The 144,179-nt window shown below is 33.1% G+C and overlaps 10 protein-coding genes, 1 long non-coding RNA gene and 1 other non-coding gene across 16 annotated transcripts; 7 read left to right on the top strand and 5 right to left on the bottom strand.

Moving 5' to 3' along the window:
* Positions 1 to 26,661: 26,661 nt before the first annotated feature.
* Positions 26,662 to 28,962, bottom strand: LOC134278379 (uncharacterized). Its single transcript, XM_062760701.1, has 3 exons — positions 28,447 to 28,962; positions 27,958 to 28,065; positions 26,662 to 27,589 (listed from the first exon to the last, which is right to left on the bottom strand). Exons 1-3 carry the CDS (start codon positions 28,645 to 28,647, stop codon positions 26,903 to 26,905), a joined length of 996 nt encoding a protein of 331 aa, XP_062616685.1. The 5' UTR covers positions 28,648 to 28,962; the 3' UTR covers positions 26,662 to 26,902.
* A 4,208-nt stretch (positions 28,963 to 33,170) lies between these two features.
* On the top strand, positions 33,171 to 50,499 carry LOC134278378 (uncharacterized). Of its 2 annotated transcripts, none has more exons than XR_009994426.1 (5): positions 33,171 to 33,379; positions 34,524 to 34,652; positions 35,132 to 35,186; positions 37,874 to 38,066; positions 47,651 to 50,499. It is a non-coding gene; the product is annotated as an uncharacterized LOC134278378 (long non-coding RNA). The 2 variants fall into 2 exon arrangements; XR_009994425.1 differs by lacking the exon at positions 33,171 to 33,379 and adding an exon at positions 34,091 to 34,244.
* On the top strand, positions 33,192 to 33,266 carry LOC134278382 (small nucleolar RNA snoR122). Its single transcript, XR_009994428.1, has one exon. It is a non-coding gene; the product is annotated as a small nucleolar RNA snoR122 (small nucleolar RNA).
* On the bottom strand, positions 35,252 to 42,172 carry LOC134278377 (uncharacterized). 3 transcript variants are annotated; one of them, XM_062760698.1, is made up of 4 exons: positions 40,154 to 40,329; positions 36,928 to 37,205; positions 36,703 to 36,813; positions 35,252 to 36,592 (listed from the first exon to the last, which is right to left on the bottom strand). In XM_062760698.1, exons 1-4 carry the CDS (start codon positions 40,251 to 40,253, stop codon positions 35,816 to 35,818), a joined length of 1,266 nt encoding a protein of 421 aa, XP_062616682.1. In that variant the 5' UTR covers positions 40,254 to 40,329; the 3' UTR covers positions 35,252 to 35,815. The 3 variants fall into 3 exon arrangements, with proteins under 3 accessions (XP_062616682.1, XP_062616684.1, XP_062616683.1); XM_062760700.1 differs by lacking the exon at positions 40,154 to 40,329 and adding an exon at positions 40,394 to 40,737 and having other exon boundaries at positions 35,254 to 36,592; XM_062760699.1 differs by lacking the exon at positions 40,154 to 40,329 and adding an exon at positions 40,761 to 42,172 and having other exon boundaries at positions 35,255 to 36,592.
* A 16,975-nt stretch (positions 50,500 to 67,474) lies between the features above and the next one.
* LOC134278376 (leucine-rich repeat-containing protein 74B-like) lies at positions 67,475 to 75,534 on the top strand. The gene is made up of 13 exons (XM_062760697.1): positions 67,475 to 67,840; positions 71,502 to 71,883; positions 72,048 to 72,220; positions 72,360 to 72,467; positions 72,561 to 72,654; positions 72,898 to 72,947; positions 73,297 to 73,378; positions 73,584 to 73,669; positions 73,774 to 73,968; positions 74,061 to 74,156; positions 74,301 to 74,582; positions 74,889 to 74,986; positions 75,079 to 75,534. The coding sequence occupies exons 1-13, from the start codon at positions 67,784 to 67,786 to the stop codon at positions 75,149 to 75,151; spliced, it is 1,776 nt and encodes a 591-aa protein (XP_062616681.1). The 5' UTR covers positions 67,475 to 67,783; the 3' UTR covers positions 75,152 to 75,534.
* A 45-nt stretch (positions 75,535 to 75,579) lies between these two features.
* LOC134278375 (copper chaperone for superoxide dismutase-like) lies at positions 75,580 to 80,178 on the bottom strand. The gene is made up of 7 exons (XM_062760696.1): positions 80,043 to 80,178; positions 78,476 to 78,548; positions 78,087 to 78,221; positions 77,768 to 77,951; positions 77,380 to 77,422; positions 76,616 to 76,770; positions 75,580 to 76,235 (listed from the first exon to the last, which is right to left on the bottom strand). The coding sequence occupies exons 1-7, from the start codon at positions 80,070 to 80,072 to the stop codon at positions 76,097 to 76,099; spliced, it is 759 nt and encodes a 252-aa protein (XP_062616680.1). The 5' UTR covers positions 80,073 to 80,178; the 3' UTR covers positions 75,580 to 76,096.
* Positions 80,179 to 80,279: 101 nt separating this feature from the next.
* On the top strand, positions 80,280 to 87,178 carry LOC134278374 (uncharacterized). The gene is made up of 10 exons (XM_062760695.1): positions 80,280 to 80,367; positions 81,517 to 81,601; positions 81,841 to 81,947; positions 82,145 to 82,249; positions 82,644 to 82,768; positions 82,882 to 83,047; positions 83,350 to 83,456; positions 83,642 to 83,758; positions 84,115 to 84,239; positions 84,619 to 87,178. Exons 2-10 carry the CDS (start codon positions 81,550 to 81,552, stop codon positions 86,811 to 86,813), a joined length of 3,099 nt encoding a protein of 1,032 aa, XP_062616679.1. The 5' UTR covers positions 80,280 to 80,367; positions 81,517 to 81,549; the 3' UTR covers positions 86,814 to 87,178.
* Positions 87,179 to 90,488: 3,310 nt separating this feature from the next.
* LOC134278362 (uncharacterized) lies at positions 90,489 to 94,674 on the top strand. The gene is made up of 3 exons (XM_062760684.1): positions 90,489 to 91,054; positions 93,788 to 93,937; positions 94,307 to 94,674. The coding sequence occupies exons 1-3, from the start codon at positions 90,847 to 90,849 to the stop codon at positions 94,561 to 94,563; spliced, it is 615 nt and encodes a 204-aa protein (XP_062616668.1). The 5' UTR covers positions 90,489 to 90,846; the 3' UTR covers positions 94,564 to 94,674.
* Positions 94,675 to 95,115: 441 nt separating this feature from the next.
* On the bottom strand, positions 95,116 to 110,754 carry LOC134278373 (AP-5 complex subunit mu-1-like). Its single transcript, XM_062760694.1, has 14 exons — positions 110,620 to 110,754; positions 108,802 to 108,925; positions 108,428 to 108,529; positions 108,040 to 108,110; positions 106,614 to 106,686; positions 99,598 to 99,732; positions 99,075 to 99,155; positions 98,616 to 98,805; positions 98,328 to 98,449; positions 98,020 to 98,120; positions 97,500 to 97,585; positions 96,406 to 96,524; positions 96,034 to 96,130; positions 95,116 to 95,392 (listed from the first exon to the last, which is right to left on the bottom strand). Exons 1-14 carry the CDS (start codon positions 110,697 to 110,699, stop codon positions 95,289 to 95,291), a joined length of 1,485 nt encoding a protein of 494 aa, XP_062616678.1. The 5' UTR covers positions 110,700 to 110,754; the 3' UTR covers positions 95,116 to 95,288.
* A 180-nt stretch (positions 110,755 to 110,934) lies between these two features.
* On the top strand, positions 110,935 to 119,195 carry LOC134278372 (selenoprotein N-like). 2 transcript variants are annotated; one of them, XM_062760692.1, is made up of 9 exons: positions 110,936 to 111,585; positions 111,782 to 111,898; positions 112,363 to 112,730; positions 113,080 to 113,231; positions 113,553 to 113,794; positions 113,940 to 114,149; positions 114,611 to 114,813; positions 116,850 to 116,975; positions 117,940 to 119,195. In XM_062760692.1, the coding sequence occupies exons 1-9, from the start codon at positions 111,076 to 111,078 to the stop codon at positions 118,037 to 118,039; spliced, it is 2,028 nt and encodes a 675-aa protein (XP_062616676.1). In that variant the 5' UTR covers positions 110,936 to 111,075; the 3' UTR covers positions 118,040 to 119,195. The 2 variants fall into 2 exon arrangements, with proteins under 2 accessions (XP_062616677.1, XP_062616676.1); XM_062760693.1 differs by lacking the exon at positions 116,850 to 116,975 and having other exon boundaries at positions 110,935 to 111,585; positions 118,087 to 119,195.
* An 871-nt stretch (positions 119,196 to 120,066) lies between these two features.
* Positions 120,067 to 127,396, top strand: LOC134278370 (GTP-binding protein 2-like). Its single transcript, XM_062760690.1, has 11 exons — positions 120,067 to 120,303; positions 122,186 to 122,212; positions 122,492 to 122,676; positions 123,240 to 123,351; positions 123,682 to 123,879; positions 124,069 to 124,243; positions 124,507 to 124,723; positions 124,893 to 125,028; positions 125,141 to 125,371; positions 125,607 to 125,777; positions 126,239 to 127,396. Exons 1-11 carry the CDS (start codon positions 120,235 to 120,237, stop codon positions 126,521 to 126,523), a joined length of 1,806 nt encoding a protein of 601 aa, XP_062616674.1. The 5' UTR covers positions 120,067 to 120,234; the 3' UTR covers positions 126,524 to 127,396.
* A 977-nt stretch (positions 127,397 to 128,373) lies between these two features.
* LOC134278371 (kinesin-like protein KIF6) lies at positions 128,374 to 143,651 on the bottom strand. The gene is made up of 21 exons (XM_062760691.1): positions 143,476 to 143,651; positions 142,639 to 142,748; positions 142,196 to 142,270; positions 142,036 to 142,078; positions 141,719 to 141,823; positions 141,493 to 141,602; positions 141,135 to 141,264; positions 140,924 to 141,042; positions 140,740 to 140,827; positions 140,341 to 140,484; positions 140,023 to 140,213; positions 139,198 to 139,303; positions 138,886 to 139,051; positions 138,420 to 138,626; positions 137,963 to 138,121; positions 135,431 to 135,481; positions 135,265 to 135,343; positions 134,891 to 135,026; positions 134,438 to 134,748; positions 134,153 to 134,241; positions 128,374 to 128,767 (listed from the first exon to the last, which is right to left on the bottom strand). Exons 1-21 carry the CDS (start codon positions 143,533 to 143,535, stop codon positions 128,748 to 128,750), a joined length of 2,499 nt encoding a protein of 832 aa, XP_062616675.1. The 5' UTR covers positions 143,536 to 143,651; the 3' UTR covers positions 128,374 to 128,747.
* Between the last annotated feature and the right edge of the window lie 528 nt (positions 143,652 to 144,179).

The raw sequence follows: 144,179 nt of genomic DNA, 5'->3' as shown, positions 1-144,179 counted from the left end.
ATGTGCCCAGCCTCCTCCAAGTCCTTATTCCACCATCTGCAACGATGAAGTGCCAGCCGTCTCAAAGTCCTCATTCCACCATCTCCAACAATGAAGTCCCGGAAACGAGAGAACAGAGAAGATTAGACAAAGAAGAAAAACAACAGAACTAAAAACAAACAAACGAAAAGTAACTATTACAAAAGATGTGCTGAGAGAAGGGGAGGGGAGGGAAATGTTAGTACTTAGTACGAGTGCAAAAATAATCATGAAACGATCTTACCTCTGTTACTCCTAAATGAGTACTAAGAAATACCTCCATTCCAGCGTTGTTGGCATGCTTTTCCAATCCAATGTGCCCAGCCTCCTCCAAGTCCTTATTCCACCATCTGCAACGATGAAGTGCCAGCCGCCTTCAAGTCCTCATTCCACCATCTCCAATGATGGAGTCCCGGCAAAGGGAGAACAGAGAAGATTAGACAAAGAAGAAAAACAACAGAACAAAAAACAAACAAACGAAAAGTAACTATTACAAAAGATGTGCTGAGAGAAGGGGAGGGGAGGGAAATGTTATTACTTAGTACGAGTGCAAAAATAATCATGAAACGATCTTACCTCTGTTACTCCTCAATGAGTACTAAGAAATACCTCCATTCCAGCGTTGTTGGCATGCTGTTCCAATCCAATGTGCCCAGCCTCCTCCAAGTCCTTATTCCACCATCTCCAACGATGAAGTGCCAGCCGCCTTCAAGTCCTAATTCCACCATCTCCAATGATGGAGTCCTGGCAAAGGGAGAACAGAGAAGATTAGACAAAGAAAAAATCAACAGAACAAAAAACAAACAAACGAAAAAAAACTATTACAAAAGATGTGCTGAGAGAAGGGGAGGGGAGGGAGATGTTAGTACTTAGTACAAGTGCAAAAATAATCATGAAACGTTCTTACCTCTGTTACTCCTCAATGACTAAGAAATACCTCCATTCCAGCGTTGTTGGCATGCTTTTCCAATCCAATGTGCCCAGCCTCCTCCATGTCCTTATTCCACCATCTCCAACGATGAAGTCCCGGCAAAGAGAGAACAGAGAAGATTAGACAAAGAAAAAAACAACAGAACAAAAAACAAACAAACGAAAAACAACTCTATTACAAAAGATGTGCTGAGAAAAGGGGAGGGGATGGAGATGTTAGTACTTAGTATGAGTGCAAAAGTAATCATGAAACGATCCTACCTTTGTTACTCCTCAATGACTAAGAAATACCTCCATTCCAGCGTTTTTGGCATGTTGTTCCAATCCAATGTGCCCAGCCTCCTCCAAGTCCTTATTCCACCATCTCCAACGATGAAGTCCTGGCAAAGAGAGAACAGACAAGATTAGACAAAGAAAAATCAACAGAACAAAAAACAAACAAACGAAAAGTAATTATTACAGGGAGGGGAGGGAAATGTTAGTACTTAGTACGAGTGCAAAAATAATCATGAAACTATCTTACCTCTGTTACTCCTCAATGAGTAAGAAATACCTCCATTCCAGCGTTGTTGGCATGCTGTTCCAATCCAATGTGCCCAGCCTCCTCCAAGTCCTTATTCCACCATCTGCAACGATGAAGTGCCAGCCGCCTTCAAGTCCTCATTCCACCATCTCCAATGATGGAGTCCCGGCAAAGGGAGAACAGAGAAGATTAGACAAAGAAGAAAAACAACAGAACTAAAAACAAACAAACGAAAAGTAACTATTACAAAAGATGTGCTGAGAGAAGGGGAGGGGAGGGAAATGTTAGTACTTAGTACGAGTGCAAAAATAATCATGAAACGATCTTACCTCTGTTACTCCTAAATGAGTACTAAGAAATACCTCCATTCCAGCGTTGTTGGCATGCTGTTCCAATCCAATGTGCCCAGCCTCCTCCAAGTCCTTATTCCACCATCTCCAACGATGAAGTGCCAGCCGCCTTCAAGTCCTAATTCCAACATCTCCAATGATGGAGTCCTGGCAAAGGGAGAACAGAGAAGATTAGACAAAGAAAAAATCAACAGAACAAAAAACAAACAAACGAAAAACAACTATTACAAAAGATGTGCTGAGAGAAGGGGAGGGGAGGGAGATGTTAGTACTTAGTACAAGTGCAAAAATAATCATGAAACGATCTTACCTCTGTTACTCCTCATTGACTTAGAAATACCTCCATTCCAGCGTTGTTGGCATGCTGTTCCAATCCAATGTGCCCAGCCTCCTCCAAGTCCTTATTCCACCATCTCCAACGATGAATGGAGTCCCGGTAACGAGAGAACAGAGAAGATTAGACAAAGAAAAAACAACAGAACAAAAAACAAACAAACGAAAAAATAATTATTACAAAATTTGTGCTGAGGGGAGGGGAGGGAGATGTTAGTACTTAGTGCGAGTGCAAAAATAGTCATAAAACGTTCTTACCTCTGTTACTCCTCAATGACTAAGAAATACCTCCATTCCAGAGTTGTTGGCATGCTGTTCCAATCCAATGTGCCCAGCCTCCTCCAAGTCCTTATTCTATCATCTTCTACGATGAAGTGCCAGCAAAGAGAGAACAGAGAAGATTAGACAAAGAAAAAACAACAGAAAAACAAACAAACGAAAAATAACTTTCAAAAAATGTGCTGAGAGTAGGGGAGGGGAGGGAGATGTTAGTACTTAGTACGAGTGCAAAAATAATCATGAAACGATCTTACCTCTGTTACTCCTCAATGATTAAGAAATACCTCCATTCCAGCGTTGTTGGCATGCTGTTCCAATCCAATGTGTCCAGCCTCCTCCAAGTAGTTATTCCACCATCTCCAACGATGAAGTCCCGGCAAAGAGCGAACAGACAAGATTAGACAAAGAAAAAATCAACAGAACAAAAAACAAACAAACGAAAAATAATTATTACAAAACATGTGCTGAGAGTAGGAGAGGGGAGGGAAATGTTAGTACTTAAAAGGAGTGCAAAAATAATCATGAAACGATCTTTCCTCTGTTACTCCTCAATGACTAAGAAATACCTCCATTCCAGCGTTGTTAGCATGCTGTTCCTATCCAATGTGCCCAGCCTCCATCAAGTTCTTATTCCACCATCTCCAATGATGAAGTGCCAGCTGCCTCCAAGTTCTCATTCCACCATCTCCAAGTCTTGGGAAAGAGAGAAATGAAGTCAGGAAGGAATCTTGCAAATGGACTTTTACGAGAAGCGCTGACTTTTACAGTTGATGCTTACTTTTACACTAGGGCTATGTACGGTAGCTCTTTTATGATATAAATATATAGCTCAACATTTAATTGAACGAAAATAGCGGGTTATTTCAATACACATATAGGTTGTCCTTGAAGAAAACGAGAACCACCCTAGCCCCAACTCCCGGTCTTCACATATTAGTGCCCCTAACACCATACCTATGACACCTAGAAAGGTTTTCTTATGCATTATCAATTCTGTACTTCCGTACATGATACAAGTTTAAATGTCCATGTAAACCGTCAACTGTTGAAGTCAGTGCTTCTCGTAAAAGTCCACTAAGCAGTACTTTATAACAGACCTGCTATTTTTGACTATTTGTTGTAGATGATCTACTTCATTTACTCATGGATATTTAAGAGAATACACTAAATTTATGTATGAATGTGGGTAACTGGATGATCTAGCATATCTCATCATCACTATGAACCCCCCCCCCCCTAAAAAAAAATCCAATCCAACTTCTGCCAAGGATTGATTAAAAAATTTAAAACCATGTTTGCAATTATTATTTTATTTTCAACTCCATAAACATCTTCTAAAACTAAACATAGTCATCTTGATTAAAGTTTTTATTGAACTTCAGGCATTGGTTATTCCATAGATACAAAGCCATGCATATTTTGTATTTGTATAGTTAAGTTGCAAAGGACATACTTAAAGAACCTTTAATTTTGCCACTTCTAGAAATGTAGGTCAGGTCTATAGCCTGTATTGTGTATCCTATGGTGCATCAACTATACAAGTTTTTAAACTTGCAAGTTCAGGTACAAAGTCTCTTTAGTTCAGGTACAAAATCTCTTTAGTTACTAAAGAAAAAGTTTAATAATCTTAATATTGATCAATCATTTTTGTACTATAAGGTAGACTCAGTATCTGAAGCAAATCTTGTAAGGTGTTTCCAAATTGCAAGTTCAGACACCATAGCTATTGTAACAAGAGATGTTTGTTAGACACTTATGCCCCCCCCCCCAAATTGGAATTTTTCTAAGACCAAGGGACATAACTCTGTCAAAAATGGCGCGATCATACCCAAAACAAAACTTGACCCAGATAGTGATCTGATAAATCTGTTTACTAAATTTCATTTCAGTATGTGCAACCTCTGCGAAGAAAATGAACGGAAACTGGAAATAATTGGAATTTTTCTAAGTCCAAGGGACATAACTTGTCAAAAATGGAGCGATCGTACCCAAAACAGAACTTGACCTAGATATTCATCTGATATATCTGACACCAAATTTCATTTTAGTATGTGCAACGGTTATGAAGAAAATGAATGGAAACTAAGTTGACCGACAGACCGACCGACAGACAGCAGCAAAGCAATATGCCCTCCCTTCTTCGAAAGGGGGGGGGGGCATACTCTATATAGTAATTACAATCTACTTGGAAATAGATATATGCTCAAAAACAATTTTCATCTGGTTGCTCATCCAAAAAAATAGTTCAGTTTGGGCATCCCAAGCATATCTGATGGTATGAACTCCTACATACTGACCGTTGCAGGACTGGTCATCACCTGAGGACAGATAGTTTGATACAGGTGGGGCTTATAGCTGCTATATCTTTAACCAGAATATCAGTTTCAATGCTAGGGTAAAGCATATGCTCTTCTCGGCTTTGCTGTGGTAATAAATTTACGCTTTTTTTTTTTTTTTTTTTTTTTTTTTATAGATTTTATTGGACTAAAAATAAGAGATTTGTCTGGTACTTTAGACAATAAATATGTTATGCTTAAAGACATTCAGTAAATATACAATATAATACTCTCGATGTGAGAATTTATAATACTATATAAATGTTCTGTTGCAAGATTTGGTCAAGATTTAATCTATTGAAAGTCAAACTGTGTTTGTGAAACACTGATGCCCCCGTTTGGCAACATAGCAAAAGTTAAACTTTTCTTAAATGCAAATTTAATATATTGCAATTTGTACCCAAAGTAGGGTCTTCTCACTGGAAATACAATTGAGAAATATGAAAGCCCTATAGCATCGCCTGTTCAAAAGTTATGGCAATGGTTAAGATTTTGAAAGGTAGGTCAAAATCTAAGGTCCATGGGTCAAAGTTGTTGATTTCATAAGAAGTTCTACTGTCACAAGGATTACATGTGTGAAGTATGGAAGCCCTAGCCCTAGCCGTTCAAAAGTTATGGCAATGGTTAAGATTTTGAAAGGTAGGTCAAAATCTAAGGTCCATGGGTCAAAGTTGTTGATTTCATAAGAAGTTCTACTGTCACAAGGATTACATGTGTGAAGTATGGAAGCCCTAGCCCTAGCCGTTCAAAAGTTGTAGCCAAGGTTAAAAATGTTAAAAAGTGAGTTAAACACAAAATCAAGGGCAAAGTTCTTGATATCAAATGAAAGGTCTTGTCAAAAGGATTAAATATGTAAAGTATGAAAGCACAAGCCCTATCCCTTCAAAAGTTATGGTCAAGGTTTTCTTACAAGGATTACATATGTAAAGTATGAAAGTCCTAGCCCTTACCATTCAAAAGTTATGGCCAAGGTTTAAGTTTTTTCATAAGTACGGAAATCTCCAATGTCAAGGTAAAAAGGTCAAGATTATTGGTATCCAGTGAAAGGCCTTGCCACAAAGAATGTATATGTGAAGTATGGAAGCACTAGCTCTAACTGTTCAAAAGTTATGGCCAAGGTTAAAAAATTTTAAAAGTGAGTTAAACGCCAGGATCAAAGACAAAGGGTCAAAGTTCTTGATATCAAACGAAGGGTTTTGTCACCAGAATTAAATATGTAAAGTATGAAGGCACTAGCCCTTACCCTTTAAAAGTTATGGTCAAGGTTTCTTTTTTAAAAGTAGGTCAAATTCCAAGGTCAAAGGGTGAAAGTTCTTGGTATCCAATGAAGGGTCTTCTCACAAGGATAACAAATGTGAAATATGAACGCCCTAGCCCTTACCATTCAAAAGTTTTGGCCAAGGTTAAAGTGTTGCAAAGATATGAGAGCAAAGCCTCTTCACGTGCAACCATGGCCAAAGTGAAAAAAAATAAAAGTATTTCAAACTTCAGGGTCAAAATGGCAAAATGGTTGCACTTCTTGAATGTGAGGTCAGAGGTAATGTACAATCAAAACTGACTTAGGAGCCACCTGAAATCAAAAGCCACCATTTTTTAAAGTATATATATATATATTAGCCTGCTTTAAACTTGCATCATATTTTGTCTGTTGAAATGAAATATAAAAGTATAATAGTATTCCCATCAAGAATTAACAAAATAATACACTGGCGGATTAAGATGGGCCCCAGTCCCCTCCCTTTTTGTGTCCAAAATATACATAAGATTTAATAAATCATTTGTGTGTGTGGTTGTCGACCACAAACTGCCCCCCCCCCACCCCCTTTTTCAAAATTCTTGAAAACGCCACTATAATGTTAACGTCTTTTTTCAGTGACACCTTGTAAGCAACCAGTTCTGTATTCCATTGCCATCTCGTCATAACTATAGATATAATTTTTGAAAAATAAGTAAAATGGTCATTGACTCCCAAAAAAATTAATTAATTTTGAACGACCTTGGTAAATGTTATGACCAATAGCAAGTTTAAATTGTTTATAACAGATGGATAGAGAGATAGAAAGACTATACATATGGGATAATTTTTGAATCCAAATACTGTATAGGAGCCTTAAATACTGGAATAAAGGTGAAAACACGGGCACTGGCTATACATTTCTTTTCAAAAACTTTGCAAAAATTAGCTGTATAAAATATTACCCTAACAGAAATTGTTTTCTATATGTAAGGCATACTAGTATCTCACTTAAGTTTTACCTAGTTGGTGTTAATTGTAAGCCTCCCATACTTCCATGCAAGTATGATTAAAGAAGGACTTTTTTTAGCTATTTGGAAATTGACCTGCTCCAAAAACTTTAACCTGTTCATCCAGGAAATGAAGGTCAGTTCCATCATCCAAAGTAAGTCTGGTAAAGTGTTCATCCTTAGTTGCATTGCCATGCAAGTTTAATCATATCATACAATATAGTTATAGAGCTACTCTAAAAAAAAACCATTGTTACTCATTTGAAAAATAAAGGCTTCATTTTGAGATTTTTAATCAAATAATAGATTTAAGAGTTATCCTTTCTAGATAAAAGCTCTTGTTTAACATGGACACCGTCACTAACATTGTCAACAGTTCCAATGATGGGTATATCATACGCTCATCTCGACTTCCTCAATATAGAGATAATAAAGGGACATTTTTAATTTTAACTTTATTTCAAATCAAGAAATGTTTTTGCAGACAAAGCATGTAGTATTATATACTTATTTTAACTTTTGAAGCATAAGAATTTCACATCAATCTTTGTGCTCAGTATTTTTATGTTATTTTTTTTTAATTTGGAAAAAAGACTGTCCATAGTTTCATTTTTTCGAGAACACAAAAAAGTCATGCACACAGGGTGAACAGTTACTCATATTAAGATTTTAAAGTGAACCTACAATATTAGAGGACGATTCTATATTAATTAACAAGATGTGTTTGTGAAACACTATGCGCCCGGCGGCAACAAAGTTACAAAAAACTATTTTTAGCATATAGGTCACAGTCAAGGTCACAAGGTCATTAATATTAATGTTGTTTGAAAGAACTTTAGTAGAGGGGTATGCATACCAAATATGAAGTCTATATCTCCTATGGTTCAAAATTTATGGCAAAAGTTCGAAAATAACTATTTTTAGCATTAAGGTCACAGTCAAGGTCACAAGGTCAATGACTTTGGTGTCATTTGTATGAGCTTTATTAGTGAAGTATGTATACCAAATATGAAGTCTCTATCTCCTATGCTTCGAAAGTTATGGCAAAAGTTTGAAAAAGCTATTTTAGCATGTAGGTCACAGTCAAGGTCACAAGGTCCTTGACCTTGGTGTCTTTTGAAAGAACTTTATTAGTGGAATATGCATGCCAAATATGAAGTCTCTATATCTCAAGGTTCAAAAGTTATGGCGAATGTTAAAGTTTTCAGCAGACAGACAGACAAACAGACAGGACAAAAGCAATATACACCTCGGATCTATCGATTCGGGCGCATAATAAGACTATGGATTAATTCCTTGTTCTTGGCCTGGGGAGATTCTTCCCCACATTAAATCAAATAATAAACCTCTATAGTTAGGTTTGGCTGTTCGCTAAATGTTACCGTTGAGCCCATGTCAACGTTTTAACTTTAACAGTTTCAGCTTTATAATTTATTTATAAATATTCCAAAAGAATCACTACCTTTCATGAACAGCTCGCTTTTTCTAGAATCAATGAAATGGCAGGAAGAGGAATGCATCCGACCATGGTATCAAAGGTGTGTTTGAGAACATTATTCACGAAACCGGAAGTTGAAACTTTCACGCATGGGCCATAGTCAAAAGATGAAATCAAGCATGAAATTAAATGTATCTTGATCAGCCAATACTCAGTGGCGGATCTATATTTTATAATTGTGAAATTCGTCACGCTCCTATAATCAGCAGATAGTTCAAATCAATTTTTAGCTTGAACAGTATATGTGTAAGGTTTACAAATGCAGACCTTGGATCCCTTAGAAAATGCGGACACCTGTTTAATTGGTAGGGAAAGTAATATATTTACCGGTATTAGGTTAAGCCACCCCCTCTCCCCTAGAATAAAATTTTTAAAAGTTTTTTTTCCGATTTAAAAAAAAAAGAGATTTAATTTCTTTCTGTCAAGAAATTTCTTGGGTTGCATCAATGTAGCATTTCAATTGATCAAAAAAAAAAAAAAAGAAAGAAAGAAAGAAAGAAAGAAAGAAAGAAAGAAAAAGAAATAAAATATTTTTCGAAATTTGATGGTATGAAAATTCGATTTTTAAGATTCTTTGAACCATTTTTGAACGATCTTGAATAGAAGAAATTTTAAGACAAGTCTTGGGAGAAAATTCATACTTTTACGATACAGTGAATTTCAATATCCATGTAAACCTCCTACATGTATGATAGTTAAAGTTTATCTATCTCGTCCTATTTACATTTGCTCAACTTTTCCTTCAAAGAGTACTTACATACGTATGTACTATATAGCTATAGAGGAAGATTTAAAATTCAGAATTATTGGACAATTCATGCTTGAACTTTACATTCCATAAACATGTATAGCACTTTCCCGTAGCGGTTGCCCTTTTGTCTGACCTACTGTATGGCACGCCAAATTCACAAAAATGAGAAAAACATAGTTTCACAGTCGATAAACTAGGTTTATCGGTTGTAAACTATAGTTTACGGACTGTAAACTATAGTTAACGACCTTAATCTATATTTTACATCTGTAAATCATAGTTAACGCGATAATCTATGTTTCACAACCGTAAACTATAATTAACACCAAAAACAATGATTTGTATGGCACGCCAAATTCACAAAAATGAGATAAACCTAGTTTTACATTTGATAAACTAGGTTTATCGACTGTAAACTATAGTTTACAAACCGTAAACTATAGTTAACGATTCGTTAAGTATAGTTTTCATCTGTAAAACTATATTTAACGGTTGTTAACTATAGTTTACGAATGATAATCTAAGTTTATGTGTCTGTAATAAGCGTTAACAATAGATTTTGTTGATAAACATAGATTCACGTTTGTAAACTATAGTTTACAATCGTAAACTATAGTTAAGAGTTGTTAATCATAGTTTCACAAATCGTGAAACTATATCTATCAGATCGTTAACTATAGTTAACGGTTTGTAAACTATAGTTTACAAATCGTGAAACTGTATTTATCAGATAATCTATGTTTTGCAATCGCAAATGATTGTTTTCAGTGTTAAGTATAGTTTACGGTTGTGAAACAGATTATCGCGTTAACTATGGTTTACAGATGTAAAATATAGATTAACGTTGTTAACTATAGTTTACAGTCCGTAAACTATAGTTTACAACCGATAAACCTAGTTTATCGACTGTGAAACTATGTTTAGCTCATTTTTGTGAATTTGGCGTGCCATATATAGTTTACAGTCGATAAACCTAGTTTATCAATTGTGAAACTAGGTTTAGCTAATTTTTGTGAATTTGGCGTGCCATACTACTGTTTCTGTGCTTCGCTCCTAATTTACAATCTTAATTTTTTTGTCTTGTGGATTTTTAGTGTACCATGATTCTTGCAGACAGTTCTATATTTGCAAAATATGAAGTGTTACTAATGTATATGTATATTGCTGTCATTGCTGAAAACTGAATACATTCAAAAGTTATTAAAACAAGAGGCTCCTGGACCTTGACAGTCACCTGAGTCATAGGTGTCGGAAGCGAATTGAAAGGGGGCTGATTGAAAGGGGAGCTAAACCAACAAATAAAGAAGGTGTTTGGAGACAAAGCACCAATTTTCAATTCCTATATTATATGTCTATCTTGCAAAAGAGTGGGGGTGGGGGGCTTGGAGGTGGGTGGGTAAGCCTCCTCTATATCGGTTCCAATGCCCATGTGAGTATCACAATTCATTAAGCTAAAACACTTTGGTCCCATCTGGTCTTCATTACACCAATATTTGCCATTTCCAATGTAACTGGGAATAAAACTGATCTGTAATTATGTTCCCCAAACGAAGTTGGGGAACATATTGTTTTTACTCTGTTTCTTATTATGTTCCCCAAACGAAGTTGGGGAACATATTGTTTTTACTCTGTTTCTTATTATGTTCCCCAAACGAAGTTGGGGAACATATTGTTTTTACTCTGTTTCTTATTATTATTATTATTATTTTTCTTCTTCCTGGGAAAATCTTTTCCGCGAATGATCTTGTAAACTACACGTCCGACTTAGGTGAAACCTTTTTAGGGTCAGTAGGCATGTTATGTAGATTTGCGGAACGAAGGTCATTTTGCGCGCACGTGCTTGCAAGAGCGCGCACGTGCAACGCGTGAAATGAACAAAATAATAGATACAGCCGTAACTTTTCTATTTTTTGATAATATGCTTTGATACTCATAATATAAGTATATATTAGTTGTATAGACGTGTTGACATGGTCAAAATAGCAAGATCTCACGCGCATGCACGTGCGTTTCGCTCTGATTGGCTAAAACTAAAGTCTCAATATCTTTCTTGTTTTTCGTCATAATCCTTTGAAATTTTGAACTTAGTCACACAATATGAAGATCTACAGTATGATATATAATAATTTTCATGAAAGCACGTATATGCGCATGTGCTGGCAAGAGCGCGCACGTGCAACATGTGAAATTACCAAGATAATGGATGAAGCCGTAACTTTTCTATTTCTTGATGGAATTTTTTGAAACTCACAATGCATGAATATAGTAGTAGTATGGACAAGATGACATGGTCAAAATTGCAAGATCTTACGCGCATGCACGTGCGCTTTGCTCTGATTGGCTGAAACTAAAGTCTCAATATCTTTCTTGTTTTATGTCATAATCCTTCGAAATTTTGCACTTAGTTACATATTATGAAGATCTACCGCATGATATATAAGAATTATCATGAAAGCACATAAATCCATGTGTGCTGCAATCTGATTGGCTGAAACTTTACATGCCTATATCATTCTTGTTTCTTAACAAAACAGGATAAAGTTTAGAATATGAATAGGTATTATGGATTCCTACATGATATTGCTATCAAAATTGAATGTAAGGACGTGCTTGCATGCACATGCGCACACGCAATGCGTAAAATGAACAATATGTTTGAAAAACGATAAACTTTATATTTTTATGACTTTTTATTGATTTCTGGAATATGAAGATATGTTAATGGTTTAGACAACATGTCATGATCACCTTGCATGTGTATGCACGTGCGTTTGCGAACAATGCGTTTAATGACAAAAAAGTGATATCATTGTAACTTTTAAAATTCTTTTATGAAATCCTGCGATACTAAGCATATTGAAAAAAAGTTTTAAAGGAAATTTGCACAAAAAGGGACATGGGGAGCGTTTGGGGAACATCTGTAACGGTCCCCGTTACAATTAGAACTAGTTATTATTATTCTTCTTCTTCTTCCTGGGTACTTTTTTGTCCGGGAGTGATCTTGTAAACTGTTCATCCGATGTAGGTAAAACCTTTTTAGGGTCAGTAGACATGTTATGTAGATTTGTGGAATCAAGGTCATTTTGCGCGCACGTGCTTGCAAGAGCGTGCGCGTGCACGTGAAATGACCAATATAATAGATATAGCCGTATCTTTTTTATTTTTTGATGAAATGCTTTGAAACTCATAATTTGATTATTTATTAGTAGTATAGACATGATGACATGGTCAAAATAGCAAGATCTCACGCGCATGCACGTGCGCTTTGCTCTGATTGGCTGAAACTAAAGTCTCTATATCTTTCTTGTTTTTCGACGAAATCCTATGAAATTTTGAACATAGCCATGCATTAATATATCCTAAAAGGTGATATATAGCATTTGTCATAAAATCACGTGCATGCACGTGCGCTGCAATCTGATTGGCTGAAACTTTAAATAGCTATAACTCCCTTGGTTTTCAACCAAACAGGATGGGATTTGGAACATAGATAGATATAATGAACTTCTACAACATGATATGGTCGCCATGCACATGCATACACGTGCATGTACTTGCGCCGTAATCTGATTGGCTGAAAGTTTAAACAGCTATAACTGCTTTGGTTTTCAACCAAACGGAGTGGGATTTAGAACATAGATAGATGTTATGGACTTCTACAAGAAGATATGGACACCATGCTCATGTATGCACGTGCCTGCACGTGAAATGAGTTAAATCAAAAATAAATTTGAATTAGGGTATTTTTAAATGCTTTTGGATTAAATACTTTAATATAGAGTATATTAAAAATGTATAGATTATGTAGACAAGATGATATGGTCATAACGCACATGCATTCATATGCGCACGCATGCAATGCATAAATTTGAATGAACTTGGCATTGTTAAAGTCTCAAATGCATAGATTTTGTCCTATTTAATGAAGCTTACAGGGAATATGGCACCAAAAGGGAGTTGGGGAGCGTTTGGGGAACTATAGTCCCCGTTACAATTAGCACTAGTTATTATTAGGGTCTTCCGTCTTCAGCGGAAGACCCTTCTATTATTCTTATGTTTCTTTTTCACTTTTCTTATTATTATTATTATTATTATTTTTATTCTTTTTTTCTGCACAAATTTTGTGCAGAAGATTTCTCAGAGATGGTTTGATGGATTTGCTTCAAATTTTCAGGGATGTTGCAGGATAATCTGAAGTTTATACCGGCTGAAGGATTTTGTGAAAATCACTTCCGGTCTAGAGTTATCGCCCTTTTATCAAAATTCAGAGGACCTCCTTGTCCGTTCATTTTCTCGAAAACGGCTTGAGCTAGAGCGCTGAAATTTTCAGTGATGATAGAGGACAGGTCCCCATGTTACTGGGAGTTTGGATAGTTTCCGGAAGTACCTAGTATGGAAGCTCGGTAGGGGTCAAAATTTAGGACACGAATCACGAGTGATTTTTGGAGACATTTTGCATCATATCTTTTAAAGTATAAATATTTTGTAAGAACATACTGAACATCATTTGTGCAGAACAACGAGATCTTTCAAATGATATCAAGAAAAAGACGCTGACTCATCACATTAGGGGCAGAAAGGGGCCAAAAGTCTTTAATCGATAACTCTTTATCAGTTAATATTTTGTAATATAATACTGAAGCAAAAATGTTTATCTCAACAATCTACAGCTATATATTATAATTTTTATGACGTATGGTACATAATTAGGGGCCACAAGGGGCCAGAATGCCAAATCTTTGACGCTTTATATCTCGAGAGTGAGAAATATTTTGATAAGTAATATTGAGCAAAAGATGTTCAAAATCATGTTCTGGACAATATGCAACCTTTCATTTTTCGCTAAACGTCCCCATTAGGGAGTTGAAGGGTTGGCCCCTAAATATTTCTTTTGCGAATAACTCGAAAACAAAAAAGAACTTCTGAATAGTTGTTGAACAAAAAGTGCTCAAAATCCTAAGAGCTTTAAGATGAAATCCAGAAAAAGGGGCTGGACACTCAAATTAGGGGCCAAGAGGGGCTAAAAGTCTTTTTTCGATAACTCTTTAACAGTCAATATTTTGTAATACATTACTGAAGCAAAAATGTTTATCTCAACAATCTACAACTGTATATTATGATTTTTATGTCGTATATTACATAATTAGGGGCCACAAGGGGCCAGAATGCCAAATCTTTGACGCTTTATATCTCGAGAGTGAGAAATATTTTGATAAGTAATATTGAACAAAAGATGTTCAAAATAATGTTCTGAACAATATGCAACCTTTCATTTTTCGCTAAACGTCCCCATTAGGGAGTTGAAGGGTTGGCCCCTAAATATTTCTTTTGCGAATAACTCGAAAACGAAAAAGAATCTCTGAATAGTTATTGAACAAAAAGTGCTCAAAATCCTAAGAGCTTTAAGATGAAATCCAGAAAAAGGGGCTGGACACTCAAATTAGGGGCCAAGAGGGGTTAAAAGTCTTTTTTCGATAACTCTTTAACAGTCAATATTTTGCTATACATTACTGAAGCAAAAATGTTTATCTCAACAATCTACAACTGTATATTATGATTTTTATGTCGTATATTACATAATTAGGGGCTACAAGGGGCCAGAATGCTAAATCGTTGATGCTTTAGATCTCGAAAGTGAGAAATATTTTAACAAGTAATATTGAACAAAAGATGTTCAAAATCATGTTCTGAACAATATGCAACCTTTCATTTTTCGCTAAACGTCCCCATTAGGGAGTTGAAGGGTTGGCCCCTAAATATTTCTTTTGCAAATAACTCCAAAACGAAAAAGAATCTCTCAATAGTTATTGAACAAAAAGTGTTCAAAATCCTAAGAGCTTTAAGATGAAATCAAGAGAAAGGGGCTGGGCACTCAAATTAGGGGCCAAGAGGGGCCAAAATTCTTCAATCGATAACTCTTCGGCACTTAATATTCTGTAATACATTACTGAAGCAAAGATGTTTATCTCAACCATCTACAGCTATATATTATGATTTTCATGTCGTATGGTACATAATTAGGGGCCACAAGGGGCCAGAATGCTAAATCTTTGACGCTTTATATCTCGAAAGTGAGAAATATTTTGAGAAGCAACATTGATCAAAACATGTTCAAAATCATGTTTTGAACAATATCCAACCTTTCATTTTTCGCTAAACGTCCCCATTAGGGAGTTGAAGGGTTGGCCCCTAAATATTTCTTTTGCAAATAACTCGAAAACAAAAGAGAATCTCTGAATAGTTGTTGAACAAAAATAGTTCAAAATCTTATAACCTTTCAAATAACATAAAAAAGGGGCTGGGCACTCAAATTAGGGGCCAAGAGGGGCCAAGAGTCTTCAACAGATAACTCTTTCTCTTTAAATATTTTGTAATACATTACTGAAGCAAATATGTTGATCTCAGCCATCTACAACTATATATTATGATTTTCATGTCGTATGGTACATGATTAGGGGCCAAAAGGGGCCAGAATGCTAAATCTTTGACGCTTTATATCTCTAAAGTGAGAAATATTTTGAGAAGCGATATTGAACAAAAGATGTTTAAAATCATGTTTTAAACATTATGCAACCTTTCATGTTTTGCAAAACGTCCCCATTAGGGAGTTGAAGGGTTGGCCCCTAAATATTTCTTTTGCGAATAACTCGAAAACGAATAAGAATCTCTGAATAGTTGTTGAAAAAAAGTGTTTAAAACTCTAAGAGCTTTAAGTTGAAATCAAGAAAAAAGGGGCTGGGCAGTCAAATGAAGGGTCAAGAGGGGCCAAATGTCTTCAATTGATAACTCTTTAGCACTTAATATTTTGTAATACATTACTGAAGCAAAGATGTTTATCTCAACCATTTACAACTATATATTATGATTTTTATGTCGTATGGTACATAATTAGGGGCCACAAGGGGCCAGAATGCTAAATCTTTGACACTTCAAATCTCGAAAGTGAGAAATATTTTGAGAAGTAATATTGAACAAAAGATGTTCAAAATCATTTTCTGAACAATATGAAACCTTTCTTTTTCGCTAAACGTCCCCATTAGGGAGTTGAAGGGTTGGCCCCTAAATATTTCTTTTGCTAATAACTCGAAAATGAAAAACAATCTCTGAACACTTGTTGAACAAAAAGTGTTAAAAAGCACGAGATCTTTCAGATGATTTGAAGAAAAAAAGGGCTGGTCCCTTACATAAAGGGCCAAGAGGGGCCAGAATTTGAATTTATGACAGTTTAACGTTCAACATTTAAAAAATACCATCAGGGCAGCACAATCGTTTTTCTTAAGAAAATTATCATTGTAAAAAAATCTCAATCAAAATCTTTTCTCATCTCATCAAGAATCGAACGGAAGACCCACTCGTTGTTCACAACGAGATCTCATCTAGTTATGTTCCCCAAACGAAGTTGGGGAACATATTGTTTTTACTCTGTTTCTTATTATTATTATTATTATTTTTCTTCTTCCTGGGAAAATTTTGTCCACGAGTGATCTTGTAAACTGTACATCCGACTTAGGTGAAACCTTTTTAGGGTTAGTAGGCATGTTGTGTAGAGTTGCCGAATGAAGGTCATTTTGCGCGCTCGTGCTGGCAAGAGCGCGCACGTGCAGCACGTGAAATGACCAATATAATGGATATTGCCGTAATTTTTCTATTTTTTGATAAAATATTTTGAAACTCATACTGTAAGGATATATTAGAAGTATAAACAAGATGACATGGTAAATATAGCAAGATCTCACGCGCATGCACGTGCGCTTCGCTCTGATTGGCTGAAACTAATGTCTCAATATCTTTCTTGTTGTACGTAGTAATCATTTGAAATTTTGAACTTAGTCCTACATTTTGAAGATCTACAGCATGATATATAAGGATTTTCATGAAAGCATGTACATACACGTGTGCTGGCAAGAGCGCGCACGTGCAACACGTGAAATGACCAATATTATGGATATTGCCGTAACTTTTCTATTTTTTGATGAAATATTTTGAAACTCATAATGAAAGGATGCATTAGTGGTATCAACAAGATGACATGCTCAAAATAGCAAGATCTTACGCGCATGCACGTGAGCTTTGCTCTGATTGGCTGAAATTTAAGTCTCAATATCTTTCTTGTTCCTTGTCATAATCTGTTGAAATTTTGAACATAGTCCTATATTATGAAGGTCTACAGCATGATATATAAACAAATTCAGGAAAGCATGCGCATGCGCGCGTGCTGCAATCTGATTGGCTGAAACTTTAAATGGCTATATCTCCTTTGTTTTTTGACTAAATGCTTTGAAATTTAAAACAATGTCATGCATTAGGATATCCTAAAATATGATGTAGATAAATATTAATGAAATCACGTGCATGCACGTGTGCTGCAATCTGATTGGATGAAACTTTATATGGCTATATCTCCTTTGTTTTTTTGACGAAATGTTTGGAATTTTAAAATATAGTCATTCATTTAGATATCCTTCAATATGATAGAGATAAAAATTTATGAAATCACGCACATGCATGTGTGCTGCAATCTGAGTGGCTGAAACTTCAAATGGCCATAACTCCCTTGTTTTTCAACCAAACAGGATGGGATTTAGAACATAGATAAATATAAGGGACTCCTACAAGAAGGTTTAGTCATTATGCATGTGCTTGCACGTGCATGCATGTAAAATTAAAAATACACTCGAATGAGTGTATTTTTTAATACTTTTAAATTAAATGCTTTGATATTAAGCATATTAAAATTTTAGATAGGGTATACAAGATAATATGGTCTTTATGCACATGAACACGCGTGCAATGCCTATTTTAAAATATATTTTGTATTTTTCTGGGAAGAACTTGATTAAGTCTAAATTCCATAAAGTATTTCTTATTTGATAGAGATTACAGGGAATATGGCACCAAAAGGGAGTTGGGGAGCGTTTGGGGAACATCTGTAACGGTCCCCGTTACAATTAGCACTAGTTATGTTCCCCAAACGAAGTTGGGGAACATATTGTTTTTACTCTGTTTCTTATTATTATTATTCTTTTTTCTTCTTTGTTCTCCGGTACTTTTTTGTCCGCGAGTGTTCTCAGAAACTGTTCACCCAACTGAGCTAAAACCTTTTTAGGGTTAATAGGTGTGCAGTGTAGGTGTGCAACACGAAGGTTATTTTGCGCGCATGCGCATGCACGTGCGGGCGCGTGAAATGAGTGAAATGACGGATATACTTTATATAGCCATAACTTTTACATTTTTTGATGAAATATTTTAAAACTCATTTAATAAGGATATATTAATAGTGTAGATAATGTGACACTGTCAAATTAGCATGAACTCACGCGCATGCACGTGCGCTTCGCTTTGATTGGCTGCAACAAAAATCTCAATATCTTTTCTGTTTTTTGACGAAATGCTATGAAATTTAAAATATAGGCATACTTTAGGATGTACTACAATATGATATATAACAATTGTCATGTAAACACGCGCATGCACGTGCGCTGCAATCTGATTGGCTTAAACTTTAAATGGCTATAACTCCCTTGTTTTTCAACGAAACAGTATGGGATTTAGAACATAGACAAACATAATGGACTCCCACAAGGAGGTATGATCGTCATGCACATGCATGCACGTGCATGCACGTGTGCTTTGCTCTGATTCGCTGAAACAAAAATCGCAATATCTTTTTTTAATTTTTGACGAAATGCTTTAAAATTTTAAACATAATCATGCATTAGGATGTCCTACAATATGATATATATCAGTTGTCGTGAAAACATGCGCATACACGTGCGCTGCAATCTGATTGGCTTAAACTTAAAATGGCTCGTTTTTCAACCAAACAGGATGGGATTTAGAACATAGACAAACATAACAGACTCCTACAAGAAGATACAGTCGACATGCACATGCATGCACGTGCGTGCACGTGAAATGAGTAAAATTACAAATACACTAGATTAAAACGTATTTTTTAATACTTTTGGATAAAACGCTGTAATTTCTAGTATATAAATAGTGTAGACAAGATGATATGGTCATTAAGCACATGCATTCAAATGCGCATGCGTGCAATGCATAAATTTGAATGTACTGAATATACTTCTGGGAAAACATTGTTATAGTCTAAAAGGCATAGAGTTCGTCTTATTTAATGAAGCTTACAGGGAATAAGGCACCAAAAGGGAGTTGGGGAGCGTTTGGGGAACATCTGTAACGGTTCCCGTTACAATTAGCCCTAGTTATGTTCCCCAAACGAAGTTGGGGAACATATTGTTTTTACTCTGTTTCTTATTATTATTATTCTTATTATTTTTCTTCCTGGGAAAATTTTGTCCGCGAGTGATCTTGTAAACTACACATCAGACTAAGGTGAAATGTTTTTAGGGTCAGTAGACATGTAATGTAGATTTGCGGAACGAAGGTCATTTTGTGCGCACGTGCTTGCAAGAGCGCGCACGTGCAACATGATAAATGACCGATTTAATTGATATAGATGTAACTTTTTAAATTTTTGATGAAATGCTTTAGAACTCATAATATAAGGATACATTAGTAGCATAGACAATATGACATGGTCAAAATAGCAAGATCTCACGCGCATGCACGTGCGCTTCGTTCTGATTGGCTGAAACAAAAATCTCAATATCTTTTTTGTTTTTTGACGAAATGCTTTGAAATCTTGAACATAGCCATGCATTAGGATGTCCTACAATATGATATATAGCAATTATCATGAAAACACGTGCATGCACGTGCGCTGCAATCTGATTGGCTTAAACTTTAAATAGCTATAACTCATTTGGTTTTCAACCAAAGAGGATGGGATTTGAAACATAGATATATAAAATGGACTTCTACAAGAAAGTATGGTCGCCATGCACATGCATACACGTGCATGTACGTGCGCTGCAATCTGATTGGCTGAAACTTTAAACAGCTATAACTCCCTTGGTTTCAAACCAAACAGGATGGGATTTGGAACATAGATAGATATAATGGATTACTAAAAGAAAGGTATGGTCATCATGCACATGCATACACGTGCGTGTACGTGCGCTGCAATCTGATTGGCTGTAACTTTTAACAGGTATAACGCCCTTGGTTTTCAACCATATGGGGTGGGATTTAGAACAAAGATAGATGTAATGGACTTCTACAAGAAGGTATGGTCACCGTGCTCATGTATGCACGTGCGTGCACGTGAAATGAACAAAATCAAAAATACACTTGAATGAGCGTATTTTTTATTACTTTTGGATTAAATACTTTAATTTTTAGTATATTAAAATATATGGATTGTGTAGACAAAATGATATGATCATCACGCACAGGCATTCGCATGTGCAAGCATGCAATGATAAAACTTGAATAAACTTCCGGGTAAATGTTGTTAAAGTCTCAAATACATAGAGTTTGTCTTATTTAATGAAGCTTACAGGTAATATGGCACAAAAAGAGAGTTGGGGAGCGTTTGGGGAACATCTGTAACGGTCCCCGTTACAATTAGCACTAGTTATTATTATTTTTCTTCTTCCTGGGAAAATTTTGTCCACGAGTGATCTTGTAAACAACACATCCGACTAAGGTAAAATGTTTTTAGGGTCAGTAGACATGTTTTGTAGATTTGCCGAACGAAGGTCATTTCGCGCGCACGTGCTTGCAAGAGCGCGCACGTGCAACACGTGAAATGACCAATATAATGGATATTGCTGTAACTTTTCTTTTTTTGATGAAATTTTTTGAAACTCATAATGTAAGGATACATTAGTAGTATAGACAATATGGCATGGTCAAAATAGCAAGATCTCACGCGCATGCACGTGCGCTTCGCTCTGATTGGCTGAAATTAAAGTCTCAATATCTTTCTTGTTTCTTGTCATAATATTTTGAAATTTTGAACATAGTCCTACATTATGAAGATCTACAGCATGATATATAAAAATTTTCATGAAAGCATGCGCACGCGCGCGTGCTGCAATCTGATTGGCTGAAACTTTAAATGGCTATATCTCCTTTGTTTTTTGACGAAATGCTTTGAAATTTAAATTATCGTCATGCATTAGGATATCCTAAAATATGATATAGAAAAAAATCATGAAATCACGCGCATGCACGTGTGCTGCAATCTGATTGGCTGAAACTTTATATGGCTATATCTCCTTTGTTTTTTGACGAAATGTTTGGAATTTTAAAACATAGTCATTCATTTAGATATCCTTCAATACGATAAAGATAAAAATTTATGAAATCACGCGCATGCATGTGTGCTGCAATCTGATTGGCTGAAACTTCAAATGGCTATAACTCCCTTGTTTTTCAACCAAACAGGATGGGATTTAGAACATAGATAAATATAAGGGACTCCTACTAGAAGGTGTAGTCATTATGCACGAGCTTGCACGTGCGTGCAAGTGAAATGAGTAAAATTAAAAATACACTCGAATGAGTGTTTTTTTTTAAATACTTTTAGATTAAATGCTTTGATATTAAGTATATTAAAATTTTAGATAGTGTAGACAAGATAATATGGTCGTTACGGACATGAACACGCGTGTAATGCCTATTTTTAAATATATTTTGTATTTTTCTGGGAAGACCTTGATTAAGTATAAATTCCATAAAGTATTTCTTATTTAATAGAGATTACAGGGAATATGGCACCGAAAGGGAGTTGGGGAGCGTTTGGGGAACATCTGTAACGGTCCCCGTTACAATTAGCACTAGTTTTTAAAGATACTAATAAAGTTATCAGGACTACAAATATACTAGCCCCCCTTTTTATGTCTATATAAATGAAAACGAACTTGAATTTAAAATTTTCAATATTTTGAACAGTGAACACTGTAGGTTTTTAATTATAATTGAAACCAGAAGTCTCTGTCGAGACTGTAGCTCTACTGGTTTGTACTTATAACAAAGGATAAGAAAAGAAGCCATTGCAATCAGACCAAAACTGTAGAAGGAGTGATGTTTTAAAGGAATTTCACGGACATTTCTATTTTTAGTACTAATGGCAACATCATTCATCAAAATCAAAAACCGATGCACTATTTAATGTATCGTAGTGTAGTCTACTTGTGTGCCAAGTTAAATTGAAATCAGACCAAAACTGAAGAAGGAGTAGTGTTTAAAGGAATTTCACAGAAAATTCTATTTTTAGTAACCACGGCAACACCATTCATCGAAATCAAAAAACCGATGCACAGAATTATGTGTCTTAGTGTAGTCTACTTGTGTGCCAAGTTACATTGAAATCGGACCAAAACTGTAGGAGGAGTAGCATTTTGAAAAATTGTTTACAGACAGACAGACAGACAGACGGACGGACGACAGACACCTTACTATTGCATAAGCTCTTCTGGTCTCTGACCAGTAGAGCTAAAAACCGATGCACAGAATTATGTATCTTAGTATAGTCTACTTGTGTGCCAAATTATATTGTAATCGGACCAAAACTGTAGGAGGAGTAGCATTTTAAAAGAATTTCTCAGAAATTTCTATTTTTAGTAACCATGGCAACACCGTTCATCGAAAGCGAAAACCAATACACAGAATTTTGTATCTTAGTGTAGTCTACTTGTGTGCCAAGTTATATTGAAATTAGACCAAAACTGTAGGAGGAGTAGCATTTAGAAAGAATTTAACAGAAATTTCTATTTTTAGTAACCACGGCAACACCGTTAATCGAAATCAAAAACCCATGCACAGAATTGTATATCCTAGTGTAGTCTACTTGTGTGCCAAGTAATATTGAAATTGGACCAAAACTGTGGAGTAGCATTTCGAAAGAATTTCACAGAAATTTCTATTTTTAGTAACCACGGCAACACCATTCATCGAAATCAAAAACCCATGCACAGAATTATGTATCTTAGTGTAGTCTACTTGTGTCCCAAGTAATATTGAAATTGGACCAAAACTGTAGGAGGAGTAGCATTTCGAAAGAATTTCACAGAAATTTCTATTTTTAGTAACCACGGCAACACCATTCTTCGAAATCATAAACCGATGCATAAAATTACGTATCTTGGTGTAGTCTACTTGTGTGCCAGGTTATATTGAAATCGGACCAAAACTGTAGGAGGAGTAGCATTTTGAAAAATTGTTTACAGACAGACAGGCAGACAGGCAGACAGACAGACAGACGGAAGGACGACGGACGCATTACTATCGCATAAGCTCTTCTGGTCTCTGACCAGTAGAGCTAAAAATGTAAGTTTTCTTCCTTACTTGTGCAGCAATGTACCTTCATCGCCTGCATACACAGTTTACATATCTCAGTTGATTAGATACGCAAGAGCATAATCTATGTTTGAACAATTTCTACAAGGAGGTAAATTATTGACAAACAAGTTGATCAAACAAGAATTTCAGCAGGCTCTTTTTAAAGTCATTATTTCGTAAGTTCTATGGCCAATACAATGACCTTGTCAGCATATACAATTTATCATCGAGTCAAATGCTGAGTGAAGTCTTTCATACTAATTGTTAGTCCATTATTTATACAATGAAATGACGACGGATTTTCAGTTATTTCCCGATCATGACAAGGAGCACACGGAGGGTGTGATCGGTCGGCAGGGGATGCTCACTCCTTCATGGCACCTGATACCACCTCTGATGTTTTGGATGTCCATGTTTGCTCTGCTCCTATTTTGTATTGTTTAATGGACTTTTGATATGGAATACTGTTCGTTATCTCCACGTTTCATTCAATGTTGAAAATTTTGTTTCCTTTTCGAATTTATTTCAAAAGCTAAACTTATTAGCACTTTGACTGGGAGTCTATTCTCTGTTTTCACAGACACCTTTATTATATAGTCTTTCATCAAAATAAACATACAGTTATTGAACTAAGCATTGTGTTTTCATTAAAATCAGACTAAAACTGTATTTCAATAATTTTAGCATTTTGAAAAAATTGTTTACAGACAGATGATTGATGCCTTAATGATGCACAAACTATTCTGGTTTCTGACCAGAAAAGCTTTAATTTGTAAATTAACATTCCATTAGGCAATAGAATTACAGAATTAATATGACACCAAAAAAATAAGGTTCATGTTATTGCTTTTAAAGCATGCTTAAGGCTGCAGTAGTTCCACCAACACTTCTAGCTTTCTCTACTCTGCTACAAAGAACTTGTTTCACATCAACCAAAAATACAAGAAATACCTGTACATTTATATATAAATTTTAATTATGCAAATCAAATTAGTTTTAATTACTTTTCATCAATTTCATTTTAAAAACTTAAGAGAACAAGAGCTATTTTTAATCACACAGGAGATATAGATAACATACTCCTCGCACTCAAAACCCATTATATTTGTGCAATATCAAAATTCTTCTTGACCAGTTGATAATTACTGGGAGAGGCAGGATTTCTCTGACATACATTATATTTGTATAGATTGCTGTCAAGTATATGCTTAAAAAAATAAGTATTTTCTTTAAATGAAGATTTGAAAATCTACAAAACAAAAGAGGCCCATATAAGCCTTGGCTGCCATCTGAGTATCATGTCTTTCTCTGGCTATTACCACTTGGAGTTCCTAAACTCAATTTTAAAAACAATCAAAGTATACTTTTAATACACTGTAATATATAAATAAACCCAAACCCAACCCCGAGGCCTGAATACTTGGCCAAGGGAACACAATTCTTGTTGTTCTCAATGAAATCATACATTACCCGTACATGTAATCAGTTTTCAACTAGATGTCCTTTAGGGTAGATTTTAAAAGATGTGATAACTTTAGGACAAACTTAACTCCACACTGGAAAATCTGAAGCCATAACTTAAATTTTGGTTGTGGGTAAAGCATTTATTACAAGTAATCATAAAAATGACTTGCCTTCTAAATGTTCATAACTAAGATTTTCAAAATGCTGTTGATTTTCTTTTTGAATTTATGTAACTAAGCCCCACCCTGTACCAGGGCCTGCAACATGAGTCCAGGCCTGGCAATAAAACTTAGACGAGCTCACTCTTGATCTCAGTCTCACTTCTCCACTTCCTTTGGAAAAAGTGAGACTGAGCTCAAAAGTGAGCTCGTCTAAGTTTTATGGCCCCCAGCCTTGACATTCACAATTTTGGTAAATTGTTGATAACTAATTTTACAATACAGTGCACTAACACTTTGACAATGAATTTAGAAGCATAAATTTCACCATTCTTGATCAAGAGTTCATTCTCCTTATTCCCGGACATAAGACCAACTGCTGTCATAATAATACTCAGAAGGTTGGGAAGTTGTGGTCATTTTTAGAGAACTTACATATTCAACAGTTTACAACCAAAACACATAATGACTAAAAACAGATAGCAAAAGGTCACAATGTCAAAAAACAACAAACAGTTGACCTAAATAGTGCTTACCTTTCAAAAAAAAGTAACAAAATGCAAAGCCAGAGGCCCAGAGGCCACAATACTCACCCTCTTGATCAACATTTTGACTCATGTTACACACAGAGTAATTGTACTTACACCATGTACAGTGAAACTCAGTTAAAGCGAAGTTCAGGGAACCTGCGAATTCACCTAGCTATTTCCATAATTCGTTATATTCATATAAAGAATTTCTCAAACCATGCATAGAAAATGCGCAATGTGGATTTTTTTTCATTCAAAAATGAGTACCAAATAAATTTTGGGAGTCTTGAAATGCAAAATTTACCTTGGAGTTCAAAAGTTTTCAATTCAATTGAATTTCAAATACAAAAGCTCCTTAAAAAATTAATTTCAGATCTATATTCAAAAGAAATATATCTTTAAAAATTCATTATAAGAGAATTAAATTTTGTTATTTTCATCTTCTGTAGGACACAAAATCAGTTCAATACAACTGTTAATATCACTATATCCGAGTTCATTGTATAGGGTGGTCCATAAGACCCAGGGGTCGGAAAACTTCCTTCCCTATAAATGATGTAATCCCCTGGTTATTTTTGTATTCCTACTAAACTTCCAATTAGGAAACAAATCCCAGATTCTCTTCCAATTTCCAAATGTCCCCTTCTATTTCATTCTTAGGGACAACTCTGGTTATATCCGAAAGCTTTTAAAAGGATTTGTTAACATTTTTTGCTTTCAATTCTTAAATTTGTTGTATCTGTGTTCATACTTAAGGAATTTACTGTATACCATCCAGAATTCTTCATACTTAACTGGGTATTAATTATTTGTTCCCACTAACTACTTCAAAGGACTGCAATGCATGGGTATTTACACCTACATGTACCTACACAGTGGTAAATTTTAAAAGCACGGAATTCAGTGTTCAATTACTGCTTCTTGCTTAAGATTCTGTGTACACCAATTATGCCTAACATTTTTTTCCATTTCATACAGAAACTTGCAATTTTTTAAAAATTTAATATGTATATGAATCAATAAATCATTTTCTACTGTATCAGTTTGGAAAATGTTTATTGTTTTTACAATATATATAATAAGGTGACTGTGTCAAGGATTTTTTTTTAAAATTGTTATTATCTTCTGATTTTAAAAATTGAGAAAAATTGGACCATTTCCCAGAGACGAACACAAGCTTTGATTAGAAATAGTTTAGCATCATTCTGCGGGCCTAAATGTACAAAATTCATACATCTGAATGCAAAAAAAGCCCTCATTATTTACATTTTATCTGAATGTCAGTCGCAAGAAACATCACAAGTTCGACCCCCGTGCTTCAAAAAGCTTCCATCAATGCTGTCTTGGGAGCTGTAAAGTGAATGGGTACTCTCCTGCGAACTCATAATATAGTCTGAATCTTCCATGTCTGTTGGCTCCTCTTTCACTTCAAAGACGTTAGATACCGAAAATTTATTCAATGCTTCACTATGTTTATTGGAATATATCGCTACTGGCTTGACCACTTCGTACAGGCTAAATTTCTGACTGGAAACGCTTTCCTGTGAACTGCAGGGCTGGCTGTCAGAGTCGGTGAATTCCATGTGGACATATTTCTCCTTTGAAAAACTCAAATCAAGAACCTCCGAATCGTCATTCCTTGCACTAGTATCAATATAAAGACGACCAGCTTCATCATCGTCGTCATCATCATCGTCTTCATTTCCACTGTCTGTGTCACTGTCACAGCTGTCTGGAGATATTATCATTGCTTCAGGGCCATCTTTTGAACTGCTGGAGGATTCAGAATGCACACTTGTGTTACTGATAGACAAGCAGTTAATGCAGCTCCCCTCTGAATTTGCACAAGAACAAGATGAGACATGCCCCGTTGAACGAATAGTCTGCAAAAGTTTCTCCTTTTCAATAAGCAAGTTTTCAACTCTAGCCATTAAAATCTGACGACGCTGCCTCAATGAATTTTCTTCCTGAAAATGTAAAAAAAAAAATATATATATATATAATATATTATATATTATTAAATGCATATGATAAAATGAATTAATTTAAGGAAAGGAAAATACAATAAAATGATGGTTTCTATACAGATTCCAAAAAAATCTCAAATCTCCAAAATATATCATCAATTTTCTTTTTCAAATGATATCATCCTGTAATATGATTGGTAAGTATACCTATGTGATATACATTTTTAAGAAAGTTTGCATTGTCTCTACTTTTCAACTTTAACATATGTTGTGTAGAAGTTAGAACTTAGGATGCACACAGCACTATATCTGAAAATAGCTTTTATAAAATGTTATATTGATTGTACTTTTTAAAAAAATGTGCATACTTTTTGCAAACATTTTAGTTCTTCTTTTTTACGTTCCCTGCACCTCATAGCTGCTCGTCTATTTTGTTCTTTCCTTTCCCTCTGCTTTGTTTTCTCCTCTGGGGTTAGCTTTATTAAAAATAAATCAGTAACATTACAACATATTCTGATTATAGAAACAGATATACATGTATATACAAAAACTCTAACGTGGCATAAGATTTATAAATAGATTTTGTCCTGTATTGAATATGCACCACCCCCACATCAAAATGGATGCTCGATTTATTCATGTGATTATTAAGGTAATAAATTCTTCAAAAATGTCATTTCATACAAATAAGAACAAAGATATCAAAACTGATATATATTTTATGAAATGGTCTCGATATCTACTCAAGTATGCACGAGTTATTTGCGACGTCCTTTCCTTGGCGCAGTGCCAATTTTTTGAATGCATCAAATGCATACATAATTTGCAGAATTGCAACTTTGCACGTTCTGTCTTACCTCGCATCTTGACTTTTCCACGGTAAAATCAACATGCAAATCGCCCTTTCCTTCTGCAATTCTCCGTGACTTGATCAGTGATTTCAATGTTTGCTTTACCGTGTCGGTCGGCTGGTCGGACTTGGGTTTCGATAGGTTCAGTGGTTCCGTCACTGAGGAAGCCTGTGTCCATTCATTTCCACCCTGGATGGTTTTCGCCATCTTATATTCCTTTTCCCGAATTCTCTACAATGCTAGAAATGCAAAAACGCAGGTATAATGCATTTTTTGTTACAAAAGGGTACGCGATGAGGTACTTCCTGTCCAATTTTCAAAATAAAATTCGAATCAACTCGGCGAAATTTCCGTGATATAGACGAACGTTTCTGTTGAAAAAAAGACGTTATATGGCCTTGATTTCCAAGTGGTACACTTTACATCCGAATCAAGGCAGTATGAGCAACAAACTAGATCTACTGTCCTTTATCAAGCTGCATAAATACAACTGAAAGATGCCTATCCTAATGTTTATGTCGTTGAGTAAGTCCTAAAAATAGATTTGCACTGAAAAATCATATGACTGATAGGAACAAAGAAATTGAAAAGAAAAATATTAATAGGTAAGAAACAAAATAATGCTTATTAGAATCCGTGGAGAGAAAATAAAATCTGTAAAGTAGGGAAAATCGGGGTCACAATGTCGAAAAGAACCTATCCACATGTGAAGGACCATACAGATCTATAGGAACCAAAAGGGTGGGAATATTTATTAAAAATGTTCTAAATTTTGTTCACATTATAGTCCATCCAATTCCCAAGAGAAGGATTCTTGTTTAAAAAAGACTTTCAAAATAACATCCCCTCTAGAAATGTTTTACGAAATTAGATCCATGAGACCCCCCCCCCCCCTACACACACACACACACACACAGACATATACAACCTCTCTTTCCAAATGTCCACTTCACTTTAAAAAATATTCAATATTTATTTAATATTGTTGAAAATTAGACTCCTTCACACAGAGAGTGTCCCTAAGCTGTAAGCATAGTCTGGACAAAGAGAGGAAGTTGCATATCTGAGAATAATATAATGTATATCATTTTGCCTCTCTCTATCTCATTCTGTCCAAGAAATGCAGTATGTACATGTATGTTTGCTATTTCTTTCTCTCTCTACAAAAATAATAACCTCTGCACAAAAAACAGAATTCTTGTCCATCGTAAGGATCGAGGAGCGCGCAAAATTGAAACATTTTATATTTGATATCATTTTGTGCTCGTAACGTGGTGACATTTCAAAATATTGTTACCACTATATAAACTGATGTGAAATAATTCAAACAAGATGTCTGTGAAACACTGATGCCCCTGTATGGCAACAGAGTGAAGATTAAACTTTTCTGAAATGCAAATTTTATATATTGGTACCCAAAGTAGGGTCTCCTAACTGGAAATACAATTGTGAAATATGAAAGCCCTATCACCATCTGTTCCCAAATTATGGCCAAGTTAGAGTTTTTTCATAAGTACAGAATTCTTCAAGATGAGGGTCAGAAGGTCAGGGTTATTGGTATCAATTAAAAGATCTTGCCGCAAAGAATACATGATGTGAAGTATGGAAGCCCTTGTCCTAACCGTTCAAAAGTTATGGCCAAGGTTAAAAGATTTTAAAAGTAGGTCAAACTCCAAAATCAAGGTCAGAAGGTCAAGGTTATTGGTATTCAATGAAAGGTGTTGTCACAAGATATGCATATGTGAAGTATGAAAGCCCTAGCCCTTACCGTTAAAAAGTTATTGCCCAGGTTAATGTTTTTTCATAAGTTTGGAAATCTCTAAGTTCAAGGTCAAAAGACCAAGTTTATTGGTATTCAATGAAAGGTCTTGCCATAAAGAATAAATATGCATAGTATGGAAGCCCTAGCTCTAACCGTTCAAAAGTTATTGCCAAGGTTAATGTTTTTTTCATAAGTCCGGAAACCTCCAAGGTCAAGGTCAAAAGGTCAAGGTTATTTGTATCTTATAAACGGTCTTGCTACAAAGAATAAATATGTGTAGTATGAAAGCCCTAGATCTAACCGTTCAAAAGTTATGGCCAAGGTTAAAAATTTTAAAAGTAGGTCAAACTCAAAGGTCAAGGTCTAAGGGTCAAAGGTCTTGATATAAAATGAAAGATATTGTCACAAGGATTAAATAAATAAAGTATGAAAGCACTAGCTCCTTCCCTTTTAAAGATATGATCAAGGTTTGTTTTTTAAAAGTAGGTCAAACACCAAGGTCAAGGTCAAAGGGTCAGAGTTCTATGTATCCAATGAAGGGTCTTCTCACAAGGATTACATATATGAAGTATGAAAGTCCTAGCCATTACCGTTGAAAAGTTATAGTCAAGATTAAATTTTTTTCGTAAGTACAGAAATTTTCAAGGTCAGGTCACAAGGTCAAGGTTGTTGGTATACAATGAAAGGTCTTGCCACAAAAAAAAAAATATGTGAAGTATAAATGTACTGTTCAAAAGATATGGCCAAAGTAAAAGTTGGGAATTTTTATGTAAAAGTGGGTCAAACTCCAAGGTCAAGGTCAAAAGGTCAAATTTTGTGGTATCCAAAGAAAAGTCTTGTCACAAGGAATACACATATTAAATATGAAAATCATAGCTCCACTAAATCAAAAGTTATGGGCAAGGTTAAAGTTTTTGCAGACAAACAGACAGAGAGACAGAGAGACAGACAGACAGCTCATTGGTGACCTCGACAATTCAATTGCCATCTTCAATGTACATAATTTTACACATGTACATTTTAATTTTAAATCGTAAGAGTAACTCAAGGAAGAGAGAAGTTTTCAACAATATACGCAAAACCTTTGTAACTAAATCAATAAATCTCATTGGTGACCTCGACAATACAATTGTCATCTTCAATATACATCTACATTTTAATTTACGATCTCAGGAAGTTTTCCGCAAAACAACCTTTGACCCCGTCCGCAAAATCATAACATTGCCCATAACTTTTGATTGGTGGGCCAAAGTTTTCACATTTCACATGTGTATTCCTTGTGACAAGACTTCTCTTTGGGTTCCAACATATTTGACCTCATGACCTTGAACTTGGAGTTGGCCCACGTTTGCGAAATTTCATCAAATTTTAATCTTGGCCATAACCTTTGAAAAGTTGGTGCTAGGGCTTTCTAACTTGATATATATACTTCTTGAACAGTCGGTGATTAGACATTATATCAAAAGTGTAAACCTTTTACAAGATCTTCCCTTGGGTCTAATTTTGACCTAGGATTTTTACCTACTTTTGAAAAAAAATATATTGCTTTAAACTTAGTTTTCTTAGTTACATGACCCTTCCTTTTGGCACCATTAATTTTTATCTTTTGACCTTAGGGTCCTTCTTATTTAAACATTGGCCAGTTTTCTGCTAGTTACATGACCCTTCTGTTTTCTGTTTGTCACTGTCTGTTGAAAACTTTAACCTTCGCCATAACTTTTGACCTTACTCTAACTCTTAAAGTTCTTTCAAAAGACACCAAGGTCAATGACCTTCTTTTGGACAAAATTAAACTTTGCCATGACTATTGAACGGTTGGTGCTAGTTTTGTTTTTTTTTTATTTCATAAGTGTTTCCTTATAACAATACTTTTTGAGTACCCAAAATTTTGATCTTTTGACATTGCAGATTGACTTGCATTTGAGAATCTCAAAATGCTGAATTGACCTGCCATTCGGGGACATGTGTTTCATAGACACAATCTTGTTTTGTTTGTTACAGTGTGTAAACTTTCATTAATAACGTATATATGTACACAGTTTTTACTGAATGTATGATATTAATATTAAACATAGCCGAATATATGTGCATCTTTAGGTAAAAACTAAAGATGGTTTTTTTTATATTTAAGAAAAAAAAAATTAATATTTTCACTAAACTTTATAATATTTACATTTAAACCACTGTTACAGCATACAATTATCATGACATACCTTTGTACTTGTGGCTGTGATTAAAGGAAATCAGTTTGGATAGAACTCTGCAGAGTTGCACAATAGGTAATCCAGTGTTCATTCTAATTCTAGGAGGGAGTTATGTCTTCTTTATGCATATATATGTACAAAAATCTTGAAATAGAAAAAAAGAGAAATAAAAGATGGAAATGGTTATATGCAGTTAGTTTTATTTATTTTGACAAAATATCTCCAAATGTTTTCTGATCATTTGACTACATGTATATTGGTTTTTTCTAATTTGAATTCCACAATGCTATAATACAAACATATGAGATGAACACAATATGTCATTGCAGCATTCATTTTTTTTTGAGAGAGAGACTATATTAAATTTGGTTTTACCCTTGCAGGAGAAAAGTAAATAGGAAGGCGAGGCTGGATACTATAGTATTTAACATCGTAATTTTACGTATATATATCAAAACTTGTGTCCACCTTTTCTCTTCATATATTACTTTAAAATGTATATAGAAATGAAGTATTATTACAAATACAAATAACTTTTAACAAATATAGATAAATAAACCATAATTATAAAATATTTAAGCTAAACCGTGCTTCTTTTTATTGACGTTACCATGTTATTGTTAATGTTCTTATTTTTAAAAAGTAAGAATTAAAATGTTCTCAATTTTTTTTTCTATGAAGCTGAGTAAAATTCTTTATCCCCCCTCAAGAAACATTTCGTTTGAAAAGCTTATAATTCAATTTGTACATGTCTGTTAAAAAATTTAGGAGGTTCAGCAAAGAGATGCAATGATTTTTATTTACAAGTACATGTATTTTCACATTTTTTAGTGTTTACTCAGTTCCACTTATGTCAGGTAGAAGTGAGCGACAGATGGCTTACGAAGATCGAGCAACGTATTGAGGACAGACAAACTAGTTATACAGACAAAGTTGAAGCCTCCGCGTATCCATATGAAACAAAGAAATAAAGGTACATGTATGTATTTTATAACTGCAAGAAATAAGTTTAAGAATTTTGTTGAAATGCTAGAATGAAAAATAATACAAAATTTCACATTGTGAATTTTGTAGTTCTCATTCAAAAAAGTAAAAAAAAAAAAAAGTAATCTTGAGTAAAATTCTGCAAAGCCTTTTATTTTTGCATTCCTTTTTTAAGTCATTTTGCATCTGTTCCAAACGTTCAGTTTTCTTTTGCGGAACAATCGTATAATAGAGATTTAGAGAGAAAAAAACATCTTGGACATATATATACTTCGCCACATGATTATAAAACTTACGATTGCAAAAAGTGTAAGCTTCGGTCAACAAATGACCTATTTTTGATGTTTTTTAATCCTCAGAATGACATAAGCTGCAAATTAAAATGCACATAATTAATATCTTATTTTTCTTTACCTATATACATGTACACTGAAAGTATCAGGAAATCATTATTATATTTCGAAATTTAATATTAAGTAAGATAAACCGTAAATTTATCATCTACATTTATACACTATATCATTAATCACCAATCATATATATATTATATAATAAATACAAGTTTCTGGTTAGTTATTTCGTTTTATAACACTTTCAAAAATAGATATAAGTTGAAACTTCAACATAAATATAAAACGATAAAACTTCCCTTTAGATATAGGAGATGAAATCAGACTTTTTTATTGGCCAGGCACACGCTTATTTTACTACCTGTATCCAAGGAAACTGGAAGAAAAAATACCCGTTTCTAAGGAACAAACCTTTTCTTGGTAACATATCAAACTATTAGAAAAACTCAAGATTTGACAAACAGTCAAATATAATAATTGAAAGTGGATAAGGCAGTTTCGGAGGTAGGTATTTTGATATTAAATATCTATAGTTATCTCAGTTTTAACATACATATATAGTAAATGAAAAAACAACAATGTATATATTCAAAAACTTTTTAAATTTCAAAATTTGCGTATACATGTAAGTACCAGCTTATCGTAAATCATCTGCAACACCATACGGTATTGTTTTCAGAAGTCCTGCTTGCAGCCTTCAACCATTTTTTCACAGTATGTTGATTTGTGTTGCTCCCTGTAATATTCAATATGAAAACCATTACTTTCATCTGGTATTTCAAGATATCAAATGAGATCGAGGAAGACACAGAAATTTATTTACCATATTGGATGAGTGACGATGCTTCTACATGTAAATATTGATGTACCTCCAAATGGCGGTTTGGGGCATTCCAGTGACATTGGGCGAAGGTAGCACGGTCTTTTAGGCCTAAAACATATGGCTATCCACACAAATGCCCACAAGAACGTTTATTATTACTTTATAAACTGGATTTCTAATGATCAACTCTTTGTTGCCTAAGTCTGGACTCTGTTTTTTGTCTGTATAGAAGTACCAAGATTTTGCTACCGTAGTAATGCAATATTTTGAAATAGGAAATTTATCAGAGAACAAGTGTTCGTAAGCAACTTATTTGCAGCAAGAATACCTCTGTAGTCTACACGGATTAATTCTTGGTCTGTGCTGTTGGAATTTGATCATTTATTCACACACAATGAGAAATCGTTGCTTTCAGCACTCGGGAGAAGAGAAGGTAAATTATCAAAACTCGTGGCCTATCCATTATACATATTTATTACTAATTATATTTGTGATTTTCATAGACTTGTATTTTTCATCCTTTATTTTTTATTTCAGATTTCGATAACTAATTTATTTTCCTTGGAAGTTTGTGGACAAACTCAAGTTATTGCCCTTCAAGTATACAACAACATTTCTCGAAGGTAATGTCTTTTTTTCTCCTCGATAACTTTGCTCATCATAAAAACAAAACAAAAATTTAATTTTAGTTTTATATTTATTGATAATATACGAGATTTATGAATAATATGAAATTTCATTTCACACTTGAACATATATTATGATATCTTGCACCAATATTTACCCGTTCATTGGCACATAGAAAAATCAAGAAAATATATACATGTATATTACAGTGTCATGTATAATAAAATTTAAAAAATCAAAAAAGGAAAAAAAAAACTATTTACAAACATTCGAGATCTTCTGTGAAAACTTCTGACCAGAGAATATGTCATGTCTGTAATACAAACCTTTTTCATGAATTACACAACTGTTAGTATATACTATTCTAGCACTATGTTAGCGCCACGAAAGGCCAATATGTAAAAAGTATACTTCGACAGAAATAAAGGGGGGAATTGTCTTTTATTAGTCCCCCAAAATAAAACATGTAATGAATATTGTGCATACGATAAAGTTTCCTGACTTGAGACAACATACTGGCGCAAAAAAAAATATCCACTCGTTCTTTGAACACATCTTTCTATGAATTATGGGAAATCAACCTTCTCAAGTATTTTGTGCGTGAGATGCATACTAACATTGTTTTTCATATATCATGCAAATTTGGGCAGGAAATGTTTTCACCATGCTGGGAAAACTCTCCGACAGTTTCATTTGTATTTCCTTGAATGTTGTACTGGTTATCACTGGTAATCAGGTCCAAAACAAACTCTAGTCCACTGAATGTTGGTATATTGTCACCGGAAGGGATGCCAGTGTTGTCCGGAGTACTCACCGGAAGTGATATCCCGGTTTGTTGTTGGCTTTGAGTGAACTCCGATTGAGAGATGAATTGCTCATTCAGCGGCGTTTGATGATACTGAGAGAAGTCGATAGAATTTTCGATGCTGGTAAAAGGTGTAATATCAATGTTTTCAAATTCACTCCCAAAGCAGCCATCGAGATTCGTGTCGTAATTGGTGCCGGGATATTCAGACATTTCACTGGTTTTCCATGTCGTTTCAGAGTGTGCACAGCACACTTCTTCGTCGGCGGTTGTGTATATATTTTCTTCTTGTTGCATAGTGGTACAAAATGGAACGGGAGAGAAAGTGAAAACTTGACCACCGGGCGTGTGTGGAGTCGTTGGGTTTGGGGTATCAGGTTCAGGAGTAGATGACATACCGGTATCGAAAGGCGGTGAGAGACATGCGCCAAATGGGAGCAAACGTGTGTTTTCCGGAATGGGTACAAAAGTACTCTGATGTCTGGTGCAGTGTGGGAGATGACTCTGCAGAGCTTCTTCCAATTTTTGTTTTTCTTTTTTTAATTCTTCCACCACCTCGGTGAGACTATCATGTCTTTCTTTTTCGGAATGATAGGCCTAGGGAAATAAATTTTAATTCAGTCAATATATATTTTTTATTTTTTGAATTGTTTAATTTGACAAAATAATTTCCTTAGTTTAAAACAAAAATTTAATCACAAAAATACCTGCATAACATTGACTTCGCTGTCTTTCTTCTTCTTTCTGCATTTTCTTGCAGCTCGTCGGTTTTGCTCTTGGCGTCGGAGCTTTCTTTCTTTTTCAGGTTCTGTTAGAGGCTACAAGAAATGAACCAAAATTAGAATAAATTTTGGCATTTGTAACTCTTGTTTTATACCAATATTTTGGAAATCTTATTAACTCTAAAAATAAAAAAAAAAAACTTCACTTGCCCTCTTTATTTGAGGTTTCTTTTCTTCGATTATAACATCCCCTTTCCCTTCTTTGTTTCGTCGGGAGAGGATTGAAAGTCGAAGCTCTTCTTTAATAAGCGGCATTATATTTCTCTCTCTTCCAGCTTGGGATGCAGCTTTTCGCAAACGTGGATCGCTAACTTCCTCGAAGGCATCATCCATCCCGTCCAAAATTTCGCTGTCATCGCTGAGGACGCTTCCAGAAGACGCCAGTCTTTCGCGATGCGAGGATCTGGGGTCCATCATCGGTAAATTTCCTGAAAATGCATGAAAATGATTGAAGTTTTCTCCGAGGAATCCATTTCTACTAATGTCTACTGGGTAATAATTTGCAGGGGTATAAAAATTGTGTGGGTAGAAACCCCACATCGGCGTGGGCTGTTCATGAAACATAGTGCGCAGGCGGCTGCTCTAGGGTAGACTGCAAAAGCCAGGCGAATCGCCTTAAACTTTATGCGGACTAGTCGCAGTTAACACCGAGATCAGTAAACAGTGCAGGCCAAGATTATGACATTAGCACGATCTTTTAATCAGATTTGTTTCAAAAGAAAACGATTGACCATGGAGATGACCATTAATTACCCTTGGGTTTTTGGCCACCCAAGAGGTACTTGTTGATCTGGCGTGGTGTTGTAAGATCGCTTTCGGATTTTGCTGATTGATCAATTTAAAACCATCCCTAGCTCTAACATAAACCGCAATTTTGTAAGTCTTCTTTAAGGTGCAATAATGACATATATTTTAATTTTCTCCTTTAAGTCCAAGTTGTCTCAATTTTCAGTGAACATCTGCATAATAACACACATTAAAAGCAAATAATAAATTGACATTTCCCTCCCATATTGCAAAACTTTAGAAAAAATAATTATATCTTTTGCACGTGTTGAAATCCTTTGATGATCATCTCTTTTCTATTTTCTTGTAGTACTTTACAGCATTCTAGAGCCACCTTGGTACACTGGACCAATGGATGACTCATACTACTGTAGGATCTGGACGTCGACCAACTTACAAAGAGAAAAAAAAAACAACTCCAAAGTTGACGTTTAGAACATCTTCCAAAAACTAGGATCAGGATAAAAAGGACTTTTGTTATAATGTGATTTTATTCTTCTTTGGTAAGTTTATTTTATTCCTGTTTTAAGTTGTAAATTAGACAAAGTCTACTAATTGTAATCCAATCATAATACGCTCTAAGCCTTTTCATAAACTTTCAAAAGGTTTGATTGTAAGCCGCACAATGAATGAAAACCCATTTAGACTTTATTATTGTTAATTTGTTCAAAGATCTCCTGCTTGTTTAGTCCATTGATCTAGAAGCATTATCTTATTACCATATTTAATAAGCAATCTCTCTTGACCGCAAATGAGTCAGCTGGTGTATTGGGTGATACATAAGTCTCGCCAACAAAACCAAGTTGAGGCTTTTACAAAAGCCTTTGCGACCCATATCACTAAGTTGTATCTATGTAGTAAGAATAAAGTCACGCACCTTACAAAGCAAAGTGCAGCCAACAAAAAACTGGGCCGTGTCTTCCTACAGTGTAAAACTTATCGTAATAGATTTAAAGAGACAAAATAATAATTTGCACTATTGATAGGCAGACGAGCGAATCCAGAAATTGACATGTTGTCTGATGGTCATGATAAGGCGAAACACGGAAGGCGACACGGCAGCGCGCGTGGGGACAAATGACAAAGTAAAAATTAATCTATCCACATCTCTCTCCCTAAACTCGATCAGTCGTGTCTAAGACTTAACAAAATGTCTATTTTTCGCTCACAAAAAATAGAAACAGCTTCAGGTAATGATTTTACCTGTAACACCGCAACCGTTCGAAACAGAAACATGGGTGATATTGAAGTGAAGTTTTGGCGGGCTAAAACTATATAAATTCAAGGATAACCTTGACGTAAGAACCATATAAAGCTGTCAAAATTCACACGGGCACACAGCGCGGCGATGCCATCCTTCTTCCATGTTAATGACAGATACAGGTATTGCACAAGTTCGTGGATGAACCCCAACAATATCTGCCCTTTAGGTCAGCGCCAATCAACGGCTCTGCGTAACATTGTAAGGTGCCTGTCAAATGTGCTAATAGACATCATGTGTATTTGTCATCTCTTAATTTAGCGCACCTTTTTGTCACTTTTTCTTTATTTTTTCCAACTTTTAAAAATCCTTTTTAATAACACGAGTCAGTGATGCTCAAAGTATACGACTAATGTTCCGCAAAGTTAAATGACCAAGTAATCCTGCACTTTTAATGCAAGGAGATTTAATAGAAAGGGACTGCGGGCGAGAAATTAGATTTAAAGAGGTCATTGCACTACGGTGCACTCGTTATTTTTCTACTCTTGTTTTTACTATTACTACAATTATACGCTACAACTCCGAAACAGAAACCATTATTTGTAAAGATAAGATAGATAAGTAAACCGTGGTTTTACAGGTAAAAATTTTCAACAGCTATTTTTTTTTATTTGTGGTTTTCTTTTATTTTACTATAGAATTAGAGTAATTATATGCATAAATTATTCAAAACAAGATCGTTTCTCAGACATAACACTATAGTTACATCATATGTACACCTTCTCCAGCTAAATAATATATTAAGAGAACTTCAGAATTCTCAAAGTCAATTTTTTAAGGCAAACCTACAATTTTTTTTTAAAGAGATTAGTTTCTGGGATATCGAAGTTTAAAAATTCCCTTCTTTTCCTTTTCATATAAATAATATTTTTAAATTAAATTTTATTTTTTTTTCATGTCGCAGTATATAATTTATATATAATTTTTCTAAAATAAATGATTTATTAAAATGTTATGAATCTTCAAATATAAATTTCCATATTGAGATATAATTGTTTTAGGCTTTCTTATTAACGAATTATTTATCACCCAACTGTTATTTAAATGTTAAAGAAATTTTTTCCTGATGAAAATTTCTAGATTGTCTAGTGCTTTCTAATACATCGATAGTTTATACTTTTATGTCTTCCACACAGTTATTAAATTTTTTTTTTAAAAATTCAACAATTTTAATTTTCAAATTTTGCACAATGGTTCGTACTTTTGATATCGTAATAATAAAAATATTTGTTCGGACACTGATTCCTAAACGTTGCATGATTGTTAAAAAAAGAAGCCCGAGTAATGGGAACATTTGAAGCCACATAAATTTGGTGCACAGCTTAATACCTTTTTGTTGTGTAAAATTCTGCTCTTCTTGTAAATGAACTTCATCTAAAAACAACAAGTATCTTGCAGGCATCTGATAAATTCTAGCAGCTCTCCGCATCACAAAAACATTATCATCATGCAAACGCACTTCAATTGAACACGTGTTCAAAATAAACACAAGAAAAAAAAATTATATATAGGTAATAGTATATAAAGTTTGAGAACAAAGATAATTTATATAGGAATACAGATACATACCATCAAAGTTAGGAAATAATTAAAGATCCGACATTCAAATTAATTTTTATTTTGTCCCATTTAGATGGGTTAGTGTGTCAGTCAACTCATAACTTCCGAATGACACAAAAAAGACAATACCTGCATCATATTAGAAGAGGAACACGTGACAATGTTTTGGGAAGTACCTGCTCTAATATTTAATTTTATCGCCACTTTCTGATTTGCATTACGCGCCATGTAATAAATTGCGCAGTTTTTTATTTCGTGCAGATAAGCCTTTGACACTCGACACAGATACAGACCACGTGCATATATATATTTAATATACACAAGAGAGGATCTTTTGAAAGAGGTCTTTAAACGAAGTGGGATAATTAAACTTTACCTTGTCATGGAAGTACTTTTTGGGCGCTTCGGTAGTCTTTTGGCCTCGCCCCACTGGCTCGTGCACTCTGATGTAAACAATGATTTGAGTGCGCAACTACTCGCGACTTTTACTACACATCAGCTGTGTAACGTATTTTTTCAAGTACTGGCTTGCGAACGATCTGATGACACGATAGAGGGGCGGGATTAACTTCCTCGCGATTGGATGATTAAGTTGCGAAAATAAACCCCTCTTTTAAAAATATCCTACAACCTTTCAAAAAAAAAAGTTCATGAAATACGATCACATTTCAATTGCTATCATTTAAGATATGGAACCTTGGAGACAATATACACTCTAATATTCAAGGCCAAAACATTGCACCAGCAACAAAAATAGATCAACCTTATGGGGATTTCCAGGTCTTTCATAATATATAAACATCGTTATATTTAGGCCAGGTTCTCTTGATTTAGGACACTCTCTTATGGTCCACTAACACGAAAGGTGTTACTGTCTTATATTAGACCAGGTAGAGCTCGCGACGACTATAGGGGACGACTCTCCGGGGGGCATTTTACATCTTCGTCAAGTCTGTCTACTCTCGATTGAAATCAAGCGTGAAGAACAAAACAGTCTGACGTTTATCAAACTTTGGTTTATTAGCATATTCATTTGCATGCGCATTAAACGTGTAAACTTATTTCTCTTTCCACGTTGGGGTCAATTATCTATAAATAAAGCTGCTTCTCTCTTGTTGCTTGGTCGGTTTTACCAGAAAGATACGAGCGTATACACAGATAAATACTTTGTTTGTATATCTTTCAATTTCTACTCAGACACCTGTAAAGTCCTCGTTTATTTTCATGATAATGGTATTATAGTGATGTCTGACATCCAGGGGTATTATTATTATTAATTCGCCATGGATACAGACGGAAGTAAATGCATGAATCATTGTGTATATTTCAATTGACGGCCGAGCTCAGTCTCTTTGTGCGGTTTCTATTCTTATCCTGCCACGCACCTGCAGTTTAGATGTTGCTAGTTTGTAATGACATATATTTACAACTCATCAACAATTGTTTACTCAAGCATGAAGTTCAGGGAGTTTGTTGGTCTCGATTACTAACCTAGTGAAGAATATTGAACGTGTACACATAATCTCATGACTCAGAGCTCTCGGCGAATTAATACGGGAAAGTGTCTTTGGAAAACAATAAAAATATAAAATGATCACGTCGTTCTGATTTAAAAACAAAATAAGGAAGTTGCATAATTGTTTGCAATTGTATTACAGCACTTGGGGGAATATAAAATGCATTGAAATGATAAATATTACATCAACCAAAATAGAATTGTTACAAAAGTTAATGCATTATTTTTTATGCATTCGAGAAAGAAATACAACTTTGAACGCAAGGAAGATTTCTTATTCTAAAAGACATGAAACATTGCCGTAGTAATGGGTTATTTATTATGTAACAAATCGTTTATTTTTTTTTTTTTAAACGTGATTTAATTATTTCTTAGTTGTTTTTGTTCGATTAGATTTTCATATATCATTGACATAAAAATATATTTCAATGTTTACAAACAAAATAATTCACACGTACTGAAAAAAAGGACACAAATGACACAGGATTTAAAAGGAGCCAGATAATTAAAAATAGCAGATTTATCAGTCCTCGCAAGATTTATATCCGTTTTGGGTTTTCCTCTCTTAAATAAAGATCAGTCGATGTACATCTATCATATGCACCAATTAGAATAATGAATTGTTAATTGAATCACCCGTTTTTTTAGGCAGTGCTTTGTGGCATGAACTTGAACTTTTTCATTTTCAATGTTTATTTCATTAATTGTTCAAAACGTTATCGTTTTATCTGTTAAATTTTATAAAATATGATAGCAAACATATGAAGCTTGAAATATTTTTGTGAGAATCTTTTTTCTCTCCGTCTAATGAGCTGTAAATACATTTACTTCTGCTTTTTAGATTGTTACACAAGACAATTTTTTTTTTTTTTTTTTTTTTGCAAATCAATTAAAGCATGCAAATATATGTATTATTGCTTTTAATCATTATACTCTTGCACAAGTTTAATCATTATTTAAGAGTGCTTAAATATCTGAAGATAGAATAAAGGTGTTACCTTATTTTCTGTGGTAAAACTTGTCTTATCCCGCAAAGGCAACTATTCGAGAAAATTGTCCCGCCAAAGCCGTTGACCTTGCTAAGATACAAATGACGCAATAGAAAATTTCCCGCCTTTTGATCGCATGACATGTGCGTTTATTCTCCTATGCATATTAAAATGATCTTTATGGTGATTTTCAAGCTTTAAATGATGGACAATAGATTTTAGGACAAGTTTCTGTATGCGAAGATTTGTATCATTTAAGTGTGTTTCATCACAGCCACAATTTTCATGTAACACTATCACACACATAGATGATGTGTGTGTGACACAGTGGGTTTGATTATATGCACGCGTCTTTGCTTTCAAACTGATAAAAAAATAACAAAACTAACTTTAAACCAAAATTTCTTTTCATCCAAAAAGGAACCGTGGTTTAATGTTTGTTTAACAAAATACTTTATAAATTTTTTGCACACTAATTAAAGATACGTAATATTATGTTTGTTAATTAATAAATAAGAAATTACCAAGTATCATTTTAAAAAAAATTGAATTTACTAGTACGATGTGTGTGCAAAATTTACAACATGATATTATATTGTTAATTTTTTGATTTGATTTGAACATATTTATTGTAATTTAATTACAAAGGGATTGGGCACAAGTTCTGAAAACTTATAACGCCCTCTCCCTACATGTAAATTACACATTTATATTGTCACAGTTAAACATGTTATCAGATATATAAAGTATTCAATATTTGCAAATGTAGATTTGAAACGTAAATGGAAATTTTTTATTTAATGGGAGGAGTTAAGTTCGAAATTTACAATATGACATATTGTCGTTAACTGATTATTAAATTAGAAATTCATATAATGATAAAAGCCGTGTAGTCATTTTTTGAATTTCGATAATTCAATAATTAGTAAACGAAAATATTGTCACTCGGACTAAGCCAATACCTACTTTTTCTCCTAGTAATGAAGTTAAATAGTCGGAACTAGCTTTAGTCCGACCGTCATATTGTAAATTTTGTATTCCTTACCTTTATATTCAAAATTTACAACATGATATAAGTACCAACAAGCATTGGAAAAAATTATTAAACCATACAGTTGCATATATAGCATAAAAATTTGTTCAATAGTTGTTTTGCTAAGATGATTTTTTTTAGTTGATTAGGAAATTGTATGTACATATTTTAGTTTCTTACAAACTATTTGAGGCTGAAAGCCAATGTTACGATATTTTCTTTTATATCATCTAACTGAAAAAAAAAACTTCAAAATTGATTTAAAACATCAATATTTTAAATTGTTTTTACTTTTTATATATGTATTTTTTAAAAGTTCTTGTTTAGTATCTCTTTGGTATTTGTTTAGTTTGTAAATTTTATGTTTTATTTTGTCAGCGTTTATATTTCGTTATTTACAATTCTTAATCTACGACTTAACGTTTAAATCAAAATTATAATATATAAATATTATTGGTAATTGGATAAAAATCAATTGAGCCAGAAAAAACACACTTTTACATGATTTAGAGAGTTCAATACCCCCGTTCTCCACAGTTCTTTGTCATTTACTTAATTGAATCTCAGCTTGTATCTCTTAATCAAATTCTTTAAAAACCTAATTTTAACTAGACTGATGTATCTTCTTCAATAGAAACACATTATTTATATCACCATTATGTATTGTTGTCTTATTTAAATCAGTTTTTCTTGTTCCTATCCTGAATCAAAAAGAAAACAAAACACCTTTAATATATTTATTAATTTTTTCCATTAAGAATGCTTTTGATACCTAATCGAACAGGTCATTCTATTGTATACGCTTTAATTATGTTTTAGTTTGTAGGCACATAGAGAGAATTTCTATAGAAACAATTAGAAATTTTCTGGCAAAAAGAATTAATTTTGCTCTATTAATCAGACATTGACATTTTGTTATCTTCTCGGGACAAAAAAGGTCATTTAAGGGCATGTTTATTATGACCATATATATATGCCAACTCCAAATCTTTAAAAAAAATTATTTTACATGTATAGAGCATAGTAAAAAATCAATTTAAGTTAAAGAAAATTTTATACAAATATTGGTTAAATAAAAGTAGTTTTATCTAGAAAGTTAAATGCACTTACTAGTATTCTGTAAATCAAAAATAAGATTGGTTAATAAAAACTTTCCATTTCAATTTTACATGTATTCTTTTTCAAGGTAAGTATAGTAGAACTTGCTAGTGTGATCTTCATTGTTAACAAATTCTAAGGGAAGAGAATTTACGTTTTCAAATATTTTTTCAAAAGGAAATTCACCAGATATGTTTTCCTTAAAATTTCCGTATATTAACGATTCCACGCTCTACTGTTTTATCTCAACCATAATGTACAAATATGGATATGACGCCCTCTACCATATAAGGTAAAACATGTTCAAATATAGGCATGACACTATAAAATGCCCATACAAGTACTTAAAAAAAAACAAGATGGAAAATAGTTTAGCGTATCCTACATTTTGACTGTAAAATTAAAGCGAAAGATATTATACTTGGAAATACCGAAAATTCAGTCTAAGAACATGTACTTAGTTATTATTATTAGATGCATTTAGGATAGATGATACAAAGAAAAAAATTGGATGCCTCGATTGTTATATTTCTGACCTATTTTATAGTAAGGATTACAATTATAAATTTCATAAATATGAAGAAATTATGACTTTCTACGATGTTCAAAACTTTTCTGCAACAATTCTTTTTAATATTTACATTTTTTAGTCATTTCAAATCACATATTGTGAAGCTATGAATGAAAATTAAAAAATCTATGTTGTTAAACTTATTCATTTTACTTATATAAACATGACTTAAGTTCGAATTTTAACATTGTTGATAAAAGTTTTTTGCATCATCTGTTCCAGAATATACTTTTTAAATCGGTAATGATGATTAAGCACATGTCGACATACTAAATTGCAATTTAAAAAGATACAAATTTGGTATTTTGTGATTAAAGTATTACACCGAATACTTTTGTTTTTTTCTGTCGTTGAAGGAACATTCATAAAGTCATTATTGTATATAAATTAAACTTTGTGAACTTTTAAAAGCATAAACATGATAAAGTCATTATTGTATATAAATTAAACTTTGTGAATATCGATAATTTAAAAGCATTGGACAGAAATGGAATTCTTGGAAAATTTCTTGAATGATATTTTTTCTTCGAAGAACAATCGAACAAAAAGCAGTAGCTACTGAGTATGTTTATTTAAATTTAGAAAAAAATATTTTACCTGCTTTGTCAGCAGTTTTAAAGCTAGAAACATAGTTTTTCATAACTTTTTTAATTAAGATTTAGAACATGCAGAAACTAAATTTGATCTATATATTTTCATAGAGAATGCTAGTAATAAATTCAATTTTGATAATGAAGTTGGACGATGAAACGTTTTGGATGAAGAACAAACATCTTCACCTCATGCAAAGAAACACGCCCGACTGTCAGTTAATATTAGGGGAAATATATTTAATGAATTTTCGTCAAACCGCTTTTTTTATATAGACACATTGTCCTATCTGACTTATGTAAAATGCAATCCTATTTAACAAAATTTTTTTCAAAGTAATTGAAAATTAGTGCATACTAGTATTTTATTTTATATATACTAATTCTTTTTATTCTTTTTTAATAATTTTGGATAGCTATTCAAAACATCTAACAAAAAAAAAAAGATTTTCATTTTCCTGCGATCAAAAACGAATCAGGAATCAAGGAAGGATTTCAGGAAGCGGGATTTTAATTTAGAATTGAACACAAAGTTCTTATGGTTAGCTGAATCAAGTCTTTAAAGAGCGAAATCCGTTTATAAATGGCATTGGGTAACAGTGTTTGCATGAAGGAACAAATTCGGTTCCTTAGTCATTGGACACACACCAATGTATCATACAATGTTTATCAAATGTTTGTTCCAATATTACTTCTAAATCAAGCACTAATCGGTGTTGGGTATTAGCTTAAGTCAGTGGTCTTACGTAACTCAGATAATTTTTTTATTTTGTCTTTTTCAAGTACCCTATAACTGCTTTTGAATTTTAAAACTAGCAGGTTACTTTAAATCTTTTTCTTACACATCAAGTTATGAGTATTTTGTTATAACTTAAGCATTTTACTGAGTTGATAATGGATGGTCGGTAAATGATATTAACTACTACTAATTAAGCGCATGCAACTGTTTATATTATTTTGTTTATTCCATATATAATCAAGTATATATAACAAAACATGCCTTGAGTGCATGTTTCAAATATTATATCTTTTCCTGTCCATTCATCTTTCTTTTATTTTATAAATTTTTGCAAATTTACCATCTTTTTCTTTGTTTGATTAAAGGAAGCACATATTCACGTACACGTTATGTTAACTTATATGAGCTTTAAGTTGTTTAAATGATTTAGTAATTTTAATTCTTTGGTTGTACAAACACCTCTAGTCAGCAAAGTTTCACTTAAGGGGCATTTAAGCCCCCCGTAACCTTTTCCCGTATTTTTTTTATTAGTTCACCATGACTAATGGTTTAAAAACTAGAGTTTGTCCTTAATTTTATAAGAAAATTCTTAAGTTATGCACAAAAACTTTTTTTAGAGTCGAAAAATATATATTTGTATATGTGTTTCAAAAGATATGCATAATCAAGTACATTTTTCATATAACTCATTTCTCTTTCAATGCTTAATGAAAGAAAATCTGTTTTTCAGATGTGTATTGCATTTTCAATGTTACTTAGTGGAGTTTTAAAATCTCTAACAAAGGTAAGATTATATAGAATAATAACCTTAATATTATCAAATACTATACTTCAGTTGCATTTGGAATAAAACAAATCTTTGTTGATGTACTTTACCACATACAGTGTATATTTCTTCAATGAAAAGAGGATATTCTCGGTGAAAAGATATTAATAAAGGCATTTCTTCACTTCATCTTTGTTATCTTTTCATTATTAGTAGAGATGTCAAAACTTACGCATACTATCAGACTCTAGATTATTTCGGATTTTTTGGAACCTATTCAAATCGTGTCAAACATTTCTTACGTGTCATGAAAAAACAGGAAATCTTTGTTTCCTTTTCTCGGTCATTAATCAGTCTGATCTGTGACAAAAAAGTGCACTAATTTTGTAAACATACCTTTTTTTACCTCAACACTGCGGGATGATATTAATTATTCATAATTCATTGTCGCAAAGTATAACAAGGTCTCAAGCTCATACATACTAAACTCATTTGTCATACTGTAATATCAGCCTATTTAATCTATTTTATATATTTCTTCATCCCCAAGAACATTCATTTTTTTAAAGATAATTTATTTTGACAGTCGAAAACCTTTCTTCTTAAATAAATTTGAAATTTTGCATATGCTTTGTATTTATATATATCGAAAACTTAATGAACGCTTAATTGTTTATTAATAAATAGTAATTTACCGTGCAACATATTTGATTTTTTGATTTTAATTATTGATCAAATGGTTGTTCGCTCATTGTTTTTTCTTCTTCAATCTTCTATTTTTATCTCTAGAGGTAACGAAGTTTAATATCAATAATATTTTGTTTTATTTTTGAATATTTTTCTCTTCAGCATATTGATTTATTCTTATTTTTTAATTAACCAATTCCAAAAATTAGTATAATTTGCAAGTTGCATACTATATTCTGCACAAACTACAGTCCCCGTTTATGTCTTTAAATGCTGAAAAAGTTTTAAGCAATAGGGGTAATTTATTTAATAATTCAGATACTTTTTTTGGTCTGGTGCTTTGTGAACTTGATTTCACTGTCTTGATGAGTAAAACTAAAATGTATTTTTTAAACATTAGAAAATACTAAGAGTAGTTGAATTATCATTTTTTAAAATTCATATGACATTGCAAAGAAGCAAAATATCAAATATGCACTCATGTTTTTCTTTCACTTACAAGATTTAGAAAATAAAAATCTATTTAATCTATTCATCATCATTTATATATGTCTTATTTAAGAAATGTAAATTGTATCTTTTTGGTCATAAAACGCAGCTGGAAAATTATGTGTTAAGTAAACATGATATATTTTACTTTGACCTAACTTTTGGCATTTGAAATAAAATCTTGGCAACATGCACCTTGTTGTAAAGTGACATCTCAAACAATGCCCTCACCGTTTGACTGGGGAGAAGAAAAAAAGAGAAGTGGGACGAACTCATATTTCTGCCGCCAGAATGTCACGAAGAAGCAACAAAGAAAGTTTGGACTTATTATTTTGCATGCTAGGACTCATCTACTCTTTCAAGCGATGACTGGATTACAAATCATCACGATAAAATTGCAGCTAACCAAGGGGGGAGTAGCTCAGTAAGAGATGGGTTCAACAATCGGTAATCAAAGGCTATTAAAAGGTTGTGATGAAAACCCTCCCCGACTTCGAACAATGCCAAGATTGTTATTTTTACTACCTTTGACATAGGTATGGATTCACGGTACCACTGGAACGATATCTAGATTGCTGTCGAGTACATCCGATGCTTAGTTCATTTCTCTTTTGCCTCTGGCGATGTCAAAATTCATACTTATAGCTCTGTGGTAAAGATTCAATCATTTAGGTAATGCTTTGGCACATTGACAAAGTAGTGTCAGCGCAGACCGTCGCGCAATAGACCTATACACACTTTTATATCTATTGCGCAGTTCTCTCTTTATACTTGTATTTGATTGTCACTTAATCGTTTCTAATTGTGCAATCAGAAAGTGCCTTTGTTCCTTTGTGTAGCAAGTAAATATAATTTATAAGAAAATGTTCGAACTTTGTTGTTATTTTTCATTATGTCTAGTGGCACCCTTTCCTGATGATTATGTCATGATATTATGTCTGCTTCAAAGGAACTTTGTTGTTAAAGAAATTGAAAACCGATCATATTAAAAGAATAATCTAAAATATCTTGGGGCATTCACAGCAAAAGATATTAAACTGATATAGATTTAGAAAGAAATCTAAAAGATCAAACAAGAATAATATTGATATTTCTATTGACACGCAAATGTAGTGCAGTTAAGGACCCAGTAACCTGAGTTGTACACGTCTAGTATACGTTTGTTGACATACCCATGTGGCAATCATATTTTTAGAATATTAGGTCAAAACATATCACAAAGGGTTTAGAAACCTTGAAACCTGAGAAGTTTATATCTCACATTAGATCAGCCCAGTACATGTCAACATTTATCGAATTTCCAGTTTTAATATCCCTAATTTCTTTTGCCATCACTTTCAAGACTTCAGACTTAAAGTACCTCTACAGCTGCAGTCAAAGCTATAGAGGACGTTATTTTTAAGCCATTTTCTTAAGAGGGTTTAACAAATCTCAGTGGGGGCCCTAAATTTCCAGGTGTGTTTTTGCGTCTACTCAGAATAACCCTCCTGTAGGTAAAAAAAAAGTTTGAACATTTCATCGATGGATCGAGTGTAGACTTATTGTCTGCTTAATTAAACCACCTGTTAAATGCTTTGATTTCTAAAAAAAAGGGTAAAACTTTAAATACATCCTCTTTTTACAACACACGTATGTGTGAATACTGGTGATAACGGCTCTAAGACCTTGATTAGTACTACTTCTTTCTAGCAAATAAAGTTTTTTTTTTATAAATCATGAAATCAAATTTTTGGAATATATCTTACGACTGATTGCCTCTGGTGACAGTTTAAATATTTTTGGAAAAAAATAATATCAGAACTGAGTGGGGGTGGGCTCACTTTATATCATTTAATTTTACCAAACCTCTTTAAAACCTGCCACTAATGATTTATTTGCACCAAGGTATATAACTCTTACTTCCTTCTTCTAAATCATATTCTTGTAAACTTTATATTGAAGAAATATAGAGATAGACACTAACAACCTGCAGATAAAATTATTCAAAGAGAAAATCGGAAAATTAACTTTAGATTACAAGCTGTCTATCTATGTCATGACACGAGATACTGCCCCCGCGTGTACTTCAGTACAATTAACATATTTTCTGTAATATCTTGACATATCCCTCTCTGTAAATCTGTACTTATTTTTTTTACTCAGAATTAAACTTTATGGGATGATATGTCACATACATACCTTGACACATACAGATTTCCTTATTGAAATATACAATGTCTCGGAAATCTAATTAAGTATATACATACAAACCAAACCATTGGTACCAGCATCATTGCTTGTCTACATAGAAGGATATCGCATGACAACTTTAAAATAATTTGCTTGTACTCAGTCACTTTCCTAATTACAAGGCTGATGGAGAATTATTCTTGTTTCATAGAGATATAAACTAAATTTTCATTTCTGAAATAAACATACGATGTTCTACTTATTGCCTGATTGACTTATTTTAAATATTTCTTGATATGCTATGGAATATGTCATATTGTAATTTTTAATTTTGCGGATGGTAGTAAATTTAAGAATTACAATAAGACAAATGGAGGACAAATATCAAATTCTTATCAAATTCAGCATTTCCTTTCCTCATGATATGTATTTATACTTCTTGTTTTATAAATAAATAATGCCCTTACAATGAAAATCTAAATTGGAGAATGGAGATAAAAATAACTTTAAAAACTAAATTGTGAAAGAATGATTGTTAAATTCACATTTTAACATCTTAAAGAGCATTACATGTGTATGTCATTTTTGTAAAGATTTATGATGATATACTGATATAAATAGCAATGTACTTCATTTCTTTTTAAATCAATAAACTTTTCACAGAGCCTGAAATTTATCCCCAGTGACTTTAAAGATTGTAGGAAAAACATGATTGTTCCACTGAAGTCAATAATACCAAACTTCTGCAACTCGGATAAGCCTCTATAGTACAGCTAGTATCTGCAGTTTTTAACCACAACTATGTACTTGAAAGAACACGGAAGAACACAAGGATGCTAAATTCGGTCAAAATATTCGGTCGATATATAAATCTGTATATAAATTGAAAATTTTAAATTAGAAAAATACATGTTTTAAATTAACTTAATTCATATTTATGTACATGTGACATTGTTTAAAACTTATGAATTTTAGGATTAAAACATTGTTTAAAAAATAAATTTGGAAATTACAGATGAAATAATTCTTTCAAATAGGGTTGGGAAGAGAAGACTGAAGATATGGAAGAGTGATTGATATCAAGAATGTTTATAGAACATCTGTTCAATATATAGGAAACTATTAACTGAGCCCATGGGTTTGAACCACGAATCCAGAAACCATAAATTTTACAGTTATGGAGGTTCTAATAAGTAAACAAAGATATTTTTTCGCCATTTGACCCCCTGCTCAAAGTAAAGTAAAGATTTTATCGATTTAACATGACCAGCATCCGATAGACTGAGCTAATTTTTATAATTCAGACTATTGATAATGGCAAAATATGCAGTGAAAAATAATAATACGAGGGGTGATCAAAAAGTTCGCAAACTATCTCTATATCTACAAAACCACAATTCAGATTAGAATGAAATTCGGTACACACATAGCCATACACAAGGTCTATAAATAGCATATGCTGAATAAAGTTTCTCTCCTTGTTTGTGACGTAACAATGTGAAAATGACGTCACTATTTAGGTCACTTGTGACGAAAAATGGTTGTCTCAGTCGAACTCGTTCAACAAACGACTGTACAATTTATTGTAATATCTTAGAAATCCCTCTACAGTATCATATAATAATTTGTACACAGTTTATTGAGATAAATGAGTTCCTATAAATTCAATTAATGATTGGATTAATCGTTTTAGTGAAGGAAGGCTGATGGTTAAAAATGATACTTGTCATCTTGCCCAGTGAAAGCAAGTTTGAAAAGAAATGTATTTTTAATTAAGCAATTTGCTATCAAAGACCTCCAATTAGCACTTTGAAAAATAGTTGAATATTTGAACAATGATATAAGCATTAAATACCTAAGATATCGTTTACTTTAGATTTTAAACATATTAGATATGATAAAAAGGAGGCACCCATTCTCTACGTTGCACCTTGAATAAAGGTCTCTCCTGAGACAGAAGATTTGTGTTTTAATGGTCGCCATGCTTATTTTTGGAAAGGATGTTATTATCCACCCATTCTGTTGCCGAGATATGACCATTTCTGACAAATTAACTGTTCTCGTCATAAAAATTAACTCGCATGGAAAGAAATATAAAACTCGGAAAAATCTTTTAACTTTTGTGACAGAACGCTACGGAGGGGGTCAGGTGACCGCCAATATCACGTGATTCGCGCATGCGCAGAACGGTGGTTGATGTGCATTAAAATCGGGGAGGATTAATTTAAAATATAATCAACATTAAAACCAAATATTGTTTCTTGTATGGAAGTTATTCAGTTAGTTTGCGAACTTTTTGATCACCCCTCGTAAAAAAAAAAACAATATAATTATTGATAATATCTTTAGCAGCAGACATCAAATAAAACTCTTTCTATTCAAATGTTATCGTTACTGACAGTTTGGTCAATGCTCAAATGTATGCTTAGAAGATAAATTTAAGAAAGATGTTTATTTTATGCATGTTGTTTATAAAATGATGTTTAACTTGAGAATTACCCCGCGCTTGAAAATGGATATCTTTCTCATATTAAGCAAATGCAAATAATAGACAGATTGCTAGTAATTTAAATTTTAAAAATCTTTTTATTGTCTCCACCCAGTTTTAGGATCTTATCCTGATCAATAAGTCTAATTTTAATATTAGCCACGCCTATTTGCTATTATGTAATCTCATTGTGACGTAGAACCCTTGATATCTCATTGATGAAGTATTTGCAAACGGAAATACACTAGGCAGATTTTTTCCACCCAAATAAAAAATCTCATTCTTAGCAATAAATTAATTTTTTAATATAAACTACGCCTATTGATGCCATCTCATAGTGAAGGTGAATTCCTAGAATATGAGTGCATGATTATTTTAGGTATTTGCAAATCTAAATATAAGAAGCAAAAAAATAGAACATATGGTTATATAATATTGTTATCATATCTTCAGTTTTATTCTCGAATCTCCCAGATGTTTTTCTTTTCTAGCACGTAATACTACAATGGGCCCTCTAGTGGGTTTCAATATTTTTAAATTCGTTTATTCAAAGTTTTTTTTTTAGATAAATAAAGCATAAAATTAACACATTTATTATTTTTTAAATATGTATTGTATTTCAATTATTGATATATTTAAAGCAGAAGCGATTTAAACATATTTTTAATTAAAATTCAAAAAAGGACCTTGTTTGTAAATGATAAGTCTTATCTGCAATTTGTTAAGTGCCTCTGCTTTCAATTCTTTTTGGATGCAACGATACAAACATGTATATTTATCATTAATCTTATTATCATTAGACAAATAATGTATTCTGTTGATATGTCCTAAATCTTGTACGAAAGTGTTTAAATTAGGCAAAATGCAATTTGAAAGGTTAAGTTTCGTAACCCAAATTCGGAAATCCATTTTTCCTGATCTAAAAATAAAGAAGACTCATAAAAAGCTATAATTAGAAACCGCCTTTTAAATATGTATTTCAATTATTTTAATATATAAATAATGATAATTGAATTGTAGTTAACGCCATCAAAAATAACGGAAGTATATTGATTGCTACAACAACCTAAGTTTGCATTCAGTTCTCAGTGATTATCCAGTTTGAAATATTTTATTCAACTTTAAAATATATAAAGAATTACATTTACATTTCTATTGAGAACTTTTTTGCTATTTTCTGGTCGCATTGCTTATATATGTCAAAAGGAGCACTTTACTTATCTCACTTTAAAAAGAAATTATTATACTAGTATATTTTTTTTAGATACGAAGTTATTAAAACCCTTAAATCATTAGATTAAGGAAATCTTGAAAGGGTTATAAATGCAGGTTTTTAACGAAGAAGAAAAAATACCTACACCTATTTAACCACCGCATTTTTTTGTTTAATATTAACATATATAGACTTGGTGTAACTGAATCTTTTTTTAAGTCTACGTTTCAACAAATCTCTACATAAATCATATGTATAAAAATCGTATGATGCATGGTCATGCCTGTACAGTTTTCATTGTGTCATGACAAATGGTGCTTATTGCTGTTTAAAGAAAAGACGAAAGAACCATGGCCATCTGCTCCCGGAAGTTTAATACTTAATCCTTACAACACATCAAACATCATATAGGGTATATCTAAGATATTTCGAATAAGTTTCAGTGTATTTGTTTATATAGTTGTCCCCGATTTGTTTTAAATGGGGTCCATGAAAGAAAAGTCCCTGGTCTAATTTTGTGTTTTTATTTAAGCTTTTGAAGTAATGGGATTTTTTTTTTTTTTTTAAATGATAGGCTGAATTTTTTTTTATCAAAATGTTTCTTTTATCACTGTGCAACTACTAGTTTGCTATATATCTGAACTATGACCTGGGACATTGTGCAACTTTCTTTATCTTTTCAATGTGTGTAAATTAGATAAATCGGAACATATACAGAAAAGTAATAAAAGTAGAATTTAATAGGGAAAGTATACAATAGTGCATTCTATCAAATACTATAATAAACATAAACCCCTCCAAACGACTGAATTTTTATGAATGAAAAAAATTCAATAACCAAATACATTTATTTGAAAAGGTCCAGAAAATCATAAGTATTATTTTTGTTTTAGATTTCTCTTTTGTTTAACGTTACTTTCAGACTCATATGAAGATGCCATAAAGTTTCTTTGTTGAAGGGCTGTAAATTTAGACCTTTACTCGGCACTCAAGTTCTTTGAGCAGTGAGGGACTTTTTTTGTACCAACACCTACTGCGACTTTTTTTTGTACCAACACCTACTGCGACATGGAACCTCGGTTAATATGGGCTCGTCTGATGGAGCTTCGTCACATCCCGCAATGGGATTCAAAATTAGCTCCTTACTCCACAACTCTAGGACATACATACTAACCACTTCGGTGACAATTTTCGTTTTTGATTTCGTTGCGTTTCGATTTGGCATCATATTTACTGACTAGTGTTTACCTTGGTATTGTACAGGCAACAAGGCGCATAGTGTGAAAATATCGAACGTTTAAAACTTGGCCGCAATTCAAAATAAGGGAAGTTACTGCCAGCGAAATAAGTGCTGTCATTTCATTGGTCAACATTTCATTTTGAGGGTTTCCCCAGTCTGATTTAGAACTAGATTTTGAAAATCACGTTCTTACCTGGAAAGGCACGGGTTTTTAGGGTACAATACTTTATATATATTTTTGCAATAGGTATAAAGTCCTTCGAAGTTATAAATCAAAGGCATATTGAAAAGGAAATTTGTTGTTGTATTGCAAGTCAAAACGGTGTAAAAATCAGTTTACTTGTTCGGCAAAGTTAAAATGTCATGAAACCAGGTCTCGAGACCATAAACTGAAAACAGACTAAAGTCAACATTCTATTTTACAAGTAAAATTTTACAGAAATTTTTAAAATAAAGTTTTAACATGTGCTATTTAGATATGTAGGAACTTGAATCTTTAAAAAATGTTTGTTAAAATTCATCTCTTACAGCTCAAATATTATATGAATTAAATTTTTTAAAAAAATGTTTAGTAAAAAAAAAAATATTACGATATAATTATATATGTTTTCAATTTATGGACTTTTTAGGTCTTTGTTTGCATTTGAAAGTTCTTTTTTTTTTTAAAAAAACCCGTCCGCATACTTAATTAAAGGATATTGTAAAATAAAGTTCTGTGGTATACCAGTATCCTACATGATACAATATACTAACTTTTCGTCAAACTCATTCAAGTTAGGATAAAATATCACAATTTAATTTTTTCTGCAATATTTTTCATAGATTAATATTGAAATCGGCTACCTGAATAATGTTTGCCAGGTATAATGGAAGAAATTCGTAGAATTTGTCACAGAATTAAAAATTTGTGCAAATATTGAATAGAATTATGTATATAGAAAGTGACACAAAGTCTCACATCTAAGCACCAACGATTTCTTTATATTTTAGGGATTTATTATTCATGGGATTTCTAATGAAAATCAGTCAAAAAATATATGCATGTATATCAATCCATACTTAAAAATTTTGTTTGTATTAAATGTCCTTAAATAAAAGTATATAAAAACGCATTTCGAGACATTCGTAACACAAATATATGAAATCATACACATATATACGTTAAAGACTTGTACATTACATATACCAAAGATATAATAACATTAAACTTACATTGAGGCCTCGGTTCCAAAATTCAATGTTCCCAAATTGTGACTGAAGACTGAATGTGTGAGTACAGTTGTGCGCATGCCTCATATTCCTAGAAAGGACCAGAATGTGAAACGATCTTTTTAGTGTTTTGCTACTTCCTCTACCTAAATATTACCTATTGGACTTTCCAATCTATTTTAAATGATAGATAATTGATAACTTGTTTTACAGATAATGCATAAGTGTATATCAAACCCAATCATTTTTTTTCCATAATGAAAATTGTAGTTATACTAATACTATTGCTGGGTGGTATTTTATTAAAATGTTATATTTTGCAATGCACATTCTTTGTTGGAAGTCTTGCATACATGTACTTACCAAAGGAACTGTAATACCTGGGGGTTTTGTAAAGCTGTCAACTAAAATATAAAGAAATACAATTAAAATTAAAATTACTTTGTATAAGATAGATGTATTTTGCTCATAAACCTATAAAGTTGGGTAAACTTTCAATAACAGATTTTATAAGCCAAATAAGAAAGAATTAAATGAATGATTGAGTGAATGATTTATGCAATCGGTTTTACTTCACTGCAATTTTATCTCACCAAATAACTATGAATTTGCAATTTAAAGACATCCAAAAACTTAATATAAAAGTAGAGAAAGTCTCAAGTTAAAAAAAGTTTCGATATAATTTCAAGGAATTTCGTTTTGCCACATATCTACGTGCGATTTAAGTAAATGTATCGCTAAATTTAACTTATACAGACATTCTTTATTAGATATATTTTCTAAAAATTCTAATATATTTTTTTTTTCAGTTGGGCTAATCAGGAAAGAACACTATCTAGTATCAGAAAGGAAGTATATGATTTTATGATTTTTGTAGCATCATGTCAATTTTTAGTACAATGTGTATGGTATTTATCTGTAAACAATGAGGAGACAACTGAGATAGAATTAAATAATTCCAGGAATAATAAAATCAACGCCTTGCTATCATCACCTGAGTAGTGTTTTATACCTATAAATGTTTTGTATCATTAATAGCTTGTAAAATTAATAGATAATGAAGTGTATACTTGAGATAAATTAATTGTGTGACATTGTGTGAAAGATAAAATTCACGGAAACGTGATGTAAAATAACAATAATTATTAAGTATTTTGTGCAAATGTTGCCAATAAATTGAAAGTTAAATTACAATTTCATTTAAAAATGTATGAAATGCACATTGAACAGATAAGCAATCAACATAATCGCACAGAGGTGGAGAGGCAAAGTTATTTCAGTCAAACTAGAAAGTGAAACTGGTTATCTTTGTACTATTGGAATTCCCATGACTACCAATTGCGCTCCGTATAAGCAGACCTATGTTGTATAAGCCGACCTGTGTTTATATTTATATGAAGCAGAATTTGTTCAATATCTTTTACCCGAAACGAAGAAAACACTTTCTGTGACCTTCATCTCGACGTATTGTCAATTAACAAAAGTTAATTCCATTGTTAGGTTTACACGATATATCCTAGTGAGCTTGAAATACCGGTAAAAGATACCACAGAGTCTGTCACAGCTATTTCATATTTGGATCTTTTACTAGAAAAAGACAACGAAGCTTTATGATGAATGTGATGACTTTAACTTTTCAATCGTGAACTTCCCTTACTTATACAGCAAGACCTTTGTCACCTGCATACGGAGTTTTTCTCTCTTAATTGATTCGAGATGGAAGAGCATGTTCTACGTATGAACAATTTCTAAAACGAGGAAAGTTATATACAAATAAGCTAACGAAGCAAGAATATCAACAGTCTCGTTTAAAGTCATTATTTCATAAGCTCTGTGGTCGATACAATGACCTTGTCATATCTATCATTCAGTCAAATTCTGTCTGACATTTTTCATACTCATTGTTAAGCTATAATTATTTACACACACCTCTGATGTTTTGGGGGTCTCCACATATTTCTTGCATTTTGAGCTCTACTGTTCATCTCCATTTCTATATTACTTATTCAGCACAATACGTAACAAAAAATGATTAGGACTTTTTAAAAATATTATTTGTTTTCTCCCAACACCTTTGAAAGATTATTACAGTAAACAGAAAATTTCACCAACACTTTATTTTGCCCGGCCCCCTTTTGCTTTCATCGCAATTGGACGAATCTATAATGGATCAATTCAAAGGAGATATATTAATTTATTTGAAAACCGTGTTTGAACAAATTTAAAACGGAACTTAATCCTATGCAAATAGGATAAGTCAAAAAAGGACAAGAATAAAGCTGTACAGTTTCTGCACAAAATTCTTCATCGCAATTTAAAACAGGATTTTAGATTTTAATATTCCTCTTTTAAAATATAAATCCTGCTGTTCTACAAAATAGTTATTGTGGTGTCTCGATAGGGTAATTTGTAAAAGTGTAACTGTTACACGTACTGGAGAGAAGTGACTAGACGCATCAGCATTGTTATAAACGCACTTATGCGATGTGAATTCTCTCCAGTGCGTTCTTACACTTTTGAAAATGGACCTAACTGGACACTTTAGGTGTTTTTTTTAAATTTTTATTTGTTTGCTTGTTTGTTTTTGTTTGTTTTTGTTTTTGTTTTTGCCAAAGTAAATACTTTACAGTATATATTGAACTGTACTTTCTCTAAAACTGTAGCTATTAACATCGAAATAAGGATCATTATGAGATGAGAGCATTATCGGAAGAAAATTTATTTTTTAATTAGACAAATCAAAGCTATTTAATTTTGATTTCTCTTTTACTATGATAAAACATACATTTGATAGAAATAAACTAATTTTGTGCATTTTCATGTTCATTGCTGCCTTGGATTAATATTGGTAAGAATAAATACTTTTCATTAGGCAGATTTTCACAATGTTTTCAGTTCATAATACTCTATGAAATGGAAGGCCATTTCAAGGTCAATATTTTTATAAATATGCAGAAGAATGCTGTTTAAACAGGTTCATTGAATTTGAATTGTGTTTTAGTAAAAAGGAAAGTATTTTTGTTATGATAAACAATCAGAAATCAAATTTAGGATTTAAAAAAGGAAGTGCGTATTTTTAAATGCCGTTATGTAAACTTTTTCTAAATTTTTAATTTAAAAAACCTCGATATTGTGGATAATATGGGTATTAAAAATGATATTTGCTTACAAATTATGCTTATATAGAATTTCAAGAAGTAGATCCCTCCTTGTACTTATTTTGATGGGAACCAATGAAATCAGATTAGATGTCAGGAAGGAAGTAAATATTTTCTGGCATCATCTCATTTTTCAGTGCAGTGCCAACAGCATTGCAAACAAAAATCAAGGTAACAGTAACATAATTGACGGATATAAAGAAAAAAGAAGAAATTTGATACATCCTTATAGTGCTACTTCCCTCTCGAAAATTTATGCACCTTTTGTAGAATTAAGAGTTTTTAGATTGTAAATAAAACGTTATCCTAAATGAAACAGCAATGACATAAAAGTTATCGAGCTTGAATTCTGTTTTATCTCTCTATTTCATTCAAAAAATAAAACAAAGAAAAATAATAAAGAACTACAAATACCTAATTGGCCAATAAACAGCTACAAATTTCTTTTCTAGAAAGCAAGGCAATTTTGAGCAATTCCGTAAAACACAAAAAGACATCATTCTAATGTCTTTCACTAACTACCAATTTTCAATTTAGTTTAGATCTTAAAATCAAGGGCCTGGTTTTTTTTTAAATGCAAGGTATTTCTTGACTAATTTTAAATTCAGTCATTCAGTTTTTGAAGCATGCATTTTAGGTTTTTTTAAAGCCATCCCTGATATACTAGTACCTGTTACTGAGTTAAGAAGTTTTTAAACCATAATTGTTTGTTTTAATTCTCTTTTACAGAGATTTTCTAAATTCTAAATTTTTACATTTCTATAGCCCAAGAAGCTGACTGACGATCTGTACATACAGGAAGTAAAACTGAAGTTCCCTGCACTTAACCTCGCCACAGTTAAAAAGCGGTTTCAAGTTTCTGTTAATCCCAGAATAATGTTATTTTTTATTACAATCATTAAAAATGTTAGCAATCTTATTCAAAGGACAACTTTCATACACATTTGAGATGAAGGCATTATAATGTTTATAAGAAACAATTTCTTTTGGGGCCCTTTTACAAAAGGACTTCTGACTAAGTCCAAAATTTAATTTTTATCATAACTTTATTTGAACTAAATAGAAATCATTTTAATTTTTTCAAAAGATATGAAGAGAAATACTTTTATGCTAGATTTGAAACAAATTTGGAATAAAATCATGAATTTTGCAAAATTTTAAAACCATCTAAAATTTTTAGACTATGTCATAATTAGGTTTACCTCGTAAGTAGTAATGATATTAGGACGTTTGCATTATTCTATTTTTTTTTTAAAGCAAACACATTAAAAAATGATGTGTCAAACTAATATTAAAGGTTCCTTTTTCTTAAAGACGGAAAACACTTTTTAATGTTTTTTTTTTTAAATTTAAGAACCAATCAGAGAAAAGAATAAAAAGAAGTGTATATCATTAGATCTAGATCCACATTTCTATTTTTTTTATGATGCTACAAACTGATTTAAAAATACCCAAAGTTTCCATTGTTAAAAAGGGTAAGATATCAAATAACAATTCAGGAATTAAAAAAATCAAATGAAAAATTGTTTCAGAAAGAAAATGAATTTTTGGATGTTAGAAAAAGGAAATGTCTGATATCATGTCATTATTTTCCAGCAAAGATTATTCTTTCTGTTATTTGGGTACGATTTTCAGGGTCAAGAATGTATCAGATGATAAAATGACTTCTTGGTAAACTTGGTTTACAGAAGTTCTGATCCGATCATCTATTATCAAAACTGTTATTCCGTTACACAAAATAAAAAATTAAGAAATGCAATTTTCTTTTTTTTTTTTTTAATTTTCAATGAAATTGTAACACTCTAATAATATATATATAATGAATAAATCACAAAGTTTGGTGAATGTTTTAACAATAATTACAGTTAACTATCAGTTTTTTCTGTTTTTATATTAATAATCAAATTCATCAAAGTCTAAACAATATTTCTCTCATTTTTTGTGAAATTGATATTTTATAGCCATATTTTATGTGATTTTTTTTATATATTATAATTTATTCACATCTGTTTCATATTTGGATGTTTTACTAAAAAGACGTTAATGGTAACCTAACGACAACACTTTATAATTAACGTGTTGAATTCAACTTTCTATTGTCAATTTTCCATTTATATAGCAATTTACCCTTATCACCTGCTTATAAGGTAAAAGTCTCCCAGTTGATGAGATACGCAAAAGCATGTTCTTCGTATGAGTAATTTCTTACGAGGCAAGCTATTGACTTAAACAAGTTGATGAAAAAAGAAGAAAAAATTCGTTGAAAGTCATGATATCGCAGGTTCTAATGTCGATAAAATCAACTTGTCAGCAAATACAATTTATCATTAAGTCGAATGCTAATTGACGTTTTTACACACTTAATTATCAACTTTTTTTTTCGTTTCTCTCGATCATGACAAGGTGCATACGGCGGGTGAGGCAATATACAAGGATGTTCAATATGTTGACATTTTTGATCAGATAAGACTTATGATATTAAAAAAGCAATAATCAAACTCACAAGTAAATTGGAACAATAAAAAGCATAGCATCCTTAGGCTTTTGAAAACATCAGAGGTGGGATCAGGTATAAATAGAAGTAACCATCCTGTCATACCCGCCTTGTGTTCTTAGTCATAACCGGTAAGACGGGAAAATCTGAGGAAAATCATTGTGAAAATAATGGCAACAATTAGTTTGAAAAACATCAGTCAGCAAATGACTTAAAGTCAAATATATTTTTTAACAATGTCATTGTGTCGACCATAGAACATGTGAAATGATGACTTTAAACGAGACGTTGATATCCTTATTTCATTCCGCCGAAACATGGCTGAAAAATTGCCGACTCGGCGTTAAACAATATACAATCAATCAATCTTTATTTCATCAACTCATCAACTTTTCAATAGTTTTTTAAAGAAATTGTTCGTGTGTAAAGCATGTTCTTGAGTATCAGATCAACTGGGAGACATAAACTCCGCATGCATTTGATTAGGGTATATTAATTGCTACAAAATTAAGGGAAGTTGACGATAGAAAATGACAAGTCATATCATAAAGTTTTCTTGTAAGGTTACTATTAACATATTTTCAGGTAAAATATTTAAATATGAAACAGATGTCTCTTACTCGGTGGTATCTTTTATTTCGAGTTCATTGGAATATATATTGAATCAACGTAGAGATGAAAAAAATATTGAAAAATGATAATGTTGAATTAAAAGCCACATTGAGAGACTTCTTCCTATTTTTCTATAGAAGTGTTTTGATAAATTCTGTTTTGTATGATTTCAAAAAAAAGGTCTGCTAATAAAGAGGCGCAATTTGTAACCATGGGAATTTAGATAGATTGTTGGAGGATTTGAAATGTACGTTAAACTTCATAGATATTGTGGACTCTCAAGAATCTTTTTAATAACAACTTCGGATTGCTTATATGAACTATCAAAATATTTTTTAACAAAATAATTTTGCAAATGTCTAGTAACAAGGTAAGTGAAATTTCAACCAATTTTTATTACATTTCATTAATATTTTTCAAGAAAATTTCACTTATCTGTTTGCTATCTTATTTTAAAATCAAATTTATCAAAATTTTGCCTAAAATATGTGAAAAATAAAGCATAAAGAAGAACTGTAAGAATCATTTTCATGGAATATTACCAATTTGTTGTTCACATTTTTTTTTAATTACTACGATGATTTTACGTTCTCTACGCCAACTGAATGCTTCTGTGTATCTGAAGAAGGAAGTATTTTTGCTTAATTTGACAAAGGTGTAATTTAGTAAAAAGGACTTTGAATTCATTAGACCACCTACAGCTTCCATGTTATGTTGTCAAGTTCTCTACCACTTATTAAGGACGTATTTATTATGTTTGAAGCCAAATTTATAATTTATGGTGGCAATTTATATAAGGAAGTGCAAACTCTTGATATTTTTATGTTCAGATGAGCATGGGCATATATATAATAGATATTAGATAATTTTTATCTGTTCAGTAAGTTGTTTTTTCGAATTCGGCATTGTATGTTATATAATATTTGGGACTGGTTAAATTGTTCACATTCATCAAGCATTAAGCATTAAGATCTGAAGCTTTTGAAACATAATTCTATAAAATATATAAATTAAATCCTCGTTGATAATCAACTTTTAACATTAATTATGATTCTGTATGTTTGCTGATTCTTATTACAACTGAATACTCCTTTTAGTTCCACTGTACTTAACAACGAGATTTCTTCTGTATTATATTTCTTCTTGTTCCGCAACATGTAAGTTTTACAGCAAATATTTCTTAAATTTTTAAAAACTGGGTTCAAAATCATTAAATTCATTAAATTATAAACAAATACTAAAATTCAACCAGATTAATGTCAGACACGAGAGAGTTTAAATGCTGCGGTTCGAAGTCGATGACTTATTTGGAATTCTGAAATTGTGCCAGTATTTTGGTTGGAGTAATTAGTGGAAGATTAGAAAGAAAACTGAACTGAACTTAAAATGAACTGTTTCTTTAATCATTGGAGTATAATGTATGGTGATGCTTGTTCGGAAATAACTGTTTGTTGTTTTTATTGAAAAAGTTAAAAAAAATATACTCATTTCGTAATTTTATTTATGGGCTTTTTCAGACCAAATACACCACATCAATCATGCACAGTTGATCACAAATCCTTTTAATGAAAGGTCAAAAAACCTATAGCATCAATATTCAACTTTCTTCAGTGCAATACAGGGGGACATGTCATCTTCTAGACCTTAAAATCATCACACGATGATGAATAAAATTCTTTATACTTACCAGACCTTATCATTGACATCATCATTAATGTTGTCTTCATTCTGTCGTGTGTAGATGACTGTTATGTAATAACCTCTAATCAACATGCAATGACTTTTAATTTTTCAAAGAGAAAATCTTTTCGGGTTTTTTGTCATTTCCTTAATTTTTTACACCCAGTCTCTATCAGCAAAGCTAGGGTGTGTGTTATTTTATTTGATGTAATTGTATGAAAAGACGAATTCATTTTAATGTTGAAAGTGGTGTTCTATTTAGAAATTGCATAAATCAAGATGAAAAGGTTTAAAAGAAAATTAAGTTAATTGATTGAATGCTGTGTCTTTGAAAGAGAAATGTAATTCGTTAGATGTAAAAATCCATTTGATGGTTGGCTATTGAAAACTAAACAATAGTTTTGCTATACATACTTAAAATCTTGCATTAAACGAATGAAGAACAATATGAAAACCGTGTATATCCTGCTGTGGTCAATATTTCAGAAGTGAAAACAAAGAAGATAAATTATATAATCAGTATAAATTGTTCCTAGCCTACAAAGCATGGAACAGCATTGTCTTTGCTTGTAAATATCATTATTATTTTTATTCTACAAGTGTTAATCCCAATTTTACCCATACCAAACTAAGGAGGCTTTAAATTACTATATTTTCTGGATTATTCAACATCATAAAAATCCTATAGATACATAGCGTAGATATTCTCCCTTATAGCCTCTTGTTTTAAATCCTCGCTATAAACGAGAAACTTCAGGAGGACAGCGCAACACTATATTCGAGAAGTGGTGCAAATCCGATTTGGTTAGTTTAAAACTTCAATGAAGTTTTTAAAAATTTGAATTCACAAAAGTTTAGCAAAAGCAAAAGCATCAAAACGAACAACTTTTCAACACTTTACTTGAGTATACAACCATTCCCCACAATAAATCAAAGTCCTTTTTTTAATCATAGACAGTTACTTTTTAATTTTTCTAAAAATGGACTCGCTTTATTTACCTTGTAATTTGTAAAATTATTTTGTTACATTTCTGATTGTACACACGAATACTCTCAGTTTGAAATTAAAAGATGCTTGAGTTTCTGATTGACAATTTTCTGTTAGTTTTTTTTTTCTTTTGGAGATCAGGTCTTCCATCATTATATCGGGTACCAATTACAGACTCATTTGTATTCATACGAAACAGAATTTTTTCAGAAAAATTAAACATGAGAAGAATGAAATACTTGATGTGGCCTTTAACTCGTCATTTGGATGTATCGACGACGTATTATCAATTAATAATAGATACTTCAATTCAGTTATCATTTATTGTTCAGTTTTATTCATATGTCGACTCGATATATCTGAGAGATTTTAAAATAAGAGATACCACAGGGTCTGGCTTATCCTTTTCATACATCTGTTTGGATATTTTTACTAGAAAAAGACGATAATAGCAATGTTATAACAAAACGTAATGATAAACCTGAGGACTTCAATTTTTCTATCGTTAACTTCCCCTATAATTATACCAATATACCCTTATTACCTGCATTTAGGGTTCAAGTCTTCCAGTTGATTTGATAAGCATTAAGCAGAGCAAGCTCTGCGTACTTATAATTTTTAAAATGAGACAAACTATTGACAAACTATTGACAAAAAGTTGATGAAACAAGGTTATCATCAGTCTCATTTAAAATCATCAGTTTGCAAGTTCTACAAACGATTATATTATTAATATTCTTGTCAGCAAGTTCAATCTATTATATTAATTCAAATGTTGACTGACGTTTTTCATAACAGTTTTTAGAACATAATTTGCACACTGGATTGTCTACGGATTATTTTGTTTGTCCGATCACGACAAAGAGCACAAGGGATGCTTACTCCTCAAAGGCACCTGATCCCACGTCTGATGTTTTAGAGGTCTGTGTTTGCTCTGCTCCGGATTTGTATTGTTTCGATGGACTTTTGATCTCTGAAAACAATCCGATATATCTATATTTCATCTCAAAAAAGATTTTCATTAATTTTCTTTTTCAATTAGCATCAATCATATTATTCCAAGTGCCCAAAATGAGAACAGGGTAGTGTTTCTTCACAGGACGAGGCACACATTTCCTAATGCATTTGATAGATGCCGAGTCAGATCGATCTATAGTCAATATTAATAACATTTTAACATTGTTGACAGATCGCTATTTTTACTATTTGTAAAAATTGATATTTCCAGATGGATGTTGCAAATAAGCCGTTATTATCATTAATGCCCATTATCCAAGCAAGGTTTTTCAAGATATGTATTGATTAACATTTCCCAGTCATTCTATATGCTCTCAAAGTTTAAATGGAAGTAGTTTGACGAGACACAATTAAACCTTATCGGATCGACAAGAATATTGAATTAATGCCCCAGTATACAAGTCTTAAATAACCTGTTTGAAAAAAAAGTCTACTTGATTGGACTTGCTGAATAGTTATAGGCAAAGTCGTGTTGTGACTTCATTTAAATGTACATGGAATCGAATATTTTGATTTCTCACGAGAACTGAAATGAAAGAAATGGAGACTTGAAAAATCTGGTTCAATCAATATTTGAGGGAATATTGTGTGTATATATTTCAAAGTATAAAGTGTAAGAAGATAGTGTTAACAATGTTGTTTATACCGTAGCCATGACCGGAGGAGGTGAAAAAATGCAGGACTCCGGAACGCAATCGGAAACTCCACAGGTAAAAAAAACGGATTCTGTCAATTCATGGATACGCATCACGTATGCGTTTTATTCTGGTTCATTTATCCACACGTGACGTATCTTTACATCTCTAAATATTAACAAAGATTTGGTCGTTGTCAAGATATAAGGTGTTGATTTGACAAAGATTTCATAATCCATGTCAAAGGTCTTCTTTGTTTATGCGAAGAAGTGGGTTAGAATTGACGCCGTATTCAGACTTATCACGAAACATGGGTCCCGTCTCCTGCTATACATTAGGTCGACAAGGTTCTCGATTAACTGCTTGTGATAACTCACGGCAGCATATAAATAATAAGTTGTCAACCATAATTAATTTTTTGTTTACATGCAACAGTTAGAGATACCAAAAGCTATAGTTTTGGGTTGAGGACATGCATTTGTGTCGATAGCAACACCAGGTTTTCGGGAATTTTGGCACTCAAGCAGCATTTTTTTTTTTTTGTAAAAGGGAAGTTCTATTTTAGATAAAGTTCTTTTTTTCGAATAAAATTCATACACGTGGTACCAGAAAGTGTAATTCATTCTTATAGTACAGTGTATTGAGTTTTGGAGAAATCATTCATTGCATTCCATTGTGGGTATATAAATGCTTTCCTTTTACAAAAGTAAGTCAGTTTGATCAAGCGATAAAATAAATATTTAAACAAAGGTCTTGAAAAGAATCGAGGTGGGTTGCCAGTGTTTCAAAACGTATTTTAAACACCTTTTTTGCTGCGCCTTTTTTCACAATTAAAGTTCTAGCATGGTGTTGTTTTGGCGTTTATTGCTCCATGTGGTTTGAAAACTTCGTGGTTGAACGGAAGCAATACTTTTAAGACAAATAATTACACTGAAAGAGAGAAATCTGCTTTAAATTCTAATCCGATTTAACCAAATGTGAATGAATAAAGCATTACAACACACTGTTAAAATGTTTTCTTAATTAATCTTTGACGAATTAAAATTATCTTAACAAAAGTATCATTTTAAAACCATGACCTTTTCTCACCCTTTAAGTGCATAACTATAAATAAAGCATCTAAACGAAGATAAATTAATTTTGACATATCAATATTTGACAAATGGACCTAAAATATCATTACAAAAAAATATTTATTAATGTTAAACCATTCGTCATACCGTCATGCTTCTATTGCATTGGTCAAATCTGAAGACAGTGAAGTTTTTAATTTTCAAATGGAAAGATCTCCTTTCCCATATTTGTACTTCTGTACCAGTTACTAGACTAAGTATTGTTCGCATTTTAGTTAAAAGTAACAAGACTTTTTTTTATATCCAAAACCACGAGTTTTAAAAATCCTGATTCCCTCTTTGTTGTTCTTCTGCGATGAAATCAAACCTTGATTTGGGTGTATTGGATTATGAAATAATAAGTTTTAAAAATATATATCAGAGTTCCTTATCAGACAAGTAGGCGACACAATAGACATAAAAAGAACACTGACATCCAATACGGTTATTTGGCTTATGAGTGATAGAAAAAAAAACTTAATGACCTTGATCTGTTAACTTAAAATAGGGACCCTGGCATGAAACAATTGAAATTTCCATGTTTATGTTCTATAGATAATTTGAAGCAAGATTTGAGGGAGATCCAAGGTTGACTTTATAGGATGCGTTGGCGTGGTGATAAAAGTATTTTTGAGAGCTTCAATAACATTATTCTGTTCGATGGGCGTACAGAGCTTTTGTAGGTTGCAGCTTTTAAGGGTGATAAAAGCTTTTTAAAATTGTTTGTTTACAAATAACGTATATATATTTATTTACGTTCAAATTTTAAAATGGGGATTCACTAAACTTGATGACCATGATAAGGATTGATAAGAACACGTATAAAATTATGTATGGTCATTTAAGCCTAATCTGATGAAAGATGCACTTAAATACTGTATTAACCCCTATCTCTTTCGTATGAAAATAAAAGGTATGTGCATTGATGGGGATAATTTTTGTTATAAATATTTGACAACTGCACAAAATACAAGAAATAAATTATGAAAAAGTATAGATAAAATATATCCAAATAATATAGAACCTCAGTTAAATAAAAACGTACGACTTTATGCTACTATTTCTCACTGTGAACTTGAAAACTAGATTTTTTGATATCATCGACAATCTTCAATAAAAATGGAAGTCTGAAATTTTTGTAACTTCTGATTGTTCATCGACCAAAATATTTTGTTAAAAGTCGTTTTTAAATTTATACAAAGTACTCTTAAGTTGATGTTAAAAAGATACTAGAGTTTCTCATTAAAAAAAAGATTTATGTAGTCTTCGGAGACCAGGTTTTCCAGAAACTGATGGAATTCCGATGGACACCAATTGTGCTCCTATATCAGCTGACCTGTTTTTATAATCAAATGAATTCTATTCGACAATAACGACTTCATAAGAAAAAAATAATACTTACTGGGGCATTCAATTCATCATTTAGATAGATCAACGTCGTAGTATCAAACAACATTAGTTACTTCCATACACAGTGTCGATTCGAAACATCCCATTGAACTTGAATTACGACAGCACAGTGCATGCTACATGTCTTTCATATTTGGCTGTTTTACTTGTTATAATAGATAAGGATGCTCCGAGTAAGATTATTTTTTCAAATGGAGTAAGCTACTGATAGATAAATTGATGTTACGGGGATATCAACAACCTCTTTAAAGTCAGCATTTCTTGAATTCTAAGATCGTTATAATGATCTTGTTAGCAAATATAAACTATCATTATGTCGTATTTTGGCTGACATTTAAAACTTGTTAGGTCTTTGTATTATACATGGCATCAGATTCTATGTATGTAACAGTGACCTTGTTGGCAGATATAACCTAGCATTGCATTATACATAGTGCTCAAGGCGGGCATGACTGGTAAACGGGATGTTTACTCCCCCTAGACATCTGATCCTACCTCTGAAATTTCAGAGGTTTCATGTGTATGTCCTGTTATCAAAACTGTATAAAAACTACATGTATATAGATTTTTTTTAGATCAATCACTTTTCGTTGTTAACCTTTTTCAGTAAGCACAATTCAATTATGGTAAGAAAATGGACTGTTATCGAATATCTTTGATGAAATTAATTCGTCCATTAATGGTCGCTGGTTTGTCTTGATTTTGAATTGGCATCTGGAATCTCATCAGCAATTTCCCCTTGTCAGAAAAAGAAAATGGCGTGCTAACTGATGAGGTGTCGTACCTGTTAATTAGAAAAGCGTTAATGGAAACTTGCTTTACCTTCAATGGCCAATACCATTCACTGTTCCATAGTTAAAGTGCATGAAAAGAAGAAATTCACTCGTTCTGTAGTGACAAAGGTACTCTTATCCGGAATCTCTAGTAAATGGAATTGATGCTCGTGTTCTGTATACTTGCAATTGGTGTGGAAAAAATTTCGAAATTTTAATTTTTGTTTTAATAGGTTTATTGTGATTATTTTGATCAATTTTACGGGTTAAAGGTTTACGAAATTTCATATATTATTAAATTCAACACCTCTTAGGGTGGATTGGGGTTGTAGTGCAGCGGAAAAAAAACACACCAATATTCGCCATGCACAGACAATCACAGTAGTGAATACAGAAGTCATTTTTATTTTAACGGAAATGAATTTGCACTTTCTTGACCAGATCCCACTGGAGTCAGTTCCTGAGGAGCCGGACGAAGAATACGAAATAGAGCCAGACTTGACTCGGGAAGTGTCGACACCAAATGTTCGGATACCATCTCAATCAGCACGTGCAACCCTCGTAAGGACACCTGCGACGCGGGAAAAGACCACATCGCCTTTAGTGTTTAACGAGGAAGAAGAGTTCAAAAAGGATGAAGAAGACAACATTTTAATTACTGAGATTAAGCCGACAGAATATCAGGAGGTAGAGTTCGAGGTTGAAGTGGAGCAGGAGGAAGATTCGGTGTCTCAAGGAAGCGAGGAACTTAAACATGTAGCAGTGGAGCCAATAGAGGCCGAACCCAAGGAGGAAGACTATGATACCGATCTTGAAATCGAAGGTAAGCTATGTATCCTGGCACGGCACCAAAAATATAAATTTCTTTAGATACATAAAATTGAATAAAACGAAGATAAATTATAAATTCTTTCATGTAACTTTTGTTTTAGCAAAAAATACTTGGATTGCGATGAGAATTATATGTTTTCTTAAAAAATATTTCAGAAGAGACATTTGTACATGATACAACTGGTCGATCTCACTACACAAAAATATGCCATCAGCTTGGTTTAGTACCAATCTCATACTTTATGCGGCATATCCAGGACACGGAGCTAGCTATGAGATACCACGGACTGGGACCAAGCTCAGCAAGAGCAATTGCGCTAGTGTTAAAGGTACACCTTTTTTTTTTTTTTACAGCTATTCGATTTATTTTGTTTTTTTACCTTCATCCAAAAATCATTTGATCAATTTGTTCAATGTCTCTATTTCACAATATACTTTGATGACATGTATTATTCTTGTGCTTTTTAGGATACCATTACGTTAGAAAAACTAGACTTACGTGGGAATTGGATAGAGGGAGAAGGTGGTGAAGCGGTGGCGCGCATGCTCGAAGAAAACGATTACGTCACCGATGTGGTAAATTTCACTCACTCAAGAATGTTTGAATATCAATACTAAATATTTCTGACGTTTATTCTTCAAAATTAAAAAGAAACTTCGTTTTTACAGTGCCTTGCAGACAACAAACTTGGACTTACTGGTGCTGAGAGCTTATGTAGAATGTTAAGCACTAACGCAGGCCTTCGCAAGTTGGATATTTCAGGTGAGTTTTGCAAATAAATTGGTATTTGACATTTACGCTCCAATGTAATAAAAAGGGTGATAATCACCATTCTACCTAACTACATTGTCAGAATGGTTTCCGAGATATTCTTATAAGTTGATAATAAATTACAATGTAGAACGTTGGTGGCGCATGTTAATCAAAATGTCTACATGCCGCACAGATGCGTTGTGTTCTTACAATTGCATATATGTGACCTTGTAATCTATTTTACTATTACAGACAATGGATTCGGCACAGTAGAGGCAGCAGTGATAGCGCAGGCCCTCGAGGTACCGATGTTTTTATTAACCTTCATGGGACGAAAAAAAAAATCAAATCTCTTAACAAACAATAAGCAAAAAATACCTTTCTGTCGTTCAAGTGTCTATTAAATCCCGAGATTTACAAGGCCACCGTGTTTTTTCATGGCGCAATTTATCATTTTGTAACTCTGGACACCGTTTGCAGCAGGTGTAGAAAAGCCTTTGCTTGCACTTTGGGCTCAACCTTTCCATTAATGATCTCATTTAACATGCACTTCTCGCATTTAATTGATCAATACGATGTTTCTGACATGTCAGACAGACTATTAGAATTGTTGGTCTGGTTCTAAGAATTATGTCCTCTTTTTCATTGTAGACAAACAAATATCTTAAAGTGCTGAACTTGAGTCATAACCGTTTTGATGAACAAGCTGGGGAAATTTTGGGTCCCGCAATAGGTACGGTAGATTATCTCATATCTCTGCAGTAAATGCAAAACACAGTTCCTCATCAAATCATTTTGCAGTGACAAAGTCGTTAAAAATATATGCTTATTGAAAAAGAATACCCATACCGACAAAAGCATGCCAAAATTTTACATAACCAAAGAATTTTTAACATAAAGACATAATTACGTAAATACATCTTAAATAATACCAATAGGTGCCAATGACATCTTGGATGTTTTGGATCTAAGTTGGAATTGTCTTCGACAAAAGGGCGCTGTCTCTGTAGCCAAGGGAATCAAGGTATTCTACATTGAAGATCATCTTCTCAAATATGACAGTTGCATATACCTTCGTATTTCCAAAGTTCCCAAGTTCCAAGTCATACATGCTTTTTTTTTGTACAGGAAAACGTTAGGTTAAAGAAATGCAGTCTTGCATGGAACGGTTTTGGTCCAGAGGGTGGCGTGGCGATCGCTGACGCTCTTATGACCAACAACTCCCTCCAGGAAATTGACATCAGTGGTAACAGACTAAGTGCGGATGTTGCCATAAAAGTGGCTAAAGCCATAATGAGTAATGACAATATCAGAATACTCAAGGTACGGTCTTAAGTTGTTGAACAAATTAAAAGCTATTTCTTTTAAAAAAAATGACTAACGCCTAACCATACACTATTCCATTGTAATTACAGATGGGTAACAACCTTCTTACAACGGCAGGTGCAATAGCGTTAGCAAAAGCTATAAACGAAAGTGAAAGCAGTGAAATGGAAGAGTTGGACTTAACTGTAGGTGATATTGTGCTTAATTAAATTTCAATATATTCTTAAGATTTTAAGCGTGCTTGGCTTACAAATGTAGTCAATTGCCTATGGACTCTTTTTGCTCTATAATCATCCGTAATTCTTTAATGCTGTATTTTCCCATTGCAGGATGTCCCCGTTGAATTTGAATTCCTGCGCATTATTGAAGACATCAAAGCCAAAAGACCCAATTTTAAAGTTGCTCATGGACCTATATTGAGAGTTGGGAATACGACAGAAGATCTAGGCAAACCCGCCATTGATCCAAATCCGCGCCGGAAAAAAGACCCCATAATGGTGTTAGACCAGCACATAGTGGTCAACGACTTCCGTCTCTTAGATATCCTTAAACGTTATGACCCTGACAACTCTATGACCCTTGAACCTCAGCAATTTCTCGCCGCTTGTGAGGTATGTATACCTTTTTTTTTAAAGATTGAGATTTTCTGGAAAAATAAAATTGTAGTGTATATTTATATTTATCCTGCATTTTAATTTTGGCTGATCTTGGAATAGGTTATGAAAAGAAGCTGAAACTTGTTAAAATTAAAGGTAGATATTCAGATTGTAATAAAAAAACAGGGTACGCATAAAAAGGAAGGTGGATATAGGTTCTTTACCACAATTTCAGAAACGACCATTATAACCAAAAATCCAGGCTAAAATCAGAGATATTGGGGAAAAAATAATAATTGATAAAACCTTCTTTACTTTAAGGAACTAGCTATACCTTATGATAGAGCTAAGGTAGAGGAAGCTGTCAAACGTCTTGTTGACCAGAAACCAGGAAATGAGAATGGCAGAATCTACTTCGGGTAAGCTCTTTACCATATTCAAATCATAATTGTGTAATCATTGATTATCTTCATTATTATAAATTTCGCATACATCATTTTTTTTTTTACAGAAATTTCTTTGATCAAGAGAAACTTCAGGAACACATCAAAAAGTACCAAGAGAAGACTGATAATGAAACATGAATGTTTCCACTGGAATTATTTCTGTTCTCAAGTCTGCACTGTACACATATACTTAGTATATGGAAAATTGGGATCAGTGTCAAATCTACAATTGTAAACTGAAAGACACATTTCACTTGCATGGCAATACATTAATGCATTATGTGACCTTCATTACAACCCTTTTGTGCTATTCAGCCTGTGCCAACCTTAATAAGTGCCTACTTTTAAAGTTTAAAAAGAATGCCCTGTGCCTTCTTTTACAAATTGGGAGGATTCCGTCCTGTAACCTCAACAGTTGTGATAATCTTCACTTTTAGCAGGATATTTTCATAGACGACACAGAGATATTTATTTCTACACATCAGCTAAAAATTATTAATATCTAACATCAATATTTATACATATTGAAAATGCTTTAACTGAATAAAAGAGAAAGTTTCTTCATGGTTTTAAGTATTTATTTTATAATTTAAAAATCAACAAGCTTGGGAGATGTCTGTATACACCCCTCTAATGATAATAAAGCCGACGACAAAAAATCAATACATTGTATTATTTTTTGGCTACAATTGGAATGGAATACAAAACAATGTTTAATTCAATTAAATTGAGTTAAAGCTACAATCTAATATATATAATACAACAATAGGCTCACATCCAACAACCTTCACCCGAGGTGCATTTCTTCATACATGAAGTACCATAGAGAAGTAAGTTTTGATGATGTGAAAACGTACCAAAATTGATGAAGAACTGCAATTCTAACCTTGTCATTAAAATGTTTCATGAAGATGTATGAGTTGACAAAAATGTATCTGCATTTTCAGAAGATGCTTAAGTGTGAAACATCAATCAACAGAACTATAATCATGGTGTATATGGCATCATTACTGTCTTCTTCCTGGATTTGTGTCCTTGACACTTGAATCTCATTTTTTTTTACATTTGTCCTTGACCCAAAAATCATATTTTGGATTTCCTTGTATGGCCTGCAGCAGGAACATTTCTTTCATCCCAGATTGTCACTCCATCACATGAACAGATTTTTTTCTCGGAATTCTGGAAGAGTCCTGCTGATCTTGCAATTATGCCACAGGAAAGTCTGAAAAAGGAGATTTTCTGAATTATTAGGGCTATCTGATAAATTCCTTTTTTCATTTAAACTAGTTTGTTCTCTTCCTAATACAGGGTTCACATGCGTGTGTGAGGATCGGTCAATATATTGGGGTTCAATAGCTCAGTAGTTAGAGCACTGGCATAGTTTGTCAGAGGACAAATATTTGATTCCTAATTAAGAATAGGGATTAAGAAAGAAGAAATGTTATATGAAGACTACTTTTGTATCAGGTTAATTTAGTAAAAAAAAAAAATAAAACTCTAAATCATCCATGTGAATAAAGATGTTAAACATAGGGCAACAACATTTCATCTATATAGAGGTGTTTGTAACATTTCAATTAATCCCAGTGCAGTTTCTCTTGCTTTTTCTGGATCTGTGAAGTTAAACTTTCTGGTGTCTCTTGATGAACAACTAGAGATCTTCCAATGACTTCCCAGACTTTTAATCTTTTGCTGGTCAATCTGAAATCTGCCCGGCCATTAGCTGCAGCTTCAATTTCTCCTAGGTCACCTACAGGCTGTTAATGCAAAAATAAATGCAGAAAAATTTAAGCAACATGAGAGGAAAATGCATTTCACTCTGAAATACAGGAGTTAACATTTTTTATATTAATGGTAAACATTACCAATAAATGATTTAAACTGCAACTGAGCATTATGCTTGAAACATCTGAATTCTGCCAAATTTGAGATGCGTTTTGGATACAAATTTCAAATAAAAGAACAAGGTAGTACATGTACCGGTATAAGGGTTTCATTCAGAGTAAAATGAACTAGAGGGTTTTTGAGGGTTTTGTTCTAAGAAAAATTGCTATCATGCCAGTTCGATAATGATTTTCTTTAGCGATAACATGAAGAAAAGTATGAAATATGTCAGGAATTTTTCTTATTCCTATCTCATTTTTAATGTTCTTTTTTCAATTCTATTAAAAAAATTGACTCAGAAAACTTGCAAGGTATCTATAAAATTTAATGTTTTATATGCAAGAATCACATAATGTACATATTGTGTGTGAAAATATCAGATAGATTAGTAGTTTCTATTCTCTATTTTTTTTTTATGTGTAGTTTTTTTCAAAATTAGAAGTTTAAAAAGTTTTGATGACAATTCTTAAAATTGACTGTACCTTTTCTGTCTGAGGACTCAGTCTTCCAAGAATTTCTCCACAACTGAAAAAAAGCAATTTACATTCTCCAATATATTTTTACTTCTGTTCAAGGGAGGCAATTACCAAAAATTCTCATATATTTTGTACAAACACTTACAAAATGAAAAAAAATAAATTACTGTAGTAATTTCACAATATTGAAATGATTATTTTCTACAAATATTCCATACAATGGCCAAGTCTTAAATATAAAAACTTAATTTAGATGCAGAATGGCAATGAATACAAGCATTTGTTTCACTTCACATCCCGACAAGGAGAAATTTGGGTACATCAATTCATAATAATAAATCATACATGTACAACTACCCAGTAAATATACCATCATATATAAGCATACACGAACCTGTCACATCCTTGGGAAATATCCCCGAGTTCATGTATAAAAAGTCTGTGTTTCCCATGCGGTAGACCATCAATAGTGCCATCTATGATGCAATTGGATGAATTTGATTGGACCATTCGTATGACTCCCTGGATTCTGTCATCACCAGTGTTTAATTGAACCACACCTGACTCAACAGGGGTCTCTAATTAAAAAAAGAAGACTTTTTTCAATACTTTAAGTCTTGAAACTTATATAGCATATCTGATGAAGTAAAGAGCTTATATATTGTGATTTATTGTTAAAGTTATAGGCCCTATAAAACAGAGACTGAACTCACTATTCAGTGATCCATACCCCTGAAGAACTGCCTTTTTCCCGGTCTTTTCTATCAATGCTTGGATCTGATTAGAGGTCAAAGTACTTTCAACAATTACCTGGTCTGTTGCCAAGTTCACCTCAACTGACTTTACACCTGAAAGAAAAGAGGAACTTGAAAAATACTATGCCCTAGTAAAAACTGAATATTCATTTTCTCCAATCCGTACTGAATCCACATTATTGCACTCAAGATTTAATCTTCTTTCTTTTAGCTCTAATCATTTAAGTATTTTTGCTCTTACATTTTCACTCTTAAACTGGCAGATTGATTTCAATTTTCAATAGTTTCACAAGTTGAAAATACAATTTCATTCTTCAAAGCATGCATGGTAATAATTTGATAGATACCATTTACATCAAGAAGTGAATTTTTCACAGATTTAACACAGCCCTCACATGTCATATTCACAGCAAACTCCATCTGTAGAAAACAAAACCTCAATATGATGTTATTTTCAAAAACTATCATAATATAGGAACTTAAGAAGTTAAATCTGGTACATATGCACGTTAATGTTTAAGATAATAACTTTTATCAATATTTAATTTGGTCTCGGTATATATCCAATGTCATTATTGACATTGACTCTGGGCTGTACTTTGATATTTATTCTCTAGTCTTCTCTGACTTCAATCTTTTTAATCCTGTTTGTATGAAAAATACAATTTAGTTTTAGGCCTAACATCCTAGATACTGACCCATACAAAAAGTAAAAGCTGAGCAGTTCAATAAAAAAATGTACATAAGGCCAGATAAAATTAATATTTAGATTCTCATCCCCGCCCGCCCCTCTCAAAATGCCCCGCCCCGGTGTTTTTTATTTTCATTTTTTTGAGTTAATAACGTATTTTCATGTATTTTTTATTCAGCAAGAATTTGGGTCAGAGTTTGAGAGTTATCTCCCGTCTGTAATACAAGTCGCGTGTCGCTATTTATAGCAAAAGAGCCATGTGAAGAATGGAGAAAAATCGGCATTAAAAGCAGTTTAAACATGTAAGGAAAAGATAATTTGTCAGTATAGAGAAGGTTTAGAAGGAAAAATAGCATAAACACATCTACATGTAGATACTATCACTGGTATGAGCTAGTTTTAGAGAGATTTTAACTAAGTTAAAATAGACGAGGAAAATGACACCTGGTCAAGTTATAATGATCTCCAGATCTGTGTGATTTTGCTTTGGAAAAAAAAACATCGTAGGCAGACTTTAAAAAATATTGAGTGACAAGGAAATATTAAGTCTTCAAACTATTCAGGCCTTGGTTTTTTACTACAATATTTTATTAGCATATTTTATAGATTTTGCAAATATTTAACCTATTTTAATGTCGAACACGACAAGTGTTAAGAACGATAAAATTTTTTAGGAAGGTGGAAATCTATGATATTTTACAGAAAACAGATGGATTTGTTGGTAAAACTTAAAGGTATCTGGGGAAAGGCGGATGAGAAGTCATGCACATACATTTTATTTAGTATCCCCACCTCATTTTGTTTGGCGTCTGCCGTATAATGTGTACTTGATAGTTTGTTGATTAACAACGAATATTTAATTTTTAAAAGCAAGCACCTTCTTTAAATATTTAAAAGAATAGGAAAAGAATAACATCTATTCATATTGGCATTATTATATAATATAATGATAAGAAAAATGTGTACGAAAATTAAGTTCATGTTTTGTTAATACTTTCAATTTAACATTTATAAAAAATAAAAAATAAAATCCGCCCACCCGCCCCAATTTTTTAGCAAATTAGGATGAGAATCTAAAGATGAATTTTACCTGGCCTAAAAACAATCAGTTACACACGAAATGATAAAGCAAACAGATTATCTAAGAATCATAGCATATCAAAGAAATAAGACAGATATTGTCACTGCCACTTTATTATAAGATAACAACAAACAAAATTTACCACAGCACTGTCTTCCCTGGAGGCTGCCATGTTTGAAGAAATGTAAGAATCGTTCCAAGAATGATTCGTATTTCACAATCAATTGAAGGCAAAACGTTGTCCAAATGAAAGAAGATTATCTTAGCAGATTTCTATTTTAATATATAGATTTCATGCTTTGTAAATAAAACACAAAATGATTTTTTTCTTTCTGTATCCGGAATAAGAACACGTAAAGGTTGACTTTTCTATTAACCGGAAGTTTTTGTCACGTGACTGTACCCGCCTGTAGGTTTAAAACGCTGCTGAAAATGTTTCAACTTTTGTATTTAAATAAGGTTTAATGGTATGTTTTTATGTATATAAGATATATAGTTGTTGAATATTGTTTATATGCACCGAACAATCAAGTTGAAGGTACATGAAAGGTATATTTAGAATGCCGATGTTTATGCTGCATCCTACCACGAGATGCATTCATGCCAGGTGCCATGATGCATGGGTTGTTGTTTGATATTTAAGAAAAATATATGACATGTCATCTGAAGTTTCTATAAGTTTATACTTATTTAGTTTTACGTGCATTGTGAAAACTTGGTAAGATGCAAATCATTTTAAAAGCCAAGTGCAGGACAAATCTATATTATAATATATACATACTTTCTACCTATAACTTTATAAGGAACAATTTGTATTGCTTCAAAACTGTTAATATCACTGCATTGTAATACTATCAGCAAATTAAATATAGACTTTTCTACCAGAGCTCAGTCTCGATCAGCTGCTGTCCTGCTATAGAATTGCAGATAACATTTGTATAAAATTTCAGGCCATAACGGACCATGAATAATTATATTAGCCTGGGTATAAGGGACCTTCTAAGGGGACTAAGATAGCGGATAGCTCATTGGTAGAGCTCCTGGATAGAAATAAAGGGGTCCTGGGTTCAAAACTAGGTCTATTTTATATTTTCTTTGTGCATTTTTTCTTTTTCACTACATTTGTTGGCCAGTTTGAAGGGCCTAGCCCTCATTTAGGTTACTGATGTGTGTAAATAAATAAGTCCTGACAGGGAACATGGACAGTCAAAAGATAATGTGATGGAATGTAGAAATTAGGCTTTGACTGTGGATAGCACCTAGGAAGCTCATTGGTCAAGCACCTGACTAGAAATACAGGGGTCCTAGGTTCAAATTCTGGTCAAGTCATATAGTTTCCTTCATGCATTTCTCCTCTCCTTCAAAAATACTAGGTTCACATCTTTTTTCCCACATTTAAATAATAAACCATCCATAGGCCTCTTTCTATTTTTCAATATCATATGAAACAGTGTATATAATGAATTTATTTTCATCTCTTACCAGGCATAAAAATATAATTAAACATGTATAGCATTGTGCTATTGAAAAACAGTTTTGTTTTATTATAAACTGAATTTGTTATAAATTGTTAAGTGACTTGCATCACAATATATTTCTGATTGATATGATTTTAGGTAGAATGTCTGGCTGATAAATAATGATCAGAGATGGCAAAAGCTCAGAAGAAAGAAGATGGAGATGAAATCCGTAAAGCACTTGGTAAATCACATTTTTTTTTAATATGAGAAATTACATCAACATAGTGTTTAGGAATCTTTACTGTGATTATTTGATTATTTTCTTTAAGTGGGATTGGGGGAGGGGGTAAAATATTTAAATTCTGTACTTAATTTCTGTATTCCTTAATTTCCTTAACTATAAACTTTTGGACATTTTATTTTCACATAGTCAGTTTTCAGACACAAAATTTTTCACAGCATTTTTTTTTTCTGAAACAGGGCTTAACAAGAATCAGTGCCTGTTTTGCCTGAAGTCAGAGGATAATGAGGAGAAATATGGCAAATACATAAAGAAATTTGGACTGACACTCCACTATTTTTGTATGGTAAGCCTCTCTTCATCCATACTGAGTCCACCTCCAAAGTTTAATTATCCAAATACAGCGTTTTAATTTTGTTTTATTATCTTTTTGCATTTATTTTGAAAATGTATATAAATTCAAGTTATTAAAAGAATTGAATGTATCAGATTGTGAAAAGTGACCATATCCAGTGAAATGTTAATCTTGTATCTTTTTTGCAGCTGTTTGCCAGTGGCTTGAGTCAGCGAGGAGAGAGTGATGAAGATGGAATCTCTGGCTTTCTACCAGCCGACGTACTGAAGGAGCTTAAAAGGGGGCTAAGGCTGGTCAGTAGAGCTGTCATTGAGGAAACATTTCATATCAATATTATATGACATTTCATATCAATATTATATGTTTACTTCAGAATCATTTTAAATTGTGAGAGTAAATGTTCATGGGCAAGCAAAATTTTACTTGTTTGTTGAGACATAATTTCTTTGGTTACTCGTAGAATGAATCAATCTGTATACAAAATGAAAAAAATTATGGGCATGGAAATGAAATGTGAAGTTGTTGAAAATGAGCAAATATTTACATTGTACTAAAAGTGTGTTTTATGATTTGAAAATGTTGAAAACCTGCAACTATAAACTAAAAGAAGTAACAAGATAAGAAAAAATATTTAAAAGAGAATAGTAGATCATTGGACTGTCATAAAAATTTTATTTTATTTTTCAGAGATGCACGTTTTGTAAATACAAAGGTGCTACCATTGGTTGTGTGGTTGGAAAATGTCGGACAGTGTTTCACTACAGTTGTGGGATAGAAAGCAAAACGCTGCACCAGTTTTTTGACACATTTAGGTATGTGCTTTCACACCACTTTTTGGGACCTTGTGGAGCAATATTTCAAACTTTTATCTGTGAAGGGGGCCACGCAATGCACATATTTTATAAAATCAAAACTTTATTTCCAGTTCATTTTGCTCAGACCATCGCCCACTGCAGATAGCCTGTCCAGAGGAACAAGCTGAGGTATCCACGTGTGCTATATGTATGACCACTGTTATCAATAAACCTCAAAATGACACACTCAAATCACCGTGCTGTAGAGGATCATGGTTCCACAGGACATGCATACAGGTAGGCACATGTATATTGTTGATTTATAGTAAAAAAAAAGGGGGGGGTAAGTAAATTACATGTATTATGTAAACCAAGCTTGTTTATCTTTTCTTTTTGTTTTATTTTTCCTTAACATGTAATATCAATACATAATATAACATTGTTTTCACTATATTCAAATAAATTAAAGAAGATAATGCAAGGAGGATTTAAAAAAAAAAAAATACAAAAATTAGGTGATGGACTATGATGTCAAAATCGCAAAATCTAAAATGCTATTAATCATGAAAGAAATTGTATCAATACATTTATATTTTCAGAAACATGCCACAACAGCTGGGTTGTATTTCTTTAAATGTCCACTCTGTAACAACAAGGACAACTTCCAGGAGGAGATGCTGAGGATGGGAGTCCACATTCCTGACCAGTGAGTGCTTAACTCAGCTACAGTAAAACAAGTTGATAAGGAATTTTAATCTATAAGAAGCAATTTTTATTTCTTTCAAGTTAAAAAAAAACATTACTTTAATTTCAATATTATCCTATCATATCAGCTGTATATTTGTTGGTCTTTTACCCATGTGTATTTTACAACTGTACATGACTTGACAGAGATGCAGCCTGGGAGACTGAGCCTAATGCCTTCACTGATCTGTTGGAGAGGTACCTTCACTGTGATGCCTACAGATGTCACTGTGACAAAGGGAGGGACTACAACAAAGATGGAGGGTAAGTCACAGAGAAGCTGTAAGGAAATTATTGTGCATGTATTATCAAATGTAGTATTGGTAGAAAACAGCCTTTTTAGACAAGGATTGCAAATCCTATGATAAATAAAATGAGATTGACTTAAAAAGTCCTTCAATTAGATTTTAGCACTATGTTTGCCATGTTATTATCGGCATGTAATGATGTATTGATTTACCATTACCAATAAATATACGTCCAAAGTTGAGGTTATTGTAGATCCAGTGTTAATTAAGTAATTTGTAAAAGAGAAAATCCTTTTGTCTTATATCAAGTCATTTTTACAGTGCTCCTACTAAAGAGAAAATACTGATTTTTACGATCATTTGATTTTTTAGGAAGTGGGAGATCTTGGTTTGTGACTGGTGTGGATCCACAGGTTCACATGTGGGGTGTCACAATATCATTAAAGTAGGACCTGATGACTACATGTGTCCAGACTGCTACGCAATAGAGGAAAAATGTAAGTATTTTGTTTGTGAGGTACAGAGGTGTTGGTTTGTAATTGTTGGTTCTAAAGGAAGTCATTTTTAAATGTCTCTCTTTGAAGATTTTTAGTAAACAGCAGAAACAGTTTTCAAGAATCTTAGTAAAGAAGATAAGGGGATGCATTTTTGACATTGGTGTTAATAATGCATTACTGTGTAAAACATATTGTAGAAAATAAACATATTGTAGAAAATAATGTTTTCTTTTTGTTAAATGTTTATATGGTTTCCTTGATATACAGTATATGGTAAAAGTAATCTCTTGCCATGAAATGTAAAAAATCAATTGAAATGTGTGTATCTTTAAAAATCTATTGATGTCATTTTGTTAAATTTTTGTCAATGCTTTTTCAGGGAATAACTGTCGTGGAATAAAGATCAAGAGGAAATGTAAGAAGAAGATTCCCTCCCCTAGAGCAAACAAGAAACAAGAAGACCCTGCCTTGGAGAACAAGGGCAAAAGTGAATACCAACAACAGGGCAGTGGCTTCAGAAAACTGACCACTCCTTCAGCCCTACCAGATGTGATGTCAGGGGACGAATTCTCCGGATCGGAAGCCATGGATGGAGTGATGAGCCCGGGAAGTTGTAATAAGTCGGCATTTAATGCAGGGCCTTTAGAGTCTCCAGAAAAACATGAGAGTATTATCTCTCCCATATCGCTCTCCAAATGTAGTGGGAAAAAGAGATTTATCAACAAAGAATTGCAGTTTAATGCACAGCAGAAAAGTTCAAATGTCGCTTCTTCTATGGTCAACAAAAAACAGACTGCCAGTAAAACTGTAGAGTCTGAGGATGAGGAGATTGACGTGGTGGGTGTAGAAGAGAGAATGGAACCTCAGAGGAAGAAGTCTTATCCTCAAGCCTTTTCCCCACCCCAAATGAAAGGATACGCTTATGTTGAAGACGACACACATGGACAGACAAGGGAAGGGAGGAGGATGAAGAGGAAAAAGAAGCAACATGACAGCATTCGCAAACTTCTGAGGTTAGATATCGATATGACTTGGACAGATGTGGATAGTTCAGACTCAGATTCTGACTTTAGACCTAAAAAGCTGAGGAGAAGAAATTCAGTTAAGTACAACTATGACACCAGTCCTAGTGTTGATATGGAAACCAAAAAAAGAAAAAGGTCTAAGGCCTCTGCAACAGTGACAAGCAGTTCTCAGTTACAGCAATCAAGCAGTATGTCTGAAAACTTGGTCCAAGGGGATCGTCCAACTGATGCCGAGACTAGTAAAAATAAAAATTCAAGATGTCCTCCTCGAAAGCAGCTAGTAGTAACCTCTCTTGACAACTTCAGCAATACAGATGAAAGTGCTAACAAGGATCTTCCTGGTAAGGAAACTCCAATACCACAGATTTCTTTAAATCAGGATTTGGATGTTTGTTTTGAGGATAAACTGCTCTCTGATAATGCTCTTCAGAAAAGCAGTGATTCTTGTAATGACAGATCTCTAACATCTTTATTAGATGGAAAACCAACACTGAAAAAATCTTCAAATGAAAAATCTAAAAATTCAAAACACAGGAAAACTTCAAAAGGGAAAAAGAGATACAAAATGAACCCAAATCAAATGCTAATCAAACAGTGGCTGGAAAATGGCAATGGTGAGAAAAAAGTGGAAGAGAAAGTGGAACTTCCTCCTGCAGTAGACAGCACCAAAAGTGGAGAGAAACCACGAAAAACTACACTAAAAATCAGATTTAAAGGCAAAACCTTCTTGTTTAACAGACGCCTTAGAAGTAGCACATCATTCAAAGAAAATTTACAGGCAGGAGAGAAGGAATCTATCAATTATAGTAAGTTTTCACCCAGGGTAGAGAGTCATCAAGGGAAACAACTCAAAGAACGTAGGAATTCTGGATCAAATTCATGCAAGTCTATAGATCCACTCGCAAGCCCACCAGAAGGAATAGCAGACTCCACAGATCTCTGGAGGGAGGCAAAAAGAATGGTGTTTACAGAAAGAAAGAGGAATTTTATGGAGCAACGGCACCTGTGCTCACCTAGGACATTTCCAAAGAAGAAAAGATCCAGAGCAATCGAATCCTTAGTGCGGCTTCCAGATGACACTATCAATAGTTATAGTGAGGAGCGCATTTATTGCACTGTTTCTAATGTGAATGTCAAGTGTTCCTTAGCCAAGAAGTTTGATTATTTGGAGAGACCTCAGTCTGAGAGTGGGTCCACTTCTACAGACATGTCAACATTGACTTTCATCGATTCCAATAGCTTTCTAAGTGAAGGTTCTATGCCCATATTGTCCCCAGTGGAAATGGATGACAGCCTAATTATCATGAGGGACAAAAATAGAGACGATCCCCAGGTGTCACCAGTAGGAGATACTCACCACTGCATGTTAGTCAACCTCAAACCCAACCGACTGGACATTCAGAAGAGGGCGGGAAGCATGTCTCCTAACTCGACCAATCACAGCGAGATTAGCCTGTCAGATGATGAGGATGGAGGTCATGTGATCAGTTCCTTCCCTCAGAGAATCACCACCACTAGAAGCATGTCAGCAATGGACACCCAGTGCTAAGAAAAAAGGAAATATTTGGAGGGACATGTTTTGTTGATAAAGAAGCAAGGTTGAATTATTTTGTATGCCTCTTGTTTATTTCTATTACCAGTCAATGAAATGGTGTAGGGATAACATTTAGCTTAACATTTTATCTTTGTAGAATTTTGTATAGAAGAAACATATATCTGATATTACTAAATGAGAGACATTTTTTGCCTTAAGAAGTAGATTCTCAGATTTTACAGAATACTTGTATACTATGTATGCCAGATTGTGTTCAGGACAGTTTGTTCATGTATGATTTATGAACTGTTAGTAATAAGTATGAATTGGGATTTTTGCTTTAATTAAATGCAGTGGATTTATATAATTATCTGATACCATAGGCATACATGTTAACCTATTGTGATGAAAAAGAGGGAGATTCAGACCTCAAAAGCGGTAGCATTGCGCGCGTGTTGTTTACGCTTGGATTATCGATATCTTTCATGCAATATACATGTATATTATAAGCCTTAAATGAAATCAGGTACCTACACTAATTAATCTTAATTATCAACAGCAAAGAAGAAGACAGAAACACCTTAAGTTTGACATAAATTGTACAAATTCAAATATTTTTCATGCTCATCATTTTGCTTGGATTGGCTGCTTTTCTTAGCCTTTTGAAGAGTGATCTTTGCTGAAATAGCCTAGAAGCAATAATTCTGAATGTTCATTCAGTTTTTAAACAAAACAAATGATGGCATGGTTTAATCTAGATCTAAAACAAGTTCGTATCTTTCGTTATGTAAATCAGATTTCCCGCGATAATCGAAAACGAAAGTAGAGATGTGCCACATTGAATGGTCAATCGAGTGATTTCTATTGACTTTATTGATAAAGTTGTGAGCTTCTGTGCTTTTAAAGACGATGTCAAATGTTTTCATCTAATTCTTAAAAGCTGTATCTCCTTTTTCATGGCAGGGATGTTGATTAATTTATCGTAACCAATGTAATCACTGCTAGTCTTATGTTGTTGTCGTTGTCAAATCCGTGCTTGAAATCTATGTACAAAAAAGCGTTTGTATGATTCCGAGTCAAATCACGCGATATCTAGCTTTTATGAGAGTGGCTTCGAAAATGGATACCCAAGCGAACCAAAAATACTTTAGATGAAGCTTTAGTAGAAAAGCGGTAGATTTCTGAATTAAATCGGTAGGCGGGAGATGGAGTGAAAAAGCGGTAGACTCCCGCCTAAATCGGGAGAGTTAACATGTATGCCATAGGCAGTTTCTGTGGTTTATTTTTGAGCTATTCAAGGCTTATAAACAATACCCATTTATTATATAGACTTGATTTGAATGGAGTTTAGATGTGAAATATCAGTTTGATGAAATCTTGAATAAAAACAATTTTTAATATGATTTGCAAAATGCTATTAAATTTTTACTTGATGCTTTGTCTTTATTTTTTTTTTATGTTTATGGTTTGGTTTCTATTGAGGGGATGTACAACAATAATTCCATGCTACAGGGTCAATACAGTACATGCATCTGTTACATTGAATGCACTTGTGAAGTATGACAGCTATAGCCCCAACTGTTCAAAAGTTATGACCAATGTCAAAGTCAAGGCAAAATCTTGCAAAAGGTGCGTTAGATCCCATGCAAGGTCAAGAGGTCAAATGTTCACCCCAAAGAAAGGCCCTGCATTTGTGAAATATGAATGTTTTAGTCCCAATCCCGATTTTAGATTTCTATGGACCCCATGGATACATGCAATGATCAAGTGCAGACATTTATTAAATGTCTTTGAATGAGATGAATACACCTTTCCTCTTTATAAATATTTATCTTGTTTCTATATGTTTATATGTGGGAAGACATGTATTAATATAACTGCCCTATGATTAACATAATCTAGTCATTCAAGATCTCTATACAAAAATGAATGAAAAGTTTCTTATGTGAATATGATGAAATATTTGGGGGTTAAAAATTTGCAAATAAGTAATGGTTTCGTAATTAAATTTTTAAATTGAGTAAAAAAGGTGAATATATAAAAATCGTATCTTATTTGCACTGATATACTCTCACAAAACTTGTATTTCCCAATTTTATTATAAAATTTTCCTCAATTATACCAGTGTCATCAAAGTAAACATAGGGCAATTTATTGCAATGTAATGGTTAGGGCCGTGGATATCGGCCTGGATAGCTCAGTTGGTAGAGCACCTGACTAGAGATACAGGGGTCCCGGGTTCGATTCCCGGTCCAGCCATACATTTTCTCCTTTCCTGTTACAGATTTGGTGCCGTTGACCACCCCTGGAATTGCAGGTGAAAGTCCTGCCAGGGACTAATAAGAACTTGGGTTGTGTCTTCGAGGGCGAAGACCATTTAAGGAGGGAGGAATGTAATGGTTAGGGCCGTGGATATCGGCCTGGATAGCTCAGTTGGTAGAGCACCTGACTAGAGATACAGGGGTCCCGGGTTCGATTCCCGGTCTAGCCATGCATTTTCTCCTTTCCTGTTACAGCAGAAAAAAATACATTGTGGTATTATGACAATGAAAAGAATCTGATAATGCACAGACATATAGGCAGTAGAGTACCTCTTGAACCTGCTTTTCAGTTATAAGATTTATACCTCTTTAATAATTTAAAAGTGTTATACATAAAATACCTGCATGAGGTATATAAAATCTAATTACGTTTTTTAAAAGCAGATAACAGTATAGGGCCTTGTATGAGGAATATTTAACGTTTACAATGCCCATATTCATATGTTTGCGACTAAGTGCAGATTCAAACCCTTATCCAGCAAGGTGAAAATCTTATAAAACTGTGAAAATCAATTACAGTAGATTGTTGATTCCAAAGAGCGATGGTTTAAATATGCCACTCCAAATATCACGGCTTAATAGATGAATAAAATTCCTCCCCAGCGGCCATTCATCTGCTTTTTTCTTCCCTCAGTTGGGTATTAAAGCTAGATAGTTCGATGAGCTTGATTTTGACCAATCGCTTATTTTCTATTTCATTTTTGTAACGCTGGTATGCACAGCAGAATAGTTTTAGTATAAACTGTATATTTGTAAGTGGTCAAACAAACCAGTTTGGAACTCGAAACTTTTATGAACAAATATGCATGGTACATGTACTTTCATGTGACAGAACGGAGTTTTAGCTATAAGAAATGACCTTTCATCAATTCTTATCATTTTGACGACGACCCCACCCATTCCACCCTCACATCCAAATACAGCAATGAAATAATGTCTAACAAAAAAAGGTTTACAGAATTTTTTTTTCGTGACACAAATGTGCAAGGAGTAAATGAAGTACTAGTGATGAACATACTAATTCTGCTTCTAAAAAAAGTTGCATGGGTATTTAATAATAGTAACTACAATGTATGACTGTTGATTTTCTTTTGTATACATGTATTGACTGACGTAAATTAAAGTACATGCATGTACTTTATACCGTTGAGTACCACACCTGCATTTATAAATTTCTTTCTGTTTGATCAATTTCTTTCTGCTACTTTATTTATTTTGTACGAAGTTGTAGGAGGACAAGCTTGTCACTATTAACAAAGACCGGTTATTCAAATTTTCTTTAAATAAAAACAACACACCTTACACGTGAAAATTATGAATGGAAATGCATTATGCTAATCTAACGTCATGCAACGCTTTTCAATTCCAGTGTATGAAATTTAGTTCAGCTATAATTTTTAACCTTTTGAGGATCACTATGGGTAAAAAATAATTAAGGTTTTCGATTTGAATGGACAAGAAAGAATGTGATTCAGAGTTAGTTTTCTCAATATTGGAACCACACAGGGGACTTGAAATTCAGGTCCAAATCACGTGACGGGCTGTCTCACCTGAACATTCCAATCTCCTCACAACAGCCTTTCCATCACAAACTGCCAACGGCGCGAGAATTTTCACATATCGACAAAATCAATCCTAAACCTGTTCATTACTTTATTTGTTGGCTAACTCCGCTAAGTACTGCATCGAAATTAGTTCTTAATTAATAAATTAATTGGATTTTTGACATGGGGAAACTTTTTGGAGCGGCCAGTTTGCCCATGATGGCATGTATTGCCCTCTTGGTCGGGGCAATATTTCAGATTCTGGGCTTCGCCGCGCCCTACTGGGCCTTTGATGGGACTTATGATGTTGGCCTCTGGAGATTGGCCCGATGTCAATTTAGTTACCATGTGCATTGTTACAGGGAGGACCATGTGGAGTATTTTACTTCAGGTATTTGACGTTAAATTTAATTTGAAAAATTACTCAATAAATCACCATTTTTCTTGTTAATGCTCCAGTTTGAATGTTCCGGATTCTCATGGGAATATTCAGCTTTTTTAAATATGACTAATTGCATGTTTCTAAATAACTAGCATATATGTAAATTTATTCTTAATATGCGTGTTTGTAACGTGTAACTTGTCAACGAAAGTCTCAAAGTAATCTATAAAAAATCGAAGCATCGATGCATATTTATTGACAAACAAAACATAAATGACAGAAACTAATGAGGAAAGAAAATCCCTTTGAATACTTGTATGTGGTTGTGGATGCAATCTTTTTAAATTATCTTGACGTACGGTAACAAATCTTTCATGTTGATGTCTGTATTCAAATGAATATTCAAAAAGTTAATATTTAAGACGGTACATAACCTTTCAAAAACTTACATAAAGATATAAGTGTCAACGCGCACCCATTGAAGGATCTGATCGATATTTTATAATTCTCATCAGATGCAGCTAGATTACACGTTTTTTATAGGAGCTAGTAAACTAAGAAATATCAATACTTCGGATCTTAAGTTTGTGTTTTTTTATTAAGATGTCAAACTTTTTTATCGCTGATTTTCGCACGGCGATAAGTTTATAACCTAGACCGGTCCTCGAAGAATAAAGGATACTGTCCACTAGAATCATTATGTCAATTTCCCGACTTTTAAAAATATCGTGTTGCCAATTAGCCAAGATTTTTCGTTAGAAAGTTCGGAGGTATTTGGCCGTTAAATTAGTGGAAAGATATTCATCAGTTCTCTCAGAGGTGACAAAGAGTGGACTGCTAAGTACTTACTACCAAGTGAAAAGGGGTCCATTTCTCAATTAACGAGTGAACCAATGCCTCAGAGAATACTAACATCCTAAGATACTGAAGATGTTGTAAATTATTGTCATCGAACCACAGACAAAACTCACCTTTTTTCTATTTTGATAGTATAATATGCACTACACGATATCAATAATATAAACCTTTTGTCTCTATATGCTGTGTGGCAACGCACTTTGAAAAAAATACGCACTTTGAAAAAATTTTTCAAAGTGCGTTAGCTTTGTCCCAAATTTAACACACTTTGAAATTTTTTTCAAAGTGCGTAATTTTTCAAAGTGCGTTGTAACAATGCTGTTTTTAAATACATGTATAGTATATCCTTTTCGACTGATATCGTTTTCGACTGATGCATATAAAGAGGGCCTTTGAGTCGACCTCAGATTTGCCTGTGGAATAAAATTTATATCTTCACACGCAGTTGTTATATATTTTTACACGGTACAAATATAAATGTATTTTCAGTGTGATACATGCATTTTCACATATTTTTATCATTGTCCTTTATTTTTTTTTTTACATTCTACCCTTACAATTACCAAAATCACGTTGATTTTTTTAATTTCAAAAAATTACTGAGTCTTATGTATCTTTTGTTTATCACTCATGGATCTACTGTAAATAATTTTTTTTATTCACGAAAACTTTATTTTCGGATTTATTATATATAAAATACGTCAAAAAAGTTGGCAATGGTTGAGGCAATATACAGATTGTTCAATTAATTAATACGTTTATATAAATGCGAGTTTAAAGCAATATGAGCTGCACTTTGGAGAAATTAATTTTGCTGTTAAAATATGCTTTTATGATAAATCTGTATGTACATGTAATTTAAACCTGATGAATCTGTATGTAACTTAAACCAATATATTTAATGAGATTGATATAAAAAATTATTCTTCTTTCTACAAAGGAAGGTAAAGTATTATATGTATTGTATAACAAATTAATATTGTACAGGACGACAATAAAGTAATTCTGCCTCAATCAAAGCATATAAATAGTTCTTCTGTCTAAAATATTTAGAGTAGAAGTTTATAAATGTTCTTTTTTCTGTCATTTAAATACTGTAGTTAATTACAATATTGCAACAAATCTGCAGCTCATATTGCTTTAAACTACAACGTGAAAAAATGACGCACAGTTAATGCATTCGCTGATCTATTTCTTTTCTTATTTTTTATCATTATTTTTAAACATGTCCATATAAAGTGTAATGCCTAGGCTTAGGCATAAATTACACAGTAAAACACCCAACAAACCCAACAAACTGGGATCAAAATTTGTCCTTGATATTACCTTTGCTTACATTTCCAAAAATTGTTGATTGTTTTGCACCAAAGTCCACTAACAGCCATAAAGCTAATGCAAGAATAACGAAGATGTATGCCTCATCGATATTTAAATACCATCACAGGTATTCAGATAAGAGGTTGCACCCAGGTAAATGCATTAAATAATAATTTCACGCCTGCTCACTCCATAATTAAATGAAAAAATGAAAGGCATTTTGTGCATCTTGGCATCATCATCTTCTCAAAGAAGCATTTTGTCAATCAAAATTAAATGCGAACATATAGCTGTGATAATACACTGGATCTTGTTTTATTTAGAAATTTCTTAATATATATGGAAACTCGTCTACCCACTCAAATTCTTTTATAAGTATAATTTAGTGTGATTCACTTACCATTCAATAGATCTGGGATATTTTTAATTTTAGGTATTAAACAAGTCTTCCTTTTCAGTCCTCACTATAAAAGTATTTTAGGAGTTATGGAACTTTGTGGTGGGAAATTCAAATATATCAGGGACACAACTGTAGCCTTGAGATTAGCTTTTATATATGTTTTGTAGATTGGCTGAAGGTAGTCCGAGCTTTTGAGAGTCTTGGAGTTATATTCATGGTGCTGCCACTCATTACGATCCCTGTATATATGTACATTTCCCTGGGTCTCTATTACAAGTTCATGATGACCTGCTCATGTATTTCTTCCCTTGTATCAGGTAAGGTTACCTATGTCTTTCGACATAGAATAAAATACTATATCTAGACAACAGACTCTTCAATATAAAATAAGCAAAAGATTATTTTTAAGTGTCATAGTATAGGATTGAATAAATTTAAAGACTATGTTCAAACAAAATACACATGTACTAAATTTATTTTTTGATGCTAATGATAAACTTTAATATGTGTTGATTTAAGAAACAAGTAAAAAGTTCTCAACATTCAACATACCCCTGGTATTTTTTTTTTAAATTAAGAACATGGCATGTATATTTCTTTTTTAAATAAAAGCAAGTAAAAAAAAATTTCATAAATCAAACATAATCTTAATCAAGTGTGTGATATGTATTTATTTTTTTTTACAGCTGTGAGTATCATCATTGGTGTGTCTGTCTACTCCGTCAATGTAACACTGAATGAGTGGAACATATCGTGGTGTCTCTATGTCTGTATTGTGGCGTTTGTTGCCACACTGTTAGCCTTCCTCATCTTTATTGTGGCTGCCTTTAGCAAACGACCACCTGAGCTCAAACAGATCATGATACCTGACCACTCCACACTGCACGTCCATCCAACAAAACCCAGATTTGTTATGATAGCAGATTATTCATATCCTGCATAGGCATGAAAGTTAGAGCATCATAGTAAAAAAAAAATTCTCATGGAAAGACAAAAATGTAGCTAACATTGTGTTCTAGGAAATTTGAGATCCAGTCTAGACCTTGACCAATGAGTGGTCTTAAAAAAGTAAATGCTTGTCTAAACTAGATTGTATTTACTGGAGTGATACATTTATGTAAATTTTCTTCTGTGGACATTTTATATAAATTTTCTTCGTTGTGAAGAGTAACAAAAACTTTAACCTTGCTCATAACTTTTGATTTAAATTACACATGCATATTCCTTGTGACAAGACCTTTCTGCAAATTTGACTGACCTTGACCTTGTTACACAAAAATTAAAAACTTTTACTTTGGCCATATCTTTTGAATGGTAGAAACTCTTCACACTTCGCATGTGTATTTTTTGCAAGGCCTTTCATTGGAACATTTTGAACTTTTGACCTTTAAAAATAAAAAACTTTAACCTTGAAAATAACTTTTGAACGGTAACGGCTATTGCTTTCATATTTCACATATGTATTTTTATGAATATTTTCATGAAAAAGATACAAAAGGAATATAAACAACTCATGAATAATGCAAGCATATGAATTAAGTCACTGTTAAAGCATTTGTTGTACATGTACTTTTTAGAGTTATTGCATAAATGTCTGACATTAGCCTAAAAATGATCAATCAGTTCTTGTTGAGTCATAATGGTCCCATACTGAGTATTTTTGTGTTCCTATATTTCTGCTGGTTGTTTCAGAAGGGACCTGGGTACACTACTGCTTAACACATCTCCATTGCTGTTCCATATCTTGTACTCGGCTGATAAATATTCATGAACTGAAATTAAAATTTTCATGAACTCATTTGCATATCATGCACATTACAGATTCACTGACAAAAAATGTTTTTATATATACATTACCAATAGGGCTGGGACGATACAATTTTTTCTATATCGATACATATCACGATATTTGAGCCACGATACGATATGTATCACAATATGTTTAATTGCTTATAAAATCTGTTTTTGCAGTGAAATAAACGGATAATTTCTTTGCAAATAAGAATAATTTATTCAAAATAGTTGTTCATATGTTGTAAAACAAAAATATTTTACTCAAATGGTGTAAATTATTATTTATTTCATATCTATATTTATATTTATCTTATTTACTTTACATATTAAACCCCAATTGTTAAATAAACAAAGAAAAACAGAAGTCAGATTTTTTTGGGCGATATTTGCATTTCTTGCAAATGTACAGATTCAATGACAAAAAATGTTTTTAAAAAATATATATACAGCCCTAATTACCAAAAGGATTCTTAATTGTAAAATATATGAATTATTACAAAGAAATACACTTTTTGAAAATATATACTCTGAAAAATGAAATTATAAATTATTCATAAAGCTTTAGTGAAAGTCAGGGCATGGAAATGTGACTAGATTGTTATTTGTTATTTATCCATACCTGTGTTAAGTTTGAACTTGGTGCTGGGAGAGACTTGTATTGACTTGGAGTCTATGCAACGCCCTGACTGGGTAAAGTCAGAAATCTTGAAATACAGCTGTGGAAAAGCATGCACAAATGACAATGTCAGATTAAAATATAGATTTAATTTTTGTATATGTAAATAGTGCCATTTGTATGTATATAGAAAATTATTTATGCTATTTTATCATAAAATAAAATAATTTTCAACAAACTGTGCATAGGCATTTTTACTTTCATATTTACATATATGTTATGTTTAATAAAAGTATGATATTAATACACAAGTGTGCATAAAGGCAAAATTTTGAGTTATTTTTTATGTCATAAAAGTATAATATTCTAACATACCTGTGCATAGGCATTTTGACCTTTACAGAAAGGATCATCAAATGAGCTTGCAGACTTGGCTTCTGAGAATATGACTGTTGCTTCCAAGTTTGCAGTTAGGGATTTTGAAAATTTCTGACCTTTAAGAGGAAATTAAAAATCAGTTTTCAATTAACATGGCAAAAATGCATCTGCAAATCAGATAATACACTTTTAAGGTTGTATTCTAGTACATTGAATTTGCATTATTTAACTTGTTTTAATATAGTTGCCAGGGCATAACGATAGTAAACATTTTTGCATAAAAGGCGAAGCCCGTTATATAAATTATCCCATGGAATTTGGATTTATACTATTTAACTGCAGAATTCCTTATATATCTATTTCATTGTGAAATAAAATTGTAGATTTAGACTTTAAAAATGTAGACATAGATTTAAATTACACGAGAACTCCCATGCCAATTTCATTAGTCGACGCCCACTGACGTTAAAGACAAAGGCAGCAACACGAGATTTACATGCATATTTGGCCTCCTAAGCGTCAGAGACAGATGCGCACGAGATTTGCATGCATATTAGGCCTCCTTAGCTCCTAACCTATCAACCTGCCTAATTTACATTCCGGTAGAATTTTGAAGAAATCAGCTCTGTTAACTTTCAAAGGGCTATCACAGAGAAAAAAATTAGAAACGGAAATATTAAGCAATTCACTTTTAAATTTTCAGAAGCTATTACTAATATTTGTGAAAAATTAAAGTATAAATTGGAATTTGGATTGCTCATTTAAAGTTTATGCAGACCAGCATCAATTTTTTACTGTAAACGTACTTTATTCCACGGGGTCATAATTCTGCAGAAACACAATATCTTTTCAATCTGCTAGTATAAAATAATTTAATTATTCAGATATCTTGAATTGTTGTTTTATGTCCCTAATGAATTTTTAGTATGCTGTGACAAATTTTCACAGAAAAATTTTGATCAGATACATAGCAGAAATGCATCCCATGCGGAAAAAGTATGTCTTCAGTATTAGATGAACAACTTGAAACATCCTTGCATCGGCTTTCTTTTAGTAAAGACATGTATATTGCCTTGATTAAGCAGACTTACCAATGTTCCAAACTAGAATTTTTTTATCTGGAGAAACAAGTGTGTTTCCTTGGTTGACAGAGGAGTCCTGGCTAGAAATCACACCCCTATAATGGAAAAACTAATATTGTATTTGTCGGACAGAATTAAAGTTACTTCAATGGTAATCTTATACAGTAAAACATTGTCATATTCCAGCTCCAATATGCTAAGGTTGCTCCATTCTAGTACATGTATACTATAACATTATTATTTTTTATTTTTAATTCCTTTTCAGATGTAAATCACAATTATAGGCCAAGTCTTTGGTATCACGAACATTGATATCTCAAATATCTATTCTATTCTAGGCCCCACCAAGTTCAGTTCAAGATACCATTTGATTGAATATATACCGGTATGTCAGAATGTTAATCTTTGTTGATGGTTATCATAGTTTTTGGCCAGAAGTCCCTGTTTGCTCTGCTCCGGATTTTTATTACATATGTATTTTAATGGACTATTGAGCCTGATTACTATTCTTTATCTCCATATTTCCTACCTATTATGAAATGGAATCTGCATCTCACAATACTCAAAAGCATTCCTCACCCCGTCACTCAGTGTTAGCTGTACTGTTAGTGAAGCTCTGTTGTCTGTCATCTGCAGGAGAGTCAATTAAGGGGAGATAAATTGTGTAGCTACTTACATTATAATGTATGCTTATGTGTGAAAAATGACAAAAATAAGATCAGTTTCAAATAATTAGGAATTGTATTGCGTACATTTATATCCGCAGTTATCTTGAACATTATTAGGGTTAAATATATTGATTTAAACATAACAGTAGTTGTATTATAATGATCAAACCTTCATATCATATACAGCTTTGATGGGGGGTTCCTTTAGCCCTATGGCAGTATAGTGACACAGGGTGAACATTTCAGTGGGAGGGGTAAATCGGATTCTCCTGGGTAATGCTTTGGTCTCCCCTTGATAAAGGTAAACACAAAGGTCGATCATTATTGACTACATGCACTTTACCGAAATTGAAAAGTTTATTGCAGGTCAGATAAAGATCAAAGGCATTTTGAAATTTTCTAAAACAATCACAATGCAAAGTTTTTAGTAATTTTCTGAATATTTCTTAATGTGTACCTTTTTGAAGCATGGAGCAGTCTGCACTTTGAACACATGGGTGGATCAAAAGGTTGTCCACGGGTAAGGCTGATTCCTGAGAGTTGTAGGCCAGGTTAATGGTGATGTCTGACAGCGCCACCTCCAGTTCTGATTTACAGGTCACTGTGCCATAGAGGTCAAAAGTGTCAGCAATATTCTCTTTGTTAAACTTGAAAAAAATAAATTATTTTTATATTTGAAAGTGGTTTAATAAAATCTAAACATGCACAACAATGGACTATTTTTTATCATTCTAAAAGACTTTTTAATTATTAACAACTTAACAGTGAATTAAAAAAGTAATGTTTGGTATTCCGGCAGTATGATACATACTTGTCTATCAATGTCATGAAACAATTTGTAATAGCAGTATGATACATGCTTGAAACTCTAATACACTCAGTGAAGATAAAGCAAGTGTGCCAGTTTGATACATACCTGCACTGCCCTGACATATTCTGTGAGGGCTAGATAAAGAGTATTCTTCCCTTTATGGAGCACAGGCTTCCAAGAAGGTTGCTAAAACAAATTAAAAAAAATCTCATGTTCTCCTTGATGTTAACTTATCATTCTTTATGTCATAACATCATGTTTATTTATACATTACAAAACTTTAATGTAGAAACCATCAATAATGAGAAAGAAAGGATATTTATTGTTATATACCCAAGATTTTTTTCCAGGTGAAGTTAAGAATTCTGAATGATTGTACCGGTATATTAAAACAAAAAAACATATTTTTCAATGATTTCTGTAAATTATTTATCTTATACTTTTATTAGAAGCATTAAGTTAAAAGATACATGTATACGGAAGATATTTAACATTTAATTATTTAAAGCATAAAAAGTTGATTTCAAGAATGTACCCAAAGCAATTTAATATATGGAGAAGGGAGACAGCTCTCTGTTAGAAATGGATTACATACATTCAAATGATTGTGAGTACAAAGCAGTCTTACTTTCTGTGCCCTAGGGAGGTAGCTTGGTTTATTGTACATTTTGGCCATCACAGTATCACAGTTAACATCAGATATTCTCCCAAAAGGAACTGCTGTATTCAGGTAGAGATGAATGTCTGCACTTTTTTGAGGAACCTAAAAAGTATGTTTCGATATTGAATCCTTCATTGAATAAAAAGAGCATTTATAAAATGCTCTTTAAGATGTTTTTTTTTTTTTTTAAAAATTGGACTACCGGTGTCATATAATATATTGAACCCCGCGATATTTTGAACCCGGGTTCAAAATATCGCTGCGAAATATTGAACCCCCCTATAAAATATTGAACCCGGGGTTCAAAATATTATGGCCATAAAATATTGAGTCCCCCTGCCCTTTAAATTTAAGAGGGAGGGGGTTCAAAATATTATGGCCATAAAATATCGAGTCCCCCTGCCCATTTAATTTTACAGGGAGGGGGGTTCAAAATATTATGGCCATAAAATATTGAGTCCCCCTGCCCTTTAAATTTAAGATGGAGGGGGTTCAAAATATTATGGCCATAAAATATCGAGTCCCCTGTCCATTTAATTCATGAGGGAGGGGGTTCAAAATATTATGGCCATAAAATATTGAACCCCCCCTGTCCTTTTAATTTAAGAGGGAGGGGGTTCAAAATATTATGGCCATAAAATATCGAGTCCCCCTGCCCATTTAATTTTACAGGGAGGGGGGTTCAAAATATTATGGCCATAAAATATTGAGTCCCCCTGCCCTTTAAATTTAAGAGGGAGGGGGTTCAAAATATTATGGCCATAAAATATCGAGTCCCCCTGCCCATTTAATTTTACAGGGAGGGGGGTTCAAAATATTATGGCCATAAAATATTGAACCCCCCTGTCCTTTTAATTTAAGAGGGAGGGGGTTCAAAATATTATGGCCATAAAATATCGAGTCCCCCTGCCCATTTAATTTTACAGGGAGGGGGGTTCAAAATATTATGGCCATAAAATATTGAGTCCCCCTGCCCTTTAAATCTAAGATGGAGGGGGTTCAAAATATTATGGCCATAAAATATCGAGTCCCCCTGCCGATTTAATTTTACAGGGAGGGGGGTTCAAAATATTATGGCCATAAAATATTGAGTCCCCCTGCCCTTTAAATTTAAGAGGGAGAGGGTTCAAAATATTATGGCCATAAAATATCGAGTCCCCCTGCCATTTAAATTTATGAGGGAGGGGGTTCAAAATATTATGGCCATAAAATATCGAGTCCCCCTGTCCATTTAATTTATGAGGGAGGGGGTTCAAAATATTATGGCCATAAAATATTGAGTCCCCCTGCCCTTTAAATCTAAGAGGGAGGGGGTTCAAAATATTATGGCCATAAAATATTGAGTCCCCCTGCCCTTTAAAATTAAATGGGAGGGGGTTCCAAATATTATGGCCATAAAATAATGAGTCCCCCTGCCCATTTAATTTTACAGCGAGGGGGTTCCAAATATTATGGCCATAAAATATCGAGTCCCCCATCCATTTAATTTTACAGGGATGGGGGCTTAAAATATTATGGCTCATATATTATTCAGTCACCCTATTGAACTGTTTTGAAAAGGGAGTGAGGATAAAATATGCCTGCAAATAATCTAAAATCCTTCTCCCACTTACACACTTCCACTACTTGAGAGTAGGGTATCTTTATTATAAAACTTTTTTTTCATATACATGCAATTCTTAAAGAATTGAGGGTAGGATAATATAATCATAATATTGAAGTGTACAATTGTTACAAAGGAAATAATTTTTTTTTTTACTATTAAACCCACAATATTCTACATCAAATAACTATAATTATACACATGTATCATGATGAATCTCATAAGGTATTTATTCATTTTTATTTAATTGTATATACATGTAATTAACAATTTGATAAAGGAAATTTTAAGGAACAATGCTATTGAATAAGAAAGGTATCTCTCCATTGAGGAGGTAACAGGGGTATAGCACCTGTGTATTGTGTGTACACAGGGAGGTGTCATAGGAGGTCAACATAGGAGGTCAACAATCCCCACTGTCTTGTTGCTTCCCCTTTGTGGTTTCTATATTATGCAATACAGTGTTTTGAGAGTGCACTGATAGGGTAGCCCAGATTGAGGGGTGGTTAACTTACATACAACATTCGGGTGTTTAAATAGAGTTAAATAGAGTTAATTAAGGATGTACAACACACCTACCCCAAAAAATTCCTGTCGTTTAATTTTCGTTATTTTTGTATATTTAGTACATGACTATATCTACTGCATATATGCACATTTTGGACAAAATCGTTCGAGTGGTTTTTGGACAGGAACTTCCAAAAGTTACCCCCCTTTAGTTGTTTACAAAGAGAGAAAATTTTTAATCAATGAACTACTTAAACCTTGATTTTCAAAAAAGCCAGGTTAGATATAAATATCAAATTTCATTGGCTTATTCCTTTAACCATTTAACACAATAACATAGTCATCTTTTTGATATACATATCATTAAAATAATTTTTAAAGACCTTAAACTGAAAAACTATGAATTATCTAAGCCTTGAAAATTGCGTATTTTTCAAATTCAAAATTTTTTTGTGAAAAAACCTGTCGTTTAATTTTAGTAAAAAACTTTCTTTAGGTAGCTGGTAGTAAAAATAATCTTCATAATTTTTTGTATAATTTTTGTACGACCAGTTTTGATTTAATAGCGGAAAATTACCCCCTCCCCCTTTCTCAATAAATCACGTTCCCGCGCGTATTTCAGACGGGGGTCGATCACTTTGTTATATGAATCTACAAATACACATTAAAAAAATTAAATTGGAATATTGCTTTTGCTTCAGAAATATATTAACTTACAAATTTAAAAGTTCTCATATGTAAAGCGTATTTAAATGTAGATTTTTAGGCAATTTTTGAATACCCCTATCACCCCCACCCCTTCCTTTTTTGCGTCGCAGACCATTAGCGTTTGACGAAACGTCGTTTACAGTGCAAATATACTGGTATTTCGTCATTTGAATCCCGCAGGTATGAATTAGTTTTTAAATTCATGAATGCATAATAAATATTGACTACTCTTTTTATATGTATCAGGAAAAAATTACTGAAGGATTTTAGTGTTTAGTCCATATATGTATGCGTTATGCGTTCCATATCACATGAAACCTGGATACGAATTCAAGTTTTGTTGAACTTGAATATGTTGATTTTTAATTTTATTTCTTTAATTTTATTCATTAAAAAATGGTGTATATTCAACTCTCCGTTGATATAAATGGAATAATTGTAGTTTCTTTCATGTCATTATTTCAAACGAGACAGTATGTGGCCGTGGGGATACATCGACATTTGCATAGATGTACACCCCTCATGATATTGTACGCATTTCTTTCAATGTCGTCACTTCTAAAGTTAAAATGAAAATTCCGTATTCGTCCACATTAACTTCAAAATATCAAACATTAAACTCTTCCTCTATTTCAATTTATATCAAATCACACTTTGATATTTTTTAAAATCTCATAGGCTACGTTTTGTTTTGGTTCGAGGAAATGCGAACCGACATTGTTGACAGAAAGTCAAACGATTTGCTGCAATAGGATATTCATAAATGCAGATAATTTCAGTACAAGTGAACAATTCTTTTCAATTCTATACTTACATTGTGTATAATGAGGTCTATAGTATTCAATTCTCGGATTTATCAAGTCTTGCTGTAAATGTATCTGATTCTGTGGAAAACCGTGAATAAAGGGAGGAAAATAAACATCTCCTACATTTTCAGAGTTGTTCCTCTTTGATCAGTAAGGGTCTGAGAACAATCATCGATTTTACATTGTAAAAAGGTTCTTTTTTTTTTTATTGTTTTATTTAATTAAAGAAGAAAAACAATATTTATATCGTAAATGCACAAATTGTAATGAAGACCATTAATCGGAATGTTATATAGCCAATTGTACATAATGAGAATTTCGGCAATGTAAAATAAAATTTTCAGAATAAAAAAAAATGCTGCGCTTTGATCAAAAATACACTTTATTGTATATGAAATGAAATGAAATAAACATTAAGGGGTGGTATTTTATGTTTTGCTTTTTACGGAGTTTAATCGGGTTAATTAAAAAATACTTATTGATTGAGTATGGTACGCACAATCACAGCTCAGCCCCATATCCCAATTTTCTTTCATGATTGATATACATCGGGATCGTTTTACTCGTCGTTTTGACGCTTTATTTTTGACGTTAAATTTGACGTCACGTCAAACGTTCAATTGAAATCGCAAGAGTTATCTCCCCCAGTGTGTTGTACGTCTTTAAAGCAATAGTAATCATTACAACGTCATCCTCAAGAAGAGATGGAGATATTTTGAACCCCCCTCCCTCTTAAATCAGAAGGGCAGGGGGGTTCAATATTTTATGGCCATAATATTTTGAACCCCCCTCCCGGTAAAATTTAAAGGGTAAGGGGACTCGATATTTTATGGCCATAATATTTTGAACCCCCTCCCACATCAATTAAAAGGGCAGGGGGACTCAATATTTTATGGCCATATTTTGAACCCCCTCCCACATCAATTTAAAGGGCAGGGGGACTCCATATTTTATGGCCATAATATTTTGAACCCCCCTCCCTCTTAAATCAGAAGGGCAGGGGGGTTCAATATTTTATGGCCATAATATTTTGAACCCTCCTCCCTTCAAAATAAAAAAGGGCAGGGGGTTCAATATTTTATGGCCATAATATTTTGAACCCCCTCCCTTTAAAATTAATAAGGGCATGGGGACTCGATATTTTATGGCCATAATATTTTGAACCCCACTCCCTCTAAAATTTAAAAGGGCAGGGGGGTTCAATATTTTATGGCCATAATATTTTGAACCCCCTCCCTCTAAAATTAAAAAGGGCAGGGGGATTCGATATTTTATGGCCATAATATTTTGAACCCCCTCCCACATCAATTAAAAGGGCAGGGGGACTCAATATTTTATGGCCATATTTTGAACCCCCTCCCACATCAATTTAAAGGGCAGGGGGACTCCATATTTTATGGCCATAATATTTTGAACCCCCCTCCCTCTTAAATCAGAAGGGCAGGGGGGTTCAATATTTTATGGCCATAATATTTTGAACCCCCCTCCCTTCAAAATAAAAAAGGGCAGGGGGTTCAATATTTTATGGCCATAATATTTTGAACCCCCTCCCTCTAAAATTAAAAAGGGCAGGGGGATTCGATATTTTATGGCCATAATATTTTGAACCCCCTCCCACATCAATTAAAAGGGCAGGGGGACTCAATATTTTATGGCCATGATATTTTGAACCCCCTCCCACATCAATTAAAAGGGTAGGGGGACACGATATTTTATGGCCATAATATTTTGAACCCCCCTCCCTCTTAAATCAGAAGGGCAGGGGGGTTCAATATTTTATGGCCATAATATTTTGAACCCCCTCCCTCTAAAATTAAAAAGGGCAGGGGGTTCAATATTTTATGGCCATAATATTTTGAACCCCCTCCCTCCAAAAATTAAAAAGGGCAGGGGGACTCAATATTTTATGGCCATAATATTTTGAACCCCCTCCATCATCAATTTAAAGGACAGGGGGATTCGATATTTTATGGCCATAATATTTTGAACCCCCCTCCCTGTAAAATTAAATGGGCAGGGGGACTCAATATTTTATGGCCATAATATTTTGAACCCCTACCTCTTTAATGAAAAAGGTAGGGGTTCAATATTTTATAAGGGGGTTCAATATATCGCAGCGAAAAAGTGAACCCGGGTTCAAAATATTATGCGATATTTCGAACCCGGGTTCAATATATCGCGGTATCAAAATATTATGCTACACCGGTTTGAAGATTTCTTTTAAAATACTGTGAAATTATATCTGAAATTTGGTACAACCAAAATGATAGTTTCTTCACATGTGTAATTTTTCATAAACATTCATTAGTTTACTGTTTTGAATTATTTAAGAAATAAACAACGTTATTTAGTGAACATGGCGTTATGAATAGCAATTGCTCTGCTGGCATATTCCATGATGCGCGCTAGCGCATCATGGAAAATATGCCAGCAGAGCTATTGCTATTCATTACGCCATGTTCACTAAATAATCGCTGTTTATTACTTATATTTGCATTCTTTGATGTTGTCAAGAATATCAGAGGAAATCCTGACTTACATAAGGACGCAGCTTCTTCTGTCTTCAGTAAAGAAAACCATACAGCTTTAAAATCAGTACACCTGATCAATACCCCTTTTCTCTAATAAATCACAATTTATAAAGTATTTCCCTCTCAAACACAGTTATCAGGATACAAGCAGCGCCATCATCCCATTCTCTTAATTTTTGTTTTGATGCAGTCGTGACGTCATCAATCAACGTTATTGAAATCCTCTGACAAAAATCAATAATTTAACACTATGATAAAAATGAGAATGCTTTTATAATGATTATTACTCCAGTATGCTTTTCTGTGATTTTTTGGTACGTTTTCTATTTATTTTTTCTTGAAATAGATATACTAGTTTAAAAAATTCTCTTTCTGAATGTTATTACCCAAGTGTGAAGAGTTATCGTTCTTTGTACAAGTATGCATGATACAAAAAAAAAAAAATATGGAGTTTTATTCAATTTTTAAAAAGTTTTATATTACAATTAAATACATTGACCAAAATTAAATTTTTAAAGATATAAAACAGCAAATTTAAATTGTTCTGAATTCTTTTTTTCCAAAAAATATTATTAAAAACTTATATTTAGTCCTTTTACGAAACATTTCATATATATACTTCTCAACACAGTACATAAGTGTAGTAGACCTCGTTCTACACGAGTGAGTTAGAGCAATTGCACTCATAGCAAAAGCAGTTGCGTTTATAGTCATGTAAACGCATTTGATGGATACATGTTCACAGTGGGAGAGAGCAGTGGATATGCAAATATTCAAATGTGACTGTATCTTTGGAAAATTCTTTATCTGAAAAAGTAAAAATGTTACCTCATTGGGAGGGCATTGTCGGAGGAAATCTGCCAATCCACAGAGTAAAGAAAACCCCAGAGAAACTCCAGGTCTGTGAAAGACAATGTCAGTCTATAGCATGATACATTTCTGAAATATTTATAATATTAGGCTGTTTAAAGTTAATTCTACGTTTAACGTCACATCTAAAGTTCAAAACCTACGAGGGAGGGAGGAAAAAAATAAACAAACAAAATTTTCAAACAATTGTGAATTTATTCAAACTAACCTATTCACTACATTAAAAACATTACAATTAAGTAACAAAGAGCATTTAATTGATATGACACCTAAGATTAATTTCCATAGCAGATTTTTTTCTTAGTTTGTAAATCAGTTTGAGTCCTATTGTTAGCAAACAATGTATTCTAAGACTGAATGTGCAGGAAAGTGACTTTTAACTAGGCCTCAATTGTCCTTTGGATTTATATTGCCACACATCCATGGTACCCTGGAGGAAAATGCTTCTTCTTATGGGAATAGTTGATCAATATCTACAATTAAAATTATTGATGACAATATTTAAAACTGTTCATGTTGAAATATCTCAAATTGAATTATGCCGTATTTTTTCTTAGTACTAAATCTACCAGTATTAAATTTTGAAAGTGTGAATACTAATATCTGGACCATAATGATAGCTGTTAGATTATTTTTAATACCTTGAATTCCACACTAAGGACAGGATTCTTCACGTCTTGGAATACTTCAACTTCTTTCCTTACTCTCCTTCACTTGAAAGGCCCTATCTTCGGTAACCTTCTCCCTGCCAAATGGTTACGACAAGTATTATCTTTTCCAAAAATTGTAGCTTTTTGTAGGTACATGAATTATGAAGAAATCAATTACTTTACTCATTACTGTTCCTTTCGATTTTTACAGAAATATTTTGAATATGAAACATATCAAATAAGATTTGAATGATGCTTTTCACTGTATATAGATCTTGGTTTTTGACACACTTTCCACTCGGTAAAAAAGTTTTTCGATTCTCTCCAAAATACAATGAAAATTTCAGCCAATAGAATCACGAACTGAGAGTCTGTCACTGTCAGTTTGAACCTGTGATTCGAAGACTGACAAAACACTCAGCAAACTTGACTTTGTCATTAACTTAATCATAAAATCGTCTTTTTCTTACTTACATTTATGATCCCAAACTCTTTAATTCACTAGTTTTCTTCAATAATTAAGACACCAACTCGGCAAAGCACATTTTCTGTCACTACGGGAAGCAGAATTCAGTTGCTAATTGTAGAACCAAACCGGAACAGACATACAGAATTCCGAATTGTTTGTTTTTTTCAAAGACGAATTTCTCATAAACCTACGCGCGCGGGTGACGTTAAACGTAGTTTTAATTTTAAACAGCCTTATATAAAATGATAACAGTTGCATAACTTACATCTGTATGAGATTTGGTCTGGTTGACAGGTTTTCTTGGACCAATGGAAGACAGCAAAAGAGAAGCCCCCTCTGATAAATGGTAATAAAGACAGTGATTCAACACACAGTTAAACATTCTTATTGCAAAGTGCTAAGGATAATCAGTTTTGACTTATTATAAGGTGTATCAGTATTTGTATGATCAATACTGATATCTCATATCCTGGCATCCAAACAAGACAAAATTATATATTGTGAAGATTCATGGTTTTGATGGAATGCATTTCTATAGCCAAGGTAATATAGCTGCACATTATCCATATAGGGAAAATGATGATACATTGTTAAATATTCTATGTGACAGTCAAATATTCTTCTTTAAGAACAACAAATTGTTTGCATTATACCTGTTCCACCACCACCAGCGGCCATATTGTTCCTGTTGATGTGGTCACCTCAAACACTGGCTTCCTGTCCACCCTCTGACACGTGTCTCGTGACTGTATGAACTACAAAGTAGATATATAATCTTTATTTCTAGGCTTTCTATTTTATCTGAATATGTATTGTAATTGCTCAGCAGTAAGATAATTTAAGAATTTCAAGAGATCTTGAATGAATTTTGCCTGAAATGAGTCCCATAAGGGGAATAACTCTTCAAACAGATTATCACATTTGCAAAAATTATGATAATTTCTTCAAACTTAAATCCACTTTGAATATTTCAATGCTGTGTTTAATGACAAGTAATTTCATAGTGCAGCATGGGTATAATAAATACCTTTTCTTCATCTCTGTATCCTAGCTCGAATAGAAGAGCATTAGAAAATTCTGTAGGGTTTGGCAATGAAACATAGTCTTCTCCATTCACTAGCTTAGCTTTCTTCTCAATGAGAGGATAGTGTCTAAAAAAATGTTTTAAAAAGTAGAGAGATTAACCAGGGGCCTATAAACTAACTATACTTTATTAGTATACAGGTCCCTGAATTAGTTCAGTAGTTACATCTTGATTTAGCATTGTTTATAACGTACAGTTTACAGTACTGTACAGGGGATTAATTTCACGGGTTGTAATTTTCAAGTTTTTCTCTCATCTGACACGATTGCGGTTTCTTGAATTCGCCGAATTTTTATGTATAATAAAAGTTACCTCCCTTGTCTGTATACATTTAATCCATACCATAGCTACATCTAAACGACATTAATCAGCGTAGTGTCTTTATTTCACGAACAACGGGGTTGGTTAATATAAAATTGTTAGACATAAAAAATACATGTAATTGACTTAATTAATTAAAACAAGTACAGTTTTCAAACGTCGTTGACTGTAAACGCAAATGACTTTCCTATATTATGCTATTACGATGAGTTCATGTACACTCTAAGATCTTCAATACAACGCGGCGAAAACCACTGGACAGTAATAAATGTATTAATGTAGTCCGACGATCGAAATAATATCCTTCCACATCTTCAGTAAGTTCGATATTCATTTGAATGATTTTAAAAACAAATTTTCGATAAAAATTAATATGCATGATAATGCAGGTAACAAATACACGTGGTAACATTAGTTTCGCACGGGTAATCAAAACCCATGGTCCACGTGTTTTGATTGAGGAAACATGTAGCGTTGGCTATTAAAACAGCTTTTTAACAAATACATTTTATGATCTGCCAATTGGAATTAAAGTAAAGCTTGATAATTAAAATAATTAAATGACAAATACTACTCGTAATTACTGAAATGGCCATGAACTGCACGTACATAAACCGACCGTAGTCTATATATTCTCAAATTTCCAAATAAAACATGGAGATTATTGAAAATTTATTCACTGTTTCTTGAATTCACGGATTTATCAACACCGTGAATGTAGCGAATATTAACACCGCGAGTTATTTTCCCCCTATACAGTATATACTCGCCTATAAGTCGGTATTTTGGGAGTTCAAATTTAGTCAAAGAGTCTACGTCCAACCTATAGGCGAGTCATTAAAAGACTAATATTTTTCTGGATGGCAAATCGTAGTATTCTACAAACATTTCCAACAGCTATCGCTGAACAAAGCCTGCATATATTAAATCATTTATGTATTATAATACTATACATGTGTTTATAATTTTATTTTTTTTAATCTTAAGAGGGCATTATTCTTTTCTTTAAATTTAAAAATAAATATAGACTTCATTTCTCAAAATATTCATTAAAATCAGGTTAAAACATCAGAGCATTTACTAGAAATTGTCATCTCATTCTTGCAAAAATTGAACCGACTTATAAGCGGGTCAATGGCAAATTCTTGCCATATAAGCTAAAAAAATACAACCGACTTATAGGCGGACCGACTTATAGGCGAATATATACGGCAATAAAATTCTTTAGGAGTTCCTTATTGACTTGAAAGAGTAAAAGTTAACTAAGAAAGGGGCCTCTAAAAATTTATTAGTTCTATTTCGTCTGTTTGTCTGTATTGAATATGGAATGGCAAGAGACACAAGTCTCTGGAATGGCCTATGGTTAACGCCCCTTTTTTTCCTCCTGAAAAGATTCTTATGGCAGTTTGAGCAGATAACACATAAAGAATTTTGCAATACCTTAATAAAATGCTGTTTTGCAATAAATCAGTATTAGTATGCCGTACTATTGGAACAATCCATAATGCTCGAATGCTCATGTCAACTTCTGCGATTGCGAAAGTAAAGTGTTCCGAGGGATTACGAAAGAAATGAAGTGTACTTTCATTTTCATTATTTAAAGATTTATATAACATGCACTCATTTCATGCATTTAAATATTTATCAATCATCATTATTCTTAATAAGCTTTATATTCGTGTCATAATTTACTTTGTTAGCTTGTATTACAGAAATCTTTTTTTCTCAGATTTAAAGGGCCTACCACACGCCCACGAGGAGTTCCGGATCGACTTGTTTAGGCAAGCAACGAGGTCGTAGTATTTCGCAGTAGTCCTATTTATATCAGGAAGTTTTATTATCAGTGTATACGTGACTACTTCCATGACTAGGTAGCCACGTTAGCTGGAAGGGGAAATGCCGAAGAAGGAGGATTCGGCAAAGCCCTCTGGCCCCGACCCAGGGGGCGACGGGGAGACGGAATTAAGAAATCGAAAACAAGGTCGACAAAAACCTAAAGCAGAGCAAGCAAAAAATAGAGAGCAAACAGGACAAGACACGCCAAGTGCACAAGGGTCACAAGCACCACCGCAACAGCAACCTCTGCCGCAACAAGTGCCATACCAACAACCTGATGTTATCTACATTCCTGCCAACAGGATCATATTTGCCATACCCAAGTGGATATGTTATCCTGTCTTGGTGATTTTAGCCATTGGCTTTATTGCCTTGGGAGGGTATGTTGGAGACAGGGTGTGGAAGTATTACTATGGCATTGCCCCATGGGATCCTGAGTCGGGACTTAAAAGTGTCATTGGTGAGGCAGGGGTGGACTTTTTCCGTCAGTATGACCGAGATATGGACGGAAAGCTGTCTCTGGAGGAATATGAGGCTATGTACTACAGGCTGCTAGGAGATGGTGTAAATGTAAGGAGAGCAATATTGTAGCATAATATATTTACCACATATATTAAATTTAATATTGACTATTTCCTGCAAAGGTATTATGATCTAAATGCCAGCAATTACGAATTCTTCAAAATATGATTTTAATAATTCTTTTTTTCTGAAAATGACATGTTCAAAATTGCTCCAGGATATTTTTTTTTAAATATTTATACAGATAACAGCAGTACCAGAGTACACACAGCTGATCGATGAAGACGATGAAGTTTTGACGGCCAGAGCCAGGTTTCAACCTCTTCTGTTAGAAACCATGACAAAAGATTTCAATGAATCGGTAAGTATTACATGATAACGTATTCAGTGCTGCTGACACTAAAAAAAAAAAAATGATGTTGGATTGGGCAATAAAGTCTTAAAATCAATAATTTTCAGCATTGCACAGATCACATTATGTAAAAAAGTTACTGTTTCTTCTGAAAGCTGTTGCACATCATAAAATTTATCTCAAACAGGCAGTTAAAATTTCATTTCATTGTGCATATATCATGGATGCTGAATTTTATGACTAAAAGGGATAATCCATTTGAAATGTAACAGCTTGATGCATGGTGCAGGGATTGATTTTGTCTAAATTGAAGTATGAAACTAAAACGAAATTAAAATTAGCTCATTTATACCATATGCATGTTAAATTTCAAAATGTTTACAAGACTGAGGTCAAGAAAAAGAAAATATTAAAATGTAAAATTCATAAAACAATAGAAATTAAGATTTTCTTTATGATTTTGACTTTTTTAGTTCCTGTCTGATAATATGGATTCCCTGATCGGGTTGAAGAAGTGGACAACTTTGACCCAAGAGTGGAATAATTTTGGTGCTCGACACTTTAAGGAAGCCTTTTTCCCAAGTGACCAAGCACTGCTTAGTCAAGTTGGAGAAGTTTACGACATCTATACTATGGATGAAGGGATCTTTGCCAAATTTGACATGCAGATGAAATCCAGCAATCGCTATAATCCCCCTAAGGTTGAGGACAGATTAGTCCTCATTCATAGACTCCTAGCAATGTTCCATCCTCGTCCGTTCCTCAGAACCAGGTTTGCTCCTCAAGGAGCCAAAGCCACTGTGAGGGCATTCAATGACAAATATGTGGACATTGTGTTTAGGTAAATGTCCTTTATATGCTTTAAGCGTGGGCTGAGATTTTACCTGGAATTTGTTTTTATTTAAAGTTTTATCCAAGTTATATAACCTACTTTCCCACTCTTCTTCGCCAGACATTTAAACTCTTTATTTTACATACCTAATTATAAATTATGTTGACATTTGTGTTTAATTAAATGTCCTTTATATGCTTTCAGTGTAGGTTGAGATTTTTCCTGGAATTTGTTTTTATTTAAAGTTTTATCCCAGTTATAAAACCAACTTTCCCACTCCTCTTTGCCAGACATTTAAACTCTTTATTTTACATACCTCATTATAAAATGAAACATATCTTTTTGTTATTTATTATAGAATCCATGCAGAGTATCAGCTGAATGAGGCTCCATATTACCCATTTTGGTTAACACCAGCTCAATTCAAGGGCAATCTAATAATATCTCAAGATGGCTCACACATCCAGCATTTTCACATGTATGTTCCCACAGACAAACGTCTCAATATTGGTAAGTAACTGATTATGTCAAGTCAGCAAAAGAGTAACACCTGTTTTAACAGTAAACAAACAAGTGCTTTTTCTTCTCTGATAAATTTTGACAGTAAAAAGTACATGTAAAGTATTTATAGATAGAATTCTTGTGCAATCATTTAATTCGTTTTAAAATGATCAATATTGTTGTGCAATCATTTATTTAGTGTAAAAACAATCAAGATTAAGATTTTTTAAAATACTAAATGAAATGAAAATTGTAGCTCAATTTTATAAAAAGGAATCAAGGCAGGGATTTCTCAGTTTGACTTCAAACATCTTACATAACATATTTCAGACATGGAGTGGTTGAATGGTCCAGAAACAGATGAGAACATGGAGGTGGATATTGGCTTCATGCCTCAGATGGAGATTAAAATTTCTAGTCCATCGAAGAAAGTCCCCAAGGAGGATCAAGGGAAAGAACTGCCCGAGGATAAAAACATGGCTAAGACTGTCCAAAATATGAAATGGACAAAGGAAATATCCATGTACGATGCTGAGAGGAATCTAGAAATAGCATTTTATCCTTTCAAGAAGGTAAAATTTATATTTTTGATAGTTTATATTAATTCCTTAAATTTGCTCTCCAAATGCATACATCAGGATCATTCAGGAGCATGTGTGAATAAAATAGTTGCATTGCACAAACCACAGATGCTCAGTTCCTGTTTATACATTGCAGATTGTGTACCACAACTTCACAGATGCATTTGAAATAGCCAAAAAAGAGAATCGTCTGGTTCACCACATCTTACTTTGGGGTGCGCTGGACGATCAGAGTTGCTGAGGTTCCGGGCGTACTCTGAGGGAAACAGCCCTCGAGAGTACGCCCATCCTGGCTCTCCTCAACGAGAGCTTTGTCAGCAGCTGGTCACTCGTCGCTGATTTGAAGGTAAATGTGACAATTATACTAATAGATGTGTCTCATTTTATAGACCATTAATAAAGAGATACATGTTCTTACCCAGTCCTATAGAATTCATTGTGTCATAATGTAATCAAAGTATTTTAAATTTTCATGTTTAACTTCATATTCTTCTTGTAGTCATTCCAAATCACTTATTATGTGAAATACATACTAAGTCATAGATGTCCTTAATTCCTGGCCAATGATGACATAATCCCTTGGTTATCCTGCTATTCCCCTCCAGCCTCTTGATATGGTAAAAACCCCAGACACACCTTTTATTTTAATGTCTCCTTCAATTTTAATTCTAAGGAACAACCCTGCGAAGTGCTTTACAGTTAAACAGTTTCTACATTTGCTGACAAACACATCATTTAAATAAAATATAATCAAACTTATCCATTTTAATGCAGAAAGTTTCACTATTTATGGTCTATTTTTTCCAGGAACTTGAGAAAGATCCTCATCAGCCTGAGTACAGCAAGGTAGCCGCCCACTTCCTGGAGAACTACAAGTTCCCAGTCATGATGATGGTGGCCTTGCCTAATGGCACCATTCTCCACAAGGTCAATGCCAATGAGTTCATGGATGAGGGGGCAGACGGTGAAACGGAGCCCTCCCTGTTCAGTACTCTGGCTGGGACTTTTGGGTAAGTGGAAGGGATATTCCACATGTTGAAAAATAAATACACATGTACTGAATAAAATAGGACAATCCTTGACGAGATTCTGTTAGTTTTACATATTAAAATTTATCAGAGTGAGATGAGGTTAACTTTGAAAATATATATATATATATATGGATTGCTGAACATCCCCCAAGCAAATAAAGAAGTTAAGAAAAAAAAACATGAATGCTAATAAGATAAAACTATGGTATCTATTTGAAAAATATGATTAAGATTTATGGTTTAAAACAGAACAACACATTACACTTACACAAAACTGTCAAGTCAAGTTGTAGGATTAAGAGATTGATGATTGTACTGTTGACTAGATGTCCTTGGAAAAAACACTCCTGTACTGAAATAGGAAATAAATGACACTTGTTCATGAAAGAGTCCTTTATTTCCTGTATCCTTGAAGATTTCTGTCTGAAAAGCATTTATAAAACTGATACTTGATCCTCAAAACTAATGGTTTCAAATGTAACAGATTTGGCCAGACTAAGACACAAACCTTGAACCATTCCTTAAATATACAGATGTTTTACCACTTAGCTATTTGGCCAATACACCCAGATCCTATTACACTTTTTTAAAATATTTAAATATTTTACATTCCAGCTAATTTTTCTTCAATTTTTAGCAATTTGACTGTTGCTTGGGATTGAAATGATGCTGATATAAATGTTATGTTATTTTATAAAGTTTTTTTTTTTTCAAGTGATGCAAACATGGAAAATGTTTTATTGCCTTTTATTATATATTGATCTTATGCAAATTATTCAAATTCATTCCAAATACTGATTGGTCAAAAAAGAAAAAAAAACATTAAACAACAATATTGTTGCCATCTTTGAGAAGAATCATGCCCTCCAGTGTGACTTTATATAGCAAGAGAAAATCTAACTTCACAATGATTGGTATAACAAAAAATATGGTCTTGGTATGTATACAGTTCTGATTTAGCAAATAGAAAAATAAAACATTTATTGCATACAGTTGTGGGTAGCATTGAAAATTTTCACTCAAGAAAACCATTGTGTTAACCTCAGCAACTCGTGGCATTGTTTCACAGTGATTTTCTTGGGATGAACATTTTACATGTTACATCAACTACATACAGTATTTACATATATACAATGTATATCTGAAAGGAGCTGAAGAAATGGGAAAGAGAAGCATTAATGGTTTTGTTTTAGATTTCAGGAATTTGGAACAGATTCACCACTTAAATGATTTTTAAAAAATATTAACAATTTATTGAAGAAAGTGTAAAGTGTAGACATGATATAATTTGCTTTGCATGTTTTACTAATTTTTACAAATTCATTTAAGCAGACAATTCATTTATTGAGCATTTAAAGCAATACTTATGATTACATCTCTAAACAGAAAATAATAAAAAACTCCTTAAGATTTTAGCTAACTGTCCAAAATTTTATCATATTCTCAAGTTTTTCCATAGATATCAGGATTTAGCAGCCATTGGAATTATGTAGAACAAATTGTACAAGCATTTTATCTTTGGTTGGGTATTTAGAATTATATGCATGTTTCGGATATGAATTTGTCTGCATGGGCCATGGGTTTCCCTTATAATGATCCCAACGTTTTGCATGCATGAATCATATTGTTTGATTATTTCTGTAATTTAGTATATCGGTTTAAATCTTCTAAGCAGAGGCTACTAACACAAGTTACCAACACAATAAAGTAGTTTTTAGCATGATGTTAAATATATTATGAATAAGTCAGAGTATTATTCCTCAGGAAGTGAAAAACATGACAATGGAGATGACTTGCCTGGAGTTGAAACATTGAACATTTGGAAGGGAAGAGGGGAAGGGGGTTTCATTTGTGAAACAAAAAAAATTAAACACACTTCCAACAGGTTGATTATAAACTAGTAATCAAGAATAGATAGGGATTTGCATTACTGGTATTTATGTGCTTAAGAATGTAAAATTATATTACCCATTTACGTATTTGGGAACTTCTATCATAAGGTAAACTTTTTACAGGGAATTCATCGAAAAAGTCAATCCTAAACCCAAGAGAATTACAGCTTCTAGTAGGCTAGGAGGACCTCAGGGGGACTCGATGTGCCCCCGATTAAAACAAGATATGGAAAAATTCAAAGCAGATGGGTATGTATGGCAGCGATGAATATAGTTTAGTCTTTTTCAACACTTGGAAGTGTTTGAAAAGTTTTACTGGTACTTATCTAATGCTCACAGGTCTTGTTTTTGCTTACCACATTGTCTCACTGTTGTGAACTTAACATCATTAACATTTTTGGCCATCAATGCACTTCAGTGTCAGTGACATAGCCCCTGTCAGAACAAAATGCATGGACATGCTCATTATCCTTTTATGAATCAATTTTGGAACAGATGGGTTGTTATATGTGAAAAGAAAGGGGGGGGGGGGTACCAAATATGATATTTGAATATAGTTAACAGCAAACTTTGATTTCATTATTCACAGTCTAGAAACATGCCAATGCTTCCTTTTATCTCCCTTTTAGCACAATCTCTATTTTTAAAACTAAGAGATGATTATCTGCAGTGTAATTAACCATAAACCTAAAATATTCAGTTGATAAAAAAGTATACTTATTAACTGAATCAATTTTGATAAACAGCTTAACATTTTCAGATAAATGATCTATCAATTTGTTATCTTTTGTGTTAATAATCTCTGTGTTCTCTAAGGTCTGAGTATATACTGCTTATTTTAATATTGTGCATGCCTCTAACATTCCGTCACTTGTGGCTTTGGTAAAACTGTCTTCAGACCCTTTGAAAATGTTGGTGTGTTGTTTATTAATAGTTATCTCCTTTTTTGGCCTGTTTTTAACATATTTTGATAATATAATGTTTTGCCTGTTTTTCTAACATACTTTTATAAGAAAATGTTTTTACCTGTTTCTAACATACATACTTTGATAAGAAAACATGAAGCAATAGGAAACGTTATTTGGGCTTTCTTAATATAATAAACTTAATTGAAAGAAGAAAGGGCAAAATCAAAACTTTTTTAGTGCATGAATATTCAATATGTTTGCTTAAAAGGACTAATTCTGAATTCTGATTTTTTTTTTCTTGGCAGATTTAATGGTCCACAAGAGTACCACTACATGAAATTCCTGCAGCATGCAATACAGAAATCAGCTCCTTTCATGCCCGATGCATTTTTTAGAACTGTGTAAAAATAATACTCACCACCCATTATCAACATTGTCCATTTTTGTTGCAGATTTGAAGATTCCCATGCCTATTACTACAATGTTTTTCTGAAGGAGGGAATTAAAAGGTCAAAAGAATATCAACCATTTTCCACATAAACTGCAAATTCAACTTCTATTTACAACTCACTGGAGCTTGTATAAAATTTAAATGTATTAATACTGTAAGTTTTAGCGTTTTAGATTCTAAATAATTCTAATCAAACTTTAATCTTACAGAGAAATCCAGCAAATTCAATTGCCAAAAGCTTTTTGTTGTCTCTTTTTATGTACATTTTAAGAATTCATATGTATGTGAAGCCCTCATAATTTATTATTGTATAAGATTTCTACAATCAGGGTATTGAACACACAATGCTGGACATGTGATATTATAGTAAATTATATTTCCATCAGCTATGACAGATCTCATTTATCACTGTTAATGCTAGGAGGGAATTTTATCAATTTATGAATTTTTATTAGATGTATTAATTTACTTTTATGCTTTTTTCCTATGTGCATAATTTTGTTCTTTATTTTTATCTACTTCATATTATGTGAATTTTATGATTAATATTATGATTTTACATCCATAAAGTAGATATTTTCAAATTGGTATAATATTACAGTAAAGCATTTTGCCATGTCCTTAAACAGTTTGTTGATCATGTCTTACATTTAGAAAATTTAACAATTTACAGCTACCTTAAAAATATTTGTCAAAACTTTAGAACGTTCACAAAGCCAACAATTCAATCTATATCATGTAATAATTTACCACGATAGTTTTTAATGTAATTCAAGAAGAATGTTCCTCGTACATGCATATTATTATTATGGACTATAAGTTTTCTGTTTTATTGATAATTTGTGCTGATGTTATCTGTAATGAAAGCTTTGTCTAAAAGTTTTTTGAACTTGACTTGGCTGGAGGAATGATAGTGGGCAGACAACTCATCATGGACAGAAAAATTATAGGCAATAACTATATATGACATGTACCTGTTAACAATTCTTCATAATTATCTATTAAGTATCTTGCTAGAAGATGTGCTGTGTGATTTGTAACCAGAATGAGCCTGTGATTTTACTTTCTTAAATTACTGCTTTATTTCTTGTAATAAAACTTTGAAAAGTATTTATATATTTTTATTTATCATTCATTTATCCTGTATGATACACATCTACATTAATTTTATATTTGCACAAATCTGGGAGGAGGACAGTATGTTGCAAGACTCACACAAATCAACTGATTCTTTCTATGAATACAAAAGAATCGTGAAGCACTGTGCAGCAAGATATTTGAAGTTAAAAATTTTGATTTGGACTGAAGAACTCAAAATTAATGAAAATAGGAATGAAAATTCAAGGAATTTATGTCCCCCACAAAATAAGTTGGTTGAAGACCTAAAATAAACATTTGAGAAAGGAACGAGTAACCTTTCACCTTTAGACCTCCCAATCGGTAGGGTTGATTTTATGCAATCTATGAATATCTAACCTTGACCTTTTGATTTCAATTAAAAGGTGTCTTCTTTTAGGCAATGGGAGTTGGATATCATGACACAAATTAACTAAAATATTTACTGTATTAAAATTATGAGCTGGAAAGCTTTTAATTCTATGCTTTTTACCTTGACCTTTTGACTTTAAGGTCAACAGGGGGTCATTTGTAAGTCATAAGAAGTAAAATCTCAAAGACAACAAACTTGCCAATGATTTAACATTGAGAATTCCATTTAAAGCAAAATTATTTATTTTATTTTGTTGTATTTATTTTTCATTTTATAGTCCACATTTCTTGTGTAGGTAAAATTTAAACTTTAAATGCACTGAATTATGGCGAGTTCACATTTGTATGAGTTAAAAATTATTCTAACGAATTTTTGTGTTTAATTTGTACCAACAGTATTTAAATTTCATTCAAAACTCCATTTATTTCATCAGGCAGTTGCAATACACATATCCGTAAAATTTACCCAGATTGGTTTTCATTTTAGAATTTTTTATTTATTATTATCCGGGGACTTGTAGTTAGATGATGCAATATGGCCGCCAAAATTAGCAACAGCTGACATAATGTTATCCAATTTTAGAACGCATTACTCAAATAGGAAGTGTAAGATGTATCTAATACCAAAACTACGGCATCATATACGATAAAGAACGATAGAATGGATGAAGTGATTGCTTATGACAATGGAGACCCCGCAATCGAACTGCCTGCGGCACTTCCCCCAGAGGTAAGGTGTCAAAATTTACATTTTTATGATTAATCTTTTTTCATTTAATTGCAAAGCACCCATTTACTTTTTTTGTATATACCTACAGTGTATATATTGTAGGTATGTTGGTGTTTGATTTTTACCATTTGATTGTAATCGACGAATATGTGACGTGACCTTGTCCCAGTAATTACTGAAAGTGGGTTAACCTTTAAGATCTATAGTGCCCTACAGCTTTATAATTCATTAATTTCGGTGTCATGCCAAACTACTCTTTTGAAGAAAAAAAAATGCGTAGAATTGAGTTGTTTTTATAAAACGTGGCAGGAGATCCGGAATCTTATATGAATAATAAGAATTATATGTATATAGTCTTTCTAACCAGGATGGAAAATCTGTATTGTCTCTCTAGACTACATAGCTTGCATTAAAAAAATTTACTGCATAATGTTTATGTAAAGTTAGCTAATTTAAATAGTAAATCCAGATAATTTAGCATTTTTCTTCATAAGAATTAAGTACCCATCATGTCCCATGTAAGAAAATCATAAATTTAATGTTTTTGAGCAAATTTAATACTTGATTGCAAATGAACTTGTTCGGACAAGTGTCTCAATCCATCCCTTTAGGCCCATCCAAAATTTGGAGAATCCTCCAAATTTTTATCATCAACATGATCAATCTTTGAACTTGTTTCTTGTGTCTTTTCAGTATTAATTTTCACGAATACAAATATTCCCAGACAACAATCCATTGACTTTTACTGATTACAAGTAGCCTTTCACAAAATATTCCCTTCTAAAAAGAATCCTTTGCTAGCTGCAGATCTGTAGCTCTCCGAAAAAATATATATTGATAGACCGGAGAGCTACAGAGCCACCCATTGAAAAAGCTGTATATTTATTGCGCACAAAAAAGTGCGCTCGATTCTTGATTAATTTTTCCAAATCCTTACCTCAGTTGCAAAAAATGGAAGATTTCAAAAAATTCCTCTCTCCTCTATCAAGTTCTCTCGTTGTTGACATCTGAACGAAGCATATTGGACCGAATTATCTTAAAACCAAATTGGCAGTATAAATAAGCAAAATGTTCGATGATTGCAATATCAGGGCCAGGAGGACTATTAACAAGTCAACAATTATGAGGAATATTTTGTTGTGGAAAGAGTCAAAGAATATGTTAGGAACACATGGTTAGTAATATTTTGATATTACAGTTTTAAAATTATGGAGAAATAAATCGAGAACCGAGCGCATTTTTTTTGCGCCTTTGGCCTTCATAGGATTTTATTATGTGACCGACCCACTTCAATTCCCATTGAAATTTTTAAACTTTTTATTTATTTCTTAATTGTGGTTTTTAGCGGGGCTTATTGCTTAAAGAGCAATTGCTGATCAAAGTCAGCTTGTTCAAGCAGGATGTTGACCCCAAAGCTGCCAAATTAAATTACCTGTAAAAATGAAGTACATGTACATGTACTTACTCTCAACCACTTTTGCGAACATAATTTGATGATCAATGATGTAGCCTAGTTCTCTACACAGACAAAGAAAAGCAGAATTTATTTTTATATGATATTGTAAAATATATTTTTTTCATAAGAATTTTTAAAAAATTGATTTCAAATGAGATGCCCATGAAGTCCTTATTTTTTAAGTATCATAAATATTAATTTTTTTTAAAATTGTTTGTGTATAATTCTGCCAGTATCTTAACTTTCTGTTATTACAATGTACATGTATCATGTTTCATATTAAAAAAAACTCTACTCTGTAAATGAGCCGAGCTCTCAATACTGAGTGATACTGATACTTTTTTATTCCTGATAAGGATCATCAATTAGAAAATAAAATCACTAAATTCTGTAAATATTTTGAAAATTTCTGTCTATCTTTTCCAGATTGAAGAAGGAAACATCGAGTATAAGGTTTGTTTCTTACCTATATTTGATGAATTTTTTTTAAAATATTGATTCACATGCAAATATGATTCTTGAATATGCAAACAAGAACATATTGTTTTTTTTGGTGAATGTTACTTAGACTTATAAAGCATAATTTCTTCATATTATTGGTAACATGATGAAGTGTTATTGATATTTTTAAAAAAAATATGCATGAATGAAAAAATGCTCAATTTTCCTTTAAACTAGACCTCATTTTTCAATGCATAATTAATCATAAACCTTTTCATATTGTGTTAATAGTTGAAGCTAGTGAACCCCTCAGAGTCTCGCGTGGAGCACCTTGTCACTCAGATGAAATGGCGGTTGGAGGAGGGAGAAGGGGAGGCCATTTACGAGATAGGGGTAGAGGACAACGGTCTGTTGGTGGGGCTTACTGAGGAGGAACTTACAGCATCATTGAATACACTCAACAGGATGGCCAGCAGGTCAGGAGAATGAATAAAACACTGTTCTATTTGTACATCATGTTTGCTTTCTTGCTTCCTTCACAGATGAACAAATGTGCTGGGCTTCATTGGCCCTTTTTGCTACAGAGTCCTGTACCCCTTCAGCTGGGAATTTCAAAATAAAAAAAAAGTTAAAAAATTAATACATTGACGGCACTGTAATTTTTCACTGTAGAATAGACAGAGTATCATAATTTTAGGCTTATCTTCTATCCACATTTTTATATTCTATGATCTCTCATACTTCAAGGTTTTGATTAAAATGAACTGAAAAAATTCTATCACTTTAATTCTAGGGAAAAAAAGGTAGTCAGTAATTTAATGGGACAGAGTTAACAATCCTCAAAATGAGCCTTCCTGTAGCTAAAATTATTCCTCACTAATGCATGTATCTCATAGATGAACCTTGCACAGTTTGCATCATCTTCAGAACTAAGAAAAAGAAATAAATGAATTAAGTCATAATTTCTATAGAAATTGATACTATGGGTTTGAATTGAAGCATTTTTGAAGATCTTATGTACATGTATAATGTTTTGCAGACTAGGAGCAACAACAAGCATACTAAGGGAGCGAATTGTAGAGACAGAGGGGGCAGAGTGCCAAAGGAAAGCTTTAGAAATCCTTGTTAGAAAGGTCCCTGAAAATCAGGAGGTAAGTGAAATGATAATAATATGTTCTGGAATTTATGGAATTACTCTTTCTGAGAGTTGAACTTTCAAATGTCGGCATTAACATTTGAAACTCAATAAAGGCATTTTTCCAAAGAAGGCCCTTGGCATTTAGAAAATTAATAAGAAAAAAAGTGGAATTTGATAAGTCGTTCTTAGTTATCTTCAGTGGTAAACTGTTGTTAAGTTAAATTATATGGTTTGGCATATTAAGGATGGAGCATTCTTACTATTTTTTCTCAATTTGGCTTTTTTGTGGTCTCAAGGAATCTGAGTGGGTGAATTTCTGATTTTAAATATTGTTCATTTTCAGTTCATTGATTTGAAGTTGGCAGTACTAGGGAATGTGGATGCTGGAAAATCCACTTTGCTTGGTGTCCTCACCCAGGGGGAACTAGACAATGGGAGGGGGCGTGCCAGACTGAATTTGTTCCGTCACCTGCATGAAATCCAAACTGGGAGAACTTCCTGTATAAGTCACGAAATCCTGGGGTTCAACAGTCAAGGAGAGGTAGGATGGTGCACAGAAATCGATTCAATTTTCATTTCAACATCTGATTATAAATTGGTCTTTGCTTACATTTATTTTTCTGAATAGAAAAATTTATGAAATATTGACTGAAGAATTGATAATCATATTAAATCCTGAAATACCTACATCTTACATGTAACCCTTAAAACAGTTGTTTTGCTTTGCTAGATTGTGAACTACAGTGACTCTAAAACAGTGGAGGAGATATGCGAACATTCCACCAAACTAATAACCCTCATAGATTTAGCTGGTCATCACAAGTACCTGAAGACTACTATATTTGGTCTGACTGGTTACTGTCCAGACTTTGCCATGCTAGTTGTTTCTGCCAACACAGGAATGGGTAAGTTTCAAAATAATTTATGAAATTAGAAATTTGAAAGGAAATATATAGTAGATATGTGTATATATGTAGATAGGCTCATGTATTATGGATTGCATACTCTGATATCATGTTTGTAATTCAGAAATTCCTTTGTAATAAACTGAATCACATGTAAATGCATTTACCAGTAAGGGGAAATTATTTGTATTACTGGTACATATGGTGTAACAATAAAAATATCTATTTTATAAAAATATAATGATAAAAAATCCCCTTTTCAGCTGGGACTACCAGGGAGCATCTTGGTTTTGCCCTGGCCCTGGGAGTTCCTGTGTTTGTAGTGATCACTAAGATAGACATGTGCAGAAGATTCATGATCGAGAGAACTGTCTCACAACTGGAGAAAATACTCAAATCACCAGGTTGTAATCGGGTCCCTTTACGAATTAAATCTGAAGACGATGCCATGACTGCTGCAGCTAACTTTAATTCTGAAAGGTGAGCTGGTTTTGCAGTACTGTTTGCTTATGAAAAGCTAATTTTTTATGCTTAGAAAGTACACTGTTGTACTTGTGATGCACAAATTAAATAATAAATGGGAGATAACTTCTTGGATTCTAGTCATTTTTTCAATGAAATAAAATATTGTATGTTTTCTTTTTTTCAGAATTACCCCTATATTTACCATTTCCAGTGTAACTGGGAAGAATACCGATCTCTTAACCAAGTTTCTGAATGTTTTGCCATCAATGAAAAATGTAACAGAGAGGGAGAAACTATCACAAGATAACACTGAGTTCCAGGTAAGTGATACAGAATTAGAAGCAATTATCAAATTTCATTCATTTTTTATGGCTTTCTCTCTGGCATGTTTACTTTTAATTCATTAATACAATTTTTATATGAACTTTTTAGATTGACACACAGTTCACTGTGCCTGGTGTGGACAGTGTTCTAGGGGGCCACATTAGTCGAGGGTCCATAAAGGAGGGGGACAATCTCCACCTAGGTCCCCTGGAGGATGGTAGCTTTAAGGAGGTCAAGGTCAAAACTGTTCACAGGAATCGGGTGCCATGTCGTCTCATTCAGGCCGGGCAGGCAGCTACAGTAGCTCTGACAGAGAAACACAGAAATATTCTCAGGCGGGTGAGTAAAATCTCAGCTGATTATTTATTTTGCATTTAGAGATGCATGTTGATGTATGCTTGGACACTAAATAAACACATTTTTCTATTAGCTGCTTTTCTTTTTATTAAACCTCCAGTAATTTTTTGTTTACAACAAAAACTATTAAAGGAAATCTTTGGGGATATCTGAATTACGGGTAGTTTCATATCAAGTCAGTATTTTTAATAGTTTTGTGATGATTGCCTTTCTACAGGGAATGGTGCTAGTGAGCCCCGAGTCCACCTTTAACAACTTTGTGTGTAGAACATTTGAGGCCAGTATTTACCTGCTTTACCACACCCATCAAATCAGTCGAGGATTTGAAACCACTGTTCATGTAGGAAATGTTTGTCAGATCTGCAAAGTGGAGATAATCAAAGATAAGGTATGTATTTCCTTACAGTCAATTCACAGGCTCTTGTTTCTATAATATATTTTTTATCCCATAGTACTGTATAATAATTACACATACACCATGTACTAATAATTACACATACACCATGTACTAATAATTACACATACACCATGTACTAACTCCAAACTACATTGAGTTGCCACTATCTCCGAAAAAAAAAACCAAAAAAAAACCCTGCAATTCATGTGAGGATACATTATTTTATTTGGAGTAAAATACCTTGTATTATTATATGAAGGGGTAAAAAGTTTGTTACAAAAAGAAGTATCTGTGAGTCAATAACTATATTTTCATGCCTTTGCAATTAAATCTTGCTTTTATGCTTCCTGTAATATCCTTAACTTTAATTTTGACCATAACTGTTGTCCTTTTTTGCTCTTCAGTGTTAAGCAATTAACTGAAGTTACGTCATGCATTATTTTCTATTGAAGGAATCTGTTAAAACCAATGAAAAGGCACATGTCATATTCCGATTCATGAAGCAGCCTGAGTTTTTACGACCTGGATCCAGACTTCTCTTCAGACAAGGCACAACCAAGGGTATGGGGGAGGTCATGAAGGTCCATGCGCTCAAGGAAGAAATCCAGACTGTGGGTCATTTGGATACAGGCCAGAATGAGATTTCTGGTGCCTATGTCCAGGATACCGAGATGGAAGTAGTTCCTCAAACCAGACCTGTGGACAACATTGGTCGCGTGGACAGTCCACACAGATGAATTTCCTGGACTTCATTGATTGAAACCTTAAACTTGAAAATGTGTTTTCTCTAGATTCATTATTTTCTGAATCAATTTTTTGTGGAATTAGATGTAAGATATATTGTTTTCAATGTGCAACTGTTAAGTTATTTTATTATTTTCATTTTTAGAACACTCCAAATTTAGGGATGAATATGCAATGTTTTTGAATTTTTATGTTTTCATTATGTATTTTTTTTTTTTTTTACATTTGTCATTACTGCTGATTTAGTAGTGCCCACCTAAATACCAAAACATTAATGTTGTCATGTTGTTATGGTGATTGTGGATTGTACCTTTATGTAATCTGCGTGTTCAATTCTTTAAGAAAACATTAAATATTTCATGTGCAATTTGTACCAAACATTTTTAATCATGTCACTAAAATTTTTATATAATCAAATACCTGTGAACATTTTCATTTCTTTTATACAACATTTTTATCAATATTTTCCTTCCTTTACTTGAACAAATTTAATTTTAAAAAATGGCATATGATTTCTTGTCAGAAAAATGGTGCTAAAAGGCACTCTTCAATGATATGTTTTTTTTTTATGAAATGTTACTAAAACACAGCAAAATCAGCATTATGATTGCTCATTAAATTGTGTATTGCATGTTTGTGTCACATACTAGCATGTAGGTTGTTAAGATAGAGTTATTGGTGTAATTGTTTTATTTTATTATCTTCCATTTTCAGATGTCAGTCAGACATCTAGTTTAGTTAGTTAGTTTTTTTGGTTTGTTTGTTTTTTTTCCATGCACTTAAACAAAAATACTGTTGCAGATACTGCATTGTTATGTTTGCTTGTTGCAGGTAAAATATCAAATAAAAATTTGGTATAAAAGGAATCTGATGTACTTTATTACTTTAATAAACAAAACTTTCAGTGGATACATTGAAACCTCTTTCATTGGGTGCATATCATTACCGCTACATTTTCGAAATTTTCATTACCACTACATAGCCATTACTGCTACGAAAAAGGTTACATTACCGCTACATGTAAAAGTATACATTACCGCTATATTTCCTCTTTGGTTAGCCAGCCATTTATGTGTGTATGGATTGATTTTTAAAAGTATAATATATACAAGCATAAGTCCTGTTTCCCTTGCTAGCTACGGGAAGGTGAAAGTAGGAGGTTGAGCAGGACGTGTTCATTTATTTGTTTATTTAAAATCTATATTATTTCATAAAACAAAAAAAAAAATTAAAATTTTGAAATTGAATGTCTTTCAGATCTGAAAGTTTGGTATAAATCGAACGAGCCATCTCTGAGAAATCGCTCATATAATGCAGTGGTAATGATCAGTTGAAAATTTGAAAAAAAATGTAGCGGTAATGAGTTGAAATCTTTGGTGATGTAGCAGTAATGTTGACCTCCCCTTTCATTTGGGTGCAATTGAGGTATCATGTAAATGTAACACAGGTTACAGATTCAACTATTGATTACCGTAACAAAAGTAACTCTGAGTTCATAATGTAGATATACAAGTTTTCATGTACCGGTATATGATGTTTTGACTTTTTAACTATGGACATAATGGCTTCCAGGGTATTAAATTTATCTGGATTCCACAATAATTCCCAGATTTATAATTCCCAGATTTAAAATGATTAAATATGTAAAAAAAAAATTAAATTTGAACCTTGTTAAATGACCTACACACTTTCTTATATGGGTCTGTAGACTTCACAATTTGTCTAATGAAGATACATGTACTAAAATTTGGTACAACCGAGCTTGCAAAGGAAGTTATATTGGTACATTTTATCTTGCAAGGAAGTTCTGTGAATCATAAAGAAGGATAGACACAAACACATATTTATTTTATTAAGAAGTTTTTATCTGTAATAAATATTACATTAAACAGAACACAATCACCATCTTTCAGGGCAAAAGACAACAGTGAAATCTCATCTCACAAATTCATTTAAAACATGACACTGAAGTTAACGAGTTCATGATAATCATTATCTACAGTTTGTACACTTTGAACAGTTCTAAGGGAAATAACTCTGGAGCAGAACTGTAAGTGAAAGCACCTGGTAATTCTGGATGGAATTGAGATTAATGCCAATTTTGTCAGTTTGTGGTTAATGCCTTTTGGACGGTTTGTGTAGCAGTAACAGTTTCTGGCACTAGTAGGAATGCACTATAAATGTTTAATTTGGTGTCCAACATTGGCAGCAGGTTGGTCATCTCTGGTCTAACTGAGCTGAAATAGCAAATAAGGAGTAAAAAAATATGCTAGTCTACATTCTTATCTTATCCTTTGGATATAAATTACGAATTTTCTTTCAACAACACAAAATGAAGAAGCTTAAATATACAAATATATAGTGCTTAATTTTTAAACAAAAATAAAGACCTCATAAAAGACCATATGGTTTTATAAAAAAAAAAAAAAATTGCAATCCATGTTGTTTATTATTTTATCATTTTAACCAGAAGTCTCTGTTGAGACTGTAGCTCTACTGGTTTATACTTAAAACAAAGGAAGAGAAAAGTAGCAGTTGGGACTTGAGATTTTAAATCAGCAATAAATAGAAAAATGATCCTTGCCACTCATCAAAATAAAAACCAATGCATAGAATAGAATTATGTATCTTAGTATAGTCTACTTGTGTGCCAAGTTATATTGAAATCAGACCAAAACTGTATGGGGGTGAGGTATTTTGAAAATATTTCACAGGAAGTTCTAAGTTTAGTAACCATGGCAACACTGTTCATTGAAATCAAAAACCGATGCACAGAATTATGTACCTTAGTGTAGTCTACTTGTGTGCCAAGTTATATTGAAATCGAACCAAAACTGTAGGAGGAGTAGCATTTTGAAACAATTTCACACAAATTTCTATTTTTAGTAACCTTGGCAACACCGTTCATCTAAATCAAAAACCGATGCACAAAATAATGTATCTTAGTGTAGTCTACTTGTGTGCCAAGTTATATTGAAATCGAACCAAAACTGTAGGAGGAGTAGCATTTTGAAACAATTTCACAGAAATTTCTCTAGATGTATATATGGACCAAACAATGATAACCCTGATTTTTATGAAAGATTACATGAGTACATTAATGATTTTAATTGTGAAAATGTTATATTATGTGGTGACTTTAACCTTGTTTTAAAGCCTGAATTAGACTACTATAATTATAAACATATAAATAACCCTAATGCAAGCAGAGGGTTATAGAGCTTATGGAAGATAACAACTTAGTTGATATTTATAGACAAAATAATCCAGATGCTTTGAGATATACTTGGAGAAAAAAAAGTCCCATTAAGCAAAGTAGATTAGAATTTTTTCTTGTATCGGAGAATTTACTGTCAAGTGTTACAACAAGTTCTATAGAACCTAGCTATAGGTCCGACCACTCGATTATTACTTTATGTTTAAAGTTCAATGATTTTAAGAAAGGCAAAGGATTATGGAAATTTAATAATTCTCTTTTATATGATGAAGAATTTTTAAACTCAATTAAGGGGGTGATACAAAGGGTTAAAGAGCAGTATGCAGTTCCAGTATACAATATAGATAACTTGCAATCTATTGAAGATGAAAATATTGTATTTTTAGTCAATGACCAGTTATTTTTAGAAACACTTCTTATGGAAATTAGAGGGAAATGTATTTCGTATTCGTCTTTTAAAAAAAAATCCAGAATTTTTAAAGAAGAAAAACTTATAAAAGAAATAAGTTCCCTGGAGGAATTGGCACAGGGATCTACAAGCAATAATGAAACTCTTGAAGAAAAAAAAAAGAGTTGGAAGATATTAGAAAAGAAAAAATGGCTGGTGTATATATAAGGTCAAGGGCAAGATGGATAGAAGAAGGGGAGAAACCGACAAAATATTTCTGTAATCTCGAGTCAAGAAATTTCATAAGTAAAATTATTCCAAAAATTAAATTAGAAAATGGAGAGACAGTTTATAATCAGTCAGATATCTTAAAAACAACCAAACAATATTATGAAAATTTATATAGAAATGTAGATGATGTTATTGAAAATGTTAACCTTCAGGAGGAAATGAATTTTTCAGATATTAAAAAGCTTTCCAATGAAGAGTCAAGGTCATTAGAAGGTCAAATTACAATGAAGGAGGCAGGAGAAACACTTTTTAGGATGAAATCAAATAAATCACCTGGCTCAGATGGCTTTACCTCAGAATTTTTTAAGGTCTTTTGGAAATTTATAGGCGTTTTTGTTGTCCGATCAATTAATTATGCATATGATCATGATATTTTAAGTGTAACTCAGAGACATGGAATCATTACCTGCTTACCGAAGGGTGACAAACCTAAACACTTGTTAAAAAATTGGAGACCTATCTCTCTTTTAAACACAGTTTATAAAATTGCATCTGGTTCAATTGCGAATAGAATTAGAAGGTTTCTAGATAAAATTATACATCCTGATCAAACAGGCTTTATACAGGGCAGGCATATAGCTGAAAACATTAGACTAATCTATGACATTATGCAATACACAGAAGAAGAAAAAATACCAGGTCTTCTTCTTCTTGTTGACTTTGAAAAAGCATTTGATTCTGTCTCTTGGGCTTTTATTCAAAAATCACTTAAATTCTTTAATTTTGGAAAGTCTATGAGGAAATGGGTTAGTTTATTTTATTCAAACATTACATCAGCAGTAAATCAGGGAGGAAATTTATCAGAAACATTTTCTTTGCATCGAGGATGCCGCCAGGGAGACCCACTATCCCCATACTTATTCTTAATATGTGCTGAAATCCTTGCTATTAAGATAAGAAATAACAAAGACATCAAAGGTATATATTTCATTGATGGGGAAAAGAAAATCTCGATGCTCGCTGATGACACTTCTCTTATATTAGATGGCAGTGAGAAATCTTTACAATCAAGTTTAGGTACCCTTAGAGATTTTGCAAAAATGTCCGGCTTACATATAAATTATGATAAAACACAAGTAATATGGATAGGTAGCAAAAAAGGTAGTGATGAGGTTTTATGTAAAAATCAATCTCTTGAGTGGGGAAAGAAAAACTTTAGGTTACTTGGTATTGAATTTGATATAGATTTGCAGAAGATACTTTCGAGGAATCTCAGTTCAAAGTTAGAAAACATAAAGAAAATGATAAGACATTGGAAACGTAGGAATCTCACACCACTAGGACGATTAACAGTTTTGAAAACACTTTTATTGCCAACATTGAATCATACTTTTGCCTCCCTTCCAAATCCCACTGATTTATATATAAAAGATTTAGAAAACACCTTTTATTCTTTTGTAATGGGAAGTAATACCTTTAGACTAAAAAAAGGTGTTTGTATTAAGGATCTTAAAGATGGCGGTTTCAAGATGATTAGTATTAAAGAGTTTATTATGTCTCTGAAACTTGTATGGATGAGAATGTCATACTGCAAGGTAAATATTCATATTTAACTTTAGATTTAAAAAAAACAGTTTTTTGTGGAGAAGAATACATTCTCAAGAAAATAAAAGATGTAAAAAATATGTTTTGGAAAAATGTTTTAGAAGCCTGGCTATTTTTTTCTAAAAAATTACCAGAACCAGAAGCAAGTGCCTCTATGGAACCACTATTTTTTAATAAAAATATACTGATTGGCAAGAAAACAATTTTTTATAAGAAATGGTTTGAAAATAATGTATTTTTCATAAATGATCTCTTAAGAGAGGACGGTTCCTTTATGGACATTAATATGTTTAAATTGAAATATGGAATCCATACAAACTTTCTTGAGTACAATGGACTTATAGCTGCTATCAGAGAATGGATGAAAACCAAAAATATAATTTCTATGCCAACTCTGTATATGCCTTATATTACACAAAAAATATTCCGTTTATTAAATGCGAAGAAATCAAGAAATTTATATGAAATTTTGAAAAGCAATGACATCAAGCCATTAGGTCAGACTAGCTGGAATAGAATTTTTAACTTGAATGATAGTGAATGGGAAAAAGTTTTTTCATTTCCTTTTAAGCTCACAAAAGATACAAAACTTCAGTGGTTTCAGTTCCTCATTAATCATAAAATATTAGCAACAAATTCCTTTTTACATAAAATTAAGAAAATAGGTTCATACGAGTGTTCTTTTTGTGAAACTGAGACAGAAACTATTGAACACATCTTCTGGGAATGTGAAGTAGTACAAGACTTATTGAATAGTTTTGATAGTTATTGTTTTAGAAAGATTCATATTAATGTTGTATATTTGAAAAAAGAATTCATATTGGGATCTTTTGCAAAATTAGACAAAATAAAATATCTCATTGCTCTTCAGATTAAATATTTTTTCTACAGAATGAGATGTAGTGGTAAATACCTCTCCTTGAATGGACTGATATCCTCCATCAAATATATGTATGAAACAAACAAGTATATTGCATATAAGAACAATAATCAGGTGACTTTTGACGAAGCCTGGAAACCCTGGAAAAATCTGTATTTGTAATTTTTTCTTACTATCCCTTCTCTCTCACCTCTCTCTCTCTTGCTCTACTTCTCACTCTCTCTCTCTATCTCTCTCTCTCTCTCTCTCTCTCTCACTCTTATAAAAAATTTACAGAAAATGTATATTTGTATTGTATAAGTATGTATTAGAATCTGTAAATAAAAAAAAAAAATAAAAAAAAAAAAAAAAAAAAAAGAAATCGAACCAAAACTGTAGGAAGAGTAGCATTTTGAAACAATTTCACAAAAAATTCTATTTTTAGCAACCTCGGCAACACCGTTCATCGAAATTAAAAACAGATGCATAGAATTATGTATCTTAGTGTAGTCTACTTGTGTGCCAAGTTATATATTGAAATCGAACCAAAATTGTAGGAGAAGTAGCATTTTGAAACAATTTCACACAAATTTCTATTTTTAGTAACCTTGGCAACACCGTTCATCACAATCAAAAACCGATGCACAGAATTATGTATCTTAGTGTAGTCTACTTGTGTGCCAAGTTATATTGAAATCGAACCAAAACTGTAGGAGAAGTAGCATTTTGAAACAATTTCACACAAATTTCTATTTTTAGTAACCTTGGCAACACCGTTCATCACAATCAAAAACCGATGCACAGAATTATGTATCTTAGTGTAGTCTACTTGTGTGCCAAGTTATATTGAAATCGAACCAAAATTGTAGGAGAAGTAGCATTTTGAAACAATTTCACACAAATTTCTATTTTTAGTAACCTCGGCAACACCGTTCATCACAATCAAAAACCGATGCACAGAATTATGTATCTTAGTGAAGTCTACTTGTGTGCCAAGTTATATTGAAATCGAACCAAAACTGTAGGAGAAGTAGCATTTTGAAACAATTTCACACAAATTTCTATTTTTAGTAACCTCGGCAACACCGTTCATCACAATCAAAAACCGATGCACAGAATTATGTATCTTAGTGTAGTCTACTTTTGTGCCAAGTTATATTGAAATCGGACCAAAACTGTAGGAGGAGTAGCATTTTGAAAAATTGTTTCCAGACAGACAGACAGACAGACGGACGGACGGACGACGGACGCAGTACTATCGCATAAGCTCTTCTGGTCTCTGACCAGTAGAGCTAAAAATTGCCTTTATTCAGCTATTATACCTTTTCTAAGAATATTTTGCCTGGCTTTGATGAAGGCCATAATATCTGCATCTGCTTTTGGATCTCCAGTCATTGGAATATTATTTTTCCTGAGGAAAAGGAACATATATAGATTTATGGTAGAACTGTAAATCATGAAACTTTGCCTGGCATTATTTTAACAAAACAATCTTACATCATTCAAATTTTCCTCCATATAGAAAGCAGAGAAATGAGGTTATTTACTTGTACCAACATACATGTGAACAATAGCTGAATTTTTTTAGGGGGGATATTACTACTTACTTTGTTTTGTATCCATTTACCCCAGCACTTTCCTCACCCCCACTGCTGTTGTTTCCATTGTGGGTAGGAGGGAGGGGTCTCAGGTTGTTAAAACTGTTTGTGATACTGCTGGACACTTTCTGTCTGCGACCAGATGATGGTCGTTGGTGACTCATGTCTTGTTCTGAAGAAGAAGAAATTAAATGTGCCCTCTCTTGTTTGGCAGAATTGGCCACATATGTCCTCTCTGGGTTGACAGAGTAAGTGCCCTCTCTTCTGTTTTTAGGGGTGGGTGTTCTCCACGCTGATCTTCCAGTGGCAGAATTTGGTTCCTAAAACCCCCAAATAATTTTATGTAGTTTCATGATTTTTAATTCATTGGTTTAAACTTCTATGTAAAAATACATGTAATTATTATTAACCCCTCTTTGTATTAAGAAAAAAAAAGAGCAGTGCCAACTGATGATGATATACCTGGTTCAGAGCAGCTTGTTCAGCAAACCAGATTTCAAAGTCCTTCATCAACTTCACCTTGGACTTTTCCAACAAATGCTGCAGATGTTCTATTTCTGTTTTTAGGGTTCTTAATCTACTGAAACTTTCTTTATACCTAAAAATAACCAGAGCAAAAAATCATATCAATAATCTCACAGTTATATGTCTTGCATACTCTACTGGATATAAACGAGGTTCAAATTCATTGGGGATAAAAAGTGTTGCTTCCTAAATAGGTTTCTGTTTTAGCTCCTTTCCATAACAGATTGAAAATATAGCATTATCAATTGCAGTCTTGATTTTTTTTTTCAATGAGAACAGGAACATTGATAATTCCGAAGGACAGAACATACCTGAGTTTTTCTTCTTCCATTTCATCTCTTAGTTCCTGTTCAACCTCATCACTTTCTTGGTCCATACCATCAACAAGGCCTGGAAGAAAGAAACTCATACATGTAATTCCTCATATTATAAATATTATGGACTTCCGAAGATAAAGCATAGAAAACTTTGCCTTACCTTGCATGGCTAATTGCATTCGGTGTTGTTCAATTTGGCCCTTAACATGATCTGTAAAAATTGTGATGAATAAATTACCTTTGTTTTAATGCTATTGATATCATCTGAAATATTTTTTTTGCTGCATAGCATCATAAAAATTCATATTTTTATAAAGATTACGTACATGTTTATAATATACAAGATAGAGAATTCATGCAACAAATTCTCACAAGCAGAAGTCTCTGTCGAGACTGTAGCTCTACTGGTTTGTACTTATCAAAAACCATTGCACTATTTTACGTATCTTTGTGTAGTCTACTTGTGTACCAACTTATTTTGAAATCAAACTAAAACTGTAGAAGGGGTAGCGTTTTAAAGGAATTTCACAGAGAATTCTATTTTTAGTAACCATGGTAACACCGTTCATCGAAATCAAAAACCAATGCACTATTCTATGTATCTTAGTGTAGTCTACTTGTGTGCCAAGTTATATTGAAATCAGACCAAAACTGTAGAAGGAGTAGCGTTTTAAAGGAATTTCACAGAAAATTCTATTTTTAGTAACCATGGCAACACCGTTCAGCGAAATCAAAAAACGATGCACTATTCTATGTATCTTAGTGTAGTCTACTTGTGTGCCAAGTTATATTGAAATCAGACCAAAGGAAGGAGTAGCGTTTTAAAGGAATTTCACAGAAAATTCTATTTTTAGTAACCAAGGCAACACCGTTCATCGAAATTTAAAACCAATGCACTATTCTATGTATCTTAGTGTAGTCTACTTATGTGCCAAGTTATACTGAAATCAGACCAAAACTGTAGAAAGAGTAGCATTTTAAAGGAATTTCACAGAAAATTCTATTTTTAGTAACCATGGCAACACTGTTCATCGAAATCAAAAAACGATGCACTATTCTATGTATCTTAGTGTAGTCTACTTGTGTGCCAAGTTATATTGAAATCAGACTAAAACTGTAGAAGGAGTAGCGTTTTTAAGGAATTTCACAGAAATTTCTATTTTTAGTAACCATGGCAACACCGTTCAGCGAAATCAAAAAATGATGCACTATTCTGTGTATCTTAGTGTAGTCTACTTGTGTGCCAAGTTATATTGAAATCAGACCAAAACTGTAGAAGGAATAGCGTTTTTGAGGAATTTCACAGAAAATTCTAATTTTAGTAACCATGGCAACACCGTTCATCGAAATTAAAAACCGATGCACTATTCTATGTTTCTTAGTGTAGTCTACTTGTGTGCCAAGTAATATTGAAATCAGACCAAAATTGTAGGAGGAGTAGCGTTTTGAAAAATTGTTTACAGACAGACGGACAGACAGACAGCTCGACAGACGGACGGACGCATTACTATCGCATAAGCTCTTCTGGTCTCTGACCAGTAGAGCTAAAAATGGAGTCAGTCCCTATTTACATTTACATGTATATATAATCTTATTGCAGTGTTTCATGTAAGGGATACAAGACGAAGATGGTCTAATATGTCAGATACGGGACTGGGACGAGGTGCGAAGCACCGAGTCTCAGTCCCGTATCTGACATAATAGACCATCTGAGTTTTGTATCTTACTTAAAACATTTTTTCAATGCACTTTTGTATTGGCTATTGTCATAATATGATACTTGTGACGGTGACCAAACCAGATGGATGGGGCGCTTAAGGGGTTCAGATATTTCTTTCAAAGGGGTGAATAGATTTTGAATAGAAAACCTTTATTGAACCCCAATCATATATTATTTATCGTTGTGACACTCTACATATGCATTAAGAAGAGCTGAGCAACTTCATGGTAAAAAGCGATTCTGAGAGTATTGTGATGGATCTTTTTTGAACGTATGAAGATTGTAAGTGATCAGTAGGCAAATATATTCCAGGAAAGTGCCGTTTTTGTCCCTTGGATAATGGATATCGAAAGCACCACATCTTTACGTAAATGAATTTGGAAATATATTTTGAAATTAATTTTCCAGGAGAAAAAATCGGAGTTGTGTGGGATATATTAACAGATCGAGTGTAAACTTGTCCGAATGTTACCGTTCTACAATGGACCACTTTACGTGGATTTATTTGGATGTGTTTTCAGAAAAATCACAAATTTAAAATTAGTGTTTCAATATCGGTCGTTTCACAAATCAGTGACCTGTCTGAACGGAGTGTAAATTCTAATGGATTTCTGAGATACTCCTATTTTGAAGTTTCGTTGCAAAAATTGGATTCTATAAAGTTTTAATTGGATTACGAGATGTTGATTGCTCCATTGCTTGAATTGGATTACAAGATGGTTGATTTCTATATAAAATGCATAATTTTTGTTTATTTTCTGCCTTATTCATTCGCTGTGAAAAGTCTAGGTGACGTCATCCTTTGTTTCACACAGTCCAGTATTATTTTGGAGTACAATATTAGATATAATATTGTACTCCTGACAATAATATTGGACTATAGCTAGTACACTCTTTGAAATATGAGACTGTAGAAACAAAAGAATGACGTCTCAAAAATGTTTTAATTAATGGGGTTTTAAATCCTCTTACTGATTTTCTGCCTTGACTTGTTGACTGCCTCTCCTAGGGATTTGGCCTCTGTGTACCTCTGCTTCAGATTTAGTTTGTTTTCCTCTATAGTGGGGTTATTGTAATAGTCCCTCCTGAAAACCTCAAAGGCTTCCTGTCTGCCTACTGACATGTCGCCCACTGTAAAAAAAGACCAACTTTCAGAATGATACAAGTTACTTCAAACTTACTTTTCCCATGCTACTCACCAGTGTGGGTTATTTGAAACAAAAAATTGAAATACAGATATATCTTGGTATTTCAAATTTGGTGTGGGACTGATAAACTTTTTTTTCAAGATAATCAAATTTTATAGAAAAAATTATGAATGACCATCAACACATTCCTGGTATTTGACAGTTGACATATTGGCATTTGAGATAAATGTATCAAAGTTCAACAGTACATGATAATTTAAGACAGTGCCCAGAAGACTTACAGATTTTCTTTTTCGTCCTCTCCTCACTCTGAGACATTTTGCGGGCTTTCTCTGGACTCAGCTGGTTCCTGCTGTTGGAGCGACTATTAGCCATACTCGACTCACTCGCTGAGGAAGACTGTCGAGGAAGCTGACCAAAACTCTCCAACTCAGATATAGCTTCCTGAGCTCGCTTCTTCTCCTTCTTTAACATGTTAACTAATATGTCTGTTGGTTGATTAAGGCAAAATGTAATTATTTATTTAAATAAAGATAACTTGTCCCATCCAAATTGGACTCCTATTCAAATGATGAAGTAAACTACATACGTTTCTTTAAAGTATCTTTGAATTCTCCTGAGTAAGTTTCTTCTTTAATGCAATTTTTGTAAAATGACAAGAAAAATTCACCATTCAAATTCTGCTTGAGAATGCATCATTTTTATTCACAGTCTGGCCATATTTTAACTTGTTTTAGTAAAGGATACTAATCTCATTGTCCCTCTGCTGTACCAGTTCCTTCAGCCTGTTATTCTCTGTATCACTGTAGGGCCCTGTGTCAGGGGGCTCAGGAGGGGGACCAAAGTTCTCAATCCGAGAACTTCTGGGTGTCCTTTCTATCTCTTTGACCTTGGGCTTGTCAAGAACTAATTTCTGCAAAGGATTTGAGATCATTGATATATTTTATCTTTAAAAATGTAATAAAGACAAGTGTTTTAGTTTACATTTATCAGATTTGGCATAAGTAATAAATTTGATTTTGGTATTTGTTTCATACTTGAAAAAGCAGAAATTATTACTTTGAATATGGAAAAGCAAGCCTGTATTTTTCTCATGTCAGCACCAATAGATAAAATAGCATCAGGGTCTGTGTCTGTGATGTAGGCTGATACAGCCTCTCTGCATCTACAAACAGAAATGATTTAAAACACTGCCTGCATTCAAGGTGCTTATAAAATACCCTGAATAACACATTTGTCATTTGGTCAACTGAACATTAAAGCTGAACACGACTCGTAAATAGGCATACGCCATTTTCGATAGCATTATCTACGATACATCAATACTAGGGTATACTCGTCGCATTCGTTACACCTGACTGCTTTATTGTCATGGGTATCGGCGTTGAATGGTGACCCGTGTTCGTGCTGGTTATCTTGCATTACCTTTGTTTATATTTTATTGCAGTTATGTTTATCTGTGTTGTTTGTATACTGCACTGACTTATACAATTATAATTGTAAACTTATTTGGTTTCTTATTTTCCTGCATTAGACGAAGTATTAATACGTTATTATTCTCGCTACCAAGTTCTGTATAGCATACGTCCATCTTCATCGGTGTCGACTGAATACACTGAACAGTGACAAAGTTATGCCCTATTTATAGGGGTCTACAGAGTAGCGAGACTCGGGAACAAAAATGGCAGACAGATTCCTTTTACGAATCGTGTTCAGCTTTAATATAAGGAGAACAGTCAAACCTTATTTCCAACTTGATGGGACCGAGAAAAATTTGATAAGTGGTCGAGATGTCCAGATCAGTTTGACTTATCCATTGAATTGGAAACATCAGTGTTTGAGAAATCAATGTTAGAAAGCATTTTGACTTGTTTTTATTTATACCTGTCCAGTTCCTCATCAGTCAGTGCATCTGTCCTCTGTTCCCCGGTTGCTAAGGCAAGCTCTTCCTTCAAAGTCTGAACTTCTCTTTTCAGTCTTTGTATCATTAGCTTTGGATCAAGCTCCTCATTAACCATGACATCATTCTTAATCATTGCTACTCTCTGTGCAAAACGACATGTGGATATTGATTCCTGAAAGCGAATAAAAGGACATTATTTCCTGCATGTTTCACGTAAAATGAATTTATTGAAAAACAATAAATGTGACACCTATTAAGCTACTCAATAAAGAGTTTTTGAGATCAAGAAATATATTTACATCTATGTTGCGTTTTTCCACAGAACACGTTGCTATCATGGTTGTCATACAGTTACCCCCCAGACTGTCTCGTAACACTGACGTCATCATTGAGTTCCTGTAGGGAATGTGCTGTCGGTTCTTATCTGCCAGGGAAGTAATCACCTACAAACCAAAACTACAGCTTTGATTACTGAGTTAATCATTTACAATATATTACAGACTACAAATTGTATCAGCATTTCTGTATGTTGTTGTATCTATGGCAGCACGCTCTTAATTTTAAAATTCCATTATAGGAATTAAAAAATTTATAACATACAAGTTTTGGCACAGAATATTAAAGACTAGTAATGAATTTTGTTAAACTAAAAATCTTAGGATTTGGATGACAAAAACAGTTCAAGAATATTACTGTACCTGCTCTAAGAAATGAAGAGACAGATTAATGTACTTGGCTTCTGTCAACAACACACCATTGACTCCAGTTTTGTGCACCCTCTCAGACCTAACAAGGCAAACATATAAAGTCAATGTAATAATATGACAAATGAAAGAGAAATGGCACAGGGCAAAGGAAGGCAGAAAGTGCTGAAATAAATACCCAGCTAAATCCACCAAATGGAGTTTAGACCTCCTTATGGTGGCTGATCCACTTTCTCTTGACGTAACGTGGATGGTAAACACACAATGGGATCGGGTGGAGGCCTGATTCATTGGCGTCTGAAAACAAAGATATGGATACATGTATTGACATATAAACAGGCTTTGTTAGAACTTTTTTTAATGTGATAAAACCTTAGTAATGGACTGACCTCAGCAATCATCCTGTTTGTGTCGCCTAAAAATAGAAGATTGAGAGCTTCCTCCTCATTGGCTGCTGCATGGACAGACAGATTCTTTAAGTGGATATTCTGATCTGAGTCTTCCATCAATGCCACCTTCCTGAAAAAAGTACAAGATATCCATCATCTATGCAGTGTGATTCTAAAGCATGACCTTGGACTAACATGAATCCAAATTTTGGCAAAAAATTTACATATTCCCTATCAGTTATGTTCTAGGTAAAAGTAGTGAATAGATAATCAAAAACACTATCAATTTAAATCAAGGACTGATTGAAATATGCCCAAAGCCTTACATCTTTGATATGTAAGAATAAAAATTACTTACGGCAAGTCCTCCAGTTTGGCTGCCTCATGCTTGGGATCTAGTAAATCATACCCACATTCATTATAGATCTCTAGGTAGGAAACATGAAGAGTGTATGTTCTTTCTGAATCCTGCAAAAATCAATTTTACACTTTTTATTTAGGCTATGTAATGAATTTTCATAAATCAGTTTCAAACAAACACAGACCTGTTCAAACATTTTATACAGATATGAGAGAGTTCAGACCTGTTCAAACATTTCATAGAGATATGACAGAGTTCTGGGAATGATTCCTCTGTCGCTATATCTCTCCGCTCCTCCTGTGATGGTGAAGGTCTTCCCACTACCAGTCTGAAGAAAAAATGTGACAAGGGGGATAACTCTTTATACAGTATAATATATAACTCACAGTCCAAAATAGATTTTCTTTCTTTTTTAAAAGATATCAACAAATATTTATTCTTATTTATTTGTCTTTTAATTTCATACTTTAAATTGAGGTCAGATCTAATTGGATATTATTCTAAAATTTGAAAAATAATTTTGAAGTAGCAGTATCAAACCTGTCCATAGGCAAAAATGGTTCCATTATAGCCTTCCAGTATGCTAAAAATATACATGAACATGAAAAATCAAGAATAAAGGGATAAAATGAACATGGTTTATGATGCATTTTAGATTTCTAACATTATTTCAGTGTGACAAAAAGTGCCTTGTACATACTTGTCGGCAACAGGTTTTGCTACATGTTCAAATATTTCATCTTGTTTGGCTTGCTGATCAAAGACTCTTTCAAATCTGAGGAAAAACAAAACACTGGGTGTAGGAAAAATCATATAATGTCTCATGCATCAAAGTAACATGTCAATAAAATTCTTTAAAATGTCATTCGACATTATTAAGAAAGGAAATTGCAACCAACCAAAACCTGTACTAGGTACCATCCCCGAGAATAAATAATAAAAAATAAATAAACATTTGGCAAATCATTCTCTTTCATGAAAAATCTTGAAGTTGAAAGATATCTAAATCCATATTAGCTTTGATAAATTTGTCATTTGAATTCATGAGCCAAAGATGCTATACATTACACTGCTACAAACTGTCTTTTGTTTTGTGAATAAAACATTTTACACACTATTACATTATTTGAATAGATAACTAACCTGAACTTGTATGTTTCTTTTTTATTGTTAACGAAGCCATCTTTCATATCTCTTGGTACACATAATGTCAAACGAGGAATCGTTTCATCATCTTCGTCAACGTCATAAAGCTAGAAAATTAAATGACATTGAGAAATCTTCTAAAGTTTCCTTTGAAACTTAGTAAATAAACAGAAATTATTTAAAATGGTAGATATTATTTTAAATAATTGTGTTATAATAATTAATCCATTTTGATTAAATCCCATTGTAACAGGTTTCACATCAACTTTCATCCGAGACTTTGATAATGTAAATGGAATACATATGTGGCGGTCAGCCGGGTTTGATCGCCGGTGGCCAGATAGCTCAGTTGGTAGAGCACCTGACCGGAGTTTCAGGGGGCCCAGGTTCGAATCCTGGTCTGGTCCGCAGCATTTTCTCCTCTCCCGTTACATTTGATGCCGTGCCATGCCCTGGAATTGACAGGTGAGAGACCTGCCAGGGATGAGCCTGGGTTGGGGTCTTTGGAAGGCCAAAGACCTTTAAGGAGGGAGGAATGTGGCAGTCAGCCGGGTTCGATCGCCGATGGCCAGATAGCTCAGTTGGTAGAGCACCTGACCAGAGTTTCAGGGGGCCCGGGTTCGAATCCCGGTCTGGTCCGCTGCATTTTCTCCTCTCCCGTTACAAATATAACATAATCTAAATAATGTTCTATTAGTATCAGAGATATAATAACCAAACTTAAGTTTGTGGGTAACCGTTAAGTAATCCATAAAAGTGAAACTTGTTTTGTACTAAAATCTTTTATCAGAATTTAAGACACAATTTGAATTATAAATCTCTGTGACAACTCACCCCTGCCCTTGATTTTGTGGGCTTCACGCGAGCGAAGATTTTAATGGTTTGTTTCACCATGACATAAGCTGGGTATTTACACCATGATTAAAATATCAGTAAATCTCTTCCGATTGTGATACGCAAGATCTGACTCTGCAAGTTGGTCGCCATTGATAAACAAAGTGGAATCTAGAAAAGACACTAAAATAGAAACCTAATCCGTAATACCGTTCCGGAATTAGGTCGTTTTTCTTGAATCGATAATTTCTTCTTATCAAATGATGGATTTTTCAGCTGTTTTGAATTAAAATAATTCTTCTCATATTCGCTTTCATTATAAATTCTAATTATATTGAATTAGAGATTTTTTTTACGATAAAATTTATTTTTTGTAAGAATACATCTATAATATACTACATATTTAATTAGGCCTAAAACAAACAAAAACAAGAACAACAATTAACAATACATTTTTTAATCGTATTTAATTCATCCTTTGAAAATTGAACAAAGATTCGTGTGAGCTTCTCTCCCGGAAAGATACTCCCTATGCATCTTCAGTTCTTGGGTTTATATATACTTGGGTGCATTTAGTTTGACAAACGGTGGGAAACTTGCCAGTGGCCCACATGTCATTGTTTTCAGTGTAATTGGAGTCTTTCAATACAAAGCACGACCTAAAAATGCTTTAAAAGTCTTTCATAAAGGAAAATGCGTAAGTA

Source organism: Saccostrea cucullata, unplaced genomic scaffold, assembly GCF_032062105.1.
Source record: "Saccostrea cucullata isolate Sc308-1 unplaced genomic scaffold, CSIRO_AGI_Scuc_v1 ctg303, whole genome shotgun sequence".
Taxonomy (NCBI): Eukaryota; Metazoa; Mollusca; class Bivalvia; order Ostreida; family Ostreidae; genus Saccostrea; species Saccostrea cuccullata.
Note: the sequence above shows the minus strand (reverse complement) of the source record. Positions and strands in the feature narration are given on the sequence as shown.

Coding starts and splice junctions, on each gene's coding strand:
- LOC134278374 (XM_062760695.1), top strand. CDS start 81,550: ATGGCAAAAGCTCAGAAGAAAGAAGATGGAGATGAAATCCGTAAAGCA. Junction 81,948..82,144: donor CACTCCACTATTTTTGTATG/GTAAGCCTCTCT, acceptor TCTTTTTTGCAG/CTGTTTGCCAGTGGCTTGAG. Junction 82,769..82,881: donor CAGTTTTTTGACACATTTAG/GTATGTGCTTTC, acceptor CTTTATTTCCAG/TTCATTTTGCTCAGACCATC.
- LOC134278376 (XM_062760697.1), top strand. CDS start 67,784: ATGACCGGAGGAGGTGAAAAAATGCAGGACTCCGGAACGCAATCGGAA. Junction 72,655..72,897: donor TCGCAAGTTGGATATTTCAG/GTGAGTTTTGCA, acceptor TTACTATTACAG/ACAATGGATTCGGCACAGTA. Junction 74,583..74,888: donor AATTTCTCGCCGCTTGTGAG/GTATGTATACCT, acceptor CTTTACTTTAAG/GAACTAGCTATACCTTATGA.
- LOC134278370 (XM_062760690.1), top strand. CDS start 120,235: ATGGATGAAGTGATTGCTTATGACAATGGAGACCCCGCAATCGAACTG. Junction 124,724..124,892: donor GCTAACTTTAATTCTGAAAG/GTGAGCTGGTTT, acceptor TCTTTTTTTCAG/AATTACCCCTATATTTACCA. Junction 125,372..125,606: donor ACAGAAATATTCTCAGGCGG/GTGAGTAAAATC, acceptor GCCTTTCTACAG/GGAATGGTGCTAGTGAGCCC.
- LOC134278379 (XM_062760701.1), bottom strand. CDS start 28,647: ATGGCGAAAACCATCCAGGGTGGAAATGAATGGACACAGGCTTCCTCA. Junction 28,066..28,446: donor TGGAAAAGTCAAGATGCGAG/GTAAGACAGAAC, acceptor TTTTTAATAAAG/CTAACCCCAGAGGAGAAAAC. Junction 27,590..27,957: donor AACTAAAATGTTTGCAAAAA/GTATGCACATTT, acceptor TTACATTTTCAG/GAAGAAAATTCATTGAGGCA.
- LOC134278377 (XM_062760698.1), bottom strand. CDS start 40,253: ATGCGGAGAGCTGCTAGAATTTATCAGATGCCTGCAAGATACTTGTTG. Junction 37,206..40,153: donor GAATTTTACACAACAAAAAG/GTATTAAGCTGT, acceptor ATGCATTTTCAG/GAAATTTACCGATGATGGAC. Junction 36,593..36,702: donor GCGAAGTCAATGTTATGCAG/GTATTTTTGTGA, acceptor TTATTTCCCTAG/GCCTATCATTCCGAAAAAGA.
- LOC134278371 (XM_062760691.1), bottom strand. CDS start 143,535: ATGGTGAAACAAACCATTAAAATCTTCGCTCGCGTGAAGCCCACAAAA. Junction 138,627..138,885: donor GCAGAGGGACAATGAGATTA/GTATCCTTTACT, acceptor ATCAACCAACAG/ACATATTAGTTAACATGTTA. Junction 138,122..138,419: donor GAGGACGAAAAAGAAAATCT/GTAAGTCTTCTG, acceptor CTTTTTTTACAG/TGGGCGACATGTCAGTAGGC.
- LOC134278373 (XM_062760694.1), bottom strand. CDS start 110,699: ATGAGCATTCGAGCATTATGGATTGTTCCAATAGTACGGCATACTAAT. Junction 108,111..108,427: donor CGCTGGTGGTGGTGGAACAG/GTATAATGCAAA, acceptor ACCATTTATCAG/AGGGGGCTTCTCTTTTGCTG. Junction 98,121..98,327: donor AAGCTGTATATGATATGAAG/GTTTGATCATTA, acceptor ACTCTCCTGCAG/ATGACAGACAACAGAGCTTC.
- LOC134278362 (XM_062760684.1), top strand. CDS start 90,847: ATGGGGAAACTTTTTGGAGCGGCCAGTTTGCCCATGATGGCATGTATT. Junction 91,055..93,787: donor TGTGGAGTATTTTACTTCAG/GTATTTGACGTT, acceptor TATGTTTTGTAG/ATTGGCTGAAGGTAGTCCGA. Junction 93,938..94,306: donor TATTTCTTCCCTTGTATCAG/GTAAGGTTACCT, acceptor TTTTTTTTACAG/CTGTGAGTATCATCATTGGT.
- LOC134278375 (XM_062760696.1), bottom strand. CDS start 80,072: ATGGCAGCCTCCAGGGAAGACAGTGCTGTG. Junction 78,222..78,475: donor TTCACTTCTTGATGTAAATG/GTATCTATCAAA, acceptor CTTTTCTTTCAG/GTGTAAAGTCAGTTGAGGTG. Junction 76,771..77,379: donor TGAGTCCTCAGACAGAAAAG/GTACAGTCAATT, acceptor TTGCATTAACAG/CCTGTAGGTGACCTAGGAGA.